At 37.9% G+C, this 144,179-nt stretch overlaps 1 protein-coding gene across 1 annotated transcript; it reads left to right on the top strand.

Annotated features, from left to right (window-relative positions):
• The first annotated feature begins 35,588 nt into the window (after positions 1-35,588).
• Positions 35,589-128,020, top strand: LOC122814118 (extracellular calcium-sensing receptor-like). The gene is made up of 5 exons (XM_044086734.1): positions 35,589-35,609; positions 37,486-38,313; positions 83,913-84,140; positions 85,343-85,466; positions 127,104-128,020. Exons 1-5 carry the CDS (start codon positions 35,589-35,591, stop codon positions 128,018-128,020), a joined length of 2,118 nt encoding a protein of 705 aa, XP_043942669.1.
• The last annotated feature ends 16,159 nt before the right edge of the window (positions 128,021-144,179 follow it).

Below are 144,179 nucleotides of genomic sequence, written 5' to 3'. Positions count from 1 at the left end.
CTGATCAGGTTAGTGTGGTTGCTATGACTTCAGTGACAATTGACTCTGGCCATAACTAAAGTGTGAGTGTGGTGCCACACAGGAGGGTTGTTAGGGGTGCTCGGAGGAGGCCTGCTGTCCACCATCCACCTGATCCTGGTGTGCATTCAACATGTTTAGGGCCATCATGGAGGTGTGGGCACATTCCAATAGTGCCTCCAAGAACATGCTAACAGTTGTAGATACTTGTCTGACAGACCAGGACATAGAGATAGCACAGAAGTTAGCTGTGTTCTTGCAGAAAGTTACACATGTTTCACCTGAGGTTTTATATAGACACACACACATAACAGTTTCCTGGGTTATTCGTGAGCTTACAACTCATTCTGTTTCAGTGGCCATGTGATATGTCATCAAAATATCTGTCTGCCTGTCTTTCTTACTCATGCACACTCACTACCTTTTGTCTCAGCCTTGGCCTCCTGCTGGCCCACACAATACCCTGTACAAGTGATGATAACTGTGCCATATCCTTGAATTTCTCTCTTTTGGATTCAGTGATACATAAGGCTTTTGTCTAATGCCCAGGGGCCATGGCTGACTGACTACTTTTATATATATATATATATATATATATATATATATATATATATATATATATATATATATATATATATATGTATATGTATGTATATATATATATGTTGGTGAAATACCTCCCACCCATACAAAATTACTCAGTTTTTACTGAGTTTTGGGGTCAAAATGAAGGGGTGTCATGATTCCTGAGTGGCACCCCTTCATTTCTGATTTTTTTCCTTTTGTTTTGTGTAATTTTTTGATTTTCACGCTGTCGGTGCTGACATCATCACGTGACATCAGGGCTACCAGCCAGTTGCAATTGTGCTGAAGGAGCTCACGTCCTGCAGACATCATTTCCGGCTGTACATTTGAGCAAGCGGGAACAAGAACAGCTCTAAGGGATTACCAGCAAATGCGAGTGGGCACTAATTGTGGTTGGGGAATCAAGAATAATCATTGACTCAGGTAAGAAACGAGGTGTGTGTGTGTGTGTGTGTGTGTGTGTGTGTGTGTGTGTGTGTGTGTGTGTGTGTGTGTGTGTGTCTGGCTTCTCTTTTCAAAATCATGTACTGTACAAAGTCAGCTAACAGACTAAATTTCCTTCCTTTTCATCTCTATCTGTCTGTCTGTCTCTCGCTACAGTTAACTGTATATCTGTTTATATTAACATCTTGGTCCATTGTTTTCTCAGATTGCTGGAAATTTCAGGCAGCAGTTCCTCATAACTACAGTGGTTGAGGAAGCTTGTTACACAAATAACACACATAAAGCCCTACCTTACTGATATATACATATCTGTATATTTTGCTTCAGTTTTTCCAAGAAGCACATTTCAGAGAGAAGGTAAACAATAGCTGATGTAGATGGCTGTCAGAACATTAACAAGCCTTATGTTTGTAAGTGTCTTGATATAGTGCAGCGGCTCTTGAATATGTCACATCATTCATCAGTCACAGACACCCACTCATGAGTTATTGTGTTGCCTTTTAACGGTGCAATAAATATGGTGGTGTTATCCTTCAAGCAATGATTTTCATGCTGTAATGTTCTATAATGCAAATGACCAGTCTCATTAACTGTAATTCTACACAGCAGTAGAGAGACACACATAAGGTCACATATCAATGTCATCTTCAATCAGATCATTTCAAGACTATAGGAAGTCTTGTACCAATGAATATCAGAAGAAAATCAAACTGATGAATTTGAATTCAATATAAAATCGGAAGTACATTTCTGTCTGAGTGCTGTGACAGTAACATGAACAGTTTTTCTGCCATAAATCTTATTTTCTTATTGGTATGATTTGCAGTATTAAATGATAATGTGATAGAAATTAAATTATATAGTTTTCATTTTATGATACGTTTTGATTTAATGTGTTGTTGCAATCCAATGGGAATTATTCAGACTGAAATATATTAAGCAGTGTATTGCATAAGTCAATACACTTGTTTAACAGAAGTGAGATGCAGAATTTTTTTCTGCCATTTCCCATTTGCAGTTTTATGTCCTTAAATATACACAGTAAATGTGTGTGTAGATAGATAGATACAGATACTGATATATATAGAGATAGAAATATAGAAATATATAGGTGTGTATGTGTGTGTGTGTGTGTGTGTGTGTGTGTGTGTGTGTGTGTGTGTGTGTGTGTTTGTTGTCTGTCCAGTTTTTTTGTGCTAAGAGGTTGAGAGCTATGGTGAGAAGTGAGAACTGAATTCACTAAATGATAGCCATTAAGTTTCAGTCTTACTATTTTTCAGGTAAGTGCTGATTTGGCATAGTGGTATGTTGCTCTGACTGCTGTGCATAGGGTCCTGGGTTCAAGACTTGCCAGTGAAATGCATGGTGGTAACACAACAGTTTATTCTAGCAAGTTTCCAAAATTATACAAGCAATGTTTAAAATATGTCCCTGGTTTTAGACCTTTTGTCCCCACCCAAAAAAAAAAAAACTGAAATTGAAAATAAGTGTGAGGAGCTGTGCAAGATGCCCATGGCTTACACTACTGTCATAGGTTCATAGGTTCATAGGTAGGTACTAGGCTATCGGCCCAAGGGCCCACGGAAGCCTAGCCAACAAGGTTCCCTGGCTTACGCCACTCAAGAAAGTTATTTTCCTGTGCCACTGTCGAGCAGAGACACAGAAGTGATCCCCAGGGTGTATTTCCTATTTCCCATCCACTCATCAAGATTTTTCTCAAAGAGTGCAAATGAAGAACTTTGCTTGACATAGATGGGTAGCCTGTTCCAGAGTATGGGAAGTCTCTGAGACAGGAATCTATCCCTCCAGCATGTCCTGTTTATTGTGGTGACATGGTTTAGGTCCCTAGAGTGTGTAGCTTGGAAGGATTGGGATTTCTTTAGGTGTAGCATGTTCAACAGCTCTGGGTTTGACAAAGCTTTATATGTTAGGCAGAGATCACCTCGGAGTAGGCGATATGCTACGGAGTAAAGCTGGAGATTTTTTGAGATGGTCAGTGTAGGGCATTTGTTTGAGGCCAGTAATCCTCTTTGTGAGGTACTTCGGTGGCCTTTCCAGCTGCTGCAGATGTCTTGTGAGGTACATTCCAAAAGGGGCATTGTACTCTATAATGGGTCTAATGCGTGTTGAGTATAGAAGAACAATGACCTCTTTTTTCCTGGATGAGAACCCTTTTATGATGAGGTGTGCCACATAGAAGGACTTCCTGATACTGTGGCGATGTGTCTTTCAAAGGAGAGACTACTGTTCACCTGGGTCCCAAGTTCTCTTATCACACATTTGGTGTTAAGTAGATTGCTGCCTATGTGGTAGTTCATGGGTACAGAGTATTTACCAAAGGGGATGACACTGCACTTTTTGGCACTGAGCTTGAGGCCATGGCTCTGACACCAGGCATCTGTCTCAGTGAGGCCCTTCTGTAGGATGTCCACATCATTTGGGGACTTGACTATGGCTCCTAGTTTGCAGCCATCTGTGAACTTCATTAGCTAGAGACCTTCTGTGTTAGCCTGTAGTTCAGAAAGTAGATACCAAACAGGAAAGGTCCCAGGACGGAACCCTGTGGTACTCCACTTGTCACTGCTTTGAGGTCAGATTTGGAGTCTGCAACTTTTTCAGTGTGGGTTCTGTCAGTGAGCCAGTTGGCAACCCATCTTGTGACGTAGGGGTTTATACCTAGTTTAGTGAGTTTAGCTATAATTCCAGAATGGGGGATGGTGTTGAAAGCCTTGGCAAGATCAAGATAAGCTGTGTGAACCACCTTACCCTCATCTACGGCTTTGGTGACTGCCTCAAAGAAGTCAATCAGGTTCAGGAGGCATGATCTGCCTTTCACAAACCTGAACTGGGTGGGATCCAGAGTTTGGAGGTTACCAGTGTCTTTGTTTATAAGTTCCATGATGATACGTTCCATGGGCTTGCAGACCAGGCTCATCAGGCTAATAGGTCGATAGTTCCTGGGATCAGTGGTGGCTACCCCTTTGTGGAGTGGGATAACTGTTGCTCTGCTCCTTTCAGTGGGCACAAAGCCTGATGCAAGGCTATTATTGAACATGGTGCTGAAGTGGGGAGCCAGTTCGTTCTGAAGTTCATGTAAAACGCAGCCTGGGATGTTGTTGGGTCCCATGGATGCTGTGATTTTGGCTTTAGAGAGTGCAGCTTTTACCTGTGTAGTTGTGAATACAGGGACTCTGCATTCTTCCTGTATAGATATGGGCCCTTTAGGGGTGAGAGTCGGGTAAAGTTAGCACTGAACCTATCTGCCAGGATGTTGGCAGTATCAGTTGGTTATGTAATTTTCATGCCTTTGTGCTGTAACTCAGAGCAGATCTGGGTGTTGCCATCAAGATTCTTGACATAGCTATAGAATGCTTTGTGGTTGTCCTTGGAATTAGTGGTGATTTTGTTTTCATAGCTAGCTTTGGAGGATCTTATAAGGGATCTCAGCTTCTTACTGAGGCTGACCAGGGAGTTCCTCCACTCATGGGATTTTACTCTCTTTTGCAACAGTTTCTTCCTTCTGTTGTACAGTTTGTTTATGGCAGGGGACCATCAGATTGGCTTCCTTTTTTAGGAGGATAGTGTCTTGGTTCAGTTCGGGATAGCACGATCCATGCACTTGTGTAAGTGCTTATAGAGTGCATTTGTGTAGGATTCAGCAGTTGTAACTGTATTGTCCATCTGCATGGGTGTCATGAAGTTCACCACTTCTGTCTTAAGAAGCATGAAGTTGACTTTGGAGAAACTTTTTACTGTGGTTTCCTTAACGGGGGTGGGGGCGGGATGAGGATATCAAGGGTGATTAGCTTATGGTCAGATTGGACCAACGAGGAGTTGACTTCAGATGTGGAACACCGGTCACTCATGTTGGTAATGACTATATCTAGGGTATTGTTGCCCCTGGTGGGGGTGTGGATAAGTTGATTTAGGGCATTGGAGTTTATGAATTCCAGAAACGTTGAGCTAAGGAGTTGGTACACGAGTAGATTTCCCAGTTAATGGTGGGGTCATTGAAGTCACCCATTATTAGGGTGTTTGGTTGAACCCTAATATTTTCCAGTACATCAACAAAAGAGGAGTGGGAATCCTGGGTCATGGTGCGGGATCTGTAGCAAGCTACAATTTGTATTGCAGTTTTGACCAGAGTTAGTTGCAATTGGATAACCTCAGATGCATTATGCTGAGCAACTAGCCTGGAGGTGTGGATATCCTTAATGAATATGGACACATCTCCACCTTTGGTATTTTGGTCCAGGTTACATGGCCAAAAAGTGTGGTATGAGTTATATCCTGGTAGTGCAGGGGTGCTCTCTGGAGCCTTGAACCAGGTCTCAGTCACTGCACAGATACCAATGTCATTCTATTTATAGTGTGGGTGTGGAAGTAGATGCTTATGATGGAAATGTTCTGAATTGGGCAGATTTGTCATTATTGGTTCATGCATTTTGTTTCATTGCCTACAGTACAGTCTACTGGAAAAATGTTCAAACAATAAATTTAAAATGCGCTCTGTCTAACAAGTGCACTGTATTATACAAGGAATATAACTTAATAAAGTCAGGAATGTGTATCAAAGAAAAGAACACATGTATGTTTCTTGTTTTGTGTGCAAAGGGCCAATAATTTGAAAACAGCCCAAAGGTAATCTTTATCCATCACTGGCCAGATGCATTTTCTTTGGATGTGGTGTGGGTTTCAATGCTGTTTAAATGAATGTGAGTTTCAAGGGCAGATAAATTTTAAAGCCAAGTCTATGTTCATGGTGAGACAGTATTGCTTTGTTTGTTTTGTGTTTGTGCATTGTTGTGCTGCAAAATATAAAAATAAAATCCTAATAATCATTGTAGAAGTAAAGCAGTATGCACACACTAGTGTTTATGGTAAATGGGGCGAAATAGCCAGGTAATGGAACATTGGAATGACTGCAGGGGAACTCTGGTGCCATATTTTGGTTGTCTGTTCTGCAGTTTGCGTTTGAAAGTTGGTATCCCACAATTCCAGTGGAGTGGGCATGGTTACACAATTGTATATGCAAATTAGATGTTAATCAGCATACAGATTTGTACCTATTTTTCATGGGCCTTGTCCAGATTTTTGATGTTTCCAGGTTGAGAGGTATGGTTGGTGATGCTCTTTTGAAACTTGTACTGCTTTCTTACAGGTTTTCATAGTGTCTGAATCTTTGATGCATGAGGTATATTACTCGATGAGAGTACACATCTATTGACACAAGTCAGTGCTATCACATGTCAATGTCATTGACCTAAAATTCATACACCTTCTACTTAGTTACATTAGCAAGTAATATTATTCAATGATTTGCCATTCATTTCTGTTCTTAGCTATTTATTTTCCTGTTCTATCCCCCAACTATAATAACTCTTGCCAATACAACTCACTTCAAAAAAGAACTAAAGGTCTTCCTTAGTAACAACTGGCTCTGCTCATGTACTTCTCCTGGCTAATTCTCTTCCATTCACTATTAGCTCCTTATCTGCTCATCTACCACTCTGTGAACACATTATACAGCTTACTTACTTATTGCTTTATCTCCTATCCCCTCTTCTTTTCTGTTACAATCTATCTTCCTGCTGCTTCTCACTTACTTACCACCATTTTTTTCCTTTTGCCTCTTCCCTTCTCTCTTCTCACTCCTCTCCTTTATATTCTAATATGTCCACTAGTTATTACTTCTCTTTTAATCTACTTTATCTAGCTATGTACTGTTCTCTAAGGTTTTCTTGCTCACTTGCCATATGTACTACTACTAACCCTCAATGTGTATATACTTGTCATTGTCAATAACTAATTACTTTTTTTTTTTTACTGCTGTACATTTTAAACTAGCTAGCAATGTACTTCTTATATGTATAACTTGTGTTTTTATTATTATCTATGGAACTTTCCTCCTAGGCCTCCACTGAAAATGAGCTTTGACCAAGTTGGACTATTCTGGTAAACAAATGTTAAATAAAATAAATAAAATAAGTATTCCAGGTTCAACACTTACCGTGGAAGTTTGGCAAGACAAGAGTTTTGATTTGGAGCTGCTCTGTGTGATGCTTGCAGTACACAGCCATTACATGGGTAAGTAAAAGTTGTGAGTATTATCTGGCATCAGTGTTACTATATGTAAGTGCATAGTATGAAAGTTTTACCCTCTTAGGTGGTGAGAGCCTGTGCTATCCATTGCCTCTTGGACAGGGCAAGAGCATATTGTGGACAACTGTGTCTGCCTACAACCGCAGTGGCTGGTGGTCCCCTTTCTGACTCCTCACCTGCATGTGACTGTGGTGACTTGCCAGTGGTGGTGGGATATGTGCCCCTTCCCCTTGGTGTTCCTGCTGATGCTGTTTTCTCAATATTGTGAAGGATGGCACAGACAGTGAAAAAAATACAGCACAAGTACATGGATTGTAGTCCAGGGATCCACCAGATGTATCTAGGTACCAGAACTGTGAATTCAGCAGACCAAACACATGCTCTGTGATATTTCTTGTTTATGCATGTGCCTCATTATAGAGTTCTATAGTTGGTTTGGGTGCATTTCTAATGGGTGTCATCAGCCATGGTTTATGTGCATAACATGCATCCCCCAGTAAATGACCTTGTGGTATATCTCCCATAGAAAACATCTGATAGAGTCGGGGGTTGTGCCAGATATGTGAATCATAGTAATTGCCTGAGTTACCAGCACACACATTCAGGATAATTCCCTTAGTGTTACACATAACCTGGCAGTTAGTGGAGCAGAAGCCCATTCTGTTCATGTACACCCTTCCCTGTTCCCTATGTGGTGCTTTCATTTCAATGTGCATGCAGTCTATGGCGCCCAATACTTCTGTGTAGTATGCTACAAGGTAGAACTGCATAGTTGTGGCTCTGTCTTCAGGTGTACAGGGAAAATATGGGTAGTCACTGGCATGTTGTAGCATAGCATTCAGGAACTTATGGAGGAACCTAATGTCTTTGTCACCCCCGGCATATCCTCTTTTATTTACTGGTAGGTACCTTTAGCTAATTTTCTGTGTGCTACAGATAACTTAGTCACCACTGGCGTTGGTTCCTCTTGGTTTGTCATTGCTCTCAGTTGAGCATGACAAAGATTGTAGAATTCCTCTGTGTCTCTATCCACCCTGCAGCACTCTACAATTTCCACCTCATGCAAACCATGAAAAGGTAAACAGGATATAAACACCCTTCTTCTTCTTGCCCGAGGTCTATTAGAAGCAGCAGCAGCAGCATAGAGTTGGGCTTCTTGCACATGCACATAAATAAGAGCAAGAGCAACCACTTACATTCTTTCCATATAGAGTACTTTCCATGGCTGTATTCCAATAGGTTTTGGAATTCTCAGGCACAACATGCACTAAGTCTACACAATTGCTTTATAGTTTGTTGAATAGCTCTTCCATGTTGGATTGGTTGATTAGCATACAGTTCAGCTGCTATAATTAGAATGCCACAATGTTTACTGTATTTGCATGGTTCTACACACTGTGTAGAGATAGATACTGAATGCAAAACAATGCACTATCATGTGTGCGTGTTGCACCATGAGACGCACATGGTCTTAGTGCACCATGTAGGCTTTATTGAATCCAACCCTTAGTCTACATAAAGAAATATTATTCAGCTGGAACTGCTTATCGCATAATGTAACAAATGTAACAATATCAAAAAAATAAATTAAATAATACTGTGAGAATACTGGAACCAGGACTTTAAACTAATCATAACAGTTTATCTTTTTATCTAGTGGGAACACAACAGTACACCAACCTGGCAAATCCAGGGGCGGACCTCAGCACAATGGTCTTTGACATACACTGTGGAATTTCTGCAGTCTCTTAGTGATGACAGTGAGAGAACCCTTATAGCTGATGATGGATTAAATGTGGGATATAGGTTAATGATGACTGCCTGAGATCGAGTCTGTAGTGTGATTTCCCATGTGAGTAGTGGCACATGCTGTCTCTTTAGCACACTGCCTATAACCTCTGCATTTATTCAGACATTCACATCTGCATTTATATTATCTAGGGACATCAAGGCTGCAATAACAGCAACCTACACCACAAGATACTACTGACTGAGTGTCTGTAGGGGATGCCACAGGTTAGCAATAGCACATGTTTTTCCTGTAAGACAATAACTAGCACCACTGAATGGTTTACTCAGACATAAACATCTGGTTTTATGTCACCTAAGGATATTGAAGCTGTAATCTAAAGATGTATATGTGTCCCAAGGCTTTGTAAACACACACACACACACACACACACACACACACACACACACACACACACATATATATATATATATATATATATATATATATATATATATATATATATATATATATCCCACTGCTGTGTTATCTGTATACATTTATACATTTCAGGCTCTACTGAACAACAATATCCAACAAACATTATCAGTGCATACATGATGCTAGAGGATCTGGAAGCTGACAACAATGGCATGATGGACCTGGCATATTGTAAGGACACAGTAGCACTATCGGCAATGGTAACAGTGGAAGACACACTCTCCTATCCCACAGCACAGCTGAGAGGACTGTTGAGGTCAATAATGGACTTCTGGCATCACCTGTGTTTAGCAATGTTCTTCCTATCTATGTCAGCACCCCCAATGGTACACAACTGCACTAAATCCATGGTGAACACATATTATTTTGAAGAGTGTTTAAGTGTCCATGACTCCAGACCACTTCCTTACTTGGATATTACCTATTGCATTATCCAGTGGATATACAGGTCTGTGATCAAAGCGAAGGCATTCTGCTTGTCAGATCATGGCAGAACAGCTCAGTGTCCTGCATGTACTGTGTAAAGGTGTTCAAACATTGCTGGGACTGTGCAACATTCTGCACTGCATGCAGATTACCCCTCATATATGGCCTCTTGCAGGTTCACATGTTGAAGGCAGTGGAATCCCACTTGCAATCTATTTGTACACCTATGCAATTATAGACAAGTGGCTAACATGCTTGTGTCAGGGGATGGTTTTACACCGTAGTAGTGCTCACCAGGTTAACATGAATGGCTCATAACTTTTACAAGATATCCATGCTAGCCACACTGTCCATTTCTGCCTTCACCTCTGTCTGAGGATGCCCAACTGGATATGGCTGAGGCTCATCTCTCTACCATGTGGCCTCCATCAATGGCCTTGGACACTATTGTGGATGTACGCAATATGTAATACACATGTTAGTACACAAGTACAATCTTCACATGGGACAGTGAATGCTCTCAATATGGCCATGAATGATGCTCCTGCAGCTTCATTGCTGGAAAAAACACTGGACAACCAATTCAGGATCCAACAGTTCAACACTGGTCCACTCCCCTTTAGACGTACTACAAATAACACATACACATAGACAAAATTTGGTGTAGTGGATGCCATTCTTCTACGAGAACAATGCAGCTGAGGGCCACAGTGCATTCTCACACTCATCATGATTTTTGAATCTCCAGACCTGAAAGCTCATGGCCAGATGGTACATTTGGCCAGTGTTCCACTGCTAGAAGTCCCAAACCATCACTGGAAGAAGCGATTCTTGAAACTTCAGAACATCCTAGCTGTGTGCATGGTTACTGCAGCCACTGCCCATAACTTTTCCACCAATACTATCTCTACTGTTCTCTGTCACTCTGCTCCCATCTGAGCAAATAATGAAGAGTTTGTCCTACCTGCCTCCATCTTTGACTAATGGGGCATGGTAATGTCTGACGGGCAATGTAATCAGGCAATGCAATGTAATTTGTAGCCTGGTTGTGTAAAGGTAAGCATGGCTTGTTCTGTGATTTTCTTGTCATGGCACTTGTGGAGCTGACACAAGCTCTTTGCCATTGTCATTAATAAATTGTGCCTACCTCTATCTCTTATGAGGGCTCACTGTGGCCAGATCCTCTGAGTCCTTACCATGCTCCTCTTCCTCCTCTGTGACCGCAGCTACGTTTGCCATTATTACAAGCTGCACTTGCTGAATCTGTTTTCTAAGCACCATAGTATGTCTCATAGTGCAGACTACAAGATATTTTGCTGCAGCGCTTCATAGTCTACTGCAGTGTGCTATCAAATGTATCAAGGCAGAGGAACTGGGTGTTCTACAAGCCAAACACACATTCGATGATGGCTCATATCTGAGAAGTGCGGTGTTGAATGTCATCAACACCATGGTCTGGAGACATATTCAGCATCACATCCAACATATAAAAACAAACGCAGTTATGAGTTGTCTACCACCTATAATCATCATTGGCAGTAGGTGCACTTGCCAACTCTGTGCATAGCCAGCCCTCATGAAGACCTGATGTAGGTTATGTGCTTAATAGAAATAAGAATCATGAGAACTGCCTGGATGGCACACAGACTCTCAGTATATAATAACTGTACACAGCACACCACCTGGTAGTTAATTGAGTTAAAGCCCTTCTGGTTGATACATTGCATGCCACATAGAGAATGTGGAAACTGAATAGCAATGTGGGTATAGTCAGTGGCCCATCAAAACTCCATGGAAATGGGCTGTGTTTCAGAAAGCCCACAAAGTGGTGGTTCTCTTCTATGTTGTCTGCAGAAACCAATTGTGCTAATCCACATGTATCAGCATCATGTCAAGGAACAGAAATAGGATTTTCAAGGCTGAGGAATGCAAAACTCCTACAATGGCCCCTGTTGGATGCTGGCAAGTCATCATAACAAGGATGGTTAATGCTGCATAAACTTTTGTGTCTACTGGAATATGCAGCTCATGTACCCTTCTTTGCCTCATGTAAGGATTGTACTTGTATACTAACTTCTATTATATCTCTGTCCACAAGGTGGCTGTGGACTATGTCCCAGTGGTAGAGATGATGGTATGTTAGCCTCTAATGGACAATTCTCGGACATGGAGAGTAGCAGTATGAAAAATCATAGACAATGGCTCCCAAGACGGCACTAACACATGTTGACTATCTAAATCAGGCATTACTGCTAGCACATTAGCATGAAAAATATACCTGTTCACTGAGAAATTATGATGTTTAGCTATACCACAGCTCAGAAGTCTGACAACTCATTGAAAATTACATTTATTAAATGACAACTGATCCGGCACAACTTGTTGATCAGCATCAGAACAAAAAAACACAAAAGAAAATAAAAGAAAAAAAATGTTTTTTGCAGGAGCAGACTTCCACACCTCCTGCTAATTATATATACCAAATCTGAAATTACACTACAGTAAGGATAGGCCAAACTTCTCGATCCCCACTATACTACAGGCTTGCACAAAACACCTAGTAGCATATTTTATCAGCTGAGTTTTGATCATGTGTGTCAGTGGTTTTCTGGGTTCAACAATTCAACAACTTGTCAGTAACTCTTCAGCTCATAGTGCAAATTTGATATATGTCTTAATGATGTCACAATGTTTGATTTTATCATATGCACGTGCAATGTTTTTCCTTGTCATGTTGTTAATCATTTGTATACCTTTATGTAGTCATTTGCATGTGAAGCATTCCATGTGGTTTTCCTGCAGTGTCCCTGAATAGTCAGTCCATTTTCTGCATGCCACATATTACTGCACAGATTCACTTTATGCAGTGTGCTATTTGTTTTGAAATATTCCTGAAGATTTTCAATAAAACTCAGGCACTTACACCTATGGGTTTACTGTGATTTTAGGTATATAAAATGGGGTCTTATGAAACTGTAACAATGTATGAAAGTAAAATTGTCATGACAAAACATGGTAACCATTTGAATTCTGGGACTGCAATGCCAAGTCCTGGAATGTGGAGAAAGAAGGAGTGAAATGTAGACTTACATGTACTAAGATTGCCATTTCCTGGAATATTCTGTTTTTGCACAAGTATAGTGATCTTTGACATGTTTTTATATATATGTTTGGGGCTGTAGGACCTTCTCAACACATCTGGAGTTCATGTGTCAAGCTCCACTGCAGAAAACAAGTTTAAATGTGAAGAATGACATTTGGTATTCACTCTGCTCTATGTTTTTGGTCTACCCCCTCCTCCAACAGTTCAGGACTCGGCATTGGAAGTCCCATCATTTTATTAGGGAACCAAAAAAACTACAATTGTTTTTCATGTGATGCTGTGTATTTAGTGTGCTGAGAAAGCAGAATTTTATTTTATATTGGAAGAGTGCAAGAAAGTTTCAGTAATGAATTTATGAATATTGGCATGTTATTAAAAAGTTTGGAAATGCACTACATTGGCCCAGTACGTTATGTAATGGTTTTAAAAAATAAGCTGCATGCACTTGGTGTGGATTTGAATATAAGAGGATGCAATCTACTTCATTACTTCAAAAATGGAAATTAAATCAGAAAACAAGTCTAAAAACAACAAATTTCACATGACTAAACTCATTATCTATCAAAAATATTTTAAAACTCAAATCACAAGTTAGGAGACAATAATCATTTTTTAAATAGTTGCTTGGTTTTGATTATTTTGCTAAATTTCATAGTAATTTCAAGCACATATTGATTGACTGATATAAATCATATGATCAGTATTATATTATAATAGAGGCAATTCAGGCAGCCAGTGTGGGCATATAGTTCCAGGAGACACCCCCTGGCCAGCCAACAAAATGATTTAATTTTTAAACATGTAATGTTTAGCACTGCTTTTGTGCCAATCATAACAATTGCTAATTTCTTCACTTTTAATATAAGGTACTCATTAAATGACAGACCCTGCAAATGTTTTCTCTATATGCTCACAGTGCCTGCCATTTGCACATATGCAGCAAGGGCTTGTGCTATTATTTTAATTATTTAAAAGTAAAGATACATTTATTTGTATATAAATAAACACACAAAGGCAATTTCATTAAAACAGATGCATTTTCTGCTTGCTACTTCTTCACGATTCATTAGGAAGAAGTAAGCAAACTCATCCTTCATGGTAGGAATTCCAAATTCTACAGTGTGCTGCATTTCCATTGATGAAGCTGCTTTTTTTTTTTTTTTTTGATTTGTGTAAGGGTTCACATGGTGATACCCTTTCTCTCTCCTTCAGTATCTGTCCTGCTGGAAAAGGAATAATAAATATCCATTTTCCTTATTTTAACATAGACTTTTTTTTCTTGTAGATTGTAATCATTACTGGGGAAATGAATAAGTTGGCCGGAAACTAAGAGAACCATTCCAGTTACTAAACTGTAAATAGTGAAAAAATATATCTATGTGGGCACAGGAGGAGAAGTGGAGTGATACTGAAAATAATCACAGGCCAGGGCTAGTGAGGGATTGGAATTCCCAAAGGCAATCATCCAGCTAATCGCCTGTGAAGAAAAATGTCTTGTGCTCTTTGATTTGTAGAGGGAAGAGTGAGGTTACACGAGCTAAGAGTGATAGCTGCAGGTCCCACTTTTCCTTATGGGTGAGTGAATCCAGTAGTCTTCCTTAGAGGTGCATGAGTCTAGTTGTATTGGTTGCTCCAGACTCTTGCACCCATAAGGAAAACTGGGACCAGCAGGGTATAATGCCTCCAATAGGGGATGTACAAATTAGGTTGTTATTGACTAAAATTACTTGTGAGTCAGCCATCAGTGTTAAACTCACCAAATCTAATATGAACAAAGACAAATTAAACCAAACAGTAACACTTTCAAAAGTGGAAATTATCTAAAAAAAAAAAAAACACAAGAACTTTAATCAGTTAAGCACTTGTGTTTCCTATAGTTTTAAAAATAAGACTTCTTAAGAAATAACCACTTAAAAGAGAAATGTAGCTTGAATATAATTTATGTAAGTCTTGTGATCAAAAGTCTAATGATATTTAAAGATATAAAACATTTTAAAACACTAAAAAGATAATTTCATGCACATATAACTATAATTCCATGCCACATATAACTAGAGGAGAGATCTAAATTTTAATACTCTGTTAAGACTAACATTTTCTCATACCTGGATGCACAATGGCATTAAGCTTTATTTTCCATTTCAACTTTACCATATCCAATAGTGACTCATAATCCACCATCCATAAGACATATTACTATAATACAGTACTGAAAATAAAAGAAAAACAAAAATATACTGCTGTAAGACTGACAATACAGTGTGTACCTATGCAATGCATTATTATTATTATCCTTGGTTTTAATAAAATGCAAAAGTTTCTATATTCTCTTGGCTAATTTCCAGTCACTTCGGTCCTAATCAAAACAACTGGAACATAGTGCTATATATTTGAAACAACATTTGATAAATTAATACACATGCAAATATATTCATAACACTAACCAAATTATATATGCTCAACTTAGTCTGTTTATGAAATTTCAAATATTTAACTTCTAAAGTGTTGTAAATATGCATATATGGTTTAATGTGCTCCTTTGTGTAAATTCTGGACGTCTTTAAATAAACATCAATCTGACTTACAATACTTAGTTTATGGCCTAAATAGCAACATATACCACTTGTTATTTTATGTGTGTAACACTACCAGCAAATTAAGCAAGAGAATATGTTCTTTTTTTACTAAAGAGATTAATACTAATAATAATTATAGATTTTTTTTATTTTTAGTACTAGATTATGTAAACAAGTCATATGCTGAATAAATATGGATTGCAATGGCTACTAAAATTTTATGACAATGTGTCTGCAGGTATAAATGGAAATGCTTACATTAGGGATGTGTTAAAATTTCTTCTTCAGTCATACGTGCATGGAATGGTCTTTGGTTTCAAAAGTGGCTTACATCTTTAAACTTTTATAAAAGTTTGATCATGTGACTGTTTTCCTTTGTATTTAGACTACATTTCTGTTATACATAATTAATTATGAAGATGTCTCCTACTTATATCTATGGGAGATGAAAACTCAACTGATTAAAGTTTTTAAGGTTCATCCTTTACCTGGTGTTTTTTCTTTCTTTCATGTCTTCCAGAATTCCAAATAAATTTGATCATTTTGGGAATACCACTCCAAGAAAGTTGCATATTTTATGTGTTAATCCACTGCCTGTTAGCAAATATTCACACATGTCATTGATTGCTTTGTAAGGTTGCTTATATCAAATAAAGTTACATTTCTGAAAAAGACATATAATCTGGCGTATTTTCCGATTACATTGTGTGATCTGTGATCATAACTTCCCCTCTTGTGTAGCTTTATAATGTGTATACTATTTATCATTCCTAAGTTTGTAAGTGTTTTCATTTCAGAGTAGGACAGTTTATAACATTTTTTGAAACTAGTCTCTCTAACATGCTTCTAATGTCCATTTCAAATGGCTTATCAAAAGTTTTTAATGTATAATGAAAAGGGTGATTAAAAGTAGCATTTAGTCTCAGATTTGTACCTGCATTAATCACTGGCAATAGCAATCTCTTAACTTTCTTTCCTTAAACCCTTTTCTACCAGTCTCCTCTCTCCTCTAATTATGTAAGTGTGTAAATGCAATGGTGCTATATTTCTTGTTTACTCTCTAATATTTTACTAATCTATCATTATAGTTACCTTGGTGGTATTTTTGCATCTCTCGGTATTTGGTATTTTTGTATTTCTCCCTTTCTTTGTATTCACCACTACTGTTTTTATTCTGTAGTTTTTTACTTGTAAATATTTTTCATCCAAACAATACTTCCAAAGGGTTAGTTCTGATAAGTGCACTACAAATATAATAAATACAAATCAACAGATAAACTCAACTAGTGCAGTTTTCCACTCAATATTGGAAACTGCTGATATGTGCCCTGCTGTTGCTTTTCCTTGATTTTTCTCCTCTCTGAGTGGTCTGTTATTCTTGAAGTATCTTGTTTGGAAAACAATACAAGTATTTATTATTTGGTGCTATGTATTTAGCCAGGTGTGCAAGTTGTAATGCATTTTATGTGGGCACAGTTGACAGAAATCTTTAGTAAAGAATTTATGAATATTGCTTAACAGTTAAAAAGAAAAATACTGATAATACACCATAAAAGTGCAATAGTTTTGTAACAATTTAAAAAACGTTAAGTTCTGTGTGCCTGACAGAGTGGATTTGAATGTAAAAGGAGGTGAAAATGGAGTTAGAATGGCAAATGAAATGAAATAACACAGTTTTCCCAGTTTTAAATGACTCTACGGACACACTCCCAGTTGCAAACATTATACATCACTTATAATCAAACCTATTATTTTCAGTCAAACATTACATAGCTCATTTAAGTTCTATCTTCTTTTAAATCTCATTCCTCCCCTGTATGAATTGTTTCCACAATTCCCATTATTTCCTATGTAGTTTGCTCCTATCCTTTTCAAAAGATCTCAGTTCCAGTTGTATTATCTCTGTTACTATATTCAGTACTTCAAATCTAGTTGGTTTAGATTTTGATTTCCATTTTGTAGTAATTGCTTTTTTGGCAGCCACCATAATTAGACACAGCAATGCCTTACCATGTCTAGGCAATTCTGATTCTGTATCATCACTCAGAAAAATCATCTCCATCACCACATCTGTCCACCACCCATCTCTCTTTCCCCATCAGAAATATTTTTAATGCAGATCAAATGTTAGGAAACAACCGTAATGTTTAAACATTTTTTTTGGCTTTAGTTATTGTTTAAACTTTCATAGTAGCTTAAAACACACATTGATTGTATGGTGTAAAACACATTTGCTAGTGATTGCTGAGTATTCCTGTTTTACATGTAAAGTTCATTATTGTTGGTATTATAAACAAGCTTAACATATTTTGTACAGATACAAAGCTGTTCAATATTACATTTCATGTTTAACGTCCATGAACCATTAGTGTGGTCAGTTATAGTTTCTATTTGTTTTAGTTTGTTGACATGGGTAGACAGTCCCCTGGATTCATTACACTCTGTATCAGAATAGCATTATTCTGATAGCAGTAGCACGCCTTGCATATTCATGAAGGCGTACTGCTGTTACGGCTATGCTGACACAAACACCACTGAGTTCAGGGGGCATGTTTAAGCAGTGGAGGCACATCTAACATGCCCCTGCACTCAGAAAGTGCCATACAGCACTTCTGAAAAACATTTCAGTCTGTGGACACTGAAATTAAATAATTTGAGTATTTCAGTGTCCGCTGACACTGAAATGGACAGGGGAGCAAATCAGGGTGTGTGTGACAGGTTCTGTTACACACCCCCTGCATTGTAAATGTGTCATACGGTCAAAGCCCAGATGCCTGCCTCACATACTTCTCTACCTCCTAGAGCAAGAAAACTCTATAAAGCCATAAATAATGGGGGTACAAAGGCAGTAGAATTGGGACCCTCTTTAAATATTGCACTGACAAACCTGGAAAGCTGATAGAATAAAAGATTTTCAGTAGCACAGACTTCCTGCAGGGTATGAAGACTGAAACACAAATGTCTACCATCTGAAAGTGCTGTACGGTCATAGCCATCAACTGTACAGGTTTCTGCAGAATGCCCAGATACCTGCCTCACATACTTCCCAACCTCCTAGAGCAAACTAAAACAATGACTGAGAAGGCCACTGAAAAACTAATCAGTAAACACAAAAATGAAAACTTCAGCAAAGCTAGAACTTCAACTGAGTGACCTCCCAAACCTCTTGTATCAGAGGGACATGGGATATATGCAAATGAATCTTATGTACATCAAGTATTTCAGCTCATTGACAATTCTGAATGCCCATGGCTTGTTTCATCCTTTTAATGGACAATGTCTGGTCAATAAAGCCAAACCCCACTAGCTGTGCATATGCATATTTCGGCCTTGTTATGACCTCGTTATCACAGTACAAGCAGAGTGTTTGACTAAGCATTGGAAACACAGGGCTGTTATACCTAGCTGATGTCCATTATCATTAGGGTCACTGCAAAAATATCTCAAACAACAAACTAAAACAATGAGTGAGAAGGTCACTGAAAAACCAATCAGTAAAAACAAAAATGAAAACTCCAGCAAAGCTAGAACTTCCACTGAGTGACCTCCCAAACCTCTTGTATCAGAGAGACATGGGATATATACAAATGAACCTTATGAACATCAGGTGTTTGACTAAGTATTGGAAACACTCTGCTTGTGCTGTGCTGACGAGGGCATAACAAGTCCAAAATATGCATATGCACAGCTAGTGGGCTTTGGCTTTATTGGCCTGAAATTGTCCATTAAAATGACGAAACAAGTCATTGGCATTCAGAATTGCCAATGAGCTGAAACACCTGATGTTCATAATTTTCATTTGCATATATCCCATATCCCACTGATACAAGAGGTTTGGGCGGTCACTCAGTGGAAGTTCTAGTTTTGCTGGAGTTTTCAGCCTCCTAAAGCAAGAAAGCTGTACAAAATAATGAGAGGACAAAGGCAAAAAATTGGGACACTTTTTAAATATCGCACTGACAAACCTAGAAAGTTGATAGAATAAAAGGTTTGCAGTAGCACATATTCCCTAAAGGGTATGAAGTCTGAAATCAGAAAGTCTGACAGTATGTTCTGACTTAAATACTGTATGCCAATAATCTGCTAGAAAACCACAGTCACACTTACCAACTTTGTAAGAGCAATAATTAAAATCTGTCCCTATATGTCCCTTTACAGTTTCCCTTATTGTAACTGACAATGAGTACAGATACATGTAAATAAAGTGGGTTTATGAATTTATATATTTTTTTCTATTCTAAGGTATGTTTAAGCATAGCTGAGCGGGTGTGCTTGTTATGGCCCTCTGCTCAGCATTGCTGAAACACCCCATAGGAGATAAATAAAAATATACATCAGAAACGCTCATTCTGAGAGAGCATAGTGGTTAGAATCCCAGCTTTGCATGCAGACATTCACGGCTTGAGTGCCAATACAGGCCCTTTATTTTACATGGGAAAGCAGTGATAAAATTTTTCTTTTAATTTTAAGTCATGTAGTGATTAATATTTGTCAACCACTGCAGTGTAACTTGTTTAAAATGTAAGTGTGAGTGCATATAACATGTGAAATTACCATGTATACACAATTGTCCCATACAGTATAGTCGCACCCCATGGTAATGTAATGAAAGCACATAGAGGGATGTCATGTAAAGTAAATCTAATACACCTACTAATATGTCAGTAATGATTAATGAAGTCATTATCCTGATATTTTCTTAAAATAAAAATTGAGTTATGCTTAGCCGGTGTAAGCATTGCTTAAATGTGAATGCTAAGTGAGAGTAAGCGGTGCTAAGCGAAGGTAAGAGGACTTAACCATCTGTCAGCATCACTTAGCTCCATGCAAAATGGTGCAAACCCACCTTCTTCTGTTTCTTTCGGCTTTTCCTGGTCAGGGGTCGCCACAGTGGATCACCTGTCTGCTCATGATTTGCAGTGGAGATTTACGGTGTCGAGTTGCCAGCGCGGCACCCAACCTTCCACAGAAGGCACACACATGCACACACTCATGCCTAGGGCCAATTTAGAGTGTCCAATACACCTACAGCACGTCTTTGGGATATGGGAGGAAACCGGTGCACCCGGAGGAAACCCACTCCGCACAGAAGGCACATCAGCAGAGAATCGAACCGGAGAACCTCTTGCTGTAGGGGCAAATGCACTTACAACTGCTTAAAAGTGCCTTAATCACTCTGTCTCCATTAGCCCTTGTTCTGCTCAGCAGCAAAATAATCGGCACTGCCAAGTCTCAAACCCAGGATGCTGTGCACTACAATCACAGCAAGGTACCAAAACACCATCTGAGCTGTGGGAATCTGTAATGCTTTTACAAACATATCATGCATTATGGTCATTTAACATTAATGAAAAAAAGTCACTGCTCCCAAGTATTGAGCCCAGGACCCTGTGCACTACAGTGTCAGCAGCATACCTCTACACCATCTGAGCTATAGAAGTTTGTAATGTTTTTACAACCATATCATGCACTACAGTCATTTCATATAAGGGAAAAATATATATCCGTAATACTTTTATATACATATATATTTTTTTATAAATGCAAATATATATATATATATATATATATATATATATATATATATATATATATATATATGCATAGGCTCACACATACAGAGGAGGCTACTTGGTACTGGTATTAGGTCCCTCACCAGCTTAGTCATTACATTCACTGCAACAGATTCAGCTATCAGCACCTTTTGCCCTTGCCATTTCTGTCACATCCACTTCACTGTCATGGTGTTGATGAGGGTATGCCTGGTACTGTGCATGACAAGTTTGGGGTATGAATTCCTGACACAGGTCAGCCTGTGTTAATCTAACCTGACAATCACCAGCTTGTGTGCCTGCTATCTCATATCCATGTCTGGCCTCTTGTGCTGGTAGTGCACATGGCGTCATAGTCCTGTACATGGGGCAGCTGACAAAGGACTGAGCACAGCCCCTACATGTACAGTCTTACAAATCATAGTGCTAGAAACATAACATGGATAGCATAGCGGTACTGTAGTGTGGCTGTGTCTGCCACTACTATTGAAGTGGGTGACAATTGCAGGGACTGATAGGATTGTCAATGGTGGGTTCAGAGGCCCTTAACATGTTAGAGCCATCACACACACACAGACACACACACACACACACACACACACACACACACACACACACACACACACACACACACACACACACCACAACATGGGGACATGTATTGAAACACACATGCACATGGAGGTGACACTTAGAGTAGATGATCTACCCATCTATTAATGTAAATTACACTGTGGTGCTCCCATTGCACCACAATGGCTTGGTGTTAGAAACTGTGTAACTATGCTTGTATGGTGGATGACATCTGTATGGTCAACTAGGTTGGCAATGGCGGAGTTCACAGGGTGGAAGAGGCACACAAAATGGTATAGACATCACATACACACACTGAAGACAGCCACAGGAGCTGTGCATACAGAAACACATACATAGTTGCCAGTAGACATATTAGTAACCCTATGTATCCAGTTGTATGTTCTATAGTGCTGCGTACACATGACATGGTAAACATACATTATATACCGGGGAAATAATACACACCCTCTTACAACAGGTAATCTTGCAAATGCATTCATAGATGGTGGGATAACCCACTAGACATAGCAATTGGTCTCATCTACTGCTCTTACATAACTGCACAAGTGATAGTGTGACAGACTTTGTATCAGCATGATGTATCAGTCAGGTACAATATCTGATGCTGGCATGTGTGTCAGTACAGTAACTGTGACATACCTGGCAATGATATCATAGAAATGCTCATTGTCAGGGGACACAGACCACATATAGGCTGCATACATGTGGATATCCCATGTACATATGTAGGTGATTACATCAACAGCCCTGGTAAAGTATGACAATGGGAAATGTGCTGGGTGGGAAGGGCATCAAAATACATTGCCCTACAAACATACACACTTACAAACATCTTCACACACACACACAAACACACACACACACACACACACACACACACACACACACACACACACACACACACACACACACACACACACACTTGCCACAACTGTGTGTAGAATCAATGCCTATCTAGTTATCTGTCCTATACTGTTACTTAGTTATTACATGCACCAAACAGCTTATAGGGTTGACTGCTGACCAAAGATACTTGTAAGGGAAATGACATTGGCAAGACTGCTAAAGTAGGGCACTGGAAAGTGTTCTTGGTGGGAAAATCCTCAAAATACTTCTTTCTACCATCATACACACTTACAAACTCTTGTACATAAACTTATACACACACACAGACCACATATATGCTGCATACATGTGAATATCCCATGTACATATGTAGGTGATTACATCATGAGCCCTTGTAAAGTATGGCAATGGGAAATGTGCTGGGTGGGATGGGCATCAAAATACATTACCCTACAAACATACACACTTACAAACATCTTCACACACACAGACACACACACACACACACACACACACACACACACACACACACACACACACACACACACACACACACTTGCCACAACCGTGTGTAGAACCAATGCCTATCTAGTTATCTGCCCTATACTGTTACTGTCCTATTACATGCACCAAACAGCTTATAGATTTGTCTGCTGACCAAAGATACTTGTAAGGGAAATGGCATTGGCAAGACTGCTAAAGTAGGGCACTGGAAAGTGTTCTTGGTGGGAAAGTCCGCAAAATACTTCTTTCTATCATCATACACACTTACAAACTCTTGTACATAAACTTATACACACACACACACACACACACACACACACACACACACACACACACATACACACACACACACATGCATCATTTGCCAGACCTGAGAGTAGAACCCCTGCTTATCTAGTACTTTGTACTATAGTGGTATGCAGTTATCATGCACACTACATAGCTTACAGGAATGACAACTGGCCAAAGGTACTTGTAAGGTGAATGACCTGAGCAGAACTGCTAAAGTAGGGCACTGGGTGGGAAAGTCCTCAAAATACATCATCCTACAAACATACACACTTACAAGCTCTTGCACAAACACTTATACACACACATTTGCCTGACCTGAGAATAGAACACCTGCCTTTCTAGTTATTTGTATGATAGTGTTATGCAGTTGTTGCATGCATTACATAGCTTAGAGGGCTGACAAGTGGCCAAAGGTGCTTCTAAGGTGAATGACATCAGCAGAACTGCTAACACTGGGCACTGGAATGTGTACTGGGTAAGAAAGTCCTCAAAATACTTCAGCCTACATACACACACACACACACACACACACACACACACACACACACACACACACACACACACACACACACACACACACACACACACACATTTGCCAGAAGTGAGAACAAAACCCCTGCCTATCTAATTATTTGTACTATCCCCTAACACATTTATCACATGTGCCACAGAGTTTATAAAGATGGGACTGTGCAAAGGTTCTTCTATGGGGAATGACATCAGCAGGACTGCTATAGTAGGGCACTAGGAAATGCTGTGGGTGTGAAGGTCCTCAAAATACATCATCCTACAAACATACATGCTTACACACCCTTGTCAGAACTGGGAATGGAACCCCTTCCTATCTAATTATTTGTATTATACTGTTATATAGTTATTGCATGTGCCATGGAGTTTATAAGGCAGGGGTTGTGCAAAGGTACTTCTAAGGGGAATGACATCATCTAGACTGCTAAAGTAGGGCACTGTGTTGTGGGTGCAAATAGCCTAAAACTGTTTCACCTACAAAGAAACAAACGCACACTCACATTCGCCAGGACAAAAATTAGAACCACTTTGTATTTAGTTATTTGTACTATAGTGTTACACAGTTATCACACTTGTTATAAAGCTTATAGGGCTGACAGGTGTCCAGTGCTACTTCTGTAAATGACAGCTGAAGATCTTGTGAAGTAGGGCAATGGAAAGTGTACTGAGTGGAAAAGCCTCCTAATACCTAGACCTACACACACACACACACACACACACACACACACACACACACACACGCGCGCGCGCTCAGGTGATGTGATGCTATAACCCCCACCTCAGTACTATTACACAATGGAGCTCACCTTCATGCTGTTACATGCAACTGGGTAAGACTGGTATGCCACTGTCCGCAGCAGAACATCACTCTATGCCATTCAGGGTATCCATGTGTGTGACTCACTCTGTGTGTGTCCCCCCTGTGTGTCTCTCTCTATCACTGTCTGTCTCTCACTTCCCCATATCTATGTGTGTGTATGCTTGACATATTGTTATCTGTTGCCCATATATATATATATATATATATATATATATATATATATATATATATATCTGTGTATCACACGAAACAGAAGCAGATATATCACATATGGGCCACCTACAGCTAGCTGAGGGTAATCCTGTCTGATGGGTGTGTGTATGGACAGATAAGGTTTACATAGCTGTCTGTATGCAAAGACATATATACACAATACAGTCATATAGTCCGATGTGGCTTCCCACATGGCCTGTGATTCTCTAAGTGTAGGAGCATGCCCAGTGTGACCTTCTATATTGAGAGTGGGACTCCATTCCAGAGATAGGTGTACTCCGGTCCGGGGCTTTGTGTGCTACAGCCATACCTCTCAGAAGTAAACAGGACTTTCCTAGGGATACTGGGTCTGCTTAGCAGACATTTTCTGACACTGCAATGTATTGTGTCAATACCTAGTGACAGACATCTTCAAATCATTACAGTGGTTTACCAGAGGAATACAAGATGTATGATGCACAGATCAATATTATGAGCAAAACTATAGACATTCTTGCCCATCAAGGCCAGTTTGGAGGTGTGGCTACAGCCAGTTGACTGAGGACGCTGTGTAAACAGTCTAGCAACTTGGTGATATACTGTCTGGGGATCTCCTGCTTGTGTGGTATCTTTCTTACCTGAGAAGTCATATCCTGGTGTGGCCATACCTCTCAACTGTACATTTTTTGGCAGATTGTATAGGTGTCTGTCTAGACGTTTTGTCAAATCTACATAAACTTGTGTTTTTATGGCAAGTTAGTTGCATATAATTGAAGAGTGACATTACAAACTAATTACAGACATTACTGTTTCAGACTACATAACCTTCAGACAATTCCTGCTAAAGCAAAATCCCTCATCCTGCCAACTTTCTCAGTATATAAGGATGTAAGGGCAATATTTACTACACATGCCTATGATTGTGCCTTTGTCCCACATTTATTTATGATCTTGTCCAGACGTCTTGCTGTCAGAGGTTGGGAGGTATGGATGTGGGTACAGAGTGCATTCTATTGTGCAGACATGTCCATTATATGTGTAGTGTATTCCACATAGCTCTGTGACTTCCAGGTTTGTCAGTGGCAGAGCAGTAAAGAGCAATGTGGTGAATCACTGACAGACAATTGTGTATAGGTTCGTGGTTTGCTATGATGTTAGTAGGGTATTGGCCCTGAAGCCCTTATAACCCATGCAGATGAGAATGTAGCCCATGTTAAGACATGTCAGCATACAGAGCCCTTGTCCAGCAGGGACACACAGGTGGGATCATAAGACTGTCTTGTTTGTTTCCAATGCATTTATACAGGGAACACATCACTAGGGGTATTGAGGCACTTGGCTTGCTGTTGACATGGACTGAATTCCACAGATGGGGGTGTGTGTGGTACACGTATCTGTCACACCAACAAGCCATACTGATATCACAGCCCAGGTTGATGCTGCACCTACAGGTTGATGGAGTGGGCCTTGAATTCCAGATGTGCGGGTCTATATCAAAAGCACAAATGTTCACAACTGTGAATGCAAGAACAGCGACACATAAAGGATGAAGTACTACTAGAGCGAAAGACGTAAACAGTGAAAATCGGAATGCCAAACGTATTTCCCAGGCCAGCAGGGTGATCATGGGGAAGAGGCAATATATCCTTTTCCCCACTGTAGTGCAATCTTGGAGTTGGTATATTTTAGTAGGGGGGTGTGCAGGGTACAGGGGGGCTTGCCCCCTGGAAAAGTGTGTTTAATGAAGTTTGTTTACGTAGGTTTTCCTTACCTGTATGGTGCTGTTGTTCTCGGAGATACGTTTGGTGTTTTGATTTTCGCTGTTCACGTCTTTCGGTGTTGTAGCACTTTGGCGTTTATGGGTTGGTGTTCTTGCATTCGCAGTTGTGAACATTCGTGGTTTTGATATAGACTCCAGATGTGCTGCAGTCACATCAAGGCAGGGTTGGGATTGCTTTGCATGCCAGACAGGGGTCACTTCAACATAGTCTGTATTGCATGGGGTAGAGGGACAGTGCTGTTAGCCTATCTGTGTAGGTTACGTGTTTGGGGATTAGGGTAAGGCCTCAGTGTTTGCAAAACCATTGTGTGTGGAGTCTACATGGTCTGTGGTGTGTAGGCTTGTGGGGTTATCATGTGATTTTACCTCTGATGTGTCCATTGTTTGGGTTTTGTTTGGTTGCAGACCTCCACTTACATGGGTGTGTGTTGTGTATTTGCAATTGATGTTTATTGACCCCTTACACTGCATGTCACATATGTTACTGCACAATCTGTTCTGGTGTGCATATTTTCCATTTGTCTGGCCAATGGTTCCCCTTCCCCTTATGTGTGTCCCTTTCTCCTTCTGTAGTCCAGTCACAGGCTTTGGCCACAGTGGCTACTGTTATACATTTGTAATTCTGATGTGGGTGGGATATATGCCCTTACATCGCAAACAGGGTTGTGGAATTCACACCTCGGAGTGTATCTATTTAGCAGGTTGTCCATCATTGCACCACTCCATTTGCTGTGGTCCTTAGATGGTTTGTGTTGCTATATGTTATTATGAGACTAAGTGCTTTACAGCTTTGAAACCAGAAAAATATTTAAGTTTTTCTTTTTTTTTTAAGTGTATATTTTAACCAGTACTATATGAAGCCAATAAAAAGCTACACGGTCACGAATCCTAACCTAATATATGTTTTTGACATGAATGCCAAGATTTCCTCTCGAGCTTCACTCTCAAGGTCAATTTCATGGCATCAGTGTCTCAGAAACATAATTCATTTAGGACCCACAGCTTGTTCATAATCATCTATATAATAACTGTGAGATCACACAAACATGTAGAAATGGACAGTTTGTGCTATGTAATACAAATGTCACTTCTCTTCACTTGTCTCATCACTCTTATGACAACCAGACAATAACATAACACTGGTCCATAATCATGAGTATCAGTCTCTAGTGGTAAATGAGAAATGTGACTTTTAATGCACGGCACTGATTAGTAAGGATGTACTTATGTAATCTATGATCAGATGTCCTGTTCAGTTAGAATAATTCAACTTCTGTATTTAAGTGACTTAAAATAAGCACTAGTGGTCATATGTTCATCAGACTCTTCCACTAAGATTAGGTAGTTCTAAGAAGGATTTACTACTTTTACCAGCAATATGTCATTAACATATCGAATGCCATTCTGCAGTAATGTATTTCAACTACACATCAGTGTTTTGAAGCACCAAATACATATACTTCAAATGTGTAATAATATTTATTTTGTGGTCACTGTCAATTATTTAAAATTTTCATCTGCAGGTATAGTAACGTACTAACATTTGTTGTACTGAAATGTTTTAATATACAAATCTTGCTGTTTTGTGCAGTGTAAATCAGCCTTTTGTGAAATTGTGAAGTCAGTCACAGGCAGGGTGGCATAGTAGTGCAACAGGTAAAGTTGTTCCCACACAGCAAGAGGTTGTCTGGTTCAGTTCTCATCTGGGGTCCCTTCTGCATGGAGTCTGCATGTCCACCTTGTGTTTGGTGGATTTTCTCTTGATGCTCCGGTTTCCTCCTACATTCTAAAGGCATGCAGCAGGTGGATTAGACACACTAAATTGGATGTAGGTACAAGGGTGCATACATATGTATGCTATGGAAGATCAACCATGGCAAGGCTAGCAACATGGGAGTGTGAATATTAGCTCGAGATGACTGCCCCTGCTTATGTGACACCATAACCCCAGCTACAAAAATTGGAAAATAGTGTTGTGGATAGATGTATAAAGTGACTGCTTCATCTAAACTAGCTGACAATGCAAGATTTTGTAATGTTTCATTTGATAAGGTAAACTAGAACCAGTATGGGTACAGTATTCTACCATAGCCTAAGATGCCATAACAACTAAAGTGTCTCTTGAGGTTCAGGCAAGCAGTACTGCTGAGTGGCTAGTAATGTAAAGCAAAACAAATAAAAGTCACAGTTGTAAATATGCGACACATGCAATTCATGGATCCAAAAAGCTTCATAAATGTAAAATGCACATATCTAAAGATTTATTTCATAGTTTTATTATTTTTTTAAAGTTTATACCCCTTTTTTTTTTGTAAATACTTTTATTCATTTCCAAAAATAAGAAAACATGAATGCAGGTTATTTATTACAGTGAAGTATTTACAAATTATTTAAAAAGGTTGGCTAACACCTCTAAACAGATATCAAACATTAAAACCAAAATAAAGTATTTATAAGGGTGTCTATTGTTGGCATATAATTGACTTTCTATACAATTGTTTCCTGATTATAATCTGCTACAGTCATTACTCTCCAGTATTTCAGTTACTTTTTGCCATGCTATATATAATGATGTAGTTCTTTCAGTTCTTCCTTTAATAGTGTTCATTTCCAATTGCAATACTGCTGACACCATATTCATGAATTGCTTAAAAGTTGGAGAAGCTTTGGATTTCCAGTTTGATGTAATGTTCTTCCTTGCAATTGCTAGGAGAGTCCACAAGATTACATATTTTTTTCTTGGTAGACAGTCAGGTACAGGTGCATTAAACAAAATAATAGATTTGGAAATCTGGAATTTGTCATTGAATACCATTTGCAGAAAATAATTTATTTTATCCCAATATGGTTTAATCAAATGGCATTCGTAGAACATATGTTGCCAGTCTGCTTTTATTGATAAATCACATCTCCAGCAGCCAATATTTTTCTTAAACATAGTTCCATTTTATGAGGGGTTACGTAAGATCTGTGTATGAATTGCCATGTAAAGAGTCTCCAATGTAATGAAAGTGATGTCTGCTTTGGAGAGAGAGAAGAATTAATTTGTTGTCTCTGTCATTTGGCACTTCTATTAATTGATCTATAATAATTGCATATTTTGTCATTATTATAGGGTTTTATTTTTTTGTTTGTTTTATAAATAGATGATAAGTATCCCTTTCCAGTAATGGGTTGATTCATTAGTAATATTATATGTTCTATAAGATTAGAAACATTCTGTCTTATTGATGGTTGCATTGTTTTTTGTTTGCTTAATATATACTGTCTTAATTCTTGTACATGTAGTCATGAACTATTTTCCATATTTAATTTCCTTTTAATTTGGTCTATTGTCAGAAGTTTTCCAGAGTTTACCAACTGATGTAAATTTTCTTTAAACATGTTGACTACTTCTATATCAAATGTTATTATATTACCATGTGTGTACGCTACTGGATATAATAAAAATGACCATGCTTTAATATCAGGATTGCTATTAATAAGATTTTGGAAAATTTTTAATGTATAAGTAATATTTGGAACTTATATTTTTATTCTTATGTATCATCATGTACTCCTTCATCAGCCATAGAAAATTGTTTGGTATGAAATCGGTATACTTATTTGCTACTACAAATCCTGATTTTAACCAGATTCTCTCATGGACTAGCTTCCATTTTGATTTATATTTTGTATTTAGCCATAATGATATTGTTTTAATAACAGATAAATGCAAATATACTTCTATGTTTAGTAAACCTATGCCACCCATATCCCAATCATCTAGATGATATTTCATAGCTATCCTTGTTTTTTTGGATACCATAGGAATCTTACCATTAAATCATTTAATTGTTGTTGGTGCGATTTAGCTGGTGGCAAAGAATAAGCTTGTATAACATAAAGAATTTTTGGAAATATGATCATTTTAATTATATAGAGCCTTTCTTCCATTGAAAAGAAGAACTTATTCCATCTTTGTATTAGATTTTTAATATTATTTAAGATCTCTTTATAATTTGTTTCAATTGTAGTATCTAGATTGTTAGTTATTATAATTCCCAAGTATTTAATTGTATTATCGGTGGGGATATATTTATGGTATTTTTTAATTAGATCTTTTTTATTAGTATTTATAAGCAATACATTTGTTTTGTTCTCATTAAATTTAAGACTCGAAAAGTTTTGATAGTTTTGAATTGAGTCCCATAATGCTTTTAAAGAGCTATTATTATTCTTTAAGGTAATTAAAATATCATCAACAAAAAGTTGAATTTTAAGCTCTAGGCTGTTGTCTAATTGTATTCCTTCAATATTTTTATCCATACGTATATTATTTGCTAAGGGTTCAATGACTAGTGCAAACAATAATGGAGAAAGAGGGCAGCCTTGTTTTGTGCCCTTTGTTATTTTAATAGATTTAGACAGACAAGATCCCAGTTTTATATAAGCCAATGATTTTTCATATAATGATTTTATTAATAAGGTGAAGTTGTTTGAGAAGCCATATTCTTCTAAAACTAACCATAAGTAATTTCAGTTCACTGAATCAAATGTGCTATTTATGTCTAAACTAATAACTTTCATTTTGTTTTTTGTGACATTTATATAATCAATTAAGGAACAAATTATTTTGATGTTGTCATAAGTGTTCCTATCTTTTATAAAACCTGTTTGATCCTCCTCTATCAAAAATGGTAGTAATTGTTTTATTCGAGCAGCATGTATTGCCATACAAATTTTATAATCTATATTAAGAAGTAAAATGGGTCTGTATGATGAACATTCACTGGGATCTTTACTTTGTTTCAGAATTGGTGATATTAATGTGTACTTCCAAGAAGGAGGGATGTCTTTACCATTTTTAACTGATGTAAAGACATTCAATAACAACAGCAAACTTCATTAGATAGTAATTGAAACATTTCTGGGGTGATATTATCTATACCTGGAGCTTTGTTTAATTTTAGCTTATTTACTTCAGCTTTAAGTTCTGTCATTGTTATTTGCTTATCTATTAGTTGTACCTGCTCCTCTAATAACCTAACTTTAACATTGTTTTTAAGAAAAACTTTCAATACTGAATGTGTTTCTATGTTCTCATTTTGATTACTAAGTTTATGAAATAATAGCCTAAATGCTTCTAGTATTTCTTCTAAATCAGACACTTTCTTTTTGGTTTCTATATTATGTATTTCCTTGATTTGATTTGTTTTAATCATCTTTTTAGTCCTATTTGCTAGTCTTTGTTGGTTTTTAGGGTTAATTGAATAGTAACATAGTTTACTTTTTTCTAAGCTGATCATTGTTTTGTGGTGTAGCATCTCTGAGTATATTTTATTAGTATCTTCCAGTTCTTTTATTAAGTTGATGTTTCCATTTTGAATGTCAAGCTTTAAATTATCCACTTTGACTGTGATTCCATTAATTCCTTATTCCACTGTTTTTGTTTATTTTTATACCATCCCACCGCTCTTCCATATAGGTATGCCTTCAGTGCATCATATATATATATATATATATATATATATATATATATATATATATATATATATATATATATATATATTTCAGATACATCTTTTGTAAGATTGATATCTAGGAATGTTTGTGTCTCTTTAATATAAAATTCCTTAAAATCTTTGAGATTTGTTATGTAAGATGGTATTCTTGTTACTGATATCCTTCTCTTGAAACATAAGTCTATCTCAAACTTTATGGTGTTATGGTCTGAAAATGGACATGAAATTGTCTTGACTTTATTTAATTTAGAGGTTAAATCCTTTGTTATGTACACTCTATCTATTCTATAGTACGTATTATGTCTATGGGGAAATGTGTAAAGAATAGTGACTCTGGGACAGCATACTCATTTATGTCAGCTATATTAAAAGTTTCAACAAACTCAGATAACAACTTTGTTAAAGGTGATCTCTTATGTATAGTTTTAGTATTTGTGTCAGTTTCTTTTATAATGCAATTAAAATCTCCAGTTACAATTAAATTACCTTTGGCATATTGTACAATGTCATTTAAGTGTTGTTTGGCTACTCTAACTCCTAGTCCTGGTATCCAATAAATATTCACTAATGTATATACCATTTCATTGATAGATATTGTCACTAGACAGAACATTCTTGAGTTGTCATGAAACGTGTTTATGATTTTAGGCATTAAATTAGTGTTTTTCTACAAAATTGCTACTCCCCTTCACTTTTGACTATAGGTGGAACTTACTAGTACTGTATAATTTTTATTATTTATTTTATTTATGTCTTCCTGTGTAAGGTGTGTTTCCTGTAAAAATACTAGTTGTGCTTCACATAGCTTTAAATATATGTAAAGACTTCCTCTTTTGCAGCTATTATTTAAACCATTTACATTAATAGATATGCATTTTGCATTTGGATTTATATTAGCTTTGCTTTTATCCATATTCATATACTCATAACAATGGGTAGATGTGTGTACATGAAGAGAATGACTTGTTCTTTCTTCTTCCAACAGTATTACAATAGATTATAGACACCCAATAAAAGTACATTAGAAGATCATAACTGAAAACATTATAAGATAAACAACCACCAAACCCCTCCATGAGAAAAAACATCTCATCCTTGAATGATCTAACCATTCAAGTGATCCCTCTAGATCTGCATTTTAGCATCCTCTCCCAGCCCCGCCACATGGAAGTTTTATAATGAAAAGTATCTTATATATCTTTTAAGTATATGTGTATTTGTATTTACATATTACTTAAATACAGTCTTTATCTATTTTTATATTTTATAAAACACTAAGGCAACACAACTATACCTAGATTTAATACTTAATTATTTGGCTTTGTTTAAATTGTAAAGAAGAATCTCTTATTTTAATATATCTTTTGTATAGCAATAACGGTTATGCATCTTAAAAGTAATATGATTGCTGTTTATCTCCCTTATAGTGTGAGTGGCATTCATAGGTATAAAACTTTTGTAATGGTCTATATAAAAAAAATTAAGCATTATATACATCAGTTAACTATACTACAACTTAATTAAATCATGAAGTGTCCGTAACAAATAATACAATATTACACTTTTATTGTCATATATCAGTAATCTTATAGTTTTCATTTTATTCAAAAAGTCATATTTTAGTGGCATAAATGTTACTAATTTGTTTTTGTCATTGGTATTATATAGTTTAAGACTATATTTCCAGGCAGTTCCTATATATTCTTAGTGCCACTGGCATATTTCCCCGCTAGTGTACCACATATGTCATATGTCAAATAGCAACTCATAATCCTTATGATATTACAGGATTTATCTACAGTGTTACAACTGTAAGGTTGGAAAATATAACAAGCATAGTAAACTTTAAACATGCTATAACACAATTGTTTGGTACTTGTTACTATCAACCCTTCTACATACACGGGAAAGGATAACCTTATATGACCACCGACTCAACCCTTCTACATACACGGGAAAGGATAATCTTATATGACCACCGACCATTTTCCTTCTTTTTCTCTTCATCCCTCTTGTCTCCATTTTTTAATAAATATTTATTTCTATTGTGGCTTCTTTGAATTTAGTGAGGGTACTCAATATCATATTATAGATAATATAGAACATTCAAACCGAGAACATGCCTGATATAGAGACATATTATCAACTCAAGTGGTTCACGCCATATATTTATAACATTGCAGTCAGAAATATACTAATGAATAAGCAATAACCAGCAGCTTTGCAGCATGTGTGTGTCTCTAACAACTACATACCTATAGGATATTAAAAAGAATAGATAGCAAGCTCTTCTTTCATAATTAACAAATGCATGTAGCCTGGTATTTACTTTCATAGACAGAAATTAGACCTGTTATTTATATGCATATCATGTACCAACAGCAATATATTAGTAAATGCCCATGCTATTCAATTCATATTTTAATACTTGTCATATTTTAAAAAACATGACATATATAGATACTATAAAAGTGATTAATATGAGATATAGCTGACAATGGCTTTAGCATTTGTGATGATATATAATATATATTCAGTATTATAAGTAAATGTACATTGCATGTCTATTTGTAATCTAAGGTTCAAGGCTGATCAATTTAGACATACAAGACAATCTCTTTATCCTTGGTCATATAATGGGAGTTACTGTCTCTCTATACAACCATTTTCAGTGAGGATGTTCAATATTAGTATAACTTGCCTTTAATAAAAGCATACTTATAATTTCAGCAGTTCCTTTCTATGTATATATAACAATATCATAAGCAAGTCTATGAGAATTTTTCTTTCTCATTACTGCTTAATGACTGTACTAATCGACCAATTTAATATTTGCAGAGTATCTTAATAATTAAACAACAACTCCTTTTTACCTTTAAAAATGCCTAATAACAAATAGCTACATTCATGAACCATAATTGTCTTACTGTCCTTAAGGTTGAGTACACTAGCTGCAATGTATTTACAAATATGTCATATAGTTCCAGTCAAGGACTTAAATATATAAAATTTTCATAAAATTAAGTTAAATTATAGTAATTTACTTGGGTGATGTTATCAGAAAAGATTGTAGTAAAGTCTGTATGTGTTAACTGTTCATATAGTTTCTTCCAAGTGATATACTTATTTTTAAGCCTTGTGTGCTGTTTATGTATACAATTCAAAATGAATAACAAATGTTACAATATAATAAAACATCATGCATGTGTTGATACCTTCTAAATTTGTTAGGTACTTCAGTGTACTTTTAATATTTGTTAAATTGTAAAAGCACTTTGCCATCTCATAAATAGTATGCTTGTTACTTTAAGTAGCTTAAGAGCTTAAACCGCACCCGTACTGCCTTGTTTCAGTGCTGACATCACTCAGACTGTTTACTTTCATTTTGAGCCGTTCATACATTTGTAGAGGATTTAACACACACTAGTGGATTCTAACTGAAGAACCTCCACTCTAGGGATGGTAAAATAAGAGTTCCCAGCTCGTGGCCATGGCGGGAAGCCAAAAAAAAGTGAGTGAAGCTTTTAGAGCTTTTTAAACTGAACACAAGCTCATTAAACTGCTATTAGTTTTCTTAACGTTAAGGGCAGATATACAAGCCAAACAGTTGTTTGTTAGTCAAAAAGGCACTTTTAGCATCAAAGAATAGATAACTACTTTTCAAGGTACTTTTTGGACAGTTATTACTATCAGCTTTTATATAGTATTATGTGAATTAAATGCAACAGTTTAGATATTTCATGCAGCTCAGTGTAAATAATATAAAAAGAATCGTGTTCATTGAAGCACACCACATTAATATGTCAGTGTAAATGCATCATATTCTATAGTAGCAGTAAAAGGCAGGTAATTTATAAATTAATTATCTAAATATCATTTAGAGTTAGAAAATTATGACTGTAAGTAATTACACTGTAATAAAGATATGTTACCTTGCTTTCTTTAGGGTTGTTTCCTTTAGTTATAAAATGTCCTGTTTATCCTGTATTTATATTGCTTCAAAGACTGACACATATGTAAAGCATGAATGCTTTTAAAGAAGAACTTTTTTACCTTACAGAGCAAATAGAAAACAATAATGTTTGTGCTTTTCATGTGTCTCTGAGTTTCTTCTTTTTCTTGTCAGCAGTGCTCCATTCATTTTTTTCTGCATGTCTCTTTACCCCAAAGGAGCTCCAATCCATTTCTTCCACTTTATCCAAGGTTTTATTAGCTGAAAGATAAGAGACTGTTGCTTGTAGAGTGTCAAAAGTTTCAGGACCTTCAGTAAAGAACATTTTTATGCTTGCAGGGAACAGAAGGTGCACTTTAAGTTGCCTTTTTTTCAATTCCTTTATCAGAGGGAGACATAATTTCCTTGCAGTTATAATTCCAGCAGAATAATCATTATCAAATCTGATTATGTTGTTTTTGTATTTAACTGGAGAAGTTGACCATGCTGTCTTTAAAATAAGTTCCTTGTCCTGTGATGAAAAGAACTTTACTATTATTGATCTCGGGTGATTTTTTTTATTTGATCGTTGATGAAGCAGCTCTTAAGGATCTATGGGCTCTTTCAATTCCATAAGAAAGAGCTTCAGGCAATTTTAAATCTTCTGGTAACCAGGTAGTAAGGAAAGTCACCATGTTATTTCCCTCTGTTTTCTCGGCAGCCCATAGATACAAAGGTTATTTCATCTGGACCTGTTCTCTAGATCCTCTATTTTATTTTGTAACGAAGCATTTTGTTTTGATAAAAAATGTATCTGAAGATCTTGTTCTGAGAGTCTGCCCTCAGTATCATTTAGGGATCTCTCTCTGTCAGCTATTTGAGACTTCTGTTGCGTCATTATTTCTTGTAGTTGCTGTATTTGTTTTGTAGATCTCTCTTCAAAAGTGTCCAGTTTGGTATTCATTTTGTCAAATTTCACTGATAAATTTTGTATAGCATTTAATAAAGACTGTATCTCCTTTCTCATCGTCTGGTCCTGTGTGGTATTTTTAGAAAAGCTCATTTCCAGTAGATTCAGATACATTCCTTCTTGTTTTTTGACAGGAAAAATAATGATTAAAGCCAACATTTTTGCAATGTAGAATTCTAGTGATATTAGTAGAAGTAATTCAGCAAAATAGGTTTGTCTACAATATCTAGTTTTTAAAATTTCCTGTCAGAAATATCTTTTGAGTGCAGAGCTGAGAAAAGATGCTGCCAACCAGTCTACATCTTAGCCACGCCCCCTATACCACTTTCTTTGGCAACATTTCTATAACCATTCTAGTAAAATTTGTGCATCAGCATTTTTATGAGTTATTTTTGCTTTTGACAAAAAATGCAGACTTTTTCTTCAGTAGAATATTTCTTAGAGAAATTTAAATACTACACTTTAAAAACTATTTTATTTCTCTAGATCAGCTATGGCTCTCTGCTGCCTCTCTTGGGTGACAAACAACAATTCCCTTCTTTTCTTCGCACCATAAGTAACTTCACTGTTGAAGTTGTTGGTATCACTCAGCTGATGAAGCAGTTTAGCTGGACATGGATCGGCATTCTAGCCTCTGATAATGACATAGGAAGAGAAGGTAGCCAGGGCTTGCTGCAGGAACTTGCAAAGAGAGGCAACTGTGTAGCTTTTCTAGAAATACTCCCTGCATACAATTCAAAGAGCAGACTACGGCAAATTGTTGAGAAGATCAAGGCACCTTCAGTGAAGGTGATAATTGTCTGTTCCACACAGTTGTACCTTATACCATTAATGGAGGAAGTCACAATGCAGAATGTAAGTGGCAAAGTATGGATTGCAACAACACAGTGGAGATACTCTTTAGTGTTTTATATCAAAGAGAACTGGAAGACATTAAATGGAACTTTAGGTTTCGCAAAGTACAATCCAGAGATTCCTGGGTTCCAAGAATTTGTGCACAACATTACTCCTTCTCCAGCAAATAATGATTATTTTCTGACTCTTTTCTGGGAAACAGTTTTCCACTGTAAGTTGTCTAACAATAACACCGTAATGTCTGCAGGTAAAGCCACTTCATTTTGTACAGGGACTGAAAGTCTGAAGAAACTACAGACTTCAATATTTGAATCCTATAGCTTCCAAGAAGCAATCAGTGCATACAATGCTGCATACGCTATAGCCCATGGGCTTCACAGCCTGTTATCCTGTGATTCTAAGGACGGGATACCAGAGAATGTATCCTGTGCTGCTGTCACAAATCTTCATCCATGGCAGGTGAGCAAAATAAAAAATTACAGAACTGGTATATGAAAATATTGTTGGCTATTATGGTAATGTCCACCTTACACAACATTTAAACTATAAAATAACATAAATGACTGTAAGGAGCCTGTATGAGTGTTAAGTGTTGCTTTACTTACTTAGTGAATGTGCGAATAGCAGGGTAAGCTTTAATCATAGTTATGTGCATGCTAGCATCTGTAGGCTGTAATTCTTCCAATTTTGGTTACGAGTGGGAGGCAGTTTACAAAAACATTTAAATGTTACACTAAACAAGGCAAACATTTATATCTAACCATGTAGAAATTTAGCAATACTTCAGTATTATTGTAGATATCATTAGTGTATTAAATAGTATAAAATGAATGTTATAGTTGCAGTGCTAATGTTCAGTAATTCAGCTACACTCTCAACTAAGAATACATTTTTTATTAGTGGAATTATCCACAACATCAGTGCTCTTGCTGATGTACACATGTTACTTCTTTGGCAAAAATAACCTTCATCCTGCACAAATGACTGATTCTTACAACTTTTTGTTGTTTGTTTACATCCTTGCCTTCCTCCATTTCATAGGTTCTGAGTAGTATATTTTTGCACTCCATTTGGGCTTATACTGGCATCAGTATATCAGGTGACTGTGTTTCTGCACTCCCATGTTCCATATCGGACTTTAAGGAATCCTCAATAAATTCCTCCAGAAAAACATTCCTTGATCACCTGAGCCCAGGATCATAATACCTGATCAAATCTTTTTTCAGCAAATCATAAAATGTAGAAAATAACTTTTTGAAACTGCATTTCACCAAACTGGAAATGCACAGTAAAGTATAATAATCAGTTTAGCAACAACAACTTTAAATCCTGGATCCTAGGGGAGATACTTTGTTTCCTTTTCTTAGTGATACATTTTTCAGCAAGTAAACAAATAAGATGAAAAAACATTAGCTCTATACAGTCATAATAATCATCACAAAAGTGATCAATAAAAAAGGTACCAAGGGACATATCACCCAGCATCCAAGTTTTAACTCATGGGTTGACTGGAGTTTTGTTTTAAAGGTAGCAAAACAGGGGCACTCCCAAATGATGTGATACCAGTTCCCTAATTCAAATCCCTACCTCTTCAGAACAGAGAGGAGACATAGAAAACATTCTGGCCAGTAGAATGGGAGTGTTGAAAACTTTAAAAAGGCACTGCCGGCTGAAAACCTGTACTTCTGAATTTTGCTCACATATTTAGGATTTTTTAACAGATAAATCCAGTATTCCTTACTTAAGATCACCCTGAGTTCTCTCTTCCACTGCGCTTTGTATCTCTTTGTGCAACTGTAGAAATCTCCAAACAAAATATGGTACGTTGAACCTATTATTTTCTTTATAAAACCAGTTTCTGTTCTATTTATCAGAACTAATCACTTGATGAATATTTGGGGGAGATTTGTCCTGGGTTATGTCTCATAAGGGTATCTCCAAACATTTGATAAAGTGGTTCTAAAAAGTCTACTGGCTGTGCCAAACAGCTGTAAATACCCCAACCCATAGTTGTCCCATTATTCACCATCTGCCCCCCCCCCCCCGTGCGCAAAAAAAAAACAACAACAATTTTACCCACTGTTTTAATTTGCATTCCACCCATCTTGGAAGGTATCAGATTTATCGTCCATCCAAGTGAGGGCCAAATCAAACTTCCAAAAGGATGTTCCTTTGAACCAATGTACCCAATTGAAGGAAGCAGTCACAACCTTGGCAATGAATAAATTAAAATTGCACACCATATTACCCATCATTAGAAGAGTTTGTTAGAACCTTTTCACCTCACCTGTTTTGGAAATCATTATCTCTTTCCAGAGTGGGGAATATTCATACTACAATAAGGCCAAGCCAGTTTTGAATATGTCCACACTGGTAAAACAATCTGTTTCTGGGAGACCTAAACCTCTAAGATCTGATGGAAGACAAAAATGTCATATCATACCTTGTGTGCAGTTAAATCATTTAAAATTCTAAGTGAGCTTCTTTAATTTCTGTAATGAGATTGTATCCAAAATACCCATTATACCTTGCTCTGGATATAGCTTCAGTGGGAGAATAAACCACTTTAGCATTTATTGGGTAATGCCCAGACACTTATAATCCAAATATGAAACATTTTTCTTTTTCAACTCTTGTACCTGTTGCTTATTTTCTTTTCTTCTATCCCAAATAATGTGGAATCAACAGATCTCCTTGGAGGTTTTTCAATTTATTAAAAACCTCACCTTGTTTATGATGAGCCCAGATTCTGAGTGTAGACACATATTACACCTTAAATGGATCGCATTGCTCCAGTAGAGAAAATTGTAAATTGCCCTACAATGCAGCCCATCCAGAACAAGAATGAAACCAAAACTTGAAATGAATCTTCAGAAGAAAAAAATATATTTAATTTTCAAGATGCTTCTAAAGTCGTTTAATTAATCCAAAATCCCTCTCTAATGGCTGCATGAATAGAAAGATGAACTGCAGTACAGACAAGTACCCCAAAACAATAAATGTGTTTTTTAATACTATCATTTGTCTGTTCTTGAATAAGATCCATATTTGGAGAGAATATCATATACATTTTTTGGCTGGAAGACTAAGAGGCCCATGCAAGTCAATCATATCCATAATCTGCAGATAACATGTAAGTTGTCTTCCCAGTAGAAGGTCGTGGATCAACTTAAGTCCAGAAGGAATCTTTTGGGTGGAAAGCATAGCATTCCAACCTCCTGCTCATATGTTCATTCCCTCAATAACTCTATCATCTCAGGGACAGGTGTTCCTGGAGAGATGAAGTGTGGCACCAGTGTACTATGGCTGCTATCTAATAGCCCTCCAAATAGAAAAACCTGCCCTCAGGATCCATACATTGTATAAGAATGTCAAAGGGAATACATTTCTGTATCATAGTAAATGCACCTCTCCTCTTACGCTAAGGATGTGAAGAAAAATACCCTGATATCTCCTTTCTAACTACTTTTAATATTCATGAAGTATCAGGTGCATTACTTGTAGAATTATAATAACCCCCCATATTTTTATGTAGGTCATTATAAAAGCCTTCCTTACCTGGTTATTAATCCCATGTATATTCCAATTTAAGAAGCTATAATATGTCATGAAATACCAAAAAGAACACCATTACACCTCGGCCTCCAACTTAAGGCAATGCCATTGCAAATGAGAAATGAGAAAAGCCTTACACCCCTTAACAACATATACCAACAATTTGTGCTGTTAGTAAACCTAAGTTGAGATAAAAAAACATAACAATAAGGTAGATATTTAAAGAAAAATATCAATAACAAATCTCAGTATCAGTGTACCCCAACTATTTAAAATATATACAGAGTTTAGCTGTATTGTGAGCCCCATAGAAGAGTCAAGATACACTTTTTGGACCACATTAAGGGACTCTCCATGATGCAGTAGCCATGAGGCATTGTTTAATTACTTAGTAGTTAATCTCAGAAATACTGAAATATTAGTGTGTTGTCTCCCTCTCCCAAGGACCCCCATAAAGTGAGAAGTTAAGTATAATCACAGCAGCATAACATTTAAGTAAACAAAGGACTAAGACAGACATTCTGTTAAAAAAAATCAGCAAAACCAGTCTATAAAAATAAAAAAAGATCAGGGTACCAAGACATCTGTAAGTTACTATATCATTTCAGTTTATTTATTTATTTATTTACCTCTGAACACCTTGACATTACCTTCAGTCTCAGTTTTGTTATGACACTTTTCAGGGATAAACAGAACTGCCATGAAAGTCTGCCTAGCACCTCATAGCTGTCTGCAATAATGATAAAAGAATGTCTATTACCTTGTCATAAAGATTGATAAACAGTTTACACTTGTGATTATTTCATTAGATTTGACATTTCCAAGTTTCAGCCTTCATGTGTCTTGCAATGTGTTTCAGCAGTAGTGTATGTGGGATGTGGGATGTGAGAAGATGTAGAAAGATTTAAATTACTCTTCTGGTTGAAACCCTGATACAAAATATTTGCAGTCTGATATAAAAATATGAAACATAATCAGCTGGATTCAGGAAGCCCTACACACAGTGTCGGAATAGTGCAGGAGCTCGTGCACGCAATATGGCCACTGAGAGATCCAGGATCAAGCTTCAAGGATGTGCATAAGTACTCCTACACTATTCTGGCATAGACACCACTGCTATATGCTAATTACCTCATTTGCTGGTGAAAAACAAGCAAATTAGGTGAATTAGCGATCCAGAAAGCAGGCAGTTGTCAGTGCCTGAACAGTGTACAAAGCAGAAATGTATTCAGCTAGTAGCTGAATACATTTCTGCAAATTAAAAAAACAGGGGCATATCAGCTCAAAAGAAAGCATGTATTATAGTTAGTAGGCATGCCAATGGCCAACTATATGTCCATTGGCATGAAAAATAACTTACATTTTATAAAATAAAACTTTTATATTTTTTTTGGCTGAACTTGGCCATTTAAGCATAGAGCAGCAGCGCACAAACAGGATCGTGCTGAGAATTAAAAAAAAATGCGAAAAAAGCAATTGTCAGAAAAATCTGCTTTTTGCCATTATAGTAAATGGCATGCAGAATGAAAACAATACCAGGTAACAGTGGTTGCTAAGGGAAAAGGCTCAGTGTGAGTGCAGTAACTATGGAGTAAGGCAGTGGAGTATGCAAATGAGGGGACTCTTACTGAATCACAAATTTCTTCAAAGTGTCAGACTGCACTTAACCGTGTAGGTGCTCTAATATGGCCATATAAGCATGAGAAGTAAATGACATTGAAAAGGGGGAGGGGGTGTCATGTTTGCTGTAAGCACACTGGAGCACTACTGCCCACGTTTGTGCTTAGCTAAGCACAGCTAAGCAACAGGATGTGTCTGATGCTGTAATGTCTTAAACCATGAAATGAAGTGTGTGTTTGCATCCAGGGAGGGACATTTCTGCTAAAATGTGGGATTACCTTAGCTAAACGGGTGTGTGTGGCGCGCACTCAGACTTAAACAAACTAAAAAAAAAAAACACAGGAAATGGCAGCACTGTGTATATGTAAGCAAGGGGGTGTGCCAGAGGCTGTATAGCATTGTTTACTTTGCCTAAATAGGTATGCGCAGCATGCACCGTGATTTTAACCACAAAAATTAAAAAATGCAGGAAATGACAAGTGGAACAAGAAAAAAAAGGGGAATAGCAGAATAGAGGCGAACAAATACAACTAATAGAGCTGGCAGGTGGAATGCATCATACTCAGCCAATCACACAGGCAGCATCTGCAGCACACAACTATAAACTATGCAAACAGCTTTTAGTCTGTTTTTTCCCACAAACTCTAAACCACTGGTGTACACAGGTGAGGAAATTTTACCTGACAAAACTAACAAAATGTTACAGGCTGCTATCACTCTCATACATCAGTATGTGCAAGAGGCTGAGGGTGCTGAAGAGGACAATGCTGAGAACAGCCCCAGACTTATGAGGAGGAAGAGGAGAAGAGTTTTCAGACCCAAGTAACCTACCAGGGGCTACATGATCTGGAGATAGTAGAGTGCTACAGGGTGGACAGGGACATACTGTAGCAAATTGTGGAGCTGTGCCGGCCTTGACTCACATCTAGAACAAACAGAGGGGAACCCTTCCCAGTGGACACCAAGGTATGTGCAACTCTAAGAATACCAGCTGCAGGTTACTCCACCAGTTCCTGGATGCCATGTGACCACATGCCGAGGAGCACATTAAATTCCCCAGCACCCGTGAGGAGAGGACCCACAATATTTATTTCTTCCACCATGTAGCAAACTACCAGGAGGTGCTGGGTGCCATAGACTGCACACACATCCACATCAAAGTCCACCTGGTGACTGGGGTAGGGTCTACATAAACCACAAAGGGTTCCACTCCATTAACTGCCAGGTCATGTGTGATGCCCAGGGCATTATCATGAATGTATGTGCTGGCTGCCCTGGAAGCTATCACGACTCCCACATCTGGCATTCCTCACAGCTGTATCAGTGGTTTGCCAGGGGGGACATCCCATATGGCCATTTAGTGGGGATGCTGGCTACGCTCTGCAGGCATGGATGATAACACCCATCAGAAATACACACACACACACACACACACACACACACACAAGAATGCAATAATGAGGCACACACACAAACCAGGATCATTATAGAGTGTGTGTTTGGGATGCTGAAGTCACAGTTCCACTGCCTTGACATATCCGGTGGAGCCTTGCAGTACTCTCCACCCACATGTGCACACATGGTCATAGTATGTGCCATGCTACACAATATGATCCTGGAGAAACAACTGCAGCAGGAATAAAATGGGGAAGGGCCACACAGCCCCCCACCATTGTCAAGGCCTCCACAGGCACAGAGCGACTTGGAGGAGGAACATCCTGAGCCTGCCCCTCAAGGCAGATGGAGGAGTGCCCAGCATGCCCTGGCTTTGGCAAAGAGGCAATGCATAGCACATACAATGACACCATAGGGCCCTAGGGACTGATCTATCTCTCTCTCTCTCTCTCTCTCTCTCTCTCACTCTCTGACTCACACATGCAGTAAAATGGATGCCAAACATCACACCACCTATATCTGACCATGTATAGGCAGTGCATTGTGTGCATCTGACATAGTCAGCCCTCAAGCACCATCCTCACAACAGCTGCAGGCATAATGTAAGCCAGTCTCTGTAACAAATTAAAATAATGGGGTGGACTTTTCTGATAGCATATCTATGGTATTGATCAAGCATATAAGGGAATGGGGTGGCTAACTAGGATAGCAGCAGACAACTGACAGCTCTGTGGGACAGCAGGATGTGAATCCCCAGTACTGCCCTGCCAACACAATACTGTACCACCCTAGTCAGCAAATACCACTGCAGTATATGTGGTGAGTCACATAACTGGGAGGGGTCATAGGTCACATGCATGGATGTCAAAGTGGGGATCCCATACCCATCACAAACTCCACACAGCAGATCAGCTGTAGATAACCATACAGAAATGCCTGACAAAGGCTCCCACATCATGACACCCATGAAATCCCCACCCACAGACTTTTACATAGTGATATCACAGCAGATCTGGCAGTGGCAGTATGGCTTTGAAAGGTAAGAAGTCGGAAACTAAAAATGTCTACGCCAGAACAATATGACCTGTGGTTGATACTGTTCTGCCTTTAGTCTGAAGGATAGGGCAGACCACCATGCTACATGGGACCAAAATGAAGCAAACATCAGCACAGTCTGTGCAGATGTGTAACATGTACAGTCATGTCACCCCCTCCATAGTCCCATAGAAATGCAGTAACATGTTCTTAGACTTAAGCAGCATCTAGCTGTCACCCAGACTGATGGCACAATAGTAACAGAAAGCAACTGTCAGTAGCACCTACAGTCCACTTACTGGTGCCATCCCGGGGGTGTCTCCTGCCAGCAACCTGGGAACATTTGATCATCAGAATGCACTGCCCTGCAACAGATGGCCTGCATCAGTTACACCTGGGCCCACCAGCCTCTAGAAAATGCCTATGCTTCACCTACAGTGCCCTTTAGGCAGTGTCATGGGGTCCACAATACCAACATAACACAGTCCATAAAATGCAAAGAAAGGCTATGCTGACAATGGGTAGGAGCAAACCTGCCAGCCTAAGGGAGCCAGAAATTGGGATAAAGCCAAGAATAATGGGATAATGAAGGTCCACCATGAATAATGGGGTGATGGATGGGATGACATGCTCGACAAGCCTCATTGCTTTGCAAGAGCCGTCTTGCACCTGTCACCCCTAGGCTTTCGAATACTGGCCAAGGCTCTTGCTGCCCCCATAGTGCCTTTTTTAGGCAAGGCTCAAAAGTCAAACCCACCTCCATGCCTTTTTTAGGCAAGGCTCAAAAGTCAAACCCACCTCCATAAACAGCACAAATAAAAAATGAGGGTTATGCTACTCAATGCCAGGAGTTTAAATCTCAAAATGAATGTGCTCAAAGCACTCCTCAGTATGGAGAATGTCGACATCTGTGCAGTAACTGAATCCTGGTTCAAGGCTCCAGAGAGCATTCTAGCACTACCAGGCTACAACTCATACCACACATTTCGGCCACAGAACTTGGACCAAAACACAAAAGGAGGGGGTGTATCCATATTCATCAAGGATACCTACACCTCCAGTTTAGTGGTGCAGCATGATACCTCTGAGATCATCTATGTGCAACTAACATCGGGCAAATCTGCAATGCAAATTGTGGCCTGCTACAGATCACCCTCCATGACCCAGGACCACCACTCCGCCTTTCTGGAGACACTGGAAAACATGAAGGTCCTACCGAACACCCTGATACTGGGCGATTTCAATTACCCTACCATTAACTGGGAAAACTACTTGAGTACAAACTCTCAGGCTCAGTGCTTCCTGGAATTTATCAACTCAAATGCCCTAAATCAGCTGGTAAACTCCCCATCAGAGGTGAAAACATATTGGGCCTGGTCATCACCAACATGGGCGACAGGTATTCCGCACCGGAGTTCAACCTGTCACTGGTTAGATGAGACCATAAACTAATCACTCTGAATGTCCACACCCCACCACCACCACCCCCAACCAAGGAAACCACAATGAAAAGCTTTTCTAAAGCAAACTTCACCTTACTTAAGACAGAGATTGTAAGTTTCACAGCCCCCATGCTTAAGTATAATGCTGCCCAAGATGCAGAATCCTTTACAAATGCAGTTTATGAGCACCTACAAGGATGCATGGATTGTGCCATTCCTAGCAAAACCAAGACTCACTCCCCTAAGAGAAGGAAACCAGTCTGGTGGACCCCTGCCATAAACAGGTTATACAATAAAAGGAGGAAACTAGTTCAGAAAAAAAGCAAATCTCAAGAAGGAAAGACATCCCTGAGCAGTATCAGTAAGAAACTAAGGTCCATTATAAAATCATCCAAGGCTAACTTCGAAAGAAAAATAGCCAAGGTTTCAAAAGATAACCACAAAGCCTTCTTTAGTTATGTCAAGAATCTAAGTGGCAACTTGCAGATATGTTCTGAGCTAGTGCAAAATAGCACAAAATATACTGAACCTACTGATATTGCCAACATCCTGGCAGATAGATTCAGTGCAAACTTCACTCCCCTCTCACCTCCAAAAAGGCCCACAACAATACCAGAAAAGTGTAGTGTCCAGAAATCACAGATGCACAGGTGAAAACAGCTCTTTCAAAAGCCAAAAACACAGCATCAATGGGACCAGATGGTGTCCCAGGATGCATCTTGCGTGAACTACAGAATGAACTAACCCCCTACCTAAACACGCTGTTCAACCTCAGCCTCTCCACAGGCTACATGCCCAAAGAATGGCACACAGAAATGATTATTCTGCTCCACAAAGGAGGGGCCACAACTGACCCTGGTAACTATCACCCCATAAGCCTGACTAGCCTGGTCTGCAAGGCTATGGAGCACATCATCATGGAACTCATTAACAAAGACATTGGGATCCTTCAAACATTTGACCTGACCCAGTTCATCTTTAAGTGTAAATCATGCCTACTAAACCTGGTTGACTTCTTTGAAACAGTCACCAAAGCCATAGACAAGGGAAAGGTTGTTCACACAGCCTACCTTGACCTCGCCAAAGTGTTCAACACCATTCCTCACTCAGGTATTATAGAAAAACTCACCAGCTTGAACATAAACCCCTATGTCACAAGATGAGTTGCCAACTAGTTTACAGACCAAACTCACTCAGTAAGAATAGCAGGCTCCAGGTCCGACTCTAAAGCAGTCAAAAGTGGTGTCCCGCAAGGCTCGGTCCTGGGACCCCTCCTGTTCGGCATATACTTCTCAGAAGTACAGGCAAGCACAGGAGGACTATGGCTAACCAAGTTCGCTGATGACTGCAAACAGGAAGCCATAACTGACTCTCTGGCTGACAAGGACATCCTCCAAAAAGGTCTTACTGAGACAGACACCTGGTGTCAAAGTCATGGCCTCAAGCTAAATGCCAAAAAATGCATAGTTATCCCATTTGGGAAAAACAAAACACCCACAAATTACAAAATAGATGGCAGCCCCCTTAATACAGAAGAGGTAATAAGAGATCTGAGGACCCAGGTTGATAGCAATCTCTCCTTTGACAATCATATTGCCAAAGTAGTTAGGAAATCCTTCGATGTGGCTCATCTAATTACTAAAGGGTTCACATCTAGAAATAAAGAGGTTATAGTGCCTCTCTACTCATCACTCATTGGACCCATCATAGAGTACAATGCCCCATTTGGGATTTACCTCACAAGACAGTTCCAACAGCTGGAAAGACCAAGAGTATTACTGGCCTCAAACATATGTCCTATGCAGACTGACTGAAAAAACTCCGGCTGTACTCAGTGGTATATCGCTTACTCAGAGGTGATCTCTGCCTTACTTACAAAGCCATGTCCAACTCAGAATTGATGGACATGCTCCACCTAATCTAAGTCACTGTGAGCCACATGCTCTAGTGAGCTAAACCTCACCACAACAATAAATAGAACATGCTGGAGGGATAGATTCCTGTCACAGAGACTCCCCATGCTTTGGAACAAAATTCCTAACTACATTAGGCAGAACCCTTCACTAACACTCTTCAAGAGAAACCTTGTCGAGTGGATGGGTAACAGAAAATACATCCCTGGGATCACTTCATTGGCTCTGCTTGACAGAGGCTCAGTTAATTAATCCATGGGGTGGCGAAAGCCAACACACTCAGGCTAGGCTTATAAATGCCATTGGGCAGAGAGCCTAGTACCTACATATGAACCTATGAAGGTCCAAAGAGAAGGACACCTATGAAATGCTGCTGTAATAATGTTATAAAGTTGATGGAATGGTTTGTAGTAGCATGGAATGTCTGATGGATGCAAAGTCTAAAACTGCAATGTCAACTCTCTGTAATATCTAACTTCAACCCTGAGTGACTTGCAAAACACTTTTCTCAGAAAACCACACTTGTTTGGGTAACCAACAAGATATATGAGTCATGGATTTGGACATTCTGTGATACTCTGCACAGTTGACAGGCAGGGCTAAGAGTTTAAACATGGGAATGCACCCACTGCAGACAGGTCTAACCCTGGAAGATGGTGACATGTCTGCACCCACAGAACCCTGGGCCACAGCCATGGGGAGTAACACACCCCTCCCTGATCACTCATCCTATGTAACATCCTGACCCCAACATGTGGCCATTCCAGCAAAATGAGGTGGGCCATACATATATGTGTGACAAACACACACTTCCAGGCTGTTCAAACAGTCTGACATACACAAGACCCCCCCATATGCAGTCAACCATTGAGGAGAGCACAATGCAAAGTAATGGTAGCTAAAGCCAAACATATCTGCCCAAGACACACACACCCACATATACTATCCCCTACAAATATATCTGGAGTCTGCCTGTCACTCTGATCCTGTCTGATTTATATTATCCAACTGTGGACTGGAAATCATTCCAGACCAGAACATAAATGCACATAAATTTCACAATTGTAATATATCACCAAGGTGCTGGACCATTTCCACAGTACCAGCAGTCAATTGCTTGTAGGAACACCCATCAACAGGCTGGATAGTGCAAGAATGCATAGCATTTTGCCCAGAAACCTTGTGTGTGCATCATCCATCCTGTAGTCCTCTGGTAAATCACTGTGATGATCTGAGGAGGTATGTCACCAGGTACTGAAACAGGACATGACAGTGTCATATGACAGATGTCTACTAAAATCAGCCCTGTAACCCTTGAAACCCATACATAACTGAGAGAAATTGTCACAATCATTGTATGGCCCATTGTCCTCACATTTTGATAGACAATCTCCACATATTCTGCACCAACAGGTTGACAAGTATGGCTGTAGCATAAAACAAAAAGGACTGGAGTACAACAATCCCTGGAATGGAGTCCCACGTCCTATAGAAGGACACACTGGGCATGCTCATACACTTAATGTCAGTAGGAGCTAGGAATGAACAGGCCTTCCCCACACAGTGCACTTTCCATTGCCCCACCTTAGCAGTCCTGAAGATGTCTGTCACCATAGAAGTCACTTTTGTTAAGCCCAGCCCCATTAGCTCTGTGGCATGTGCAATAACTGCATAGCAAGATAGTAAAAATAACTAGTTAGGTAATGGTTCTAATCTTAGTCCTAGCAAATGTACAAGTGTGTGTTCACAACTAAAAGCTTTTGGGGCCATTCAAACCCAGTACACCTACCCTTTCCCCACTATAGCAGTCCTGAAGATATCAGTCATCTTAGAAGTGCCTTCCACCGACCCTCTGCACCATAAGCTCTGTGATGCATGCAATAACTGCATAGCAAAATAGTACAAATAACTCATTAGTTATGAGTTCTAATCTCAGTCCTGGCAAATACACAAGTGTGTGCTTACAGATTAAAGCTTTTGGGTCCATTCAAACAAAGTACACATTGCCTTTCTCCACTTTAGCAGTCCTGCAGATTTCAGACACCTTAGAAGTGACTTCAGTCAGGTTTTATCGCCATAAACTCTCTGGCATGTGTGATAACTGCATAACAAGGTAGTGCAAATAACTAGTTAGGTAGGAGTTCTAATCTCAGTCCTCACAAATATAAACATGTGAGAATCATGTACTGTTTGGCTTATATTATTTTTAACTTGTGTACTACCCTTCACACTTCACATCACCCTAATTTAGTAGTCCTCTTGATGTCATCCACCTTAGAAGTACCTTTCGACAAGGAGAAAATGTATAAGCTCTGTGGTGCATCTAATAACTGTGTAGCACTGTAGTAGAAATAACTAGATAGGTAGGATTTCTAATCTCACTACTGGCAACTGTTTGGATGTGAGTGTGTGAGAATCATGTAGTGTGTGGGTTATACCATTTTTGATCTGTGTACTACCCTTTACACTTCCCCTCACTCCAATTTAGTAGTCCTGTTGATGTCATCCACCTTAGAAGTACCTTTGGAGTAGGTGAAAATGTATAAGCTCTGTGGCGTGTCTGATAACTGTGTAGCACTGCAGTAGAAATAACTAGACAAGCAGGATTTCTAAGCTCACTATTGGCAACTGTCTGTGTGAGAATTATGTAGGGTGTGGGTTATACCATTTTCGACCTGTGTACTACCCTTTACACTTCCCCTCACCCCAATTTAGTAGCCCTGCTGATGTCTTCCACCTTAGAAGCACATTTGGAGTAGGTTCAAATGTATAAACTCTATGGTACTGTAGTAGAATTAACTAGATAGACAGGAGTTTTAATCCCAATACTGACAACTGTTTATGTGCAAGAGGATCATATCTTGTGTGGCTTATACCATGTTGATGTGTGTACCATACACGGCTGGTGACCACCTCCCAATGCCATTACTTTATATAGTGTGGTAACAGCATCTGCCTCACATGCACAAGTTAAACCATTGTACAGTCCTCTATACAGATGTGTCTGGCATATCCAGATGTTTGCAACATATATGTGGTCAGAAGTTGTCTGTGTGCCTTAAAAGTGCCCATGTATGTGATATTGTAGCCAAATAGGCCACAGTGAGTGTGCTGACACATATGGCAGCATCAGGTATCATACCTGACTGAAACATCATACTGATAAGATGTCTGCCACCCTCTCAGGTGTCCAGCCTTGTAGGTGCAATACATGAGTCCAAATGCTTGGTTTTACAAGTGAACTGTTCATGTTATGGGTCACATTAAAGGTTGGAAGAGGTGTGGACTGACATATTGTGGTCCCAATTTGTATGTATCAAAAATACCTTGCATCCTAACAGAGGTGTGTACACAATTTATATGCACTGTATACCAGTAATGTGTTATACATGTCCTTACCTTAGGCCATTTGTCCAGCCCATTTTGCTGATTTGTCCAGATGTCTTGCACTGACAAGTTGTGAGGTGTGCTACAGGAATGTTGAATTCACCTCAGATAGCCCCCAGTGGTGACCACTGTGATGCAATGCAGTTAACCTCACCACAAGTAAACATGCACATAAAGCAATATAGCTATTACTGATAGTTGTGTGCATGGTAAATAGCATGCCCTTCACATGCCTGGGATATTTCCAGGTCACAACAGAACAATGTCATACTCACCAGCTTCAGGCTGCAGTCCCACATGCAGACCAGAGGGTCCTAGGTAGTTGTGAGAGGGAGGTATTGTCAGAAGACTCACATGTAGCTTTGGTACAGGATGGATGCAGCATGTCTGCACATTTACAGTACAGACCCAATAATACACAATTTTCTGTCCTCACCATAGATGTGCACCTCTGTGCATTAGAAAACCCCATCCACAACTGCAATCAGGCCTGATACATGGATGTAGATACTGGGCCCTTACCTGCATGATCCCTGTCCATTGTGTGGGTACCACCCACCTCCAGCATGTTGGCCTCTGTACCCTGGTGTTGTACTGGGGTGTGTTCCCCAAGGTTGGCGGGAACTCATATGCTACACAACTTGGTTGGGTAATGGGTGACAAAGAGAAATGTAAAGTCATTTGTTTCATGTAGTGATGACTGTAATCAAGGGTGACAGAGTGGTCATTGCAGCAGATGACAATGTGCATGTTGGTGAAGGGAACAGAGGGTCTGTGGAAGTGATGGGTATCTATGGTGTTAAAAGGAATGCAGATGGTGAGATGGTAGTAGATTCTGCAAAACAGATGGACATGGTTGTGGTGAATATGTACTATAACACAAGGGAGGAGCATAGGGTGAGTTAGAAGACTGTAGTAAGATGCACACAAAGTGGACTATATCCAATGTAGGAGGGCCAGTTTGAAGGAGATTGGAGACTGTAAAGTGGTGAATGGGAAAGTATATTTAGGCATCACAGAATATTGGTCTGCAGGATGATGTTGTTGATCAAGAAGAGGGGGAATGTGAGTTCAGCAGCAAGGATCACATGGTGTGAATTGGAAAAGGATGATTGTGAGGTGGAGATCAAGGAAGAGTTAAGACAGACAATGGGTGGCACTGTCAATTCACTAGATATCTGGTTAAGTACAGCAGAGCTACAAAAGGAGATAGCTAGAAAGGTGCTTGGTGTGACATGTGGATGGAGGAAGTAGTACAATGAGACCTGGTGGTGGACTGAGGAAGTACAAGACACTATACAGAGAAAGAGGACGGAGAAGGAGTGAGACTGTCAGAGAGATAAGGAAAATAGACAGGAGTGTGAGTAGATGAGTTGCATGGCAAAGAGAGATTTGGAAAAGGCTAAGAATGAGGCATATGAAGAGCTGTATGACAGTTTGGACACTAAGAATAGATGATGGGAGTTGTACTGATTGGCTAGACAGATGTACCGAGCTAGGAAAGATGTGCAGCAGATAAGGGTGATAAAGGATAATGAGGTAAATGTACTCATACATGATGAGAGTGTATTGACCACATGGACAAAGTACTTTGAGAGGCTGATGTCTGCAGAGAATGAGACAGAGACGATTGGATGATGTGGGTATGGTGAATCAGGAAGTGCAACAGCTTAACAAAGAAGATGTAAGGATAGCTACGAAGGGGATGAATACTGTCAAGGCTATTGGCCCACATTACAAACATGTGGAAGCATGGAGGTGTTTAGGGGAAATGGCAGTGGTGTGTTTAGTCACACTATTTACTGATATCTTGGGTGGTGTGAGGTTGCATGAGGCGTGGAGAGAAAGTGCTTGAGTATGGCTTTAAGTATAAGGGTGATGTGCAGAGCTGTGGTAACTACAGTGGGATAACATCAAGTTTAATCTGTATTGAGAGTAGAGAACCATTTTAGGAGACCCTACAGAGGTAGAAATATCCTGCATAGAGGGGAGTAATGAAGGTCAGCAGGACTATGACTAAATATGTGGGTCTGAATGATAGGGAGAATAGCAGAATGTTGAGGATGCATGGGGCAGATTTGGCAAAGGTGGCTGTGCTTAAATGATTGGACTAAACATTTCAGAGTAATGATGTCTGTGGCAGACAGGAGAAGAAGAGAGTACAGGGATGATGGAGGGGTTGGAAAAGAGTGTCAGGATTAAGTTGTGACAGATGAGTACCAGCAAATGTGATATGTAAAGTCTACAAGATGGTAGTGAGACCACCTATGTTATATGGGTTGGAGACAGTAGCAGTGAGAAAAAACACAGCAGACAGAGCTGCACATGGGAGAGGTACAGATGTTATGATTTGAACTGGGTGTGACACAGGTGCACAGGTTTAGCACTTTATATATGAGAGGGACAGGCCATGTTGGACAGATATGACACTAAGTTAGAGAGGCAGGATTACATCAGTTTGGACATGTGCTGAGGAGGGCTGCTGAGTATATTGGGAAAAGGATAGTTAAGGATGTAGCTACCAAGTAAGAGGAAGAGAGGAAGGCCTTAGATGAGGTTTATGGATGTGGTGAGAGAGGACATGCAGGTGGTTGCTGTGAGACAGCAAGATTCAGGGGGCAGGCAGAAATGGCAACAGATGATCCACTGTGGCAATCCCAAATGGGAAAGCCCAGAGGACAAAGAAGGGGGATGTTGCAACATCAGTCTTCACAAATTTGCCAACTATTTGACAGACATAACACAACTCTATGGGTAAATGACTACAAATATGAGGCACACATATGGTCAGTGTGCATAACAATGGACAGTTAAATGTTATGAGCTCAGTATATAACATTTAGTTCAACACACATCTGCAGCAGTACTTTACTATACAAATACCATGTATGGGTGTCCACATATCTGAGACAAACAAGTAAATACTAGTTGTATTCACAAGTAAGATATGGATATGTACAACATCCCAGTAGCTGGCCTAGCATTGTCAAAGTCAGTATTGTTCAACACACTTCAGTAGTAGTCATATGTGAGCCATCCTTTCCTGGGACCTTACCGATGATCTGTGTCACTGCAGACAGACCCAGATGCAATGGCCATAGTGTCTGATCAGCAATATATTAGTACAGCAAGGTTTGCTGAGACATGTATGTTAACCCTCCTCTTTCACATTCTTACTTATCCTCTACTGCAGTCCATGAGATGCTTACTTGTTCAACATACCTGTCTTTGTATTTTTCAAACTATAGTTGGTTATATGCTGTTATTTGTTGACTTTTCCCCAGTTCCTCCCTCTCCACACACATGTAGGGTGTACATTTGTGTTGCATAGGCAGCAGCTTGTCTTTTATAGATAATGCTCATAACCATGTGATGACCTGAGCACCAATTGTTCCGCCATTGCTAATTGCATGCAGAGCAGCTGTGTAGTTCTTTCAATACCCAATATCATGGCAACACACTCCTATAACTGAGTACCCCATGTGGGCATTGGCTCTTTCCCATACCTGTGAGGAAGACATCTTGGAGGTGTGTGAGCTAATACCTCTTACAATAAGACGTGTGGAGACAAGCCAAATAAATGGTGGAGAAGGTTTAAGACATAGGAGCAGAATTTGAGTATTGTTGTTATTTGTTTGGAATACTGCTATTTTAACAGGGTTTGTCTGAACATGCTACTTCTGCATGGGTTTCAGTATGACAAAGTTCTGTCTCTGCATAGCTATCAACTGTAGGGCTATCCACATAATGGCCAGAGATTAGTCTGTTATGTTTGGTCTGTTCCCCAGACAGGTGTTGTACTTGGCAAATCAGTAGCATACTCTGGTGATTGCAATCAGTAAATGCTAGCGTCCATTTGTTTTTCTGATGTTATATCCCTCAGAAAAGACATGTTACAACAAACCCTGTAACACCAGCAACTTTCTCAGTGTATAACAGCAATATTTCAAGTATGGCCATGAATTTGGGCCTCTGTCCACCAATTATTTCAGGCTTTGTCCAAATGTCATATAGTAGGAGGTTGATAGGTATAATGGTCTATCATTATTTAGTTCTGTCATTCCTGCTGAGGGAAAAGGCTGGAAAACATGTTAAAGTCTGTACATTCAAGAGGTTAGTGTATAGAGAATGCTCTTAGATGCCATTTTAACATATTTTATGTGGGGGAGAGTAACACATGTTTTAAAATGTGGCTGTTAGAACATGTGAGACATATTAATGATAAGAAAGAAGACAGTTCTATAGCTGCACATTTAAATAAATCTCACGATGGGGACATTAGTGAGTTACAAGGCACTGCTCTGGCAAAAGTCTGTTTCTCAGTTTGATGAAACAGTCATAAAAGAACAATTATGTACACAATGTATTATTATTAACTGTGATACTTTATCACCTGGAGGTTAAATGAGGAGTGTAATTGGAGGCTGTGTATTTAATTATGTAATTAAGCGTTAATTGCTTCTTATATTTAAGGCAAGTATTTCATGTAATGTTGTACTCCTTGAAGGCTTTGGCCAAGACATCAGAGTATAATAAACTTGTGTGAATTACTGGCTGGTTTATTTCTCTTTGCTATGTTCAGTTATTTTAGTTGTTTTGCTAAGAGGTTGTTGTATGTCTGGCCATTGTGTGTAACCTATCATGATTTTGTAGCAGTGTACTGTTCACTTATTTATATGGACTGTGTGTGGGGGGGGGCAGATGTGAGTGTCATGGGTTCTGTTGTATCCAGTTGTGCATGCTGCCCCAGTTATGTGTGGTCTGTCAGCAGCATATGTTTGTATGGGCATTTTGAGACATGTATGCATATATATTTTCAGACATGTATGCATATATGTATATATATATATACATATATATATATATATATATATATATATATATATATATATATATATATATATATATATACATACATATATACATACACCTCAGTATTTAATGGTAATATATCTATATATTGTTATACACATATATGTATCTCCATACATATCTATATCTCTCTCTCTATGTACATGTTTCTTTTCAGAAATATATATTTGTAGATGCCAGTCCTTCCTAATAGCACAGTGTCTCATCCTTATTGTAAACTGGCCTTAAAGTATGGTATGTCTGAGAAAACGTCCTAAAACCATACATCTTAGATGGATTACTAGTAAATTGCTATCACTATAGTGTGCAGGGTCCTGGGTTTAAGATCTGCAATGGCTGTTTATTTTGTTGCTAGGCAGAACTAGGACTGTTGGATACAGTTTGATTAAGGCAGTTTTGAGCAGCTTTAAGAGTGTTTATGTGACAGTAGGCAGTGCTAACATACGGTTAAACTAATAGGTGCTTACACCATGTAGGCTTCACTTACCAGTGCACAAATCTGCTTAGCATTTACATTAAGCAATGCTGAAACCTGTTAAGCATAGCTCAACCCTGGTAATCATTGATCACATTCCTGTTAGATAATATAGCAGGATAATGACATCTGACATCTCCAGCTGTTGTCAGAACACTGGCCTTAGTCTCAATGGCAAGAAATGTGTCACACTCCCCTGCTAAATCAATGTGTTGTCCACAAATGACCACATTGGTGGTATTCCAATGGACACAGATGTCATTATAGGAGGTCTGTGAACACAGCTTGACAGCAACCTCTCTTCTGATCACCATATTGCCATTGTGGACAGAAAATCCTTCCATGTGGCATAACTAAGGGTGTGTCATCCAGGAATGCAGAGGACAATGTCTCCCTCTACTACCCACTCATTAGGCCAATCAGCAGGTACAATGGCCCATTTCCTATGTAACTCACCAGACACCTTCAACAACTGGGTAGGCTGCAAGTGTACCTCACATGTAGGACCCGAGGCATGAAACAACTGTCTGATATGGAAAGAGTCCACAACTTCCAAGTATTCCTGGTGACATCTTGGCTACTTAAAGGCAATCCCTGCTTGACTGACAATGCCATGTCTGCCCACCTGTGTTAGAAATGCCATGACTAGGAAACCCCAATCTGTATGCATCACATCCCATGGTTACCTCAACCGCATTACCACATTCAACAGACCATGCTTGGGGACAGATCCATAATCCAGATACTGGACACATTATGCGATATATGTTGCATACATGTCAAAGCACCTCACTGGCCCTCTTCAAGAGAAATTCAGATGAGTGGATGTTGAATATAACTGTCACCCTGGGGATCACTCACATGGCAGTATTTGATAGATGCACTGCTGACAAATGTCAGATGGCATGATGCCAGGGTATTCCCATGGGCTAGGCTTGTAGTGACTCTATAGCCATTAGTGTGGTACACACATATGAACACATGGACCTATGAAACTCTGTACTGGCAAATATGTACGTGTGTGTGTGTGGGGGGGGGTCTGTGTGGATTACTGTGTATACAACTGTTCATGAGCATGTAAACCTGTAGGTGACATTACTTAGTGGCCCTTCCACCCACTCCACCTCCCATTGCCATACTTTGCAGTGCTTGTGATGTTATTCACTGTAAGGGTACCTAGTGACACTCTTCACCCTATAGACTCCATGGTGCATGTGGTAACTGCATTACACAATGCTAAAAATGACTACGTAGGTGGGGGTTCCACCCTGAGTCCTGGAAAATGTGAGTATGTGTGTGTTTATGTGTGTGTGAGTCTCTAAAAGTGAGCATATTTGTATGAAATGTCATTTTGAGGGCTTAGTTTCCACACACACTGCACATTACTATACTGTACAAGGGCTGATGATTTGGGCAACATTACAGGAGCCATGGAACACTAATCACCTTACAGTCTGTGTTGCTTGGAGTAAATACCTGTCACTGTAGTAAAAATGACTACATAGCCAGGGGTTCTAATCTGAGGAAGCCCAAATCTGTGAACATTTGTGTGCCAGTACATTATCCTCTGTTTGAGTGAGTACTATGTTCACTTGGAGAGTGTCTCTCACATTTTAGACAGTGGTACTCCCACTACATGTCCCAAGGTCCACTGTATGTGGTCTGCTATCTCCATCAACCTTACAATTATCTGACAGCAATCTTCAGCCCAATAATGCCTGTGTTATGTGAATGAACTATGTAACAGTATGCCCTGACTGACAAGATAGTCAGGGCTGCTAAACCCAGGTGTGTCAAATGTGTCTATGATTGTATGTGTTTGTCAATGTGTATATGTCAGTATGTTATGGAATGTTATGTCCTTTCACACCCAGTACATCCCCCATTGCCATTCTGTACAATGCCTGGTGATGTTGTTCAGTTTACAGGAACCTTGGAACACACCTCACTCTACAAGTTCTGTGGTGTGTGCAATTAAGGCAGAACACATTAGTAGCAATAACTACATAGATAGGGGTTCTAATCTCAGTGTTGGCAAGTGTGTGTGTGTGTGTGTGTGTGTGTGTGTGTGTGTGTGTGTGTGTGTGTGTGTGTGTGTGTGTGTGTGTGTGTGTGTGTGTGTGTGTGTGTGTGTGTGTGTGTGTTTATGTGAACTTCAGTTGCAGAAAAAAACATTTCCTAGGAGTTCATTTGACCAAGACCAAATTGGCAAAAGCTAAAATTGCAGAAGAATCATCTTGTGGAAATTAATTTAATCAAAACTGGTAGTGGCAGTTTAAATATCCTTTCTCCCACTGTACAGTTGTACAGCAATACTGAAGTTAGTATATATAGTTGGGTTGGTCATTGGGGGCACAGCCCCCCACATTGGGGGTAGTGTTGTCAGTATCCCTCCTCACAGTGTGCTGTTATACTGTTGAGTTTATGTTAAGAGGGTAAGTAGTTAATATAACTGGGTGTGGGTCTACACCACCCCGCACCCACCAATGTGGGGAGCTGTGCCCCCCCACACCACTGCAACTATTTATACTAACTCCAGGATTGCACTACAGTGGGGAAAAGGACATGTACCCTGCCACTACTATTTTCAATGAAATGAAATTTGGCAGACTGATTATTTAGTGATTTGAGGTTTTGGCAATTCCGTCTTGGTGGAATTACATTTGCAAAAATGAGTTCTCTGCAAAGTGAAGTACATCCATGTGAACAGTACTCTCTGTGCATTGCATCAACACAAAAGCCTCTATGTGTGTGTTATTCACAAACTTTTGGTGTGTACCACCAAGTATACTTACCGTTGTCCACTGTACACGAGCTGCTTACATCAGCCACCATGCACTTACCTGTATACACCCCTCAGACCTATCAGCCATGTGTTACATACAATTACTGTTATACAGACCTGTTACTTGTATTCAGCTGTACCCTGGATATGACACAGTCAATGTGTTACCACACTGCCACACCCCTTGTAGGAAAGAACAGCAGGCTAACATTCTCCTGACACACATTCACCTGGAACACAAACAGAATACATTATGGAGACCACATTTGGTCAGTGTTAATAACAGCAATAATGCATCATGGCTGGACAACTACACACCCTGACATGTAAGCATTAAACATGCCAGCTGGCAGCACTTTAAACATAATTATATTGCTAAACTGTAGTACATTCAACCTGTGCATCAGAACCATATTTGCATGTCCCTGCATCAATTGTATGGATGACAGGGATGTGGCACAGGTATCATCATATGCACAGGGTGTGGTGTAGGTTTGCCAGAGGCTTAGGCTGAGCCATTTGGTTGACATCATGTGTGTGGATTAGGGGATTGTTTATTAAATGGGCTGTGCAGAGGTGGTGTGTGTAAGGATGGAAGTGCCCTAGCTGTGATGGTGATGTGTGTGTGTGTATGTGTGTGTGTGTGTGTGTGTGTGTGTGTGTGTGTGTGTGTGTGTGTGTGTATGTGGATGCACACAGTTCTGTCATGTGGCTGCCCTATACAGGGGTATGTTGGACAGCTGTGGACCATACATGGCAGGGTGTACAGTTCATTGTGTCTGGCCATGGACGCAGGAACTGGGCCTGCCAGGGGTTGGATGGGCACTTCCAAGCAGAAGCCAAGATATGGCATTCTTCCCTAAAGATGACAATTGTTTGCTGAATCCACATCCCTGTTGGAACCAGCCAGGACAACGTGTCCATGGCCTGCTGCATCGTGGTGTGGACAGCACCCCACCTGCAGTGCTGCTGCTGGTATTGCCAGTACGGGAGTGGGAGTGAGATGTTGCACAGTCATGTAGACCTTTAGCTGTTTGTGGTGCTGTCTTACATCCCCATGGCTGATGCCTTATTCCCACCATATGCTATAGCACAGACATCCCACGGTCGACGATTGCCACCATCTCACCCAACCTTCTATCCATGACCTCTGCATATTAAATTTGGGCATCTGCAAGATCAAATATGTTGTCTCATACAGCAGGTAGAGTAGCCCTTTGAAGCCTCAGATCTGGTGTAATGTTCAATATGTGGCTGTGGCTCCATGCCAGTCCAAAACATGTGTCCGGTGACAGCTGTTGTGGCACTTGTAGCAGGGGCATGACAGGCAGCAATCCTCCTACAAGCACACCTGTCAATCCGTCTGTGTGGGATCTCACCTGTTATCTGGCTATGGCTGGTGTCTACAGACACATTTGTCATAGTCACCACACTTTCCTGTCCCATGTCACCATCCACCAACTGTCCTTCATCTATGGCCACTGGTGATGGGGTATGCATGGGCATTGTGACTGTGGCAGGGATGGGGTGAAAAAAGTGGGATGTCAACCAATGGCACAGATTCATCCCCATCAACCCTACCTGTGCCTCACTATGCCTATCATCATTGTCAGAGTCTGCAGAGACACTGACATCAGTTTCCCTGCGGGAGAGACCCTGACCCATATCGCCACCTGTGAGGGGAAGACAATATATGTAAATTAATACCTGTACATTATGGTTTACTTACACACACACACACACACACACACACACACACACACACACACGCACACACTTGCAGCTGAGGTGGCACAAAAATATTACACAGATGTCACATTACCCAACAGTTGACATGTATGACACATGGCACTCGTCATCATGCATTGCAGCTATTCTTAATCCTTGGTACTAACAATATACATCTCTGGGATGCATGAGTCATGTTAGTAGGTGATGTCCTTCCCCTGGAACACACTGCACCCATGTACACATTATTGCTGTGTACCTGTATAGCACACAGGCATCTACTGTAGACCATACCTCAGAACTGTAAAAATCATTGCTGAATGTGTAGATGTCTGGCAGTTATGTTTGCTCTGTTCCTCACAACCCCTATGTGGTTGTCTGAGACATAACTGGGATGGTATGAGGACTGATGTCACTAATTAATGACTGACATTTGATTTGCAGATTTCATCATCAGAAGTGCATGTATGTGCAATAAAATTTGGTTACACCAATGACCTTCAAAGCTTAATGTGGATATGAGGAGAGTACACACTCCTGTTGACATGCCAGCCTCTTCTACGATATGAAATGGGGCCACACTACTGCATTTGAAAACATTACAAACACCTGATATGTGACATATGACCTGTGCAATCCAGTCAAGAATCAAACAAATGTGTTAGTTGTGAATATACTGAATGATATGTGTGCAAAATGGGGGCTGCATAAGTGTGAACACTCTTAAACCAATGGTTTATTGAAGCACCTGTTAAGTGAACTACAGCAATCATTATTCCTGGGAAGAGGTATACTAGCATGGCACATCTTGACTTGGCATTATTCGGTCTGTCTTCTCTACAAAGGTCCCCAACTCTGCCAGATTGCAAGGCCAGCTCATGTACACAGCCATTGGAGATCACACAGGGGCTTTACTATTGCCGTTGAGTCTGAGTTATGTCTGGCCCAGTTCATAACCTTGAATGTGTTCAGATACAGCCATTCTTAGCTGGCTTTGGATGTTTGCTTCAGTTCACTGTTGTGTTTGAAGCTGAAACCCCTCCCCATCCTCAGCCTTATTGCAGATGCTTGACAACTGTGGGCCACACGTGAGTGTTATTTTGCAGTGTTCCAAATTCCCTCCACTATGTCTACAGACCTAGTTCCAGCTAATGAACAGCAACTCTAAATGTGTACACTGGCACCAGCAAGCTTCAAGTTGGGGATGGTGACACTGAGGTGAAGTGAGGTGTTGCTTATGCACCAAACATATCTTTATGAATACTGTCTGCAGGTTTGAACCTTGTTCTCATGACACCATTACACTTTGCAACACATGCCTTTGGGAGACTTGATGTTATGCTTTTGCTACCTGCACATAGCCCTGGATGGTGTTTCTTGTGGGGAAAATCTTCTGTCTACTTACCCTATGCCATAGGCCACACTTATGCAGAATCCAGGCAATTTTTGCCACAGGTACTATACAAGCAGTACTTGCTAGACATTCATGCAACTCGCTAAGTGTTACTGCATGTCTCCTGGCAGCCTCGCTGACCAGTTTTCTACATGTTTTGTCATCTGTTTTGGATGGACATCTGGTTCTTTTCAACATCACTGTTGTCCCATAATTAATGCAATTCTAGATCACTGTCTGCACTGTTTTCCATGATATATGCATTGGTGAGGTAATTTTTTTCCTTACTCCTGACTGCTACATTTCAGATATGGGATCTCTTTGATGCTTTGTAAGATGTGTGCAAGCCATGGCTGCTTCTGTTGCAGGCTACTGAGGAAATGTCATGAATATACTTCTTGGACAACAGACAATTACTTGGTGTGACAATGAGGCCCTGTATTTGATGGCAGGTGTGAACTCAAGTAGAGTGAATGCTGTCAGTACATCACAAGCTCCCTCCCCAATATGTTATTTTGAGTGTGTGCACACATATGCAACCAGTGTTTTGTAAGGTTTGTATACCCCATATTTGTTGTCCTAACATATAATTCTATTTTACATATTAATTGTTCCTGTTAGGATCACATTACAGGTCGTAAAAGGTGCGGAATGTATTACTGTAGTCTGTTGTTGCATATATCAGGAACAGTTGCCATCTTAATAGGTGTGTGTACACTGTTGCATCCACTGTATAAGGGTAATGTTTCATGCATGTCCCTACTGTAACCCATTTGTCCCACTATTTTGTTTGACTCTGTCCACACATCTTGCACTGACAGGTTGTGAGGTATACTGCAGGAATCTTATATACCTTCAGATATGACACTATGGTGACCACTGTGATGCAGTGCAGTTAACACCAACAAAACTGAACATGTACATCATGTATTATGGGTAGATGTGATAACTGTGTGCATGGCAAATTGCATGCCCTTAACATGACCAGTGTATTGGCAAACCTTAACAAAACAATTGCCTACTCACCAGCTACAGACTGCTGTCCCAGTTGTATACCAGAGGGACCTAAATAGTTGTAGAATAGAGGCAATGTCAGTAGCCACTCATGTGGCATTAATACAGGGTGGAAGCAGCATTTCAGATGGCTACCACCATAAATGTGCATGTCTGTGCATTACTAAACACCAGCACAGCCTACTCTCTCGTATTACATATGCATGTAGATACTATACAAATAGAAATGGATAAGTGACAGTGTTCTAGTAATGTGCGCTGGGGCCTAACCTGCATGCTCCTCATCCATTGTGTGGGTGCAACCCACCTCCACAATACTTTCTTCAGCTTCATGGGTTGTGCGTTGGGCAGGTGCCCAAAGGTTGGCAAGGAGCTCCTCGGTGGGTGTCAGTGGGGGTTGGATGGCTGAACCCCCACCTGTGGCTAGCTGGTCCCTCATAACAGCAGCAAACCATTAACAGGCATGTCAGATGAGGTAACTGGCCCAATGCTGCACCTGTTCATAAGTTGTGATGTGCAAGCCAACATCATTTACCCTGTGGACCAGATCGTTATATAGCGTCCCTCTCCCGCACATCTTGTGCTCTCAGGCCAAATAATGGCCCATAATATTCTATCACAAATTAGGGTGGCCACGATGGTGTAGTGGTTAGCATTGTTACCTCACAGCATGAGGTTCTCTGGTTCAATCCTTGGCTGTGGTGCCTTCTGTGTGGAGTCTGCATGTCCTCCCTGTGGTCACGTGGGTTTGCTCCGGGTGCTCCGGTTTCCTCCCACATCCCAAAGACATGCTGCAGGTGAATTGGATGCTCTAAATTGGCCCTAGGTGTGAATGCGTGTGTGTGCGCCTTCTGTGGAAGGTTGGGCGCCGGGCTGGCAAATCAACACTGTAAAACTCCGCTGCCAATCGTGAGCGGACAGGTGATCCACTGTGGCGACCCCTAACCGGGAAAAGCCGGAAGAAGAAGACGAAGAATATTCTATCACAAATTGGGTGATTATGTCATTTTAACCAACAGAGTATGTCAGGAGACGAGGCCTCTGCATTTTACCTGGAAGACATAAACAGGAAAAACGGTCACAGGACCTCATATGGTTGTCAAATTGCACATCAACAGTGGATATCACTTGCAAATAATCCAAACTACACCATAACCCTCTAATTTATCATGGCTATAGCAGCTTGCTTTACACTCCTGGCCCTGAGCTATCTTATTCCCCCAGAGTTGGACATGTAATTGCTTAATCCTCTACTCTCCATTCATTTCTGTGTAGAGGGATGACAGTGGCCATCTTCCATGTGGATGGTGTGTGGATAGTGGCAAGTCTGTGTTTGACTGTAGTGTGTGATGGAGCTGTGAGCACATGCCTGAGTTCATGTAGGAGGCACAGTGATGTTATTATGCCCCATGGAGACTTGCTGTTGTTGCCATCAGTAAGCAATATGTACATGCTCACCATTGATAAGGGGAGTATGGTTGATGTGCATATCCCCCTATACAAATGGGATGGATAGGGTGGCAATATTCCCACCTAATCTGTCTGATGCAGGTTGCCTATATCCATGGCATGTATGTATGAGCTGTGCTTTACCCCAGTACAGGGTGAATTGTGTTGTTGCCTCTGAGACTTACAACATATGTGGAAACACTGTTGCAATTGTCCTTGGTATTGTGAATATTTCTTATATGTAGTCATAGTCAGCCTTACAGGAACTCACCTGTGAACTTACATGCTTGCTCAGATAGAAGTGGACTTGCTTCCAAGTTGTTGCCTGCACCTATGTGTCCCTGTACAGCCAATATAGCAACCTATTATGTGGTTTGTGTATTGCTGCTGTCCACCAAAGGGGATTACTCTACCTAAGTGGTGGCTGGCTTTACAGGCTTTATGTTACAATGCCTGGTATTTGTGCTATTGAAACATGACACCACAATAACTCATTTCAAAACAATTCCCACCTTTAATGTGACCTATAGCCTGTACAATCCAAATAAAAACATAACAATCTGGTCTGTGAAAGCATATGGAAATAATAATTAGTAAAATAAGCCAGTTGAATGAGTGTGCACACCCTTAAACTGATATGTTGTGTAAGCACCTGTTGAGATGGTTACAGCATTCATTCATCTTGGTTGGACTCTAACATCATGGTACATCTTCACTTAGCAATAGTTGCTCACCTTCCTTGAAATAGCTTTGTTTTCTAATAGAATTGTACAGGTTATGGGTCATATTCAAGATGAGAAACATTTTGAAATGATTTTCTGTGGTCTCATTGTCATACAGCACACAAACCTGGCATTCCAACAAGGGTGTGTACACTTTTGATATCCACAGTATATAGGTGTTGATATAGCTGTTAATGGTAGGCATAGACAAAGGGTCATAACACAGTTGGACACTTATCCAATTACTACCTGATAATCATGCCTAGTCTAGTACACATATCAGAGTCAGGGTAATGCAACAACCAGTAGCTGTGCACATGTATATCTGTTGTATGCACTGACACTGATATTACACACATGTACAACATGCACAACCTATTTACCTGATTGCTTGAAACCCATGTTATTAGTTTTGTGCCTTCCAGCTGAACATACGCATACCTACATGTGCTCAGGGGATACCTGGAATACATTTTTGTTCTATGCTAGTATGGAACACTGTATTTACAGTCTTGCTGCTGAATAATTCTTCTCAACCTGTTATAGCAGGATTTCTGGACAGTGGCACACATAAATGGGTGACAAAGGGGACATCAATATTGATACTGTATTAATATAGCTGCGATATACTTTAGTAAGTTGATTGCACAGTAGGCTTTGACATCACTGTGATAACCTGGAAGATGTCCAAGAGTCATAAGTAGGCTATTGTGTTACGTTGTCATTGCTCACAGACTTGCCAATGGTTTGGCTCACACAACACAGGTATATGTATATGTGACTACAGATATCAGTCACAAATGTGCTTATCCAGCAGAACACTGTACAATTGAATGTTATTAATTCAATATATCACATGCAGTTCAACACATGTCTGCAGAAGTACTTTACTATGCACATGCCCTATATAGGTCTCTTAGATTTAAAAGACAAACATGTATCATACTCATATTCACAGGTAACATATGGCTATGGACAACATCCCTTTAACTGGCCTAGCAGTGGCGCAGTCACAACTGTTTTACAGACACCCCAATGGTTGTCATATGTGAGCTGTCCTTTTTCAGGGTGAGTTAGGCTTCTGAGCTGTGATCCTACCTCACAAACTCTTAGAGCATCACATCTGGACAAAGCCTAAAATGATGGGGGGATAAATAGGGACAGATTTTAAATATTCCTGTTGCACACTTAGGAAGTTTGTAGAGTAATACATTTTGCATTACCATGAATATTCTTAAGGATGTGGAGTCTTAAACTCAAGTGTTTGTTATTACCTAATTACTTCAATCCTTGGCTATTTGCCAGAAAAGTACAGATTTCAGGAGGAACAGACAAAAAACTATGATGGGAAAATCCGGACATTCTTTGAAGATCTGTACGGTTGAGAGGTATGTCTGTGATCTCTCCCACTGCAGAGAGGGCCAGATGCTATGCCCATAGCAGCTGTTCAGCAGGACATTAATACAGCAGGCCTTGTTGAGACATATATTCTTTCAAAATCACATTTCCGGTTATTAGAGACCAAGTACTACATTCAATTACATGCTTACATGTTTCACATATGCTTTTTTTTTCTTCTCTTTTCTGTTTTCCAGTTTTTGTTTTTATTTGTTTTCTCTCTCTCTTTCCCTCTCTGTGCACTACAGGGATAGAGCTGGTTTGAATAGGTGGCAGCATGGCTTTTGTTTGTAGGTGATGCTCATGACCAGGTGATGGCCTGTGCACCAATTGGTGTTCCCCACTTGCTAATTGCGTGCAGAGCAGCTGTGTAGTTCTTCCAATAGACAATGTCATGGTGACACATTTCTATAATTGGCTACTTCATGTGGGTGTCGTCCCTTTACCTTACCTGTAAAGAAGACATCCTTGAGGTGTGTGGGCAGCAGTGTTACAGACAGCAGGTGGGAATACCTCTTACAAGACTTGTGGGCACAGGCCAAGTAAATGTTTTTATAAGGTTCCAGACTTAGGGACAGAATGTGAGTATTGCTATTATATGCTATGAATACTGCTAGTTTCACAGGGTTTGTATGTATATGCTATTTCTGCTTGGATTTCAGTCTGACAAAGTTATGTGTTTGCATAGCTCTTAACTGTAGGGCTATCCATATAATGGCCAGAGGTTTTCCTGCTATGTTTGGTGTGTTCCCCAGACAGGTGTTGTCCTTGGCAAACCAGTGGCATACACTGGTAATTGCTATAAGTAAATGGCAACATCAATTTGTGTTTCTGACTTTATATCCCTCAGAATGGATATGTTGCAATCAATCCTGTAACACCAGCAACTTTCTCAGTGTATAAGAGCAATATTTCAAATAAGGTCCTGTGTTTGGTCCTCTGTCCTCCACTTATATGCCAGGCTTTGTCCAGATGTTATGCAGTAAGAGGTTGATAGGTATGGTCTATCATGATTTAGTGCTGTCATTTCTGCTATCATCCCAGTGATATTGTGGAATCCCAGACATTTTATGGGGTAAAGGCAATAAATATGAGTGCAAAGGCTGGACAACATGTGTAACCCTATACAGTCAAGAGGTCGGTGTATAGAGAACGCTCTTAGGTACCCTTGTGACACGTTTTTATGTGGGGAGGAGTATTAAATGTTTTAAAATTTGGCTGTTAGAACATGTGAGAGACATTGCTAATAAGAAACAGAAAAGGTGTACAGCTGTATATTTTGATACATGTCACCATGGGGACAGGAGTGGGTTACAGTGTACTGTTTTGTAAACAGTCTGTTTGTCAGTTCTATAGAACAGTTAGAAATAAACCAATGTTAGGTAAAGGATCAATTTACATTTTAACATATGATACTTCTTCCACTAGGGGGTTAAATGAGGAGTGTAATTGGAGGCTGTTGAATTAAATATGTAATTAAGTGTTAATTGTTTTTTGTATTCAAGGCAAGTAAGTTTTGTAGTGTTGTACTACTTGAAGGCTTTGTCCAAGACGTCAGAGTATAATAATTTTTGTGGATTACTATCTGGTTGATTTTCTGTGTGCTCTCTTCAGTCATTTCAATTATTTTGCTAAGAGATTCGTATATGTCTGGCCATTTTGTTCAGCCTATCATGATTATGTAGCAGCATAGTGTGTACTTATTATTTGGACTGTATATAGAAAGTGGCAGCAGATGAATGACTCATACCACCCCAGAATTCCATCTACACTGTGACCTGCCACAGTATTTATAGGGGCATTATGTGAATCTCATGGAGGATATATCTGTCCACACAGCCATTATACTGAGGTATTTGTTAGGCTTACCAGTATTTAGCTGTGAGTGTGTTGTTTATTTATATATTTATATATATATATATATATATATATATATATATATATATATATATATATATTTATATACATATGAGTGTGTGTTTGTGTGTGTGTGTGTGTGTGTGTGTGTGTGTGTGTGTGTGTGTGTGTGTGTGTATGTGTGTGTGTGTAAGTATATATATATATATATATATATATATATATAGATCTAGGACTGTTGAACAAAAGCTCAACAGTCCGAATCCAACATCACCGAACACACTTTAATGAAAGCGCTTTTACCGAAAAAGCACTTTCGTTAAAGTGTGTCAAAAAAATTAAAAATAAAAATACAAGAAAAAAGTGTTTATGTAGGGGGGTGCTACACTCCCTGCAGCCCCCCATATAGGGGGCTGTGCCCCCCACACCCCCCTACTTTAATAGTCTTACTCCACGATTGCACTACAGTGGGGAAAAGGAATAAATTCCCTTACCAGCACTGTAGTACGATCTCCACAAAAGTCATTCCCCCATAACTCCCTCTGGCTGCAGGCATACATACGTGAAAGTGATTTTTTGGTTAAAAGCCCTTTCGCATAAGTATGCCCGGCCATTAAGCCTTCGGTGAAAAGTACCATTGAGCATTAATCCTAGACCCATATATATATATATATATATATATATATATATATATATATATATACACACACACACACACACATATATATACATATATATATATATATATATATATACATATATATATATATATATATATATATATATATACACATATATATACATATATATATATATATATATATATACATTCAGATGTAATACAACTTTTATTCTGAAAACATTAATGAGGACAGTTCTAATACAGATAATAAATACATAAATAAATGCAGGAGTCAAAGGGTTGCTTCATATCATTTGAATCTTCAGTGATTCCACAGTGTTATTCCCTATGGTAAGCTGACTGTAATGGATGATATGTTAGAAAAATCATTCTAAAGTTGTACAGCTCAGATGGCTTAGTTGTTAAGTGCTGTGACTATGGTGTACATAGTGGTGAGTTGCAAAGGCTGTTTGTTTTGCTTCTGGTCAGAAGTAGACAGAGTGATTAAGGCACTTTAAAGTGGCTTTAAGCAGGTTTGAATGGGTTTGCATGATGCAAAGTGGAGCTAATATACAGTTAAATGAATAGGAGCTTAAACTGTGTAAGCTTCTCTTAGTGACACTTACCAATGCACAAACACACTTAGCATCTACATTTAAGTAAACTATGCACCAGCTAACTATAGCTGAACATTGCTAACCATTGCTCACATTTCCTTTTTAGAAAATATCAGATTAATGACTTCCTTTAGTAACTGTATATCATTTCCTGTACATAACATGTCTATGTGCTGCCACTACAGTATCAAGGGGTGTGACAATACTGTATGGGACACATGTGTATACATTGGTGATGCCACATGTTATATGCACTCACACTTTCATTGTACACCGGCTATACTACCATGGTGACAAAGGTTATTTTCCACTAATTTCTCTATTAAAATGGTACACTTAGAACTACTTTTCTACGTATAATGTGGTTGCCTGTTGTTGTACTTGAGCCTTGGTGGATGTCTCCAGTTTGCACTCAAAGACTACTGTAGGGTATTCCATCTGTGCTCTTATTTTCTTGTGTCTGTGCATCTGTGGTACTTGTTAAAATAGTGTCAGGATTGTGCACAACTATAGTGTGTACGTCTTATTTGTGCTATGTACAGAGAGGAGAACTTAGGCTCATAGGGGTGAACTAGGCTATTGGCCCTGGGGTCTTTACAAGCCTAGCCCATAGGATTACCCTGGCATTGTGCCACCCAACCTTAGTTCACAGTGCATCTGTTGACAAGAGCCACTTGAGTGAGTCCTAGGGTGCATTTTCTATTTCTCATCCACTCATCAGGATGTCCTTTGAAGAGGACCAGTGAGGTGCTCTGCTTGCCATGTATGGGAAGTCTATTCCACAGCATGGGCAGTCTCTCGATTATGAACCTGTCCCTCCAGTAGATTCTGTTGATTTTGTTGAGGTTGAAGTCTCTGTAGTGTGCGGTGTAGAGGGATTTGGATTTCTTTAGATGTAGCATTTCTAACAGAGGTGGGTCAGATCTGGCCTTTTTGGAGAAAGTCTGCATCAGTTGGAGAGTGAATAACGACTACAAGTTTGGAATCATCTGCAAACTTGATTTGCCAAAGTCCCTTTATATTGGAGTAAACTGCAGAGAAGTAGATGCCAAGCAGTAGAAGACCCAGGACTGATACTTGTGGGACTCCACTTGTAACTGGTCTGTAGTCTGAATTGGAATACACTATTTTCACGGTGTGGGTTCTATCAGTGAGCCAGGTTGCAACCCACCTTGTGACATAGGTGCTTATGGATACTTTAGTGAGTCTTTTTATGATTCGTGAGTGAGTGATGGTGTCAAAGGGTTTGGCATGATCGAGGTAGGCTGTGTGAACTACTTTGCCTTCAACCACAGCTCTGATGACAGACTTGAAGAAGTCTATCAGGTTGAGCAGGTATGACCAACCTTTCACAAATCCAAACTGTGTGTGGTCCAGATGTTGCAGATTCCATATGTCCCTATTTATAAGGTCCATGATGATGTCTTCCATAGCCTTACATATCAGTATAGTCAGGCTAATGGGGTGGTAGTTCCCAATGTCTGTAGTCGCTCCTCCTTTCATGGAGTAAGATGACCATAGTGGTACATCATTCAGTATGAACAAAGGCTGAAGTGAGGCTGAGACTGAATAGGGCACTCAGGTGTGGTGCAAGTTCACTTTTTGATTCATGTAGAATACAGCCAGAGATATTGTCAGGTCCCATGGAAGCTGTATTCTTGGCTTTGGACAGTGCAGTTTTACCTGTGTAGCACTGATATGAGGAATGTGGCATTCCTCTGGTAATGTGATAGGCCTTTATGTGGTGACAGGGTGGTAATGTTCAAATTGAATCTATCAGCCAGTATATTTGCAATATCAGTTGGCTTGATATATGTGTTGCCATTGTACTGTAGCTCAGAGCACATCTGAGCATTGCCATCTAGGTTCTTGACATAACTATAAAATGCCTTGTGGTTGTCTTTATTATCAGCTCCAATGTTGTTTTCATCGCTAACTTTAGAGGATTTTATGAGGGATCTCATTTTTGTGCTGAGACTAACAAGGGAGTTTTCCCAGTCTTGGGACTTCACCTTTCTCAGCAACAGTTTCTTCCTCATGTTGTAGAGTTTGTGTATGTTAGGGTTCCACCAGATTGGCTTTCTTTTCTGGAGGACAGTATCTTGTTTCTGTTTGGTATGGCCCATTCTATACACTTGCGTATGTGTTGATGCAGTGCAATGATGTATGATTCAGCAGTCATGCACCTATTTTCCATTTGCATGGTCATCTTGAAGTTATCCACCTCTGTTTTTAGCAAGCCATCGTTAGCTATGGAGATGTTTTTCACAGTGGTTTCCTTTACAGCTGGTGAGGGTGGGATGTGGCTATCCATGGTGATTAGCTTGAGGTCAGTGAAGAGTTGAGTACTGGTGTAGGGCAACAGTCACCCATGTTAATAATGGCCAGGTCATGGATGCTGTTGCCCATGTTGGGGGTAAGAATGAGTTGGTCCAAGGCATTGTAATTTATGAATTCCAGAAAACATTGAGCTAGTGTGTTGGTACATTGAGTAATTGTTCATGTTAATGGAGGAGTAGTTAAAGTCCCCCAGTATAAGGGTATTGGGATGTACCTTAATATTTTGCAAGGTGTTTAGGAATAAAAAGTCGTAGTCTTGGGACATGGTGTGGGATGTATAGCAGGCTACAACCTGGACTGCAGTCATACCCAGTGTTAGTTGTACCTGACGTATCTCTGATGCATTATTTTGGGCTACTAGTCTGAAGGTGTGCATATCCTTTATGAATATCAAGACACCAGCTCCTTTAGGACTTCAGTCCATATTTTGGGACCAAAAAGTGTGGTATGAGGTATAGCCTGGTAGCAGAGGGGTGATCTCTGGAGCCTTGAACCAGGTCTCTGTTACTGCACAGATGTCAATGTTCTCCATTTTCAGGAGTGGTTCCAGCGAGTGCATTTTGAAATTTAGACCTGTAGTATTGAGTAGCATAGCCTTCAGATTACATTTGCTTGTATCTGTTATGGTGGTAATTTTGTCTTCAGGATATTGCCTAAAAATGCTCTAAGGTGACATTTCTGTCAATATATGTTAGCAGTAATACTGTTAGTACAGCAACCGTCTCAGCTTTTCTACTCACGTAATTTGGATATGTCTCTATTGTCATGCCTTTGTCCCACCACTTTGTCTGGCTTGTTCCAGAGTCATTGCACTAAAGGGTTGTGAGCCTATCTCTCCACTGCCAGGCTATTTGCAGACTGTCCAGGTGTTTGGCCTATACTTTGCTTCTGTTCCACAGTTTATTTGTATTTGTGTGGGAAATACTGTTATGATTCAAGGATTATGTCAGTGAATAATGATATACATGTCAGTTCCCATCCTGACATAATTCAGATGGTTCTAATGATACACACCCTGTTGCTGTACAACTGTTCAGTTATGACAGCAATATTCTGGTTATGTCCCTATATGTGGCCCATTTCTGACCCTTTGTATAGGTTCATATGTTCATAGGTTGTTACTAGGCGATCAGCCCTAGGGCCTATACAAGCCTAGCCATAACAATTCTCTGGCTATTTCTTCCCAGCCCAAGAATGGACCATGCAGTCAGGAGGCGAAGGGAATTACTTGCATCACACCACCAGTCTCACATAGACCTATAAAACCAGCACAGGCAAAAAGCACACATAAATATATGAAAACATACTCGGAAGCTCTAAATAAAAATGTGCAAAAGCAACAGAGACCTCCAAGGCAGACATCCAAGCAACCTCCACCCCCCAACACAAACCATGAAACACATACTTCACAAAACCAGTGGGCCACACAATCACAGCCCTTAGGGCAAAATAACATCCCCAACACACTAGTAATAGGTGACTCTATAATCAGACACACTGACGTCCCACTCACTAGGCTGAACAAGGAGAAGGTTACTGTTAGCTGCCTGCCTGGTGCCCGGATCCGCCACATAACACAAGCACTCAGGTCACTCCAGAACAAGTACAAATATGACTCTGTCATTGTCCATGTTGGTGTGAATGATCTAAGCTGTACCTCCCTGGACTACATGAAAAGGAACATGGAGGAGCTCTCTGATCATGTATAACCCTGACCCTGAGTAGCATCCTGCCCTCACCGAGAATGATACCACGGTATAGAGAAAAAAATATCAATTTCAACAATTGGCTAAGCTTCTGGTCTCATTTAAAGGGGATCCAGTGTCTGTCAGCCTGGGATGACATGCTCGACAAGCCACGCTGCTTCTCTAGAGATGGCTTGCACCTGTCACCCTTAGGCTTTCAAATACTAGCCAAGGCTCTTGCCACCCCCATAGTGCCTTTTCTAGGCAATGCTCAAAGGACAAACCCATCACCATAAATAGCACAAGTAACAAAAAACTGAGAGTAATGCTACTCAGTGCCAGAAGTCTAAACCTCAAAATGCATGCACTCGAGGCACTCCTCAGTACGGAGAAAATTGATATATGTGCAGTAACAGAAACCTGGTTTAAGACTCCAGAGAGCACCCCCGCCCTACCAGGCTACAACTCATACCATACATTTTGGCCACAAAACCTGGACCAAAATACAAAAGGCAGGGGATTATCCATATTCATCAAGGATAATCACACCTCCAGGTTAGTGGCACAGTACGATGCTTCAGAGATCATCAATGTGCAACTAACAACGGGCAAAACTGCTATTCAAATTATAGCTTGTTACAGATCATCCACCATGTCCCAGAACCGCCACTCTGCATTCCTGGAAAAACTGGGAAACATAAAGGTCCTATCAAACACTAATATATTGGGTGATTTCAATTACCCAAACATTAACTGGGAGAACTGCTCAAGTACAAACTCCCTTGCCCAACATTTCCTAGAATTTATAAACTTAAATGCCCTGGATCAACTGGTCAACACCCCCACCAGAGGTGACAACATATTGGACCTGGTCATCACCAACATGGGCGACCAGTGTTCCACACTGGAGGTTAACCCCTCACTGGTTAGGTCTGACCATAAACTAATCACTCTGGATATCCACATTCCGCCCCCACCCCCGGTCAAAGAAACCACCATAAAAAAAACCTTTCAAAAGCAAACTTTACATTACTTAAGACCAAGGTGGGAAGCTTCAAAGCCCCCATGCTAAAGGATAAAGCTATCCAAGCTGCAAACTCCTTTGCTAATGCACTCTATGGGCACCTACAAGAAGGAATGAATCATGCTATCCCAAACAAAACCAAGACTCACTCCTCCAAGAAAAGGAAACCAGTCTGGTGGACCCCTGCGATAAACAAGCTGTACAATAGAAGGAGGAAAATAGTTCAGAAAAGAGTAAAATCCCAAGAAGGGAAGACATCCCTTATCAGTATCAGCAAGAAACTACATTCCCTCATAAAATCATCCAAGGCTAGTTTCAAAAGAAAAATTGCCATGGACTCCAAAGATAACCACAAGGCATTCTTTAGCTATGTCAAGAATCTAAGTGGCAATTCTCAGATCTGCTTGGACTTAGTGCAGAATGGCACACAATACACTGAACTGACCGATATAGCCAACATTCTGGCAGACAGGTTCAGTGCAAACTGCAACCCCTCTCACCCCCAAAATGGCCCATAACTATACCAGAAGAATGTAGTACCCCTAAAATCACAGACACTCAGGTTAAAACAGCCCTCTCCAAAGCCCAAAACACAGCATCAATGGGACCAGACGGTGTCCCAGGCTGCATCCTACACAAGCTCAAAGATGAACTAATCCCTCACCTAAACACACTGTTTAAACTCAGCCTCTCCACAGGCTATATGCCCACAGAGTTGTACACAGCAATGGTTATTCTGCTCCACAAAGGTGCAGCCACAATGGATGATGGGAACTATCACCCTATAAGCCTGACTAGCTTGGTCTACAAAGCTATGGAGCACATCATCATGGATCTCATTAACAGAGACATCGGGAACCTCCAAACACTGGATCCTACTGGCTTTGTTAAGGTCAGATCATGTCTCCTAAACTGGTGGAAATCTTTGAGACAGTTACCAAGGCTAAAGATGAGGGAAAGGTGGTCCACACAGTCTACATAGACCTAGCAAAGGCCTTCAGCACCATTCCCCACTCAGGTATTATAGACAAGCTCACCAGCCTGAACATAAACCCCTATGTCATGAGATGGGTTGCCAACTGGCTCATGGACAGAACCCACATGGTAAGAGTTGCAGGAGTTAGGTCTGACTCTAAACCGGTTTCAAGTGGCATTCCCCAGGGCTCAGTCATAGGACCCCTCCTATTCAGCATATATTTCTCAGAGGTACAGGCAAGCACAGGAGGACTATGGCTAACCAAGTTTGCAGACAATCACAAACTAGGGGCTATAACTGACTCTCTGGCTGACACATACATCCTCCAAAAGGGTCTCACTGAGACGGATACCTGGTGTCAAAACCATGGCCTCAAGCTAAATGCCAAAAAGTGCATAGTCATCCCCTTTGGAAAAAAACAAAGTACCCACAAACTACCACATAGGTGGTAGCCCCCTAAATACGGAAGACGTCATAAGGGATCTGGGGACCCAAGTAGATAGTAACCTGTCCTTTGATAATCACATTGCCAAAGTGGTTAAAAAATCCTTCTATGTGGCCCAGCTAATCACAAAAGGGTTTGCATCCAGATCGAAAGAGGTCATTGGGCCCCTATACGCATCACTCATCAGACCCATCATAGAGTACAATGCCCCATTTGGGATGTACCTTACAAGACACCTGCAACAACCGGAAAGACCACAGAAGTACCTCACCAAGAGGATCACTGGCCTCAAGCAGACGCCCTATGCAGCTCGACTGAAGAAACGCCAGCAGTACTCAGTTGCATACCGCCTACTCAGAGGTGATCTCTGCCTGACATACAAGGCCATGTCCAAGCCAGAATTGATGGACATGCTCCACCTAAAGAAAACCATATCCCCTCGAGCCACATGCTCCAGGGATCTAAACCTCACCACAACAATAAATAGGACATGCTGGAGGGGTAGATTCATGTCCCAGAGACTTCCCATGCTCTGGAACAAGATTCCAATCTACATTAGGCAGAGCTCCTTACTAACCCTATTCAAGAGAAACCTTGACGAGTGGATGGGAAACAGAAAGTTTACCCCAGGGATGACATCAATGGCTCTGCTAGACAGAGGCACAGGGAACTAATCTAAGGGGGCGGCGAAAGCCAACACATTCTGGCTAGGCTTATAAATGCCTTAAGGCAGATAGCCTAGTACCTACCTATGAACCTTTGAACCACAGTATTTACTTCCCTGGACCTATGTCTATGTCCAGGGTAAATTTCCTATCTCCCATCCAATCATCAATGTTCTTTTTGAAGAGGGCCAAAGAGGCGATATGCGACAGAGTATTGGTGGAGTTTTATGAAATGAGCAAATAGTCTTTGTTCATTAGTGTTGCACTAAGAGGTTGATAGGTATAGTTCTGAGGTATGACTGCACTGCATGTTATATAACTATATATATATATATATATATATATATATATATATATATATATATAGATATATATATCTGTGTGTGTGTATGTATATATATATATATATATATATATATATATATATATATATATACAAATAAATATATATATATATATATATATATATATATATATATATATACAAATAAATATATATATATATATATATATATATATATATATATATATATATATATACAAATAAATACATATATATATATATATATATATCTGTGTGTGTGTGTGTGTATATATATATATATATATATATATATATATATATATATATATATATATATATATATATGTGTGTATAGATACACACACATATAGGGTTCCTATTACGTAATCAAATTGCTGAAACTTCAAACGTAATAAGGTTGAACCCATAAGTTTCAACAATATGAACGTGTAAAATAAAAAAAAAAGAAAAAAGAAAAAAACTTAACTAACTGATGTAAGCAAGGGGGCAAGATTTCCCTTTACTGCACGGTAGTGTGATCTTGGAGTTGGTATATTTAAAGAGCACATTCCAGGATTAGTTATAACAGCATGCATGAGTATTCCCATTAACCCAAAACAACAGATTTGGAACATTTGTATAGCAAGCAGAACACAAGCATATATGGAACCACAGTGGGCATTACACCAGCATGCAGGTTACATTGATCGCAACAGGCCACCAATGATGATATTTGAAAAGGGAACATTAATTGGAAAACATTTCAGTATTTGTAGAACTAAAGGACACATGTCCCAATGGTAGGTTTGGTGAAAAACATATCTATTCATTTATGTGTTTAGAGTATTGGCAAAGATAATGTGGGGAAGAGAGAGAGAGATCTCAATTAACAGATGTAGATTCTTGCAGTGATCACAGCTTTAATGATCATTGCTCTAATCATTACTCTACATTTATTATTACAACAACCTATGGCCTTGGGTTGGGCAGTGGTATTTTTGTACACAGTGTATAATTACAGCTTTCTTATAGCTACTTTATACCTTTTTTACCTGGCAGACCTGTGGAAGAGATTTCTGTTAACACTACATGACTGTTTCTATGCATATTCACATAGTCAGGGTTACATATGTGCACTCATACTGTGTGTGTGTGTGTGTGTGTGTGTGTGTGTGTGTGTGTGTGTGTGTGTGCTACTGCCATACTCTGCCTTGATTTCTATCGGTCACCCTGGTTGTTGGCAGCAGGGACCAGTAGCGGTGACAGCATGACACTTGAACATTTCTTGTGGGAGACTACTTGGTGTATGTACTTATCTTGCTGTCATTTGCAGCATTGGGGATGGGCCATGGGTGGTGGATACAGTATAACTGCAGCCTTCTTATAGTTGCTTTGTACCTTTTCTTACCTGGCAGACCTGTGGAAGAAATTTCTGTTAACACTACCTGACTGTTTCTACACATACTCACAAAATCTTAGGTGAAATTATGCATGCAGCTTACGACCACTCATGGGATGCAAATCATGCCTGTTTGTGCAGAAAATACAACAAAAGTTTTCGTGTTTCTTCAGAACAAGCTGTTGAGAAACTGCTGTCTCTTCCTTGAATGTTTTCTGCCTAATCGCGGTAGTGGTGCTGTGGTAGCGTTGTCGCCTCACAGTATGACATTGTCCTGTTCGATTCTCAGCTAGAGCGTCTTCTGTGTGGAGACATTCGTGATTGGGCATACCTTCCGTTGAAAGTTGTGCGTCAGAGCTGGCAACTCGGCATGTAAAAATCTACTGCCAATCATTAGTGGACCGGAGTTCTGCTGTGGTGACCCCTAACTGGGAAAAGCCGAAAGACACAACGACAACAGCAACAACAACTCTTTTGGTTGTACAGTCTGATCGTGTAATTATGACATTCTTATACATACATTCCAGTACATACCTTTTCCCATAGCACAGTGTAGAAAACCATGGTTAACACAATGTTTCTATTCATATATCAGATCTTGGTGCATGAAACATTTCATATCAGTTAATTTGGTGTCTTACAAAGGCACTAACTTTGTCAGATGAGACTTGATTGTTTAATGCTTTCACAACTATAGCTGCTGTGCATAACCTGTACACATTTCAAGTCATACAATACCAAAGTAAACACAGGCAGTCCAGGGTTCTGAATTTTATTTATATATAACCTATATGAGACTATTACTGTAATATTGTCTGGTTTATTCAGTAAAAACCATATCCATATTCAACACTGCAAGGTGACATTCTACTCCTTTATATTTATTTGGTATGAATACTACAAGCTAGATTGTTAGTCACTAGCCTCGCTACACAGCCTTAGCAGCCTGATTGCATGGGCTTTCTGGTTCATAGCCCACTCAGCTGGAGCTGTAGAGAACATAGAGAAACATTTATGCATACCTGTCCATCACATACACATGCTGGACTTTGGTAAACAGTTATTGATATTAATACTTACACACACTTGGGACATCCCTCTGCCATGCATCTTGGACTCACTGGTCCAAGAGCTCCCTCTTCCTCTGCTTCAAGTCAGCAAAGTGGTGCCGAACCTGCTCAGCAGTCTGAGGGGATGCCACTGGCACTGATGAGATTGCAGGCAAGACTTTTCCAGGCCTCTGCTTTGTATTGGGAGCCCTGGTACTGGTTCTGCAGCAGTCTCATGTCATGGATTTTTGTGAGTCCTACCATGACACTGGACTCTTGTATGCCCCAGCACTGCACTCAGAAGAGCACACCCTCTCCAACATCAGCCATAGTGCCTACAGTGGGGAGCTACAACCGATTATAGGTTCATAGGTTCATAGGGTGGTACTAGGCTATCAGCCCTAGGGCCTATACAAGCCTAACCATAACAATTCCCTGGCTATTTCTTCCCACCATATTTACTTCCCTGGACCCCTGTCTAGCTTATGAGCTGTATTCCCACCTGCAAGATTTAAATACGGCCGATTTCCCACCCTTTGCTGTGATTGGATGGTTTTGAATACACTAAGCTAAGTGCCGGGTAAACAGCTCTTAGCTGTTATATATAAGCATTACTTAGAGGAGTAGATGCTAAGCACTGCTTACTAGTGCACAAATCCACATAGCTACACTAATTCTTGCTTAGAATTTACATTTAAGCAATGCTTATACTAGCTAAGCATAGCTGAGCACAAGTTAGCATTGTTCATCTTGCCTTTTACAGACTATCAGAATTGTGAGGTTGATTCCTCATAAATTGCATATTATGATATGTATGTCTACCTTCCATAACATTCCCCTATGTGCTTTCATTACAATACATTCTTTTGTGGCTATGCTGTATGGGACACTTGTGTTTATATGGGGGTATCACATCTGTACTATACTGACACCTCACATTTGGACCTTCTACACTACCCTGGTTAACATATATATATATATGTATATATATATATGTATATATATGTATATATATATATGTATATATATATATATATATATATATATAGACACACACACATATATGTATATATATTTATATATATATATCTATATATATATATATATATAGATATATATATATATATATATATATATATATATATACATACATATATATATATATATATATATATATATATATATATACATACATATATATATATATTATTCACTACCTACTGATAACAAAATATATTTTCGTGCTTTTTTTAACAGATGAAAATGAATGGACTGACTGGGGACTCAAACCACCAGTGCCTGCTTGCTAAGCAAAAGCTGTAATCACTACACTATTTCACTTTACACTGTTTTAGCCATATATTTGTATTTAGCTCATTGGGATGTGTAAGCTAGGCTGAGCATAGCTGTGTGACGTGCATTCCTGCTCAGCTACGCTTAAATATTATTGAGGGACAGAAAAAAATACATATGCGTTTTATTTTTATTTATTGTAGGGGTTTGCACATTGCTTTCTGCACCATTATTTATGTATTGCTCTTGCAAACTTAGAAAGTTGATAGAATAAACAGGTTTTGCATTAGCTTAATGTTTTGGTCCCGTGGAGTCAGGGAGGTACACATTTTAGGAGGAACACACCAAAATATGAGTCAACTGTCTGTACACATTTCAAAAATAGTTGAGAGGTAAGCTCGACGGACACTAACAAGTGTCTGCTGTCCCATTTGCTGCTTTTGTATTGCCGCACGGCAACTCTGGAGTGCAGGGGGCATGTATATTGTAAGAGTACTACCCTCGGACATGCCCCCTGTGCTCGTACACAGATCCATGTCCATGTAGGAATACAACAGCGTGCCTTCATGCATGTGCAAGGCACGCTGCTGTTCTATATGGACACGGGACGCTCTGTGTAAGAATAACTCTATTCTTACATGGAGCGTTGCTGAATCCTGTGGAATGAGAACATTCTGGATCACAATAAACAATAATGAAAGTTATGCTGCTAAATGGAAATTTGCTACTTTGAAATATATGACCTGTCTTCATCCCTGCTTTTGAGATGCACACATGATGAGAAGGGGTCACTGCCATGATGAAAGACTGGAATACATATCAAAGAAATAGAAAGGACAAGAAGAGCAGAACTAATAATTGCATGTTATATGTAGAAAGAGTATATAAGCTTGCTGTCTAATATCAGGAATTTATAGAAATGATAAGGTGGGGAGAAGGCAGAACAACTGGCACATAGGTAGTTGTCATAATAAAGAGTCATTCATTCAGCTATCTTAACATTTTGGATACAGTTAATTCTGCAAGAGAGAGGCCAGCTTGCAATACACTAAAGGTATAACAATTCAGTCAGCTCCTATTCTGTGTGAGTCCTTTTAAATAACTAAATTTTATCTTATGCACTCATTGCTCTTATGTGCACATATAACAAAATACCATTACACACACATACACACATATATCATTTTTTGTTGTCATAGTAGTTTCATTATCCCCAGGAGACAATCACAGTCATTGTAGGATAGGTTTGGTGAATGACAAAATATGGAAGCATCTACAATCCTTTGAATTGCCACCCAACATGACACCGTTAGAATATTGTAGGTTATAAGGTACTCTTGAGGAGGATTGCAGTAAATGACTCAAATAACAGCTATGTGATGTCATATGGTTGCCAGTGGGCAATGATGGAGATGAATAAGATCACCCACACAATGTTTTGGTTTGCGATACATGTAAGAAAATATACAATCTAAAGAAACACTGATAACAATAAAAGAAGTCTTAGCTGTTAAAAGTATCTGTTGTTTAATTTTTAAAAGGTAATATCAGTTTTGGGCAATCTAATCAAGTATTTACACTCATTTTATATTCCCACAGCTTTTCACCTCTATCAAGACAGTCCATTTCATGAATACAGCAGGCCAAGAAGTATATTTTGACATTCATGGTGACATGCCAACACAATATGTTATTCAAAACTTTCAATTTTTTCCAAATGGTACAAGTCAGGCTGTAAATGTGGGAATCTTCAATTCATGGGCCCCCAATGATGAGCAGATCCAAACTGATATAACATTAATTTTGTGGAATGATGGAGCTACAAAGGTTAGTGCAGCTAATTATAAGGGAAGATTTTTTGGATGGCTTTTTCGGACTCTGTATATTCTTATAGATCTTGCAAGCATTGTTATGTTTAGGTGTCTGATTGTATTTTTGATGTAATGAAATGCAATTATGTATGTTTTCAGCACATTGAACCAGAGAATGATGAAATGCCTGATGGCACACTAGTCACTCACATACGCTTTTCTCACATCACACTTTTGTCATTCTATCATACCTCTCAGCTGTCCAAAATGTCACAGAAACTACAGATTTGTGTCTCATATTTTTGTTTATTTCCTCATAACATTTTAGGTTTTCTGGCAAAACATTATGAGCTGAAATTGCTATTGGGATACATTTGAGTTTTGGACTTCATATCCTTCAAAAATACATGCTAATGCTAAACCTTTTATTCTAATAACTTTCTATGTTGCAGTAGAACAATTTAAAATCTGTCCCTGATTTTGGACTTTTGCCTCCCTATTGCTTTTTGCCTTTGTCAGCCTTCATCTTGCAAATCATTCCTAAATTTGTTTCTTAAAAGTATGGTTGGCATGGTGTTGTTTCTCACATCTGTGCTGAGACATAAACTGAAATGCAGTAAACGACTATAGACATTGTACTGGCACTACAACATATAAGATAAGTCCCAGACAGTAACTCAAAAGAGGCACCGTACCTTGTAGGTTTAGTAACTGATCAGATTAATAAACTGTAAGCATATATTCCAATTCAGGTCCATTTAATGAAATACAATATATTATTTGTCAAGGTGAATAAACATTGTTTTGCCTAGTTTGGTCATCATGTCACACATGATATCTTGTTTGGTATGTTGCCTGTTAGTATACCACTGGCTGGTAATTTGTCTGCCCTGGTAGAGGATATAATGGCAAAAGTTGCATCATTCTGCATTGCTACTGATGACTCAGCCACCACTAAAAGTGATATTGAAATAACAAAATATGCATTTTTTAAATAAATTACATAGGCATCAGTGAGAAGTAATGTTTTATTTTTTTGTTGGGGAAGAGTATTACATGACTTTCAGTGCTGAAGTGATGTTAATAATAGGTACAAGAATCACGAATCCATGTGGACTACAAACCATGTGACTACTCACCAGCACCATCTTCTTCTTTTTAGTCATCAAGCATATATTAGAGAGACATATTATCTTGCTAACTTTTTTTTATTTCAAGGTCCCTCGTGCTGTGTGCAGTGAAAGCTGTGTTCCAGGATATAGGAAATCCACTCGCAAGGGACAGCCTATATGCTGTTTTGACTGTGTCCCATGCTCTGAAGGGAAAATATCAAACTATTCTAGTAAGTACTCTCTTTTACAAATGAAGAATTCATAAATTATACTAGAAATCAATGATACCTTAAGACACAAACTTGGCATAATATTTTTATATATAAATTGCCATTCTATAGACCGAAGATGGAATCATTGAAATGCTCTCCTCTTTTATACATGCCTGATGAAGCTAGGTGGTACTGCATGGCATGACATTGCATGGCATGGACTGGCATAGCTGTATATGGTCTGATTAAATATCCAGACCGAGACACAACATGCCTTTGTCCAGGATACATAAATGATCAGAACAGCAACTATGCAAGTAGTAGCATTTGTATAGTGAAAGTACGCCAGTGCAGACATCCATCCATACAATGAACCCTGTTTAGTGACATATAAGAAATAATCCATACAGTGATAGAGTACATTATACGGATCATGCAAGAACTGAAAATGTGAGCTTACAGACCAATATTTCTCAAAAATAAGACAGTACATTTAGTAGCTAGGCTCTATATGTTAGCTCTTCTTTCAACAGTGGCACGAACACCATGCAAAATATATGGCCACATATTATTTTCAACTGCAGTGGTATGGTATCCACATGGGTAGATATATGTCAGATGTATAACACAGGAGGAGAGGTATGCATGGAAAGTAAGATAAATGAGAAGGCAGCATGTCGAGGGACAAACAAAAGGAAACATACAGGAGTGTGTTTGATGGATGGTGAGACAGGGTATCCCCCTACTACCTGCTTATTTTCAGCCCACTGTGATGAGTTTGCCAAGTCTTTCTGCATAGGATTCCAATTTTTCCTTCATATATTTATATATATATTTATATCTATATATCTGTATATATCTATATATGTATATCTATCTATATGTCTGTATCTATCTATTTATCTGTCTATCTATATATATATATATATATATATATATATATATATATATATATATATATATATATATATGTATATATATTTATACATACATATATATGCGGGTCTACATGATATGAGTGAAAGCTCATGAAGAATTTCAAAATTACTGAAACAAAGTTAAAACTGCATAAAACTGAAAATGTACAAATCTGAATCCCACATAAATGAAAACTGCTTCCTGGACATGTCCGACCAATGCATTAAGCTATCGTCTTAGAAAAAAACAAAGTAAAAACCCTCTATATAGATATTTTATTAGAAACATACCTGGCATGCCGATCTAAGCACAAGTGACTATAGCCTGAGTAACGTACAAGTTAAACAGACTTATAAAAACATATGAAGGCTGAAAATATATTTCTACTTTCGTTATACAGGGGGTAAGCCCCCTTGCAAATCCCTTGTGGGTAGGTCCTCCACCTACACCCCCCAAATTAAATATTCCAACTCCGAGATCACACAGTTTCACGCAGTAAGTATTTTAGTTTCATTTATGTCTGATTGGGGTTTGTAAATTGTTGGTTTTATGCCGTTTCATTAACTTTCTCTTGGTAAGTTTGGGTTCGTTCATATGAACATTCATTTATATGAAGTAGGCCCATATGTGTATGTATGTATATATATATATATATATATATATAGAGAGAGAGAGAGAGAGAGGGGGAGATGTGCAAAGCGGGGAAGGGTGAATGGGAAAGAAGGGGTGGAATGGTGGAGTAGAGAATGTGCAGGTGTCAGCAATTGCATATAATATAACAAAGACAAACAGGGATGAATGTGCACATGCAAAAATGGGGAGCCATGGGGTGATTAGAGACAAACAGAAAGCAGAGAAATGGTGATAGAAAGGGCTGGATAATGTGAGGAGTACAAAGCATGACACAAGGGGAGGGGCACACATAGTTGGAGACAGGGTGTTGTATGAGCAGTGCTATGCTCTCTGTTACCCTGGCCAGGACAGATAGTACTCTGTTCCATCAACAATTTATGGATAGGATGATCCTCATGCTGTCTTTGTTGCTGAATGGTAAGGGTCAGTCAAGTGACTGAATTTAGTCCTAGAGACAATTCATTCAGTCCTTACACCAGCCCCTTTTCTCTACATTGCAGACTTCATAACCTACTTATCTACTCTAACTGCAGCTGGGACAACTCAGGCAATGCTGTTAGGCTACCTGCCAATGAGGGGCCAGCGCCCTTCAAGTGAGGCCCTCTCACTCTCACCTCCCATGCTCCTCAGCAACAGCCTCAGAAGGGGCAAGATGCAGTTGAGATGACTGCTGAGCTAAGCTCACTTGACCAGCAGTGAGCAGACACAATGAGTAGTTTGGAATACATTAATCTGTTATAAGAGTAGACTGCATATATTTAAAATAAACATCAGCTTTTGAGTATAGAACAAGCCATAACTGGCCTCTTGCCTCCCGAACCTCCTGATGTAGACAAAACAATTACTTTCATGTATTGGTCATGCTGAAAGAGGGCTCACCAAACAACTGTGGCAATTTTTTGTTCTTTGTGAGTCTCTGGCTTGTTGTAGGTAAATTATTTGACTTTTTCTAAGTACATTTTTATTTCTTTATATTAATCTGCCTTGTTAAAAGTAGCTAACATGCGTCTGGGTCAGAAGAAGTTTTTCTGAGAGTAAAACTGGCTTTGATGAGTAGGGGATTTGTTGAAGCTGGTTTTCTCTGCGTATTGATTCGATTATTGTGGGTGCTTTAAAGCTACATAGCACTGTTCTTGGAATTTATTGCTTGATTTGTGTGGAGCACTTTTGCTAAACATTAAACAAAGAAATCTACCTTTTGATTATCTCTGCGACAGAAAGTTTAAAACTGTTTTGCAGTAGGTTAATCTCTGGCTTGTTGTAAGTAAATTATTCGACTTTTTGTAAGTAAATATTTTGTTTCTTTAGATTAATCTACCTTCTTAATAGTGGCTAACATGCCTCTGGGTCAGAAATAGTATTGGTGAGAGTGAAACTGGTTTTGATGACTAAGGGTATTGTTGGAGCTGCTTTTTTTTTTTTTTTTTTTTGATCTGCGTATTGACTGGGTTATTGCATGTGCATTAAAGCTATTTCACTGCCCCTGGAATTTGGTGTGGCCATTTAAGTCTTGATTTGTGTGGATAACGTTTGCTAAAACTAAGCAAAGAAATCTAGCTTCCAGTCATTGCCACAACAGAAAATTAAGAACTGCTTCTTGCAGCTTGAATTTTCCTCAACCCTTCCACCCATCTCCTGCAGTGGTTTTAAAAAGCTGTGTTTCATGCTTCTAACCCTTGTGGTAACCTGACTTTCAAAGTCCTTCCCTTTCCTTTTTAATTGCTATTGTCTGTTGCATAAGGTATTTATATACTTTTCCCACTCACTATTCTAGGAGGGCCCTGTTGAAACCCAAACCTTAACCCTCTGTAATACAGGACTGGACAATATAGATAGGTAATTTTCAAATGTCTCTTTAACAACCTTGGTAAATATGGGCATCGTATGTGGCAATTGTCTCATATTCTCAGACAACCAGTTAATCCTTATAAAAACTAATATAGCATGCAAGAGTATAACTATGCAACTTCCAAGGATGAACAATTCTTGCCTATAAATGAGGTTTTGACGACCACACAATACATCTCTCACACACTTCATTCATCACACACATAGATCTTCTTATGTTGAGTTATTTAAAATTAACCTTCTCAAAATTTAAAGACCTTCTAAGCATTCTAACAGCAACACGTTTCCTCAGCAATCATTAAAGTACGCACCAAAAGCAATACCAAACACCACACATAAGCCTACGCCCAATGATCCCCAAAGAATGAAGCCCATAAGGCAAGCAAGCACTTTACCTAATATTCCTGTCATTTAGGATTCCATTTTATGACACACAGGTGCCATACTCACCAGGTTTTACATGAAGAAGATAATTGTTAGTTGCTTCTCTGCAGCCATGATCTACAATATCACGCTTCCATGCAAGTCACTGCACCTCTTGTTTCAATATGATTCTATCATAATTCATGTGGGTGTAAATAATCTGAGACATACCTCACTGAACTATATGAAAAGAGACATTATGGATCTCTATGAATATGTGTCAAAAGCAAGTATGAGCCATGCATTGAGCAGTATTCTACCTTCACCAAGGATGATGCCACAGTATGTGCGCAAAATGATTGATTTTAATAATTGACTTACTTTCAAGTGTCACTCCAGGGAAAACAAATATCTGTCAGCATGGAAAGACATGGTTAACAGACCATGTTGCTTTGTCAAAAATGGTCTGCACTTGTCTCCCCTAGGCTTTCAGATTTTGACTAAAAGTTCTTCCATTCCCTTAGAGCCTTTTATCGGCAATGCCAAACAAAAAAAAAAAAAAGACTCCAAACAACCTTAAGATGTTATTGATCAATACTAGGAGCCTAAACAAAAAAAAAAATCACACTGTACAAGTCCTCCTAACTATGGAGAATATAGATATCTGTGCCATAGAAAGTACTCCGGAAATGCAAGGCTACAGTGCCTTCCACATATTTAGACCAACAACAGCACAGACTGGGGCTAAAGCTGAAGGTGTCTCCATCTACATTAGCAAAAAATATACCTCTGGTTTGGCCAAACAGGATGATGCTATGGAGTTTATCCACATGTAGTTCACCTACGATAAGATCCCTTACCATATTCTAGCAAGCTATAGGTCACCATCTATGCCCCAAGAGTTTCACAATTCTTATTGAGACCTATTAGAAGCACATCCAACCAAATACCCTATTCATGGGTGAGTTTAACTATCCTTCTATAGGCTGGGAAACATACATTGCCTCAAACTCACAGGCACAAAACTTTCTGGACTTTATTAATATGAATACCCTGAAACAGATAGTGCGTGCTCAAACCAGAGGATCAAATATACAGGATCTAGTAGTCACTAACTTGGGATAGCATTGCACCCCCTCTGTGTCACATCCTCAATACTGAGGTTGGATCAGAAAGCTGTCTCCTTTGAAATAAACATTAACTTTGAAAACCCAACTAAAAACGTAATAGTTAAGGACTATTCTAAGGCAAACTACATCCTATTAAGTGACAATTTGTCATAAGTCAAGGCTTCTCCTAACTCCGAGATGACAGTTACCTATATAAAATTATTCACAGAAACCCTGCAAAAACATATAAATGGCTGAAGAGAGGCTGCCACACCAAGCAGAGGTAAGCCCAAAACAAACATAAAAAGCAAACCTCGATGGTGGAATCCTTATTTCAACAGGGTATATAACAAGAGGAAAAAAAGTCATAGCCACAATCAGAAAGAGCAACTTCTATAAAGAAAATAACTCTCTGATTTGACTAAACAAGAAATTAACAGAAATAATTAAGCTTGAAAAGGCAAACTATGAGGTCAGGATAGCCTCTCAGATGAAGGACAGTTGCAAGGCTTTCTTCAGCTATTTATGGAATCTTAAAGGTAACCCACAGCAGTGCACTGAACTGGTGGTTAGCAGCACTACCTACACTGATCAATGAGATATAGCAATTCTACTGGCTGATAAATACAGCTCAAAATTCATCCCCCACTCTCCCGGCTACCACCTGTGAAATCCCTACTAGCATACTCAACCAACTATTAGAAGGGATCAGGTTCTGGGGTGCTCTCTAAGGCCAAAAACACTTCCTCTATCCATTGCTACCTCCTGAACAGTATAAGACATAATCTATCAGGACCACTTGAGGCACTCTTCAACAACAGCCTCAAAACCAATTATGTACCAAGTGAATGGAGGGCTGTAATGGACATCATACCTCTCAACTGTCCAGATTTTCGCAGAATGTCCACATTTTGGCCTCATATTTTTGGTCTGTTCCTTTTAATAATTCAGTTTTTCTGGCAAGTCATTTAGTATTGAAGTCACTAAATAATAAACAATAATGCACATTTGAGTTTCAGGCTTTATATCCTCCAGAAAATGCATGCTAACACAAAACTAATCTAGCAACTTTCTAAGTTTATAAGAGTAAGATTTAAAATCTGTCCCTATTTTTTGGCCTTTGTCCCCTCACTATTTTAGGCTTTACTCAGATTTCTTGTTCTAAGAGGCTGAGAGGTATGATGGTCATCACTCTTCATAAAGGCTGGCCATCAGCCGACCCTGGGAACTACCCATTAGTCCAACAAGTCTAATATGCAAAACTATGGAATGAGTTATCTTGGAAATTACTAACAAGGACATTGGCAACCTACACTGGACCCATCCCAGTTTGGCTTTGTTAAGGGTTGTGCCTACTTAACCTGGTTGATTTCTTTGAAAAGATTACCAAGGAAATAGTTAAGTGTGAACAGTGCATACTGCATACCTTGACCTGGTTAAGGCATTTGGAATAATACCCCACTTGCATTGTTTGAAAACTATCCAAACTAGACATAAATCCCTACACAACTCACTTTATTGCTGTCTGGTTCATGGACAGGACCTATGAAGTTCATGATTAGTGAGACCACTTCCACCAAGACACGGTCACCAGCTGAATATTTCAGGGCTCCATGCTGGGCCCACTCCTGCTTGGAGTCTACTTCTTGGAAGTCAAGGCTAATGTCAAAGGTCTTTGGCCCATCAAGTTCACAGATGACCATAAACTGGAAACTATTGTAGATTTCATCCATGGCAGAAACATCTTGCAGGAGGGTCTAACATACTCAAATGACTGGTGCCAAAGCTATGGTTTAAAACTTAATGTCAAGAAAAACATTAAAGTTCCCTTTGGGAGATTTTTCACTGAAGTTAATTACTTCATTGATAAAGCAGCCATAAGAGTTGATTCAGTAGTCAGGGATCTGAGAACATATGTAGACAGTAATCTGGCCTTCAACAACATGTAACAAAGACAGTAAGAAAGAAAATTTATGCTGTCCAATTGGTAGTGAAGGGTATGGCATCCTGGTCCAAGGAAGTTATACTACTACTCTACTCAGCTCCTTATCAGATCCATTCTTTAGTTCAATGCCCCCATTGGCATATACGTAATCAGACACTTTTAACAGCTGGAATGCCTACAAGGGTCCTTCACCAGGAGAATTCAGGGCATGAATACCCTGTCTAACATTGATTGCCTAATTGCCTTGTCTCTGTACTCAATATCGTACACACTCCTGAGAGGCTTATAAGACATCCTCATATCCATCCCTAATGGATCTTTTGCACATCTGCAAAATGAAGATAATTAGTTTTACTAGCTCCAAAGATTTGAACTTCACTTGTTACATAAATAGAACATGCTGAAGAGACAGATGTTTGACTCAAAGGATATCTGTGTTATTGAATAGGCTCCCCATCCATGCATAGCAGATTTCATCCCTGACCCTATTCAAATGATAACCTGATTAGATGGGAAATTGCAAATTCACTCACAGTCTGGCTCCTATGTCTCTGATGGACAGAGGCCATCAATAAATAAAATGTTTATCCAACTTACCCCCCCCTACACACACACACACATAAGTCACTTAGCTGCCTCTTTATGAACATACTCCACCTCCTAATAGATACTCAAGGTATTCAAGAGCAAAATATGGATGAGGTACACATATAGTCTTATAAAGGTGCTAATGCTCATTAGCCTAGTTAAAAACTATGAACATATGAACATAAATGTAAGATAAAATGCCAGAACAACAGAAACAAATCAAAGTTACATACAAGTTTGTCATTAGCTTCATGGCAGGCAGAAAATAAATGTGTGCATACATCAACATGCTCACACAGAAAATGGCACAGTTAGTTAATGGGGCACTGTGATATGGTGCTGCATATCTACACATAATGAGATATCTCTGCAGAAACCCATTTTTAAATATAGTTTGCGGAGTTCATTAGCTATCACCAACACTAGCACCACCACCAACAACACTACCACCACCACTAACAACAAAAGCAATAACAACAGTACCACCATTACCATCATCAACACCAACACCATTCCTGTCAATCTGTAATCATCAAAAATCTGGACACAGGCAGATGAAAAGTAGGTACAACTGGCCAAAAATCAGTATGCTGATTAACATAAAATTTACATACATAATTATGAAACCCCACCCACTCCAATTGGAATTATGGGATTATGGGATTACAACTTTTAAATGCTGCACCATCTTGGACAGTGTCTTTTTTTGCATTAATAATTTTGACCAGTAACTAACTGCAGCAGAAGGCTATCTGTAGTTTAATCAGCCAAAGCCTACTACAGTTCAACATTGCCACCACTCTAGCTCATCCTACTTTTGTCAGTCACCCTGATTACCAAACATCCTCTGAAAAAAAAAAACATTCTCATCCAGTTTCTTAGTCACCTACAGTCCTGGACCTTCATATATCATCCTTTAAAATTTTCTTACAAAACCTTATTATTCAGTCCAGTTGTTTGCCTCAGATAAATGTTCTTGCATTCCATCCTTCTCCAACTCAGTAGAGACCATACATCTCAACGTCTTAGTGCAGGAATTCTGGATAAAGCCAAAAACAATGGGAGGACAAAGGCTCAAAATGGGGACAATTTTTTAAATATTGCTTTTATAAACTTAGAAAGTCAATAAAAATAATGGGTTTTGAAATAGCATGCTTTTTCTGAGAGGTATGAAGTATGAAACTCAACCGTTTGTCATTATTTAGTAATCTCAATCCTCAATGATTTGCAGGAAAACCACACCATTTTACAAGGAATAGACCAAAAATACAAGACAAACATATAGTCAGTTGAGAGGAATAAAGTTGTGAGTTTTAGGACATTCACTGTATTTTTCAAACATCATCTCAATCTGCATGATAGCAAGTTAAATAGACATCAAGTTAAAACCAGTAGGTTCTATTACAATCAAAAAAGGAATTAAACAAGGCTGTCCATTGTCACCTTTATTATTTGCTTTATTGACTGAGTCTTTTACAAATAATATTAGCTCATAAGATAACATATAAGGTATAGAAATAACCAACAATCTAAACTTAAAACTCCAGCTGTTTGCAGATGATATCGTGCTAACTCTGTCTAATGCAAATCACTCTATACAAGCATTATTTAAAAAAATGACCAATTTTCAAAAAGTTTTGGGGTTATGATTTAATGATAACAAAACAACAATTCTGTGTCTTGGTCCTAAAATAAATATCAACCTAGATAAAAATGTTCTGAATATTTTGCTGCTGAGGGTAAACTTCACTACTTAGGAGTTTATTTAACACATGATTTAAATGACAATATTTTATTTAATTATACCAATGTAATAAACAATATAGAAACATTAATAATAAATTGGAATACATGTCTATTTACAATAGAGGACAGGCTATATTTGATTAAATCGATCATTTCCCCCAAAATATTATATCTCATTCAAGTGTTTTCACTACTACCACCAAAAAATGTAATGCAAAAATATAAAAAAATAATTTTAAAATTCTTATGTTGTCCATTTAAAACTCATATTGCTTTAAACAGTCATTTACTGAACTGGGAGGATGGAGAAATCAATCTTCCAGATATGGAGATATATGCCCTATCTACTGTTGTAAAAATATTACCTTATGGCTTAATCCATCATACTCATTTATATGGAAATTACAACATGAACAAATATGCTTAGATACTATGCAAAATCATATCCAAAATCATCTATTCATTTTATCAAATATCTTCTATTGGACCTTAAAATCATAAATTTTGGAAAGCAAGAATAATAAAATACCTTAATTTTATATAAATTCTACATTAACTACATTTAAAAAAATTGTAAACATAAATCCCATTATTAAATCTTGGATATTTTACATTTTTCTATTAGCTTACACCTCTAATAATTTTGAAATGCTTCAATTTAATAGAATGGAAACAAAGAAAGCAGAATTAATATATTGGCATCAATTATTAGAAAATGGCAAGGTATTATCCACCACTTATATTATAGATAAATATAACTTAACTAATGATATATGGTTAACTTTACAATCATTGAGACAATTTCTATTAAATAAGAGAGATGTAATGCACATTTCTGTTAGGCATGAATACCTAACTTTATTGACTGCATTGCATTAATTTCTAATCAAACTTTCCAAAGGAAATGGATACTTGTCTAACATTTACAAAATAATCAAACAGATAAAAATATATCATAAATACTCTTATTGGAATTATTTTACAATGGTTACTGGACACCCTCCACAAGATGATGACAAAAAAACTTATTCTAAGGTCCTCAAACACACATTATCTCTGCATTGGCATTTGTTCTCATAGAGGTTCCTACATTTATTTTTATTTATTTTTATTTTACATTTGTTGACCGGGCTAGTCTAACTGGATACATGTCCATTTTCAGTAGAGGCCTGGGGAGAAAAGCTCCAAGCATAAGAATAACAATATAACAAAAGCAAATAAGTAAAATAAAGTAATAAAGCAACAGTACCATAGTAACATAGGTAAAATGAGAAAAGCAAATGGGACTAACAAACAGTGACTAGAAAACATTTAGGCAAAAGCTAGACCAGACGTAAACAAGCAAATGCACTAGACAGCACCAGGGCAATTGCAGAAAGAACAAAGTTCCCAAATCCTATCAAATTACTAAGAATAAAACAAGAGGAGAGAATAAGTTTTGGAGGCAAGAGGGAGGGGTAGGGTTGGGATAGGAGTGAAATACAAGTTTCAGTCTGGGTTAGCACAAGGACAGAGCCACTTAGTTTTTTAGATATTCCTTTATTTGTTTTTTGAATTGAGAAGCAGATGCTAGGGTAGATAGTTCAGGAGGGAGCTGATTCCATTTTTTTCCTATAGTGTTTGAGAAAAGAGAGTCACCAGCTTTGTTGTTTGATTTAGTTAAGGAGACAAGTAGTTTATTTGCAGAACGTAGTGTAGCCAGATTTTTATATGGAGAGATCAGATTAGAGAGGATGGGGGTATTGTTAGGGTGGTATAGGATCTTTTGTGTCATAAGTAACTATTGACAGAGTATATGGTTCTGTAATTCTAACCATCCTAGTTGTTTAAGGTTAAGGCAGTGGTGGGTTTTAAAGGGAGAGCATGTGATGAATCTAGCAATACTATTATAGCAGATAGATAGTTTGGAGATGTTGTTTTTTGAAAGGTTGGTATATATAGCAGAGGCATAGAAAAGGGTAGAAATGAGGTGAGTTTGTGTGATAGTTTGCCTGGCTGAGGGTGTAAGGAAGGGTTTGATTCTGTAGAGGGTACCAAGTTTTTTGTTAACAGTCTTTATGGTGGAGTTAATATGGTCATCAAAGTTAAGATGATTGTCGATTGTGACACCTAGTAGGCAGGTGGTAGTATCTGGTGCTATATTAGTAGCATTATTGGAGGTTATAGAGAAGAATGGAGTGGGTGACTTATGAGTTGGTGTAAAAAGTAGTAGTTTTGTTTTTTTTGGATTCAGGAGAAGACGATGTTGCATGAACCAGTTTTCTACTTTTTGGAATACAGTTTGGGTTAGGGATTGGAGTGAGGGTATATTATTGGTAGTACAGATTAAGGTAGAGTCATCTGCATATTGGATGCAAGTGGCGTGGGGTATGTTCAAGTGGAGATCATTAATAAATATGGAAAAAAGAGGTGGACCTAAGATCGAGCCTTGAGGGACTCCAATATTAACAGGAAGTAAGGAAGACAAATTATTATCCCAGAGTACAGCTTGCTGTCTATTTTGAAGATAACATCTGAACCATTGTAATGCTTGTAGGTCGAGAGAAAGGTGCTTTAGTTTTTCAAGAAGTAGGGTATGATTAACCATATCAAAGGCTTTTGACAGGTCTAAAAATAGTGCAGAGGAAAAGGAGTTATTATTGCGGTTTTTGTTTATAGTGTCAGTGAAGGAGAGAAGAGCAGTAGTAGTACTATGAAATGGTCTAAAGCCATGTTGGCAGTTGGCTAGTAGGTTGTTTTGTAGAAGGTGGTTAAGTATTTGTTTGTGAATACATTTTTCCATTATTTTGGCTAATGGGGAGAGTAAGGCAATAGGTCGGTAGTTAGAGAGGTCAATTAAAGTTCCACCTTTGTGTAGAGGGATAATATGTGATATTTTCCATATGGTAGGGATTTTGCCTTCAGTGATGGTTCTGTTAATCAGGATAGATATGGGCTAGTCAATGGCTTGTGCAGCAATTTGTAGGTATTCAGATGGGAGATGGTCAGCGGATGGGGTACAAGGTTTTAGTTTAGTAAGAAGTTTGTAAATAAGAGATGTTGGAACAGGGTGTATATGAAAGGTTGGGGAAGAAGTATTAGAGGTATTTAATTGTGAAGCAGATAAAGGTGGTAGAGAGTTTGCTAGAGATTGAATGGCTTCTGTAAAGTATTTATTAAAGGCATCAGAGATTAGATTGGAATTATTTTGGTTGAAACCTACAGGGGTGGGAGTAGTAGTGTTTCCTGGCTGAAGAAGTTTATTAATTCCTGACCAAAATTTTTTTGGTGTATGTTGTGAAGTTTGTTGGAGGTTTAGATAGAAGTCTTTTTTATCCCTAAGGGTATCTCTCTTGGTAGCATTTCTTAATTGTTTGAAGAGAAGGTGATCAGATGGGCATTTGGTAGTTCTCCATTTAGCCCAAATTTTGTTTCTAAGTAGCATTTTCTGCCTAGTTTGTTTAGTTAGCCAAGGGGCAGATTTGGTTCTTATTCTAATGGAGTGGTATGGAGAATGGTGATTTAGTATTTGAATAAAGTTAGTATTAAAGTAGGTTACAGCCTCATTAAGTTCCAGATATGTTAGTGGTGACCAATTACATGTTTTTAGTTTGTTTATAAAACTGTCAGGATTAAAGTGTTTTTTTGAGCGTGAGGTTATAAGATTAGGAGTATTTGGAATGTGAACCTTTTGTCTGATAATGTAAGTAAGCATATGGTCACTGATATTATCAGGAAGGGTTCCTGGAGTATAGTTGTTAAGATGGCTATTGATAAGGATACAATCAAGGGTAGATTCTTTACTGTTAGGTTTGTGAATTCTAGTAGGAGTAGTTATTAATTGAGAGAAGCCAAAAAGATTTAAGTGGTTAGTTGGGGTCAGAGAATTACAGGTGAGCCAGTCAATGTTAAAATCTCCTAGTACAATGGTCTCTTGGGGAAGTTGTGTAGATAGGTAACTAAGTAGGTGTTCAAGAGTACTAGTGTTGTTTCCAGGCGGAAGATACATACAAAATAGGGAGATAGATTTGGAGTTGTTTAATTGGAGAGTGACAGATAATATTTTGGCTTTGGTGTCAAGTAATGGGATAGTGTTAGACAGGGAAATCTGGAGATTAGCTTTATAAATAATAGCAATTTCTCCACCTTTTTTGGTTATGCGGTCATGTCTAAGGATGTTGTAACCTGGAGGGGTAATTTCCTGGTCTAGGGTGGATGGTTTTAGCCATGTTTCTGTGAGACATAAGATGTCAAAAGAGTGCAGGTGTAGGAGAGCATGAAAGTGTGAGATTTTATTATTGATACTTCTAATGTTGAGATGAGCTATTAGGAGCTATTACATAGAAGTTTTTACACTCCACATAAATTATCTTTAATGTTTGATAGCCAAGAAAGTTGTTGGAGATATGAAAAGAAATTAAACACAAATTAGGAACATGTTTTCTATGACTGTAATAAATTAGAAACTTATTGGAATGATATAAACTATTTTAGACTACATTTAATGACAACTTTAAGTTAACTAAAACATTGGTTTTGTTCAATTCACCTATATCTAACCATGTTTCAAGAAATAGACTATCAGTTCTATGGACTTTATTAACTATAGCCAAAAAAATAATTATCATCAGCTAGAAAATACTAATTTCTCCTCCATTTAAGGAATTTAAAAATCTTACTTTGCAGGTTGGTCAAATGGACTTGAATACTCTAAAGAAAAGAAACACAATCCCAGAGCAGTGCAGCTCTCAGTAAAGACGAGGAAATCATGCTGAATAATATAAACGTATACCAAACAGCAATCGCGTGAACCTCTGATGGCAATAGAACGCTGGATACAACCAAATTCAAGACACGATAATCCGCTCAAATGAAACCAGTAAAGCTTTTATTCCACAGAGTAAGCGCTTTCGCCAAAGGGCTTCTTCGGACTCTTATTACTAGTACTAAGAGTCCGAAGAAGCCCTTTGGCGAAAGCGCTTACTCTGTGGAATAAAAGCTTTACTGGTTTCATTTGAGCGGATTATCGTGTCTTGAATTTGGTTGTATCCAGCGTTCTATTGCCATCAGAGGTTCACGCGATTGCTGTTTGGTAACTCTAAAGAAAAGAACTTATAGAATTACATTATATCTGAATACTTGGATGATAGTATTGGAAATCTTGGAGAAAATGGACAATATCCCAATCTGAAATTATATGATTTCATTTTAAATACAATTACTTCTTTCAAGATGATTAGATACCATTGTAAATTGTCATGTTTTATTGTTATTATAATATCATTATTGCAATTATCATCTTTGATTTCTGTCTTTCTGTGATACTTATGTTTCAGGATTTATATATTGCAATTTCTATATTCGTTAATAATTGCAATTTAATTTGGAACACAATAAAAAAATAGAAAAAAAATCAGCACATAGCGTTGTCAGGTTACAAAAATCTGAGGTTCAGGCAAGTGGTTAGGGTATTATTGTAAAGTAGGCTGTAAAGTTAAAAAAAATAAATCACTCAATACCATCTAAAACTATTCTGAAATTTTTTTGTGCTATAATCTTTGGCACTGAACATTTACTCTTATTTAAACTTCAACAGCTGAGCAAGTTTACGTGTACTCTCCAGATAGAAAATGCTTCTATGTTTTACTAAGCAAGAATGCTCAACTGGGGAGAGTCAAAAGAAACACTTTGCCCCTAAACAAGCAAAACCACTAACGAATGGCAAGAGGATAAACTTTTTTAAACTTCATTATTTTCCTAATCATACTTTAGGCTAGCTACAAGTTGTTAACATTTCTCTGGCACACCCAACAAATCATTGCCATCTTATGCAAGGTCGTCAAAAGTCTAAGTCAGCAAGCAGCAATATCCAAATTTATACACACCTATACATGATGTAAACTTACAAAAATAAATAAATAAATAAACAAATAATATAAACACAGCAAAAGAGGTGCATACAAAGAATAAAATAAATCTCATATATTCTGTTTTGTGTCCAAACCATTTGGATTACACCTAGTCACCCATTGACTTTCTTTTTTAGAGATATACATCATTGCCTCCAGTGTGCTCCGTTGCTGCAACAGATTGCATTCCCTTATTTAAAGAGCAATAATCCTTATCCTACCTACCTGGATGTCACCAAAAGCATAAGTATTGGGTCAGTGGAGTCGTTGTCCCATACTCGCTGCCTCTGGGATGGTGAACAATGCAGTAGTGCTTATACTTAACTTGAACAGTTAAACTTAGTCCAAGTCATGGACTGAGGAAGAAATACAATATAATACAGCCACCAACTCTTCAAGGAATCAGAAAAATAAATATACACAGCTTCATTAAAGTAAAAAAAGTACACAACAATAAAAAAACTACTCTTTCAAACTAGAATCACCCTGCTCAAACCAGAGTTATAGCCAAGCCAAGACAAACTGAAAGCAAGGTGAGAATCTAATGTCATTGTGCAGCCCCCATCCCCCCACATGTTGGCAATGGCACGGTGACATCATCATCAGAAAAAAATGAAAACAAGTCAGGAATTAAGGGGTCCACTTGAGAATTTGTGGCACTCCATTATTGTGCCCTCAAAACCAGTAAATACTGAGTTATTCAATATGGTTGAGAGGTATAAGCTATCACCACAACCACCATTAGCAACAACAACAACAAAACTACCACAACCAAAAACACTACCACCACCACCTCCACCCACAGTGAAGATTCTCACAGAAGTATACACTTATTTCCTATGCTAACCTTAATGAGTACCTGCCAGTATCAAGACATCTTCTACCCAGTCAACAAGAAAAAAATAAATTAAAATAAAAAATAAAACAAAATGTCTGAGTCTATAAAGATTTAGTGCCTGAGATTACATTGACTTTGAATGTGTCACACTTTGTTGCACAAATTGTTGAATGTCTCAGTGACATTACAGTATCACACATATCCTTCAAAATACTCATGCACTAATGCTAATAATAATTAAAAAGTATATTTTTCGGAGACTATACTCTCCTCAACACCTCTTATTAACTATTAACTATATAGTCTAGCAGTTTTAATGTATATATAATATGTTATGCATCCATTTATCAAGTTCAATGTATTATATCTGTTAACTTCTGGAGCTTTCTGTATTTTCCAGTGATAACTCATAGGGCACCCATAATGCCTTAATTTTTGCAAGTATTTGCAGAAGTCAGCGATTAGTGAAGAAAACTGAAAGATAAATTATCTGAGATTATGATGCAAAAGTAGGGTGAAAGAACAACATCCCATATTCCATATGGGGTATGAGAAATGCAGGAGGGCTACCCCCCCCAAAGAAACAAAATTGGGTTTGGATGCAGCTAAATTTGTTGACATTTTGGGTTACATCTCCCACATCTCCTGCTAATTATATATAGCAATTCTGAGGTCAAACAACAGTGCTATTAGTATAAATTCACTTTTGTTGATATCTTTGAAATTAAATATTGTTTGTCCATTTTAAGCCCCCTCCCCACACACACACCAGACATATCTTTGTGATATAAGCAAAGGTTAACTATAGCCATTGATCCCTCAAATAGTTTTGAAATGGTAAAGCAATGAACTGCAGACAAAAACCTACTACTATGGTATTCTACTTGCCACTTCTGTTACTATAGACTTCCTTCCTCTCACCATAACACTATATTTCCTACCCTAACTGCAGCAGCTTCACTAAAACCATACTGTTCAGGACAGAGTGAAATACTGTAGTAAAATTAGGTATATAGTGTTTGCCAGTATGCTGCTTTCAAAATCTCCTATAACCTAATCCTAAGACAGGGACATCTTTGAGTGGCAGCTCTACCTGGCCATGAAATCACTGGACAGTCATCTAATAAAGATCTTCTTCTGAGAAACACTAGCACACTGGTCACCTTCTTGAGGATCTGAAAAAATAAGCAACCCTCTTTTCCTTACACTTTGAGCAACCAGTTGCCTGTCTATCCTAATATTTATCTACTGCTCTCTGTACTTTGACATTACTCCATCACAGCATGGTAACCTCCTTTCAATTCCTTTAATAAAACTAGTACTAAGTGTTCATTCAGTAACTGTACTTTGTTGTTGCCTCTCTGGTGTGACTTTGCCATATGCCTTAAAAGGCTTCATCACATTTTTTTTACTTCTGATATATTTTTCTTGGCATGCATCTTTGAATCCTCCACCTCTTTTGTCACTTACGTCTTTAGGTTTTTTTTTTGTATTGTACAATTATGTGCCTTTACCTTTCTTCCAGTTGTAGGCTTCTATTTCACATTTTTGAGCATATTTTATCTTTTCTGAGCTTGTATTTCTGTTTAGCCTCTCTTTCCCCTTTTAACAGCGTCCTTAAACCCTTGTCCATAGTCCTGAGAATGCCATCTCTGACTTATTCCAATAGCATTTTCTTTAACTTGATTTGCCTCTAGTCCTCATCTTATCTTTTATCCTCTTCTGCCCCCACACCCACAATTCACCCCACATAACAGTTTTTTTTTACCTTTCAGATCACACAGTTATGAGATCACTGTTATTTAACAGTGCATTTAACTGGATATCCCTGATCCCATTCACCAAGGTTAACACCACACTCAGAATTATATTATTTCCAGTATAGCCCTACATCTTCCCAATCTGTTTTATAATTTGACCATGTTTCTATCAATCCATTATATCAATATCCTAGAGTAGCATTAATGTGTATTTTTCCATACTTTTCCTACATGGTAATCTTACATTCCTCAGCAAAATCCTTTGTCTTCTCATTTATCCTCCATTCATATATCTCACACACCCTTCTTCCTTAAATAGCACTTTGTCCATATCTATATACTCATTTTTTATATTCTTGTTATCCCTCTTTACCTCCTGAATTAGCATTATAATTTCTTATTTGTTGCACCTCTCATATTTCCTTGACTGCCTATCACCTTCTCACCTACCTTTCTTTAAAGGCAGTTTTAAATTTATTTAGTTTTCTGATTTAGATTTTAATGGCAGAGTACTTATAGAAACCTATAAATGAGATAAAGTCCCTCTAAGGCATAGAGCTAATCTATGCATTATACTTGTCCACACTTTCTAATTAAACCATATCCTTCCCCCCTTGCTCATTCCATGTACTGTAATCCCTGATTTTGAACCTTCCAAACCTGCAGAAGTTGGATACTTGAGGCAGATAACTTTTCTTGTTGTTCTCTATGCCTTCTGTACTGTTATTCCTCCTAAAAATGTTAACATCCTTGTGGATAATTACTGCAGTGGGAGAGTTCTACAATACATGACATGTTATCTTTTCTGTAGGGCTGTTCTCTCCATTTTCAGTAGAAAAGTAGATGTGGAGGGTGGAGGATGGGGGTGACAGCCCCATATTTAAGCTGTAATAGGAGCTTGGCTGAAATTGTGGATGTAAAGTACCGACATTGATAAATAGCTATTCATTAGTGTAATTGTCATGCATTAATTCAAACAGATGTCATTGTTTAAGTAAATGAGAAATGTGAAAATGGTTTAGACAGGTAGAGTGGAAGCTCAGAGTACCTTCTGTATTAAAGAAGAGCTGCCCTGGCTTAAGGGACTACTAGTGTAGAGGATTGCTTTATGTGCACATTTCCCTAAATACTACTTTGAGTTTTAGACATAGTAATAGTTAACTCTCCTGCTTGTTTTTATTTTTGAGTCATAGTTTATTGTTCATATTGTTTGACAACTGCTGAAAGACCTAAAGACCTGTTAAAACACAGACTCTGGCTTCGGTAAAAAAAGTGTTTGCTGACCAAACTATAAATTTAAGAATTTTTAAAGATGACTAATGACTCACTTTTACGTATGTATAAAGGTAACCTATTCCACAGGCAACCAAATAGTGAAAAAAATTTAGATAGCAGTGTAGTCCTGTACTTATTGATTTTGAAGGTCTATTCCCCACCCCTAGATCATGAAATAGATTGCAGAAGATGTGCATTCATCATTACTTGAAATTCTTCATCCTTTAATTTAAGCCTAGCACAGTTTTCTTCTTAAGTGCCTACAGCAAAGTGAATATAAATCAACATGCTCAGGTCTGGTATTATATGGGAAATTTCAAACAGAAGGAATTCTTTTAATATACTTTCTTTGTGTTCTCTGCAAGATCCACATGTCAACTTGCTATAAATAAAGAACAGTGAGTTATGTTTAGTGTCTGGTCTGATAAATGCTAAAAATAGTTTTATGTGAAAGTCAAGATCATAGGAGTTAAAGATTTTAAAAGTAAAGTTGCATTACTCAAATAGTCTTTGTGTTGGTTATCTATACTTGAGATCTACAACAAAAAAGTGAGGAGCAAGTCCAGAGTAAAAAACTAGAACCCAAGTACTGGACAAGAAGGAAGGAAACCAAACTGCTCATGGATTCTTGTTAAACAAACTCCTGGCGTTAATATTATTAACGTAAGCAAAATACAAACACAGCATTTTCATCAGGATGCAAATCAGACTTCTTCAGATACAGCTATATTGGATAATAAGCCAATATATGCACACACCAATGATAAAACATCCCACCTATAATTATACGATTGACTTGAAACTTGAGATCTGAATTTTAGATCTTTACTTATTGTAATTCATTGATCTTTATATTCATTTACTACATTAAGATTTACAGTTCCAATGCATATACTAGACTTAGGGAATGCCTTTCAAAAGCCACCACATTTGTCAGTGATAATTTGCAACTTATGATCTCTCAGCCTGTTAAGTACCTATCCCAGATATACATTACATTTATTCCTATTATCAGAACTAGTAAAAGAGGCCCTCATTTTTAATATCTTCCACATATTTAGCATACCAGTAAGAATTAGATATTGGAAAGTGTGAAAATACCACACTAATCAGAAGCAGAACTATCTCCCATGTTGAGTAACTTTTATTAATCATAAAGCTCTCATACCTGTCACTCAGCCAGTTTTCCACCCATTGGATGACATAAGAATTAAATGATATTTATTACATAAAACTAATGATAACAAAATGGGGAATACCATCAAATGTATTTGCCAATTCAAAATCAACAACCACAACTCAGATACTAAAAGGCAGAGCCCATAATTTCAACAGATGACTCCTAAATGTTTTTATTCAACCTGTTTATAAACACCAGCAAAATATTAATTAAACCTTTTGCTTACTCACTCCCCTCACGTATTACCTTCCCTTTGCAAGTCAATGTCCCAACAAAGTTGACAAGAACATTTTTACTGTCTCCTGACTATATAACTTTACATTCATACCCACTCTTAGCTGATCTTAATGATATTTTCCTTTATACCTACTGACTGATTGATATATATATATATATATATATATATATATATATATATATATATATATATATATATATATATACATTCTTTCCATGTGGCATGTTTTATTTCCTTAAGGCACTAGATTTCCCTATTTTGCTTCTCATGTTTTAAGAGGTCTTGTAGCTATTGTTGGGGAGTAAGTTTTTCTTGTTTACTTATAAACAACTTACTACAATTATTCACATGATACACACAAGTATCTTCAGTCTTTTTTTCAATAATATTTATTTTACTTTCATAGTAGAGAAACAATGATTTAACAAATAGCAGTTAAAGGCAATAAACAATAAAAGAATCATATAAAAAACATTAAACTCAAAACATACCAACATATTAGAATAATGAAAAGCATTAACATAATTATATACACTATTTGCAATAAGTGCTACACAAAGAAATTGACTGTTAATGAGAAAATGATAACAGAGAAATTGACTTATGCTGTTAAATTGCAATAAAAGGGATGTCATAGATTTGACAGACTCATCTGTATAAAATCACTATTTGAGTTTGAGCATTGAATATTACAGCTGCTTATGAAAATTGGAGTAAAATATCCAACTAACTTTAATCATTTAATATATGCTCCAGGAAAAGGTTCCAGTATTCTTGATAATACAAATGTTTATTCATATTCCTTGTTAAAAATTTATGCAAGGATATATATTTGACAGCTATATTTTTTAAGCCTGTCCAAGAAAGATTAGAGGTCTCTATCCAATTTTGGGTAATATGAAATTTAACCAAACCAAAGAGAGCTATTGGAATGTGCATTTTTTGTTATGATAGTTTAAGGGTAGTAATGATAAGGATAGCAAACTCCCAGGACAGTGTAGATTTTTCATAGCCTATTTTTTCTAGTCTAACCTTCAGAAAACACCAAAGTTTATATGGATATTTACAGTTCATAGAATATGTAATAGATCAGCTGTTGGAAATGTGCAGCAAGGGCATTGAGGCAAAATATTTGGATTAAATTTGCTAAGTTTCACTGGTGTATGATAAGCATTATTATTAATCATTAGTTGTGTATAGATGAGACTTATGAATGCATTCAGATTGAGAGTGGATTGATAGCTTGGAATTTCATCTTATCTGTGAGCTCATCATTATCACCACACCTGTAATTAGAGTAAAGAAGAGTAGATTGATATTTAATTAAGATACATAATTTATAGACATTAGATGCCAGTTTTTGTATGATAAGGTTTTAAGTAATTTTGTGCCGGCATCAAAATCAGATTGATTAACATCCAATATTACTATCACAGTAGGTACAAGTTCTGTGAGTTGCCTTAATATTACAATGTATCCTTTGTGTATGTTGAAAGCTATTCTTGTTTGCTCAATAGATTGTTCTTTTAATTTATGAATGTCCCACAGACACCAATTTTTAACAAGCAGGTATTTATCCAAGTGTATCATATTGTTGTTTAATTTAATGTTTGGGTTCAGGTGGATAGGCTGTATTAGGGAAAAAGCTGTTCTTAAATTTAGGGTTATTTAGGGTTTCTAGAAGGTTTTTGAAATATTTTCATTTTATGCATTAAGGAGGGATGTGTTTTTACTTTTTTACAATTTTCTAATTTAAGAAATGGAATACTTTTTGGATTAATATTAGCTTGTTTAACATGCTCATACTAGAGAGTGGTCCATTCATTGTTATTTGGTTTGAATTCTAAAATCTGTAGAATTCCATTAGCACAGATTATGTCATAATATAATTGGAAATTCAGAAAAAACTAGCCCTCCATTTTCTTTTGGATATATAAGTTTTGAATAACTTATTTTAATGATTTGTGGTACAAGAGGAATTTGGACAGTTCAACATTTATTCTCGGAAAGAACTTTTTGGGTATGATTATATTTGACGGATTGACTTGATATAGTAGTCTAGGCAGGATCTTCATTTGATAATTGCAGCTTTACACAGGTGTGACAATTTCCTTTGTCTCCATCTAAATGTGTCTTGCGGAATGTTGGCCCGGGCTTTATATAAATTATAGTGTTTCATGGATTGATGGCTGTGGTCAAAAGTTATGCCTAAATAATGACATGTATATTTATCTTAATATCGAAATCTGGAAAATATGTTTCTTTGTGACCTGCAGGGTTTATTAGAAAAATAAGAGATTTACATTGATTTATATCATAATTAGAAACTTTAGCAATTTTTTTGACTGAGAATAAGATCTTATTTAGGTTAGTATTTGGAAGTTCAAAATATGTATTCAAATCATCAACAAAAGCTGTTAGGGTTACTTTGCTATTTATAATTTTAGGGATATGGTGAAATGTTTTTTGAGATATATACAAGAATAATGACTCAATATATAAATTAAGAAGATAAGGGGATAAAGGGCAGCCCTGTCTTGTCTCATTTAAGACTTTTATGGGATTTGAAGCCATTTTATTTATGTAGAGATAAGTGGATGAATTATTATAGATTGCCTTCATCAGATCAGTAAACTCCTCAGGTAAGTTATAATGAAATATTGTTTTAAATAAAAAAAGATAAGATAAGTTTATCAGATGCTTTGGTCACATCCAATTCAAGGGCACATCTCAGATTTCTGTCAAAGTGAATGAGTTGAATCATTGAGTCTAAAGTTAAAGTATTGCCCCAGGTCTGCCTATTATTATTGAAATCTGACTGCTTTGATGATATAATCTTGGGGAGAACATTTTTAAGTCTTTCTGATAATAATGTAGTCATAATTTTTATATCAACATTTATCAGTGAGATAGGTCTGTAGTTGAGTGGATTAAACTTGTTATAATTAGGTTTTGGAATGAAAACCGTTTTGTAGTTATTTAAAAAAAGATCAGTAATACCATGTTGTCTTATATAACTGAAATTGTTTATATGGATACTTGATATTTTTTTGATAAAGATTTTGAAAAGTCTATTGTATATCAATCTGGGCCAAGAGTTTTTCCTGATTTCAATTTGCTTATAACAAATTGAATTTCGTATAGTGTAAAGGGGGCATTAAGGCATTTTTTTTGTACTTCATCACCTTTTGGGAAATTAAGAGAGTTAAGAAACTTGACTTTTTGGGAACATGAATTTGTACACAACAATAATCCCTTTGCTAGTAATTTATGTTATTACAAACAATTTGTGGATGATCTTTTTGTTGTTTGGAGGGGGACAGATGAATCATTGAGTCTATTCATTGAATATTTGCACTCAACCACAACATTTATTAGGTTTTCTTACCAGTACTCTGAATTCAGTATTAATTTTTTGGATGTATGTGTTAGTTTGGATGAACTTAAGAATTTCAGTGCAGCTATTTATAAAAAAGCATGCAGACATAATAATTTATTACATAAATCTAGCATGCACCCATGACACATACCCAAAAGTATGCTTAAAGGTGAATTTTTATGAACTATGAGACTGCATGACAAGAAAAATAAAGCCCCATGCTGGACTATGTCAGTAGGCTTGTGACTTTATTGATAGGGGCTACACAGAGTCTGAAGTATATAAAACTATGGATGAAGTCTATGCACTTAAAGATTCACTTGCATGACCTTATTTATCTACTCAAAATGTTAGTTCTGAGCAAACAACTAATAGTAATAATAATATACAAACAGTTAGGATGCTTCTAACGTACTCCAGTAATGTTGGTGAGTTGTGTAATGTTTTTTTTAAAAAAATATTGGTCCATACTCTTGATAGATAATGCTGTAGCTGATAAAGTTAGTCCTGTACCTAAATTTTCTTTTAAAAATCAATATCTCCTGAAACATCAGCTATATTATAGAAATCAATATATTAAACCTCACATCAGGACTGGGAGATTAGGTACCTTCTCTTGCTGGCATTGTTCTGCCTGTGTTTTTATTAGTAATACAACTGTTCTCTACCTGAAATCTATGAATAGGAGGTTGGAACTGAAATGTTTTGCAAGCTCCAACACTGAGAATGTGGTATATTGTGCTACCTGTATGATCAATGACTGTTAGTATATTGGCAAAACTAACCATAGTTTAAGGGAGAGAATTTTAGAACATGCAGGTGATATCAAGAAAGGCAAACAAACTAATGCACTGGCCAAGCATGTCACAGAAAATGGAAGTGAACATAAATTTAAGTTTGCTGTTCTGGAAGTGCTATGTAAAAGTTTGAGGATTGGTGATTTAGTGAATTTGACAAAATGTGCAGAACTAAAGAAGATTGTCAGTTTACATGCTGATAAACACCCAGGCTTAAATGAGCATGTTTCCATTAAACTTGTTTTGAAAGGGAGAAAATTACCTCACTGAACTTTCTAATTAGATATGTCATATGATCTATATATAAATGGTTTTACTTGACTGTTTTTATTGTAAGTCTGATGAAGCAGCAGTTTTGCTGTGAAAGCGCTAACTTTGTACATTAAATCTTTTATTTTACAGCTGTGTTAGTCAGCTTTATATTTTTTATTTTTTATTTTAGAGTTAAGAAACTCCTCATATTCAAGTACTGGTGCCTAGAATTTCCTGATTTGTATTACACAATTTGCCATCATAATGAATTAGAAAGATTCTTGGAGTTGCCTGCCTAATATTAATTATTCTTGCTAAGGTTTTTGAGGGAGTTTGTGCCCACTCTGAGTATTTAGCCAGGAGTATTTTTTCATGAAATGTATAATTTTTTGGTGCATTAAATATAATTTGTTTTGTAATTTATTTAATTGGAACTCCAACTTGAAATCATGGGCAATTTGAATTAGATAACTTCTTATAGTATGTTGCTTTCTGAAGTAAAACCCCTCTTATTTTAGCTTTACATGCTGCCCATTGAACATCCTAGGGGATGCTGATATTGGTTAGATCAATTTCTAGTTCCTCTAAAATGTCTGTTATTTCTTGAGTCGCATCTTCTTTGTACAGTAAGTTGCAGTTCAGAGACCAATGCCATCCTAAACCTTTTGAACTGATTTTATTTGACCATTCAAGTTTTAATGAAATCTTGGAATGATCTAAAAAAAAATCTTGGTTCCACTAAATATTTTATTTTTTCCCTCAGAAATATTTCTGAAATCAGAAAGAAATCAATTCTTGACCACGTTTTATAGCATTTCGAAAAATATGTGAATTTATTTTTTAGTGAAACATTAATGTCTACAAAGAAAGGATCGACAAGATTAAAGTCAGACATTAGTTCGACCAAAGCAATTGAAGCTTGATTGTTGTAGAAGTTACATCTAGTAGATATGTCTAGTGATGGGTCTATTATTGCATTCCAATCTCCAGCTAAGATATAACAGTAGTCTGGAAATCTATTTAGTAAGTTATGGATTCCTAAAATCCTGTTGTTGTGAATATGGATCATATAAATTAAAGAACAAGACAAGTTTTAGGAAATGTGGATTGCAAGATATGAAAAGGTACTGCCTACCACTGGCATCTGATTCCTGAGTGATAATTGGATCATGTAAAGATAATTGCTACAACCTTAGAATTATTATTATACCCTGATGCACAGATAGATTTTATGAAAATGTTCTCCTTTTCTTTGTCCCGGTCTTTTTTAACATATGTGTTTCTTGGAGGAAAATCACATTGGCTTCAGATCTGAATGCTAAGTGCATGAGTAATTCTCTTTTTTGTTTGTTATGCACACCATTTACATTCCAAGAATCAATTAGCCACATTTCTTCTCCTCTAGAACTTTTTGGCTACATTTTACATTAGTATTTACCTTCTCTGTAGCGTAATACAAAGAATAAAAAAATGATTGCCATGATTAATTGTTCGAAAGGTAGCATTTAACCCTTTCAGAACTAATCCAGTGCCTACCCACCTAACTATCTTTTCGGAAAGAGGGTAATATATAAAGGTGGGGGTTAATAAAACATATTTGAAAGTAAGAGAGAAAAGTTAGCTTTAAAACCTCTTGATGGTAAAATCCTCAAACTATTTGAATAAACAATGGACATAAACCTAAGTAATTCTAGAATCATCATCCTTTATCAAAGCACCATTAATCATACAGCTCCTGAAAATTTAGTATAGCCTACATGGCCCTGTTTTCAGTATGCTCTGTCATTTTCCTTTCTTTTTTAAACTTAAAATAATACCATCAACAATTAAAACAAAACTATTTACTTTGTAAGAATGAATGAACACAAAAGCACTGGACATCCGCAGTGGTGCAGCGGTAGCATTGTTGCCTCACAGCAAGAGGTTATCCCATTCAATTCTCAGCTGGGGTGTGGGGAGTTCCTTCTGTGTGGAGTCTGCATGTCCTCCCCCACGGTTGGGTGGGCTTTCGAAAGACATGCGTAAATGGGCGTGCCTTCGTTGAAGGTTGAATGTCGAGCTGGCACCTCGGCATTCGTCAAAATCTACTGCCAATCATTAGCGGACCGAAGCTCTGCTGTGGCGACCCCTAACCAGGAAAAGCTGAAAGACAACAACAACAATGAACACAAAGGCATTGGCATATAGGATACTAACAAACAAAATTTCCACAATAATGAAGTTTTCATGACTGACAATAAATACTAATAAAAAATATTGTTTGTTTCCTCATGTTCCTTTTTTTATATTTTACTCCTTTCTCTTTAAGCACTTTTTCTTTGCTTGTTTCTTATTTGTGTAACTGAAGAAGAAATTGCATTTGAGGTAAATTTTGAATATAAATAAAAAAAAATCTATATATAATATCACTTGGTCGAATGTCATTTGGTCTAAAATGGAATATAGCCCCTCCCCCACTGCAGTACAACCCTGGAGTGAGAATATTCTATCAGGGGGTGTGGGGGCACAGCCTCTCACATTGGGGGGTGTTGGGGGCATAGCCCCCCCACATAATTTTAATGTATTCACTGTTACATGAATGTATATCCATTATATATATATATATCTTTAGTAAAAACTATTAGCATAATTTGGGGGGGTACACCTCCCACACCCCCCAATGTGGGGGGCTCTGCTCACAACACCCCCCCAATTTAATATTCTCACTCCAGGGTTGCACTGCAGTGGGGCAGGGGCTATATTCCATTTTCAACTAAATGAAATTTGACCAAGTGTGCTTTCAGTCAAGTGAGCTTTCAGTGAGATGTACTGCCTGGAATAATTTTCGACTAAATGAAATTCGACCAAGTGAATTTAATCCATATATATATATATATATATATATATATATATATATATATATATATACATATACATATATGTATATCTTTCATGGAAACTGTTCTAATAATTAAGCAAATAGAGTAGAAATGTAAAATTGTGATATAAGCCAAATGATTGTAGCAAATAACCCAATGAAGCATGAATGACCGATAACACTCATAAGTCGGCACAAATTGCCAAAAGAGTTATGATATTTTGCCTTTCCATTTTATATTTATACAACTAAATAAAAGACCACTTCTTCAGACCTCACAAACCTCTATTTCATTTATAACATTTAGTTAACAGGCAGTTTAAGTTCACAAGCCTTGCTGCTCACTTTGGCTTGGCCAATCCACAAGTCTCAGCTACACGTCTTTGTAATTGCAAATAAAGCGTAACGATCTTCATTCCTCAAACACCTTAGCTGTTGCTTTATAAAAGGGTCAAGCAAGAACTACAAGAAAAGTGCATTTATTAGCTAGTTAAATCTGTATGTAGACATATCCACTTAAACAAAACACAGCTCCAACCTTCATATGCTTGAACCCAGCAAAACTGTTCTGCCAGTCACCAAAGGAAATCTGAATCTATTTACCAGAGGAAATTTTAACTTGAAGAGACACACTGATCTTACAAATGGTACCAAAAGTCATTCTGGTAAACCAAATAGACTTCAGAGCAACACGATGGTCTACCTGCTCAGAGGTGTTCACTGTTTCTTTAAGAGGGAAGGTGGAAGGTATTACTGTTATCAATGTTAACTCTAAAACAGCAGCATAAAGCAAATTACTGCCTTCAGCTCTTCACATAAGTAATTTACTTCTGGCTGAAATGGAAGTTTTGAAAATTTATTTTTGATTTTTAATTTGGATCTTCCAGGATTTGAAGTGCTAGATTGTTATTTTTATTAGCTATTTAAAGTTCCAGAGTCTCACCAAAGGCTTGCAAAAAGGCAGATTTCATATCAGAAGGTGAATCAGAAATATATTTATGATTTTTATGGCTGAATATTAGGGTGTTTGAGTATTTAGTTTAAAATTTAACATTGAGATTTAATACGTATGCACAGTATGGAGATAAGAGTTGCCTCTTTTGTTTGATCTCCATAGGAAGGTCCTGGGTGAAGGTAATTTTGTTATTATTCCAGGTAATAGACTTTTTACTTTTGGCTGACAATAGAATTTTTTGGACATCTTGGTAATTGAATATTTTAACATATACTTGTCTGGGTTTAGAAGGATGCTGATTACTGCAGAGTGCTTGATGAGCTCTTTCAATGGTTATTTCTGATGCTGTAATGTCATTTTGAAGCAGGCAACCAAATATCTGTATAAGGGTATTGATTAAATGCTGCTGTTCATACTTTTTGGGAATGCCTCTTAAGATGTTTTCCCTGCTTCTAGCTACAAGATCAGTTACTTTTTGCTGAATGCCTGCAATCATTTTTTTTTCTCTTCTAACTCTTTTTGAAGTTTATCTATTTTGATTTTGTTAGCATGTACCATAGCTTCAGTTTGGTCAAGCAGAATGACTATGTGGTTCAAAGTATTCCAAACCCCGTTAGTTGTTCTGAAAAAGTATTAATAGCCATTTGCAGTGGTAGAAGAGCTAATTTTAAATCATCCATATTGAATGATGGATCTGATTTTGGTTTCACAATAGATTTTACGTTTTCTGCTTGCTGTTTGGTCTTTTGTTGTCATTTAACCACAAGTTCTTTTTCTGGTGAAGCAATAGATGAAAGTTTAGATTTTGTAGTTTGAGTGTCCATCCCGTCCATATCACTGAACATTTTGATCAATTGAATAGTTCTTTCTGTTAAATGCTTTCTCTTTTTCCTTTTTTCTTTTTTTCTTCCTTTCCTTTCCATCATTCCTTCTCTATTCTCTTTTCTTTTCCTTGTCTCTACTCTGTTTATATCAAGGTAACAGGCCCAGTGACGTTTGATAAGGGATTAAAATGGGAGCTGATGCTTTCCCATGACTTAATGATTTTACCAATATCAAATGTTTTCTTAAAAATAAAAAGTTAAATATATGTAGTAAGTATACTTGTTTTAACTTTAATCACAGTATATACTAGACGTTTTGTCACTTTAAATGTTTTATTAATGTTTATTTGTTTGAATGATTATAGTTTTAATTGATTTGAGTTTACTATATAAACGTGGTGAGTTTATGTACTTAGACATTTCTAAAGAAGTCTGGAATTGAAGAAAGCGAATAAGCATTTTTTATGCTAATATTAGTTTACTTAATTAATCTTCTATTGTTCGGAGCCTGCTAGAGTGGATTTTAAAGTTTATTTGATAAGGGGTTTCTGACGTGCTCTTATTAAAATTGTTAAATTCTACTCTGTTTACTGAAGATTATTTCCTCTGCAAATAGTTAAATAGTTTTGTAATCCTTTATAGAGTTTTTGGAGTATTTTAGAACATTTGGATATTTGGCATATAAAGCATGTTAAATATGCAGTTTCAGGGAGCCACATGGAACAGATGTTCACTGGATGTTCACCATCTTGGATCTAGGTATCTTCAGTCTTATCCCACAATAGTGCAACATTTCCTTTATTTTCTATTGTATTCCCACATAAACTGACCTTTACTATGAATTACTCACAGTGCACTTTTGATCTATCAAAAATAAGAATGTAGTAGTATTGCTCAGTCAACCCGTACAGAGAAATGGATCACATTATGGTCAAAATCTCCCAGTTGATTCATTTGTTCAATATGAATTACCTTTTTTTTCTATATTTATTAATAACAAATCTAGCATGTTTTTCTTTCTACTAGGAAAGACAGCTTTATATTTTTTAACAACAAATGATCACATAATTCTTTTCTTTTTATTGTTTTGCCAATTTGTGTTGCAAAAATTAAAGTCTCTTGATATAATCAGGAAATCATAGTCACCACATCTCCCTAGACTTTCTGCATGTTTCCGCTGTCCTAATATAGGAATACTGAGACTTTGGTAACACTTCATAATCTTTACTATCCCTGTCTATTTCTCCAACAATTTCCAATAACATTAATTTTCAGGGAATAATCCACTAATAATAATCCTGATGGAACATTATTCAGTACAAAAATAGCCTCTCCACTATGCCTCTTACCTGGTTTGAGACATCTGTGATTCATGTGACCAGGAATTAAAATTATTTACATTGTTATGACAGAGGTGTGTGTAAAATCTTTGTACTAGAAGTAAACAATTCTGTTTAATAACTGATTTCACTCACGAGAGAGCGAGAGGTATAGTATGTCTTGGCATAATGATCAAAATGAAGAATTCTAGAATATTCAGAATCTTTGCTTCATTCAAAGGGACAACTGCTACCACCTGCTCAAAGTTTCATAGATGATTTAGTCATGAATAATATTTAATAATATTACACTTTTCAGAAGCCTGACTGTAAGACCTGGCACCCCAGCATGTAATACAATTTATATTTTGGTGTAAAATGTTTTCTGTTTGATTTTCAAGAATGGGGCACTAATAAAAAAAGGATTTAATTAGAGCTTGGTTCATGTTTCATACCTTTCTTTTCTAGTGATTTTTATTCCTACATTCTAATGGTTTCTTATTCAAGACTCCACATGAGGAAAATGTAGCTGTATGTCAATAAATTATAGAATCAGCATTTCTTCCCATTCTAGTCTTCTACCCACTGTGACTAAGGAATTTTAGTGGTCAGTTTACCAACTCTCCTTGAACCCAAGTATCGAAATGTTATCTTCTCCCCAAACTATAGAGTATTTTGTATATTTATATGTAATATTTTAATTGAATCAGTTGTATATGGTTATTAGTATAGTATCTAGGATGCTTAGTTCTGAAATGATATTATAGATAGCACTAGGGAGGTCAAAATAGGCAAGGCCACCAGCACTAGTGGAGTCGCCAAGGGCTCAATACAAGTCCACTCCTTTTTGGCATCTATTTTTATTTATTTATTTTATTTATTTTACATTTGTTGACTGGGCTAGTCTAGCTGGATACATGTCCATTTTCAGTAGAGGCCTGGGGAGAAAAGCTCCAGAAAACAGAGGTACATAAGCAAAAAAAGCAGAACAAGTAATTATTATTATACGCATAGGAATAAAAAAGCAAACAAGTAGGTTTTACATAATGTTTAAAACAGGTACAAACTTATGTAGATGGTCTAACATGGCTACATTGTGAACCCTTAAGGATTTGGGTTGGGTAGAGGCTAAGGTGGGCCTGGGACGTTTGCTGTTAGTCTGGATTAGAACAAGGGCATAGCCATTGGGACTTTAGGAATTCTTTGAGGTGTTTTTTGAATTGGTGAAGAGAGGTCATGAGTCTTAGGTTGTTTGGGAGGGAATTCCAGGATTTACCAATGGAGTTGGCATGGAGAGCTTCACCTCCCGAGTTGTTAGATTTGATGGTCTGCACTTGAAGACTTTTGGATGACCTGAGGGACGTAAGGTTGGAGTAGGGGGTAAGTATTTTGCTCAGTGAGGGGGTTTTGTCTGGATAGTTGATTATTTTAAATGCCTCAGTGAGTTGGTTGAGTTTGAGAATGTTGGGCAATTCTAACCATTCCAGTGTCCTTAGGTTTAGGCAGTGATGGGTGCGATAGGGCATTCCTGTTATGAATCTGGCTATATGGTTATAGGTTGTAGATAGTTTATTGAGCTCTCTCTTGCTAAGGAAGGAGAATATCGGGGAGGCGTAAAGAAGTGTTGAGAGGAGGTGGATGCGGGCGATAGTTAGTTTGGTGTGCAGGGTTAAGAAGTTCTTTATTCTATACCTGGACCCGAGTTTCTTGTTTACCGACTTAATGGACAGGCTAACGTGCATATCAAATTTAAGCTTGTGGTCTATGGTCACCCCTAGTAGTTTGGTGTGGGAGACAGGTACGATTGTGGTCCGATTGTTGGAGGACACATGGAAGGTTGGGTTGTTGGTATTAGGAGGTTCTTTTCCTTGGGAGGTAGTTGGAGTGGGGAAAAATAGAAGTAATTTGGTTTTGGTTGGGTTAAGTAAGAGTTTTAGTTCCGAGAACCATTTTTCGACTATGGTAAAGCAGTTTTGGGTTGTGACTTGGAGTTTGGAGAGAGAGACGTCAGAGCAGATCAGGGTGGAGTCATCTGCATATTGAATACAGGTGGCTTTGGGAATAATAGAGTGTAGACCATTTATAAAGACGGAAAAGAGAAGGGGACCAAGAATAGAGCCTTGGGGAACACCGATATTAGTGCGGAGTAGGTCTGATAGCCTGTTTTGCCACTGAACCACCTGTTTTCTACAAGAGAGGTAAGTGTTAAACCAACTTATGGTTGATTTGCTAAGATGAAAGGTTTCCAGTGTGTGGAGCAACTGCTGGTGATTGACCAATATCGAAGGCTTTCGATAGGTCGAGAAAGAGCGCAGAGGATATTAATTTGTTATTGCGGTTGTGGTTGACTGAGTCAACAAAGGAGAGGAGAGCTGTGGTTGTGCTATGATGGGGGCGAAAACCATGCTGGGTGTTAGACAGGAGGTTGTTACGAGTAAGATGGCTAATGAGTTGCTTGTGAACACAGCGTTCCATGATTTTGGCTAGTGGAGACAGTATAGCTATGGGTCTATTGTTAGATGTGTCCGTGGAGGACCCTCCTTTATGGAGAGGGATGATATGAGAGATTTTCCAGATTGAGGGAATGGAAGCTTCAGTAATGGTTCGGTTGATCAAGATTGAAACGGGATAGGCTATAGCATCAGATGCTATCTGTAAGTATTTGGCTGGGAGTAGGTCAGCCGCTAGGGTGGTTGGTTTGAGTTTTTTCAAGAGAGTACGAATATAGGAGGTGGATGTTGGTTGTAGGTTAAAGGAGGGTTGAGTTGGGTCTTTAGCTAAGGTTACAGCTGAGGGAGAAGAAGTAAGCTGACTGGCGAGGGACTGGATGGTCTTGGTAAAAAAAGAGTTAAAAGTGTTGGCTATTTCTCCTGGATCTTTACCCATGAGTTTCTCAGGGGTGGGGGTGGTAGATTTGCCTGGATAAAGGAGGTGATTGAATCCAGCCCAGAATTTTTTAGGGTTATGCTGGTGTTTATCTTGGAGGTGACAGAAATATTGTTTTTTATCTGACGTAACGGCTGCTTTGGTTGAGTTTCTAAGCTGTAGAAACTTGATGCGATCTAGGGGGGTTTTAGTAGCTCTCCATTTGTTCCAGGCCTGGTCTCGGAGTTTAATTTTGGATTTAGTATCTTTTGTTAGCCAAGGTGCGATTCGTACCTTAGTTCTAGTAAGTAACTTAGGGGCGTGAGAGTCAAGTATCTTGAGGAAAGTGTCATTAAAGTATGACACACTCTCATCTAAGGGTAGAGTTTTTAGGATGGACCAATTACATGCTTTAAGGTCTGCAAGAAATTGGTCTGGGACAAATTTCTTACTGTTTCTAACTAGTCTGGTTAGGGGGGGGGGGGTTTGTAGCCAGACATTTATGTTTTATAATAAAGGTAATAAGGTGGTCACTAAGGTCATTGGGAAGGGTCCCTGTGGTATAGTTATTTGTATCCTTGTTAGTAAGAATCCAGTCAATGATGCTCTCCTTTTGTTGAGCATTTCCAATTCTAGTGGGAGATAGAATATTTTGGGAGAAGCCATGTAAGTTGATGGGGAGAGGATTTGAGTGTACAGAGTAGAGGGACCAGTCAATGTTAACGTCCCCTAGTACTATGGTTTCTTGGGGATAGTTGGTGGCAAACCAACTAAGAGTTTGTTCTAGGTTTTCTACATTTTTGCCTGGTGGTAAATAAATTACTATGAGATTGATAATTTTTTGGCTGTTCAGGCATACCTTTAGGGCAATCAGTTCTAGGTTAGAGACTTTGGGAGGTTGGAGTGGATTCATTATGATGTTCAATGAGTTCTTGAACATGACAGCTATTCCCCCACCCTTTCTAGTTGTTCGATCGGCCCTAAGGATGTTATACCCAGGTGGGATAATTTCTTCATCCTTAGTACTAGGTTTGAGCCATGTTTCCGATAGACACATGATGTCAGGGGAATGGGTTGCAAGCATAACATGCAAGTTGTGAACTTTATTATTGATGCTTCTTAGATTGAGGTGGAGCATAAGGAGGGAGCCCTCAGGGCTTCTGGCTGCTTTCAGGGAGTTAGGGCCTAGGTCAGTATTAGGACCTGGGTTGGGGTGGATGTCGCCATCTTTTGTGATGGATTTTTTTCAAGTAATCTAGTAGTTTTTGGAGTTTAATAAGTAATTTAAGATTGTCCTTTGTTGTGGTTGCTTTAGGGTGGCAGAGGGTAGGATGAGTTCTTTTGGAGATCGGGTTATTAGCAGGGTAGTGAGAGGGAGGGATGAGGTTGGAGGGGTTGTGGGAATACAGGGAGGTGTGATCCCTGGGGAGGTAGGCTCCTGCTAGGGCTAGAGTTTCGTATCTTGTTAGAAGATAAGGTATAAGAAGGAGTAATACTGTGAAGGGGAGGGTAGCAAAATAGTTTCTATCCATGGTGTGAAGAGAGGATGGTGAGTGAAGAGGACTGGGGGAATTACCTTGGTAGAATGGGTGGGTAGAAAGCGGGAGGGGGAGTATAGAGTGTTAATGGAGAGAGATTGGTGGGTGGGCGGACAAGGGGAGTAACCTTAGTAGTATAGACAGATAGAAAAATGGGAGGGAGAAGTATCAGAGTGAGGGACAGTTGTGATTGGTTGGTGGTAAGGGGGATGGGCTGTATGACCTAATAAATATAGAGGTAGTGGGGGCGGGTGAGATAAGGGGGCAGGGTGGGGCGCGGAGCGAGCCCGAGCGTAGCGAGGGCGAAGCGGAGCGGGGACTACACCACAAGGAGTTTTCCTGGGTCATAAAGGTAACCGTGTTTAATGTCAGCTTGCCGTTTTTGCTGGACAAAGAATTACCAGTAAGATATATAGCCTGATTTTTTTAGAGCTGGTACTGTCTGATTCCTGCCAACAGAACGCTAACAGACAATACACTTTTAGTTAGGAAGAGTATTTTACCCTGAGTCACTTTAGGTATTTTCCACGTAATTCTGAGGTATTGTGTGGAGGCTGGTCTGTGCATTCGCACTGGGAGGGAGTCCAATCAAGTCAGCGACAATAGTCTAGGTGCCACGCGGTGAGCATCTAGCACAGGGGGCTATCTAAAGTGAGATAAGGGAGACAGATAGTGGCTTTAGTAACAGAGTACAAGGTTCCCTTAGTTTAGTGAGATTCAGCCATTACCATTGCCAGAGTCTTAACAGTATTAAACAACAAAATATTGGAAACAGTTAGAAACGCACTCTAATTCAACAGGTAAGACAGTTAATAAGCACCCTATTTCAACAGGTAAGACAATGCAGTAACTTTGTATGTGTGGCTACCAATAGTAGAACTTGTCCATCTATACATTGACTAAATACACTTACAACCCTATGTGAGTCCAATAGTACAATCAAACACTTCAGTAATACTGTATTAGTCAGATATACAAGTATGCTAAGCGACTCATGAAACCTGGCACTAAACAAGCAGACAGAAGTTCTTTTCGTTTTAAATGCAGTTATCAGATTTAAAAATGTCACTGAGCAATGCTACAGTACATTCAGGCTTTTAGAATGAGCTTAACAAAGAAAGCGTAACACTCACTCTAAGCAATGCAACATTTCAGTTATCAGATTAAATTAAATCTATTTCTCTAAAACAGAAGCAAATGCTGAAGGTTTACTTTTGAATAAGTTTGCAGATGATTGCCAGCTGGGGGTTATCATCAAATCTCCTGCAGACACAAGTATTCTTCAACCACTGACTAACAAATGGTGCCAAAGCCATGGTCTTAAACTCAATGCTAAAAAATGCATAATTTTACCCTTTGGGAAAATTAACCATCCTGGCTAATAGTCATGTTGATAATACATTCCTAAGAGTTGACCCAGTGGTTAGGGGTCTGGGTATGCATGCAGGCAGTAGCCTTGCCATTGGCCACCAAGTGGCCACATTGGTGAGGAAGTCCTTTTATGTTGTGCAACTTATAAGTAAGGGCATAACATCTAGGTCCAATGAGGTCATTATCCAACTCTACTCCACCCTTACCAGACCAGTCATAGAGTACAATACTCCCTTTGGTGTGCACCTGACCAGGCATGTGCAACAGATAGAGCAACCTCAAAGGTTCCTTACAAAGAAGAATACAAGGTGTAACAAACCTGCCTTTTGCAGATTGCCTTTCCCTCTACTCTGTCTCCTATAGATTGCAGATGGGCGATTTATGCCTGCCTTATAAGGTATCCACAAACCCCATACTTATAGATCTCCTACATATTCGTGAGTCAAAGAGTACCAGAAATACAAGATCTAGGAACCTGAATTTTGTCTGTGACTTAAACGGAACATGCTGGAGAGGCAGATATGTGTCCCAGAGACTGCACCTCATATGGAACAGGCTTCCCATCCATGTGAAGCTCAGTTCATTTATTACCCAGTTTAAGCACAACCTAGACAAGTTGATGGAGAATAGGAACTTTACACTGGGCATGGCATGCATGTCCTTTATGGACAGAAGTAGCTTATAAATGTCTGGCTAGCAATGTCCTATTTGGAGGCAGAACATCATTATCCTTTTGGAAAAGGGAAACTTGGCTAGGGCTTAGAAAGGGCCCCCAGGTTATTAGCCTAGTAACTGTCTATGAATCTATGAATCTAAAGGGAGTATATGATTTTAAGGTGTGTATTCCTTTAAATCAGATCTGGCAGGTTATTTGGAAGAATGTAAAAACACATGGTTTTAATTGGTGTTTCAAGAACCTTTGATGGTGGTAAGCTGAGGTACTTGGTCTTGTGAGAATTTAATAAAAAAATGAGTTTTAGAAGACACCAAAAAGTGTGAATTTATATTCCTGAGATTGTGCTTGAGGATTCTACCTCAAAAACTACAATTAGAAGGAAAGTGTTCTGTATCCCAGAGGAAGAAGTAGATAAATGTTAAAATAAATTGTTATTCTTCTGGTGATAAAATCCTTCTAAACAGTTCTTAAGACAAGAAGCTGCACTTAATGATATATAATACTGCAGTGATATTGTAAATAGACATGCAAGATGGCAGTTGCTGTTATCGGTTGTGCAGGTTGTCAGTGATAAGTTTGGAAAAGGCAATTGTGTTAAACATTATCCAAAAGCGATGAACATTCCAAGCCTGCAAAACAGAGAAGTGGGATGACTGCACAAAACACTATCTCCACCAGAATTACAGTAGCAAACCCCTCCCAGCTAATGCCAGCAATATAATTTATGAATGTCCATACTGCCATGTCATGTGTTCCTTAGCAAGCAGATGATGAATATTCATGAATCAAGCTTTTTCTTTGTTTGTGTATTCCAAAGCATGTCACTCAACTTTTTTTTCACAAGAATTCTGGAGAAAACAAAAAAAAAAAAAAACACGAGGGACAGTTTTTAAATATTATTCTAATTAATTTAAAACATTAAGAAAGCATAATATTCATTTTCTGAATAATATGTATTATGCTCTAATTTCTCTTGTGAAAGCTGTCAAAGGTTATTTTCCTGTTATCTTTCGGCTATTTCTGCTTACTTGTAGCTACAGTAATGGAGGTAAAGCAATTTCTGATATGCATTTTATATTTAAGACCAATAAGACATTCAATGGTTGTAGTCTTAGATCTAAATTTTGCTCTGGAGATGATGATCTGACCACCATTTATGCCAAGCAATTCAACCAAGTTGAAATACTTGCTTTTAAGACTCTATTTGTAATTGCTGCTAGACTGGTAAAAAGATTTGTAAAGTGCATTATGTTAATATGTGATAAACCCGCAAAACACCAAGTAAAATAAAATAAGATAGTGACAAAGACTATAGAAAGCTTTATGCAGTAAAAACATATTGCACTAATCAACAAATGCTCTTCTAAAGTTGAAGCAACCTCATTATAATAAATCACTTTAAAACACATGCAATTTAATACAATTCCCAGCTAAAAGTGATGTTACAATATATGGAAATATGAAACTCTTATTTAAGCCTCAGTGAGGATGCAGTATTATTATAATGATGCATTACTTTATTTCCCAGTCTTTCTGCCCATGTATCCATTCATTCATCCACCATCCATCCCTCTTCTAAACTGCTTATCCTGGTAAGGGTTGCAATGAGAGCAAGATGAGCAGGACAACGCAGATTCTGTACCCCATCAACAGTTTCTACCTTATCCTGAAGGATGATTTGATGTGTTTCCAGGTTGCCTGAGACATATAGTGTCACCAGCATATTGTGAGTCAGCCTTGGACCCTCTAACCACTGTGTTATACCTGCTCACCACCAATGGGAGGCATCAAGTGGACATGCTCACTAGCTTTCCAAACCAGCAAGGTTCTCTTAGTCCTGAGGAGCAGTGGTTCTACTCCAAGATCATCACATACTGACAAGCTCCACATTCAGGCCTGGAGGCTAAGTCCCAGCAACTCGGCAAAGTGATCTCATTTCTTCTGCTTGTATCCATGATCTTGTCATTTCAGAGGTACTGACCATAGGTGTGGATGGGGACATAGACAGACTGGATAACTATTCCTAATGATTCTGTAAGAATGTATTCATCACTCATGTTCTTTATGCATACATGGCATATTGTAAAACTGTTCAGGTCATGCTTTTATGCATATTATTATATTCTACCAATCTGTATCTGCTTGTCTTATCTACTATATTGTAGATAAGTGATTCAGTGGCTACATTGTTTTTCTTATATTCCTCTGTGCTTGGATCGTCACTGAAAATTCTCTTTCTACCAGCCCATCTACCCAGTTATAAAGCAGTAAATACATAAATAAATAATAATAAACTGAGCATTTCCTCCTTGTACCCAGCTTCTGATTCACCATTACAATCTAGTGCAAGTCCTGGTCAATCTCCTGATCCCCTCTGCCCTCACTTGTGAGCAAGACCCCAAGATACTTAAGCTCTTACATTAAGGAAGCTGCTCCCTCAACTACAGAAAACAGTCTTCTATTTTCCAGGAAAGAACCATGATATCTGACGTATAAGCATGGATTCTTATCCAATCTGTTGCACACTCTGCAGCAAACCACTGCAGTGTAAACTGAAAATCAGAGTCACTTAAGTCCAAGAGGACAACAATATCTGCAAATAACTGAGATGTAGTCCTAGCACCTCAAACTTAATATTCTCCACAAAACAGCAAATGGCTTGATATCCTGTCCATGAAATTCACAAACTAGAGAAGAAATAAGGCCGTGGGAGTCCTATAACCATTCTGAATGTATTTTGCTTAGTACATTTCTTTTTAAAAGAGAAAATGAAAATGCTCATGTGCACTGAATGTCTTGGTTTAACAACAATTTTAGCAAAAACAAAAACATCTTGAAAGATCTCAGGTAACTATAATCTTTCTTTTCATTTATTACATATACACCTACCTCACCTTTACTAATATCCTATTTTCACAAATTACAGTTCCGGCACAGTGGTATACATAATTAATTGTGATCATAATATTAATACCTGTACAACTGTTGTGCAATTAAAAGCAAGGTTAATATGCCATGTATATATCCTGTTATAGAGGAAATTGTGAAACTCTAATTTGAAAATAGATTGTTGCAGCAAAAAAAGATACTTGTTTTAGGACTTCTTCCTGTATATGCACATGAACATCGATCAATGCTCAAATGATTGCAGCAACATGGAGCAAACCAAAACATGTGCAAAAAAAGATAAATAAATTGCAGGAGGTCAGTCCCTTTTCCATCCCCATGTGGTGGGATCATCTCCCAAACCCCTGCAAATTATATATACAAACTACAGGATCATGCAACAATGAAAAAAATGTTAACTTCCTAACCCCACTGTGGAGTGATGTCTCATAATACCAGCAGCGCTCAATAAAATTGTACATTCGATAACTCGTACAGTAGCATAGTTTATTTGGTGAATTGACCGTGCAATGAAACAAAAGCCATCTACATATATATATATATATATATGTATATATATATATATATATATATATATATATATATATATATATATATATATATATATATATATATATATATATATATATATATATATAATGTGTGTGTGTGTGTGTGTGTGTGTGTGTGTGTATCTGTGTATGTATGTCTGTATGCACTTCCATCTCAGCCAACAGCAGACAAAAATATATGACGTGACAGTTCATCTTCAGCTGGGAGATGTTAGACAGCACCTTCATTTTTATAGCAAGTTACTTATTTAAGTAAAGGGTCACTTACTTGTCTAGAATCGCAAGTTTGGCAAGAATCTTAAAACTGTGCATTTTATACTAACAAGGTATAGCTGTTTTGTAATAACTCTTATATACCACTGATGCCCATTCATCCTGAGTGGGAGAAATAACTGATTTCCATTGTCTAGGAATGCATTTCCTTGCTGTAGCTTGCAAAATAAATAAATAAATAAAAACAGAAGAAATTGTGTTTTGAGTATGCATATTGAATATGTTGTACTGAATTAGTCCGGCTGTTTAGTTATTGCATAGATTTCAATCCATAGAAATTGACTGGATTATTGTATTTTTTTGCCTGAAATGAGTAAGACCACAAGGTAGGTAAAATATGATAACAGCTGTAGTTAAGCAGTAAGGATTTAGGGTTTAAATATTTTGATCATTGATCTCCTTATGAAATGTTAGGGAAATTTCCTCTGGGAAGCTGGAATTGTGGTTTCATGATAGGTTTTAAGTATGAGTTATGGGAGGTATGGAGTGACCTGCCTATACGATTCGACTGATGTGTACAATATGGATATAAAGTTATTTGAGATGCATTGCACTTTCTAATTTTTTTACCAATAAGGTTGAATGTTCAGAATTAAGTTTTTATGGTGCCATGCACTTTGAAGGTCTCCATCTTGTTTAATGGTGTAAAAGAACAGAAGTAAAACAAAAAAAAAGGATGCAAGCATATAGCTCCAGCTGTTCTTTCAGAATGTGGTTAAGTGTCAATACCTCTGATGTTAATGCATGTTTTTTCCCCAACAGATAGTAATGATTGCACAAGGTGTGCAGATGATCAGTGGCCAACCTATGCTCATGAAAAGTGCATTCCTAAAACAATCGAATTCCTCTCCTACAAGGAACCATTGGGAGCTTCTTTAGCTGCTGTCAGTATAAGCTGTGCCATCATTACTGCTTCTATCCTCTGCATCTTCATCAAATTTAAAGACACACCAATCATCAAAGCCAACAACCGGGACCTAAGTTACCTGCTGCTGTTTGCTCTTATTCTATGTTTCCTGTGCTCTTTGATATTTATTGGCTATCCAAAAACAGAAACTTGCCTTCTTCGCCAAGTTGCTTTTGGTGTTATTTTCTCCTTCAGTATTTCCTGCATATTAGCTAAAACAATCACAGTCATTATTGCTTTCAATTCTACTAAACCTAACAGCCCCATGAGGAAGTGGATGGGAACTAAGACACCCATCTCTATAATCATATTCTGCCCATTGATCCAAGTTATCATATGTGTTGCCTGGCTTTCTACTGATCCCCCCTTTTCTAATGCTAACATGGTCATAAAGCCTGGAACAATCATTATGGAGTGTCATGAAGGGTCCTTAACTGCATTTGATTGGATGTTGGCATACATGGGTTTTCTGTCCCTTCTTTCTTTTGCAATCGCTTTCCTGGCAAGGAAGTTACCTGCTACTTTTAATGAAGCACAACTAATAACCTTCAGTATGGTTGTTTTTGTCAGTGTCTGGGCTTCTTTTATCCCAGCTTACCTCAGCACTCAGGGAAAATACATGGTTGCTGTAGAAGTGTTTGCTATCTTGGCTTCTGGCTCTGGATTGCTATGCTCAATATTTGTTCCTAAGTGTTACATTATTTTGTTGAAGCCAGAAAAGAATACCAAGAAACACTTAACTGGCAAGACAGGCCATAATACTATGAAATGATGTTCTTATCATTTGCATTCCATTATGAGGAAGAAAAGATTTTAGTATAAATTAAGACATCCACAGATCATTGAGCAAAATGGATTATTTTATTTTCTGCTGGCATTTAAAATATCTTTTTGTATTGTTACACAAGTACACTTTCGACAACAGTAGAAGTGTGGGAAGTTTCTCTGGGTAATCACGTTCTACTGCTCAGCTGGTGATTATAACATATGAATGCTATCTCTCTGTAAGACTTTTTTGTCTTTGTTTTTGTTAAACTTCTGTAATTCTCTGTCAGAGTCGTTTCCAATAATTGGTGCATCATGTTCACCATCCTTTGACTTTTGTAGAAATATTATTGCAGTAAGAGGATACATATTATGTCTATTAAAATAATGTGAAAGACACCATTTGTGGCTTTCCTGCAAGTAGGCATAAACACTATAGTGTAGTCTTGTCTTTATTAAAATTTATTGCAAAAAAGATTACCACTATTCACCTCAATATGGATGGGTCATTTGGATAAATAGACTAACAAAAGTTTATAAAGTAATTATATATTCTAGTGCCAGATTTCAGATGACAGTTCCCTGTAAGAAGATATTTTTTAACAGAGTAAGTATGCACTTGGCCAACATGGGGAAATTTGCCCTTTTCCCCACTGCAGTGCAATCCCAGAGTTGGTATATTGATGTGGGGGTGTAGCACCCCCCCCCCCAAGCTAGGTGGCTTTGACATACTGCAATATGTTTCCTTGTTCCATGTTGACCAATTGCCTACTTAACATGTTAAAAAATTCAAACAAAACTGTCCCCAACCAGTGATAAAGTCCAATGAAAACTTCAGAAAAAACAAAGACCAAAACACCCTTGCTACAGCAAGACAGGCACACAGCAGTAAAAGCTCCAAAGAAAAGTGTAAAATTATTTATTGAATGTTAGCAATTTTGCAATGAACAACATTGCTTCATCAGACAAAAAACACAGCACTGAATCCTTATATATACAATCAAGCTAAAAGCAGTGAAAGCAATTATCCAATCATACTTGACAAAACTCCATCCAAAACACTCCCTTGTTAAAAATGTTCCTGCTCACTTAAAGGGAGTTTTGTCAAGTATTATTGGATAATTGCTTTTACTGCTTTTAGCTTGATTGTATATATGAGGATTCAGTACTGTGTTTTTTGTCTGATGAAGCAATGCTGTTCATTGTGAAAGCGCTCACATTCAATAAATGGATTTACACTGTTCATTGGAGCTTTTACTGCTCTGTGCCTGCCTTGCTGTAGCATGGATTTTTTGTTTTTTGTTTTTTTCTGATGTTAAAAAATTCGGAGGTGTGATCATTCTGTAAAGTAATGGTTCAGTGTTATCATCTCAGTAAAGTCATCTTCAGGTCAGTGGTCTTTCGATTATAAGTTGATCCATATACATATATATATATATATATATATATATATATATATATATATATATTTATATATATATATATATATATATATATATGTGTGTGTGTGTGTGTGTGTGTGTGTGTGTGTGTGTGTATAGGTTTGCAGTCATAAGGTTGATGTCCACAAGACACTCCAACCTAAAACATTGACTCAGATTTTCTAAACAGAATGTCGAGAAGGTCAGAATCTCGCAAACACACTTCCTAATATGAATCTGACCATTCCCGGTATTCGTAGACTGATGTTGAACACTGCATACGAAGTGACAACACTATGTAGCAGGGGGGCAAGTCCCACTGCACCCCCCACTCACCCTGCAGATTAAATATTCCATCTCCAATATCGCACTACAGTGGGCAAAAGGACAAATTTCCTGATCCGCATTGTACAGCAATCTCGTAGAAGGCCGACCACATATGTGCAAATGCACAATGCATTTGCTAAACCAAGACTTGCACGAATGAAAGATTGACAAGACGGGTTCAGCCAACCAAATTTTGGCATCCCGTGGTCGTTGGACCTTCACTCGGAATTATGACAGTAAACCATATATATATAGATATATAGATATATACACACACGCACACAGATATATATATATATATATATATATATATATATATATATACACATATATATATATATATATATATATATATATATATATATAGTTATCTATATATATATATATATATATATATATATATATATATACATACATACATACAGTGGATATAAAAAGTCTACACACCCTTGTTAAAATGCCAGGTTTTTGTGATACAAAAAAATGGGACCACAATAACTCACTTCAAAACTTCTCATTTCAAAACTTTTTTCACCTTTAATGTGACCTATAACCTGTACAATTCAATTGAAAAAGCAAAAAATCTGTTAGGGGAAAAAATATAAAAAATAAAGAATGTACAATAAGCTGGTTGCATAACTGTGCACACCCTTAAACTGATACTTTGTTTAAGCACCTTTTGATTTAATTACAACATTCAGTCTTCTTTGGTAGGAGTCTATCAGCATGGCACATATTGACTTGGAAATATTTGCCCACTCTTCCTTGCAAAAGCACTCAAAATCTGTCAGATTTTGAGGACATCTTTTGTGCACAGCCATCTTTAGGTCACCCCACAGATTTTCTATTGGATTTAGGTCTGGTCTCTGGCTGGGCCATTCCAAAACTTTAATTTACTTCTGGTGAAACCATTCTTTTGTTGATTTGGATGTATGCTTGGGGTCATTGTCATGTTGAAAGGTGACATTTTTCTTCATCTTCAGCTTTCTAGCAGATGCCTGAAGGTTTTGGGCCAAAAGTGACTGGTATTTGGAACTGTTCATAATTCCCTCCAACTTGACTGAAGCTAAATTTCCAGCTGAAGAAAAGCAACCCTAAAGCATGATACTGCCACCACCATGCTTCACCATGGGGATGGGGTTCTTTTGGTGATGCAAAGTGTTGTTTGTGCGCTAAACGTACCTTTAGGATTTGTGGCCAAAAAATTCAACCTTGCTTTCATCAGACCATAACACATTTTTCCATATGCATTTGGGTGACTTGATGAATTGTTTTGCAAATTTGAGCTGGGCTTGGATGTTTTTATGTGTAAGAAAAGGCTTCCATCTTGCAACCTTACCCCATTGCCCAGACATATGGACAATATACGATATTATTGTCACATGTAGTACACAACCAGTACTTGCCAGAAATTCTTGCAGCTCCTTCAGTGTTGCTGTAGGCCTCTTGGCAGGCTCCCTGACCAGTTTTCTTCTTGTCTTTTCAGCAATTTTAGTGGGACTTCCAGTTCTTTGCAACGTCACTGTTGTCCCATATTTTCTACACTTTTTGATGACTGTCTTCAATGTGTTCCTTGGTATATCTAATGCTGTGGAATTTTTGTACCCTTCTCTTGACTGATACCTTTCAACAATGAGATCCCTTTGATGCTTTGTAAGCTCACTGTGAGCCATGGCTTTTGCTGTAGCAGGCAACTGAGTAAATGTCAGGAAAATCCTACTATGACAGCTGAACTTTATTTGGGGTTAATCAGAGTCTCTTTAATTGATGGCAGGTGTGTACCCAAGAAGACTGAATGCTGTAATTAAATACAAAAGGTGCTTCAACAAAGTATTAGTTTAAGGGTGTGCACAGTTATGCAACCAGCATATTGTATATTTTTTATTTATTATGTTTTCCACCCTTACAAATTTGTTTGTTTTTCAATTGAATTTTATAGGTTATAGGTCACATTAAATGTGGGAAAAGTTTTGAAATGATTTATTGTGGTCTCATTTTTTATATCACAAAAATCTGGCATTTTAACAGGGGTGTGCAAAGTTTTTATATCCACTGTATACATATCTATCTATATATATATATCTATCTATCTATATATATATATATATATATATATATATATATATATATATATATATGGGTCTACTTCTTTTGACCTAACTTTCATTTGCCCGACACTCATTTTCTCGACCCCATTTGACTGAAAGTTCATTTGTCCGACACTTCATTTGCCCGACACTTCATTTGACCGACAAGTATTATTAGCAAGAAAATGAAATATGCCCCCTTCCCCACTGTAGTGCGACCCTGGAGTTAGAATATATAGTTAGGGGGGGTGTGGGGGGCGAAGCCCCCCACTTCATTTCATATGATATTGTTAACTTGTGATGTAATATTGCTTAGTAAAAGAAAAGTGAGTGGGGGGCTTCGCCCCCCACAGCCCCCGTTGTGGGGGGCTGTGCCCCCCACACCCCCCCTACCTATATATTCTAACTCCAGGATCACACTACAGTGGGGAAGGGGGCATATTCCATTTTCTTGCTAATAATACTTGTCGGGCAAATGAAGTGTCGGGCAAATGAAGTGTCGGGCAAATGAAATTTCAGTGATTTGGTCTCGGGCAAATGGGTGTCGGGCAAATGGGAGTTAGGTCAAAAGAAGTAGACCCATATATATATATATATATATATATATATATATATATATATATGTATGGGTCTAGGATATATGGCTGAAAATTCATTTGGCCAAAACTTTCTTACATAGGGTCCAAATCTCCGAAAATCCATTTAACCGAAAACACTAATGACAGTGTATATGCCCTGTTCCCCACTGTAGTGCGATCTTGAAGGGAGAATATTAAAGTGGGGGGGTGTGAGGTGAAGCCCCCCTCCTAATTAGGTTTAAAACTACTTCCTGATAGTATGAATAGCAGTTAGACAATATTAAATAATGGCAGACATTACTAAACTGAACACACCCCCCTACTTTAATATTCTTACTCCAAGATTGCACTACAGTGGGGAACAGGGCATATACACTGTCATTAGTGTTTTCGGCCAAATGGATTTTCAGCGATTTCGACCATATGTAACAAATTTTCGGTCAAATGGATTTTCAGCCATATATCCTAGACCCATATATTTATATATATATATATATATATATATATATATATATATATATATATATATACGGGTCTACTTTGACCCACCAAAATGACAGTTTATCAAATCTCAGTCACATGTGTCTATTTTTCCGAAAGTGTTTTTATTTGAAAATGCACTTTCACAAAATTCAGTTATAGGAACCTGTGTTGGTGCAGGTATGTTGTTTCTTCAGTGGTGTATGGGAGGGAAAATTGTTGTATTGTGGTACAGTGAGGATAAGTGAATATTCCCTTTTCCCCACTGTAGTATGATCTTGGAGTTAGTATATATATGTAGTGGGGGTGGGGTGTGCAGATGGGCTTACCTTCCTGCATAAATGTGTTTATTGTATTTGTTTTTTTATTTCCTTTTGTGGTTCCATTACTTGATTTTGATGAAAGTGCATTTTCAAATAAATGAACTTTCTCGAAAATGGACTTGTGCGAATGAGATTCGATAAACTGTAATTCTGATGGGTCGAGGTAGACCTATATATATATGTATATATATATATATATATATATATATATATATATATATATATATATATATATATATATATAGATATATATATATATACATATATATATATATATATATATATATATATATATATATATATATATATATAGTTACACTTCAAAGCATCTAAAACTCGTAACATCGAATCTCATAACATCGAAAATGTGTAATATGGAATAGTGTATCATGAAACGTGTAATTGTCATAGTTAATCTGTTATTCTTGTGGTATCAATATGAGATCTTATTGTTTTTCAAGAAACAAACAATCCCTGCAAGTAAGGCAACTGCCAGGTCCCAAAATTCACAAAAGTCATAGTCAATGACCAGCAGACAGTGGTATATAGCACATTCTGATAAATTTATTGTCTGTGCTTAAAAGCAAATTATTCCATAGAGTGAAAATTTCACCAGACCAGTTTCGGCTGTAACAATAAATCCTTCTTCAGTGTGACATAACAAATAACAGTAAAAAACCAGAAGAAAAATCCCTCTGTTTATGTGTGGCAATCAAGCCTAATGTCAATCACCTCAATTTCTTAAAGGTGCTCATTCAAACCTGGAGAAAACAAACCTCCTAATTTTATAATTCAGTTTTTCTCCATTCGATTTAGAATCTCATGCCAACCAGCAGTTTTGGATCTGTTGCCTTGGTTCTTATCTATAATTGTGAAGAAAAACTTGGCATTGGGGTGTTTAACTGTGTGCTTATATAAGGCATTAGTAAGAAGTTATGTCTAATATCACATAAGTGTTCTGCTATATGAAACTTAATAGCCCTAGAAGTTTGTCCCACATAAAAATCTGAGCAACTACACGTTGCCAGTAAACCACCCAATTGGTCTGACAATTCCCAAAACAAGATAAATAGTGTAAACCATGCTTGTATTACTACTGCTAAAACTGGTGGATTTGTTAATATTAATACAATACATACAGTGACCATATGGGAAACATCCCTTTAGGTGGTCCCCTAACAGGGCAGATTGTATTATTGGACGTAAGGGGCAGTGTCCCCTTTTGTAATGGCTGAAAATGGATCCCAAATGTCTGCCCTTCCTGTAGGAAAACAAGCATGTGTCATTCAGCAGTGCATTTAACCTATCATCTGCCTTGAGAATATTCCAATTATGTTGTACACTATTAATTAATCTGGCAGTGTTACGTCCATAAGTGGTAACCAAACAAATTACCTGGTAGGTATTGATAGCTCTGGATTGATATTCAAGCAAGTGCTCACACTGTATAAAATCAACCATGTTCCTGGCATGTAACACATGTCCTGACTTGTAGCCTCTCTTCAAGAACCGGGTGGTTAAGTCATCCCTGAGTTTCTGGTAAGAGCTGTCATCTGAACAAATGCGTTTAATACTCATATATTGAGATTTAGAAATGTTCTTACAAATATGTGGCAGATGATAGCTGGTGGCATTGAGGAATGAATTATATTAGGGGTACTTATGGTAAACTTCAGATTTAAGAGTATTATCCAATTGTTTTGTAACTAATACATCAAGAAAAGTAATCTGATCTAAATTGTCCAACCAATTGGGTGGTTTATCTGACAACGTGTAGTTGTGCAGCTTTTTATGTGGGACAAACGTTTAAGAAATTGAGGTGATTGACATTGGGCTTATTTGCCACACTTATAAATAGAGGGATTTTTCTTCTGTCTTTTTACTGTTATTTGTTATGTCACACTGAAGAAAGCTTTATTGTTACAGTCGAAACCGGTCTGGTGAAATTTTTACTCTATGGAATAAATGTGCTTTTAAGCACCAACAATAAATATATCAGAATGTGCTATATGCCACTGTCTGCTGGTTATTGACTTTGAATCCTATTGTTTTTATTTATATAAATTTTATTTACATCATGTAGGAACTTATACTATTTATATAGTGTTTATTCTGCCACTCTGTATGTGTTTTTTAGGCCATACAGGTAAGTGATACAGACATTATGATGTTATTATTTTTCATTGCACTCTACTATGAAACATATGTTCTATGTTTTTTTCATTACAATATTTTTCCACTCCTGTTTTGTAATGGAACATGGTACTTTGTGATTTAAAAAATCTGTAATTGATTTTAGAAAAATTGTGATTGTGGGACTCTTCTCCCCAGGCCTCCACTGAAAATGGACACTTTCTGGCCCAGACAGACTTTCCTGGTAAACAAATGTAAAATAAATAAATACATAAATATATCATTGACAAATATATACAGAACAGCATGCACTAATCTTAAAATAACATTTTCTAAATGGGCTGCAAGACTCATGAATCATTTATAATACACATTAACTGTATCTCTAGAATGGCAAGAATCCAGCAAGAATATTTCTACTTGGCTTTAAATTAGGAAGTAACAAATATATTTAGAGTGGATTGTAATGCCTCAAATTTAACTATTACATTCAACACCTCTATGAGGGAAGAGAGTGACTGAAATAACTCTAGAAACCATCCCCAGGGACACATCTAATTTAGTAACTTTATATATCCGAGGGCAATCACTATTTGAAAAGCAAATACAATGATAATAGTTAGAAATTAATCCAGCTCTGAATCAATTTTAGGGGTGACAAATGAGGGGAACTGATCCTACATCTGAAGAGAACCTGATTGAAAGCGCTGTTGTAAACTTCTTTTCTAATTCTAGAGGGTAAATAATGTCATTCTCTCACCCACTGGATCACTTTTTATAGTGATCCCTAAAGAGAATGAAAGTGAGGGGTAACTGAATGTGTGATTGCATTCATGTATGTGGGTGCATTTTGTGTGTGCTCATGTGCATATGTGCATATGTGTGTGTGCGTGTGTGTGCGTGTGCGTGTGCGTGTGTGTGTGTGTGTGTGTGTGTGTGTGTGTGTGTGTGTGTGTAAAGACAGAAATATATATATATATATATATATATATATATATATATATATATATATATATATATATAGTCTTGAACTAGATAAACTAGGGAAATATGGAAGATCATACAGACTGTTTACTAAAGATGACAAACTGGATGCCTAAGTTACTTGCATATGAGAGTTCCAGATACTAGAGATGTAAAAGTTGTATATCAGAGATATGGAAAATTATTATCAAAAAGTGCTATATGTCAGACGCAAATTTGTTAAATCACTACAATTCAAGATGGAGGCTGCTGAGCTCAAACTATCTTAACATTCAACCTGGTATTCTTTGTTTTTGTTTTTCTTGTTTTCTTTTTTTGTTATTCCAGTTTTTTTTTATCTTCCACTTGACTGCATTTGCTGCACAGCTTGCTCTAACTTTTTTCATTTCTACTAATATTTAGGTTTCTAATAGCATAAAAATCTGCTGATGATTCTATGCTTATATGTGCATCTAATAACTTGCCTCAACTCCTCCATATCACATAAGAACCTTTTTCCTCACAAGAAATAACTCCATATTGCCCAGCTACTACTCAGTCCTAAAAAAAAAAAAAAAAAATTACTTCTATTTTCCTCCAAATCATAAATGCCTGGTAAAGCACATTTCAAAATCGCTTCACTAAACAAAACTGAAACTGAAGTAGTCTCCCATAAAAAGTTATTGTATTAATTGCTGATGATAATCTTAAATTTGACCTGTGTGTTCAAAACAAACTAAACAAAACTCAAAAAAAATTAGGAATGCTCTACAGGCATCAAAACTTCCTTAGCAACACCACCAAACCATTCTTGCCACTGTCTACAATTTTTCATCTCTCTTATACAGTGCAGCTATCCTAACCAACCTTCAGGCTACAGTTATAAAAGCTGGAGATACGTTATAATAAGGCTGCAAAATTTGCCACCAATGAACAATACTGCAGCCACTATTGTATTGCTCTTAAGGCTTTGAATTGGCTTGAATTGCCTCAACACTTAGATTATATACAGCTTATACCACTCACAACATTTTTCACAAAGTCGATGACTGCCTCGATTTTACTCCTGTGCTCCATTCCTATCACCCTAATAGACTATTACAATCTAATGAACAATAACTTTTCAGTATATATAAACCTCACAGATCATTTGTCCATACTCACTACTAATACTCTGCAACTAAAAATTGAAGTGTATCCCTCCACAAATTAGATCTACCTCTAACCTCTCCAACTCCAAAATACTACTAAAAGACTACCTGAATAAAATCTGGATCTCCTCCTGCACTACCCCAGGCTGAGCTAGCCCCCCCCCCCCTTCTATCACCAGCATACTTTGACTGTGTTCAGACAGAAGGAATTAGTAAAATCTATTTCTTAGACAAAGATCAAATATATTATTGCCTAGGCTATATTATATAGTCATCTCTGTTCCAAACTGTGTACTCAGTGTGTTTAATGCCATCTCTTTGAACTGCAACTGGTAAATACTCTGTCTATTGACAATGCTCTTTTTCATCTTGTTATATCTGTCCAAATATTTGCAGTATATATAGGTTAATACTGTATGAGCTTAAGTTGAATTTTTACCTAGTTAATATGTCATTCTTCTGTATCAGGCTTTGTAATAACTTTAATTGTAAGCATATTATGTCAGTCTGGAGCTTTTCTCCCTGGGCCTCCACTGAAAAAATGGGATATTATCCCAATCTGACTTTCATTGTAAACACATGTCAAATCAATAAAATAAATGTATAAATAACAGGAATAGATCTCATTCGTATGCCTGGGTACTTTTAAAGCTCATGTAATTAATATTGCTTCAGTCTTTGATGTTTGTGAAGACCACCCTTCTAAACACCCACAATAAACTCAGAATTGCCTGCTTTGTAGTTTGTATGGCATTTCCTGTATCAGTAGCTTATTTTAATATGTTTTCAAATTATTTTTATTAGTCCTGTTGTGCCTTATACTACTATTAGAACTACTTGGGTTTCTTTGTTCCACATTGCACTAGTTTCCGTTTGTATTTCTTGGTGTTTTATAACTTTGTCTCTCACTACAGAAGGCATTTTAGTCAGTACATGTAGTTATTTTAATAAGTCATGTTGCTTTTATGTTTCTTTTTTCTCTTTGAGTACGTCTGTTTTTCCTTGCTTCTGTTTTTATGACTGATAGAACTGGATGATCCTGAGTGATCAGTACTTCTTCTTATTTGTAGTTCATGTTAATAAGAGCTCCTCAGCTACCTGTGAGTTAGAGTTTGCACAATCTCCAGTTTAGCAACTGATCTACATTAGTGTGCCTTTCACTGTAGAGACCTTTTAGGCATAATTACATCACACACAGCAACAAGTTGTGCAACTCTTTCCATTTCTGTATCACAGAACCCACATTTGTCTCTATGTCTCACTTTTTCTTCAGATTTTGTAAATGCATATGTATGTACTCTGCTGTGTGGAGCTGCCTTCATTATCCTTTTATAGTTTAGCTTAAATTCACCTCTCTTTTTTCTTTCATGCATTAAATTGTGACCAACAAGTTTGTTCTATCAGGTCTCTATACTTGTTCCTATAATTCTGAGTTTCCAATTTACTTTATTTTCTTTATTTTTATGCTGGTCATGTTCCTTGCATTTTTTTTCTTTTGATATTGCATTTACTGTTGCTACTTATTTTGCTGATATAGGGATAGAAAAATAAAGAGTTTGAACTGATTGCTTGGAATGCTCAGGGATTAAATAGTAATAGACCACAATGTTCCTTTTGGTTTTGCAGACTCATTAAGAACATTCTGATGTGATAGTACAGTACTCTACCAAATCTGTAGTCTGCATGGTGGTATGGCCTTGTGGTTCACAATACCTGTTTTACACCACAGTCTCACATATTGGCTGTAATAATGTGCAGAAAAAGTCCTTTATCCAACCAGTACCATAATAGAATTGTAGAATGAGGTACGTTGGCAAACCTATGAGTATCATACCAGTTCTCTAGGTATGTATGTATGTGTTGGATGACCTGAGGCACACATCAAATGGGCTTTGGCCTTATGCTTTACACCAGCCTTTCATGTGTAGCCTCCATGGTGAAAGGCACAAAATGATGCTAGCCAATTCCACAGCGATGTCACAAATTAAGGAAAACTGCCTCAAATATTCTTGACATTCATTGCAATATCTGTATTAATGATGGTTAATTTCAAATTTGAAATATGGCATAAGGGCTACTGTAAACTTTAACTCTGTACTTTCTCCACCCAGCCAGCATAGAAACCAAAATGTATACAAAGACTTAGGTACACATGTATAAAATCTGGTGGAAATATGAAAATCGTGCATAACATTGCTAACTGATATAAAAAAAAAACGTGCCACAAAAACAGTAAGCATTTCAGTTTCCAGAATAACAATTGCAGATTCAACCACTTTCACTCAAATGCATTATTTACTTTTGTGCAAAAAAAAAAAAACAAAAATCATTGTCAGGCATCCAAGAGGCACAGTTTTGTTATAAATAAATGTTAACCTTTGCAGAGGTTGGAGTACAATATTAATATTGGTTAATGGGAAAAATGAATAATTGATTTACCAAAATACAATTCACAAAACTATTTCATGGCCTGTACAATTAATAGGAAGTATTCTCCCATGAATATTACCTAATTAAACTACTATGACCTCAGGTTAGGTTAAATTTACATAGAGGCCAGGTGTTCTGCTACAAAGGCAGTGCTGGGCATTTTCTTCATTTCAGAGATTTTAAAGTAAACAGATCAGCCAATCAGATCCAGTGAATCAAGTTTTATTGAACTGTTGTTTCAGGCATCTATAAAAGACTCATGTTAAACATCATCACTGGATTCACTGTCCATTTTAATTTGCTATACTATCGCTCAGCCTCTAAGTAAAATAAATCTAGACAAAGCCAACAATAATGGGGAGTGAGGGGCCCAAGATCAGGGACAAATTTTAAATATTGGTGTTATGAACTTAGAAAGCTGCTAAAGTGACAGGTTTAGCATTAACATTCAGTTTCTGAAGGATATGAAGTGAAACTGAAATAGTTGTCATTATTTAGTGGCCTCAGTTTTCACTGATTTGCTAGAAAACCAGACATTTTAAAAAGAACAGACCAAAAATCTGAGGCAAAAGTCTATGTATTCTGCAAAAATCTGAACAGTCGAGAGATATGCTTGTGATAGGCATTACTGAATTTATATTCAAAAATCTTGCCATTTTCAGAACACAGTGAAACATAAAGAGAAGTTATTAATGAGAGACATGTTACTTCACCATTTCCCTCCATACATTATAACAGTTATTGTAGCTCCCATATTTCAGACCAAAAATCTTGGCATTTTCAGAAACAAAAGATATAAAGACTACTATATGATGACCATTATAGTGATGTGTCTGTTACTCTAATGCAATGTATTACCTCCATTTCATTATCTCATTTCTCCTCCTTTTGTCCTTTTTCTATGCATTTATTTACTTAACATTTTTTACTGGGAAAGTCCGACTTGGAACAAGGCCAATTTTCAGCAGTGGCCCGGGAGAAATGCTCCAGATGCATGTCTTTGTAATTTGTATTTTTGTTCTTTCTTGGTATCTCTCCTCTAGACATTTCACAATTTAAGGCACACATTTATAATGTACTATGTTACCATTTTCTGTATGTAGCCACATATTCTAAAGACACAAAAGGCAACCCTATAAGTTTTGTGACTGCAGAATGTGACATGGCCTCTACCAAAACTATGTAGGGCAGAATGTTTCTGCTGATGAGTGAATGAATTTGGTGGCACTGTAGAACCATAGTGGCAGATGAAATTCTCTCTCTGTGGCTGTTGCTGATGTGTTAAAGAAAGAATAAAAAGTAGATATTAGATATGCACCACTGCTTAAAACCAAACCTGAATGAACACTAGAGATACGGTAAGCAGGAAACAGGATGGAGTGGAAGCATGACTCAACTATCAAAGACTTATTTCATGTGGGTGCTTTGTTCAATATTGGCACCTGACTCCTTCCCTAGTACTCACACCTCTTGTTTATTTCTGATGTAATGCAACAGCACAAAAACAAAGCAGGCCACCTGTATGCTTTCCTGACACTCTAGTATTCAAATCATATGGCTAAGATTTACTGTGATGTAGTACCATGTGTTGTTGTCATGAGTGACAAAGTTTAGTATAATGTGAAGTTAAAATTGCCAGTTAGTCATTTGCCATAGTTTAAGCATCCTAACTGCTCTAAATGTACTATAAACTTAAATACGAGTCATGCAACAAGGTCCATTTATATGAATCAATACAGATAAAACTATGTTATGAGAAAATAATTATTTTCTTGGATTTTACTCCTGATATTGAAACTGTGCATATAAAAATTCAGATATTAAATATAAAATGATCTTGTCCTTGTGACTTACACTGACTAGATAAGAAAAAAAGTTTTTGGTCTGATCTTATCAGGTGCATTCTGTATGTGAGATTCTGAGTGTGATTCCCACTTTCAGTGCTGCTTGAGTGGGGGAGTAAGAGAATGAGAACATAATGGGGTTAATTCTTCAATGAGTAAATGTTTATTTCTTTGCATGGCTATCTGTGCTACATTCTACTTTTAATGTGATTCTCAGTCCAAGTAATTATGCCAACTGCTTCTTGCTCAACTGAGAATCTTGCAATCCCTTTAGGAGGTTAGAGTCTGGCTAACACACTAATTTCATACAATCAGCCTGAGGTACTTAATAATAACAGAGGACTAGAGACTGCAAAGTTAAGATTCAGCTTCACCTCCATACAAAAGGGCAGACTACACAGAATATAGTTACTGTCATAGCTTTTTCTTCTCACTTTCAAAGGCTGTATGCATTAGAGGTGCTCAGTTTTAAAGGTACATGCTTCTCTCTTTCACTCTCTCTCTCTCTCTCTCTCTATATATATATATATATATATATATATACACACACACACACATACGCACACACACACACACACACACACACACACACACACACACACACACACACACACACACACACACACACGTGTGTGTGTGTGTCTGTGTATACTGTGCATAAAACTTCTATTATCATATCCCCCCAAAGGAGAGAGAGAGAAAGCTGTCTCTAAAAAGACTTTTGTACATTTGCAAATTTGCAATGCAGCAACTTCAGAAAAAGATTATATACTTTGCACAGAGTTTAACTAGTAAAAGTAAACCATTTTTGAGGTAGCTATGCAGTATTTGAGTAAAAAGAAATCAGTCTCTCATCTTCCCATAAAAGTAAATGCACTTTTTCTTTGGTTTAACAAACAAACCTCTTAGCCATGAGAGGTCACTCACCCTGGTATGTAACCTAGAGAAAAAGGGTGGCTAGACAAACAGTTAAACTTTCAGATTATTTTCTAATGTGCAGCAAGGACCAGTCTAGACAGCATTTGGCTCAGTCATGTTAGGATTAGAGAGATTCTGGATAGCCCTATAACTCATCTTGAATATGGAAATTCACAACTATCTTAGATTGCCACCTGCGGCTGTACATTTGCTGGAATTGGTATATTTCAGTTAGCTATGGAACTCATCATCCTTGGTATGAATACCTGGGTATGGCTTGTTGATATGTAGCTTTCAGTTGAGATCATTATAAATGGCATGGATGTCCCAGAATGGCAGTTTCATCCATATATACATAATATTATGCTCCATCCACTGTTTGTACAGTAAAGCCTGTTTTTTCTCATTTTCTCTAGCCCTCTAACATTAGACACACTGGTTTGCCTGGATGAAGGACATGTATAGTTTGGATTGAATATATCCTTTCATAGAAGTATCCTTTACTTTTATATCATTTTCTTGACAAATTTCAGAGGGATAGTTTTTGATCTTAGTTTGGATTCCATCAAAGGTACAGTAGTCCTAATCTGTTCACCAAGCATCAACTGTGTGGTCAGTGGTGGCTGGTGACTTCAAATCACAGGGGGGCTGCAGGAGACGCTGAATGGGTGAGGTCAAAGGGAAGGGGTGTGGTCAACCATAAAGGGGAGGAGCTATGCACAAAACCACAAAAAACTAACTTTAATTAAATACGCTGCCCTGGGTGGCAAACCATCATTATGAAAGTCCAATCAAGACAAAAATAAGTGTAGAAGAATAAAAATATTTCAATGCATTGGCTGCATGACAGCTTACTTAATATCTAGATGGAAACAAAAGGTTGTGAGGCATGAAAAAATAAATTACTTTTTAAATACATTACTGGAATGCCAGTCAAAATCAAGTATAAGAAAAACCAGAAGCACTCAACTCAAACCACTTCTCCTTGCACTGCAGTTCTAATTATAATATATTCAGCTTTATTAAAGTACCAAGCAACATGCTGAAAGAAGAAATCTATGTGATGCCCCCACTTGTAAAAATGTTTCTTATCCAAAAAAGACCTGCTGCCTGACAACTTGTTTCATGGGGAAAACATGATAAAAGTAAAAAATGAAAAGCAAACAAGAAACAAGCTCAAGATACATTGCTTAAAGGATTACTGTACAGGTTATGGACCACACATGATTGGCATTCTGCTTAGTTTACGGGTAAAGTCTGTAGAGATGACTGGAAGTCTCCAACAAGTGTAATGAGCTTTTTAAAATAATGGAATCCTGTCCTTTAATACCCAAGGCTTATACATTATCTAGTCAAGTATTCTCTGCATGGCAACAACAGAAAGGCTTTCAATGTTGGCAATTCTTTAACAGTATGCTTATTAAAGCTTACTTGCATCTTACGATGTCAGACAAGCTTACCTTATGGTCATTAAAGCATTGCTACTTAAACACAGAGCAACAGGCACTTTG

The sequence above is a fragment of the Protopterus annectens genome, chromosome 10.part0, assembly GCF_019279795.1.
Source record: "Protopterus annectens isolate FY-2018-M chromosome 10.part0, PAN1.0, whole genome shotgun sequence".
NCBI classification, from domain to species: Eukaryota; Metazoa; Chordata; order Ceratodontiformes; family Protopteridae; genus Protopterus; species Protopterus annectens.
Note: the sequence above shows the minus strand (reverse complement) of the source record. Positions and strands in the feature narration are given on the sequence as shown.

What these genes read in the sequence shown, in the direction of transcription:
- LOC122814118 (XM_044086734.1), top strand. Translation starts at nt 35,589, where the DNA reads ATGGCGGGAAGCCAAAAAAAA. An exon ending in CAAATCTTCATCCATGGCAG is followed by an intron (nt 38,314 to 83,912) that starts GTGAGCAAAATA and finishes ATATTCCCACAG; the next exon opens with CTTTTCACCTCTATCAAGAC. An exon ending in GAAAATATCAAACTATTCTA is followed by an intron (nt 85,467 to 127,103) that starts GTAAGTACTCTC and finishes TTTCCCCAACAG; the next exon opens with ATAGTAATGATTGCACAAGG.